Raw genomic sequence first — 108,250 nt, 5'->3', positions numbered from 1 at the left:
TCATCTCCTTTATTTTTCTTTAAATGAGAAAATGTTTTTGTGGATTGTTATTAAATAGAGAATCCCCCAAAGTCCGGAAGGCCAAAAACCAGCCTTTAAGGCATGTCTCCATTTGGAGCTTGGTGTGATTCCCAGCTCAAGGAGACATACTGGCACTAGCTACATGAGCTAAAAATGTGGCTGCAGCAGCATGAATGCCAGGAGGGGTTAGCCGCCCCAAGTACATATCTATACAAGACCCTAGGCATATTCCTCAGCCATGGCAGCATGAGCGGTGAGATGGGCTAGCTGCCCTATATATGTACCATCCAAGAACGTAGGTACGTACTCTGGGCCACTAGCCCATCCCACTGCCCATGCTGCTGCAGCTATACTCTATTTTTAGTGTGCTCGCTTGATGAACTGGGAATCACACTCCCAGCTCGAACTGTAGACATACCCTGTCTGGAAAGATTAGGGAGAAATTTCCTCTATGGGCAAGTTATTCCATAATTGCTAACTTTCAGGGTTCTTCCCCTTTCCTTTGTAGCCGCTGAGATGCACAAATGTTGGAGATAGACTCTGCACTAGCTGAATCATTGGTCTTATCCAGTATGATAACTCCTGGGTCTGTGTATCAAATTATCTTTTTTATGACATTCTTACTCAGTGGCACCGGGACCTAATGCAATAGAAAGCACAAATTCACTTTTAGGGATTTTGCTTACTGGATTTTGATTTCTTCAATCCCTCTTCATTGTCCACACTTAAGACACCATCCTCCTCTTGAACCAACGTCAATGACATTGCAGGACTTATCCAGTAGCCAGTGATGTGGTAGAATGTACAACTTTCCACCATCAGAAAACAGATACATTATTTGTGAGACATGCTTGGCTCACAAATCATGGTTAGATACTCTCTGGAGTAGCCATCAACTGAGCACAAGAGTGGAGGCTAGGAACCCCTGAGCTCTCCTCTTGTCTCTGACTTTGCCTTGTTACACAATCTTGGGCAGTCACATCAATCCTCCACGTCTCAGTCTCTCCCTCTGTAAAATGGGGATATGATTACTTCCCTCCCTCCCTCCCTGGAGTGTCGTGAGGATTCATTACTGTTTGTACAAGACTCTGACCATACAAAATGCTACTCTGATATACAATCACTCCGTTGTACCCACAGAATATCTGTATTCTGTTAACATAACTGCTCATCATACCACCGGGGAATACTACAGCCCAAGGGCTATATTCACACTATTGGCACAGGGGGGTGGAATTTGCAATCCCCTGCATCAGTGGGGTCATTCACCCCCAGGAGAGGGCAAAAGTTAGGTTCTACTATCATTGCATCTCCTGAGAGTCCTGCTTATACTCACTCCTTAAGCAGCATTACACACTTCTAAGGTTGCACTGGATGCAATATCACCCCACCCCCAGCTTCTTTGCTAGGGAGATTATGATATTCTGTTTTACACAGAGGTGAATATTTTAGCTCCACCTTCTGCTTCCCTTCCTTTCATTTTTCAGAGGATCGTTGCAGTTAAACTCTGCAAGAGGCACTTGAACAACTCCTGAGACTGTCTGGTGTTCAGGTCTGTACCTGCTTTTGAGTCAAGATTTAATTCCTTCTTTAGAAGTAGCGTTAGGGCCTACTTTGGAGCAAAGAGAGGGAAGGGTCCTGTTACAGGCCTGTTAATAGCGTGTCTAGAGGTTGATGGGAGGATATCCCTAGGGAGGCAGCCTGGGCAGGCTGACATTTGCACCAAGTACAATGCATTGTTGGATGAGCGTTGTTTTTTTTCTGGTTCCCTTTGGTGGATGCAAATAGAAAGGGGGAAAGTACAATAGATCAAGCCTCCCAAAGCAGGGCCCCTGCCCTCCTCTAGCTACACCAGCTCCCTAACTATCTCTGTGTCCAATGCAAGACAGCCCTCCTGGGTTTCAAAACTTTCCATGGACTGACTCCCCAGGACCTCTCTAGCTTGCCAACCACCCAGCCCTCTGCTTGTGGGCCTTGTCCGCAGACGCGTCCAGGCTCCCCCATGCCCTTTGGAGAGCTCCCTCGTGTTCAGTGCCCCAGTTTGGCGGCCACACACTACGCAGCCCTCCTCGCCAACGCCTCTGCGAGGCTCGCTCAGGTGCGGGGAGCGCCTGCTTCCTTTGCAGCCAGGCACTGAGCGCAGCCAGCCCTGGGCGAAGCCCCGGCAGCACGAGGGCAAAGGGAAGGGTCCTGCGCCGCTCCCCCCGCTGCGGTGCGCCCAGTCCCCTCGGGCTATAGGCTGCCCCGGGCGGGGGTGTGGCCGCGGCTGGCCGGGGTGTCACGTGTGGGAGGCTAAGCTGGGGCTGGAGGCAGAGGCAGACTCCGATCGGGAGCGGTGGGCTCTAGACTCCACCTGGGGGCCGGGGGTAGCCGGGATCATGCCCTACGTTCTCATCAGCACGCAGATCCGCATGGTGAGTGTGCGCTGCCGGCGCATGGCGGGGGTGTCGCACCCTCTCCCTGCCGGCACCCCTCGCCCACTGGGGCCGCTGTTCCGCCTTCCTAGCGGGCGGGCGAGTGGGTGCCTGGCGTAACGGGATCCGGACCGAGCCCTTCCTTCCCCCTCCAGAGGAGCCCAGCCTGCAGCCGTTCTCCCGTCCCCGGCAAGGGCGGGAGCTGGAGATTACTGAGAAATGCAGGCGTAGAGGGGCAGGGCCGGGAACGACTTCCGTGGTTTGAATCATGGCAGCAGGGCGAGTTCTGGCTTCACTCGGGGTTTGTGGCGGCACCAAGCAGATTGCGCGGGGCGCCAGACGCACTCCGGAGCGGATCGTGCCCTCTCTCCTGAGCCCACGCTTGTCCCTGGTGGCAGCTGCTTCTCATTAATGTTTCTGACACGCTGCCTGGTTTATTTCCAGTGCATGGTTTTGTTTGTCTGCTGCTGGCGGTCGGTATAAAATCCAGGCTTGACTATTTGTTTGTGTTTGAATTTTCAAACAGCTGGATGACACTTGATTTCCCCTCTCTAGGGGTGCGATGTACTGCTGTTCAGCTGTGCAGGTAATTTAGTAGCTTTGCAAACATCTGGGTGACAGCTGATTCCTTCCCCCCAAGTTTAATTCCAGGATGCCATGTATATTACCGTTGCCTAGCTGTACAGAGATTTTATTGCATTTTAAAAATAGGTGGATGGCACCTGAATTGCTCCTGTAGTATTAAGATACTGCTGCCCAGCTTTGGAGGTAACTAGTATTTTTGCAAACAGCTGGATGGCAGCTGATTGCCTTCTCACCCCGCATTCCAGGAGTTCAATGTACAGTACTGTTGTCCAGCTGTGTAGGTACCTTCTCCAAACAGCTGGGTGGCAGCTGACTTTCTACTCTCCACTAGGGGTGTGCTGTACTGTTGCCTACTTGTGCAGCTAATATAGTCCTTGACTCTTCTCCTCTTTGCTGTCTTTCCCCTACCCAAGGTAGATCCTGGCACGTGTTACCTGGTTGTGTTTTGACACTTGTACCAGGCTTGATAAATTCCCTCCCCTTTCCCAGGATACATGGTTTACACTTAGAGTCTTGCACATAGCCAGATAACTGTCTCTGGGGCACTGACTGGAACTTGGAGAGGAAAAACCCCAACGGACTGTCCTCTCCCTTTCCTGGGTGTCTCATGTGGGCATCATTCAGGGTATGTCTATGCTAGACTTCTGTACCTCGAGTTAACAGGCAGTCAGTTACAAAAGTCTAGTGTTGGCAAGCCCTTAGGGCTCTGACTGAATAGGAAGAAACATAGTCCATAGCTCAGAGGTAATTTATGGGGGCAAAAGGAAACTAGCTGTTAGAGCCTGAGAGTGTCTGAGAAGGAATTGTCCTGCCATCCAACAAATCAGCACATGTGGCCGCCTTCACCATCGATTTTCACCATTCCCTGCAAATAGTCCTGCCTCCGCTCCTCTGCCTGATGGCCCTACCGAGGGAAATAGGAAGTCTGACCAGGTTACGCATGTTGAACATGCAACAATACCGTTGAAACCATGTTTAAATACTGTTGCTAGCATAGTACTGTGGAAAGGGATGTTTATCTGACAATTGTGCTCTGGGCACTCCAACTAGTCTATAGCCTGCTTGTCTAATCTAGTCATGTACAGGACAAAAACACTGGTTCACACAGGTCAGGAAACACAGTGATTGCTAATAGAGTGTCAGGTGCTGTTTGGATAAAGCCTGAAAAGCAGACAAAAGTTTTGTTTTCTTTATTTTTTAAAGGGGAGACTTGTAAATGTTGACTGAAGTCCAGAATATGAGGATGTGGTTTTTGCAATAAGAAGAAATCGACTGTGAAACAAACAAAGTAACCTGTGGTCAGGAGTTCTGTAAAAAAAAAAAAAATACAAACTCAGGTAGTGGAAGAACTGCTCCTATTACACACCCTCCTGAAACTGCATGTTTTTTATATACAGCGAGAAAACATGATGGTGTGTAGTGGAATAAAGGCTGTCCTGTTTACTGTAATGGGGTTGGGGGAGATGCTTTAACCCTTCACAGGTTATGTAGATGATCCCAAATAGCCACACACCATCTCGTCTTGTTTATAATTCAGTATAATACTTGCTATTTCCAGTGCTTTTAAACGTTTTATTGGTACAGATTTTCATATCTCTGTGTCTGCATGGCCAGGTTGCCTTACTTACCACAGATAAGCTTTGGATGGTAGGAAAATGAGTGTGTGTGTGTGTGTGTGTGTGTGTGACATAGTCACAGTATTCATGTCTCCATTTCATAAATCCTCAGAGCTAATTACAAATACTGGCTCCCAGTCCTGCAGTTGGATTGCTGTGGGCAAACTCCTGTCCCCTCTTAGAGTTCCCTTGGAATCAATGGGTCTTTGCATGGCACAGAGATCCACTCCAGTGGATCCAATTGCAGAATTGGGTGCTCTGATGTGTCACTGGAGAGTCTGGGATCTCAGCTCTTCAATGGGATATAGCAAATGTTATAGAGCTTAAAATTGTCATTGGTCCACAAGTGAAACAACAACTGAAATCAGTAGTGGGCTAATGTACATTTTAAAAAAACAATAATAAAAAAAAAATCCCTGCTTTCACCTGGTCCACATTGGCAATGGCCAGAAGGAGGGGGGCATGGCTGCCACTGTGCTGGACTTAGCTGCCTCTACTGTCCAGTAATTTCATTGCTAAACCAGTAGTGGGTCAAGGTGCACAGCTTCGGGCTGCTAGTTTGTTTGCTTTTGTAACGGTGCCTTTGCCCACCATTACCCTGAACCCACGTTTCAGGAACAGCAAGTACGTGATGTGTCCCTAAGGTTAGTTCATGGAAATCAATACAAGGTCTCCAGGCTCTGTTCCTTTCTTGTTCACAGACCTTGCTATTTCCTTGGCATAACCCCTCTCTTCTCTGTCACTAAGGCCAGGTCTACACTTAAAACTTGCCAGTATAGTAATGTCTATTAGAGAGGTGTGGGTTGTTTTTTATTTTTTACAATACTTGTATAGCCTAGTGTAGATGCAGTTATGCTGGCAAACAAGTGCTTCTGGCACTATAGCTTATTCCATTCAGAGCACAGGTATAAGCTATAGCAGCCAAAGCACTCTTTTGCCAGCTACAAGCTGCATCTATAGTAGGAGGGTATGCCAATATAGCTCTATCAGCAAACCTTTTCTAATGTAGACTTGACCTGAAAACAGCTCCTCCTATGGGCGCCAGGTTTGTATAATTTTCGGCAGTGCCCAGAACGGGTCCAAGCAGAGCCGTCCCATACATAGGACGGACTGGGGCAATCACCCCAGGCCCTGCGCTTTGGGGGCCCCACGCTTTAGGGGGATGCAGGGTCCAGGGTGCCCTGGGTGGTTAGCAGGGGGCCTGGTGCTGGCAGCAGCGAGTGACCCGGCCACAGCCTGCTCTGCCCTGCCGGCTCCTGGCATTGCTTGGGGGAGGGGGCGGAAGCCAGAAAGAGGCGGGGCTGAACCTTGTGGGAAGGGGTGGGATGGGGGTGGGGAGGAGACGGAACAGGAAGAGGCGGGGGTTTGGGGAGAAGGGGTGGAGTGGGAGCTGGGCAGAGCAGGGACAGGAAGAGGCGGAGCGGAGCTGGCTGGGTCGCTCATTGCTGCCGGCACCAGGCCCAGCGCTAACTCCCCAGGCCGCCCTGGACCCTGCATCCTCCTGAAGTGCAGGGCCCTGCAAAGCGTGGGGCCTGGGGTGGTTGCCCTGGTCGGTCCTATGGACGGGGACGGCTCTGAAAATATAAGCCCGAACATTGGTGAAGCCAGGCCCACCTTCCTGAATATTGGTGGAGCATGGGCATCACGGGCCCATATAACTCACCGCCTATGGCTCCTCCCCCTATTGAAGTCAAGGGCAAAATGGAAAAACTGCCAGTGACTTCAGTAGGAGCAAGATCAGGCCCTGAGTCTGTACTTCTAGACTGTTTGGGGTTGTTTCATCCCCTCTGGGCACACCCCTGGTTCTCCCCTTCTGAAATTCCATGGAACTTCTGGGCTCCAACATTCATCTCTCTTGTAAAAACAAAATCATCATATTTTCTTGCTCCTTCAACCTTGATGGCTCCAGAGACGACTACTTTCTGCTGCTGCTTTCTATCCACTGCCAGCTCTACCATACAGCCGGCCAGAAATGTAATCGACCTGTGATGAGGAAGAGCAAATATTTCCCGTTTGCCTGGGGCAGTAAAATCCTTTGACACAATGTCAGTTTTACCCTCATGCTCTTCTTAACTAAGTTTAAGTAGTTAAAATGAGCTTTTAACTATTGCATTTGGTGCCTATGGTCTAGTGATGGCTGTACTAGGTTCCAGAACATGTGGGAGAGACCCCCTCTTGGACACAGCACCTGTCCTCCATGGTCAGTTGTAGCAGTTGATAATGCTCTGTCAAATAGAGGACAAGGAGCCAGGATTATTGGTTTCTCATTCTGTGGCCTCACAGAAGTCACTTAGACACTGTACCTCCATTTCTGTTTCTGTAAAAATAGGGCCAAGGTGGATAAAAATAGATTTTATTTTTGTTGAGACCATAAAAAATTAGATTTTTTTTAAAACTTAAACTGGATTTTTTAGCTTTGTTATTTAAATAATTTTTCTTTTTAAAAATAAACTGGTTTAAAATGAAATCTGAATTTAATACAAAACTTATGATAATGTCTAAATATTTACATAAAAGTTAAATATGCTGAATCCATGAGCTTATATCAGAAACCTTGAGTTAAAGACTGTTTTTTAATATAAAGAATCAGGGGAAAACATCCGGCTTTTGAGATCAAGCTTCATAAGTGTGGCACAATAGTTCGTGTACTGTATTAAGGGCTTATTTTGCATAATAAAAATAAATGTCATATGCTGTTTTGTGTGTTTAATTAAATTCCAGTTACCACGCTAATGCAGCATAACACAAATCATAAGCAAAAAGTTAATTATCTAGTAAATAAAAGAAATATATCATTCACCATTTTCAAACATACTAAAAATGTACAATTAATAAATAAGAATCTGAAAATATTAAGCTATATAATTGCTTGTATAAATGTCTGTAGTTATAGTGTACCCTGCAAGGTAGCAAAAAGATGTAACAAATCCAGTGTAAAGGCTCTATTTAGTTATAAATCAACATGTGAGATTTGGAGATTTTTCAGAGCAGGTTAGACAAACACCTGTCAGCAGTGGTCTAGATCAGTGGTTCCCAAACTTGTTCCACCGCTTGTGCAGGGAAAGCCCCTGGCGGGCCGGGCTGGTTTGTTTGCCTGCCGCGTCCTCAGGTTCGGCCAATCGCGGCTCCAGGCCAATGGGAGCTGTTGGAAGCAGTGGCCAGTATGTCCCTCGGCCCGCGCCGCTTCTAGAAGCGCCCTTTGGCCTGGAGCAGCGAACCGCGGCCACTGGGAGCCGCAATTGGCCAAACCTGTGGATGTGGCAGTTAAATAAACCATCCCAGCCCACCAGGGGCTTTCCCTGCACAAGCAGCGGAAGAAGTTTGGGAACCACTGATCTAGATAATACTTGTCCTGCCATGAGTGCAGGGGACTGGACAAGATGACCTCTTGAGGTTCCTTCGAGTACTATGATTCTATGTTTTAGTGGTTATATCAATGAATGAGAATGCACCTTTCTTTAGAAAATAACTGAAGCACAAATGGAAGAGTTTATTAAAATCAGTTATTTAAATCAAGGCTTTCCATTAGATGATTTAAATTGCCTTGATTTAAATCAATCCACCCTGAGTAGGGGTGATAAGTGACTACTTCACAGGTTGTGAAGACTAAAAAATAAATGGCTGTAAAGCATTCTGAATTCTGTGGCTCGAAGTGCTACAGACAGGCAGAGTATTAGGTGTTTAAGGTGCTTTGTTCTCGAGTCCTCCTTTCCTCACCAAATGCACTCTCCTCCTGGACTGTTGTCCTGTGGGTTGTCTTTAGTTCCTGTTAGCCCTGTAATTTCTATTATGTTGGAGGACTCTGTTACAAGACTGTTGTCCCCAGACATAGTTAAAACACAGTTCATTCTTACGGTGTAGATGGGAACTAACTGTTTTAACCATAATCAATATAGTCTGGTAACGGCCATGCAAAAGCCCAGAGCCATAGTATAATTCAGGAACAAGGTTAAAACATGGTTTGGTCTCATCCATGTTGTAAGACTGACCCGTGTTCTGATTGTATCCAGGGCTACCATGTTTTAACCTAGCCCCCCGCCTTACACATTACAGTATAATTACGACCTTGGTTTGTGAAGTTCTTTGGGGCAGAGAATGTTCTGTAAAATGACATATTTGTAGCACAATGTAAATGCTCTTTAATACAAGCAGTTGGGATATACATGGCACAATGTAAAGCACCTCTGTCTTCCTACCTCCATCCCATTTGTTTTTCTTCGCTTTAAAGAGTACATGCCAATCACTTTACATTTCATTGGCATGTCTCTGTACCTGGTTATTCCCAGACATGGTCACCAGCATCTTCCTCTCATTTCATGAAACCACATTTGTCTGCTAGAGAATTCCTCTGGAAGAAGGATCTTTTTGAAACCCCATCTGCACCTCTCCTTGGTCAGCCAGCAGAGGGCTCTGCTAGAGCAATATGCCTAAGGCTCACACTTCCATTGGGAGAGGAGACAGCTCCTGTGTCCTGTTGGAAGTGCTTAAGTGGGCAAACAACATCAGTAAGCAAACACTGGCTGGCCCTTGTCTCTTGGAGCTCCTGCTAAGGGGCTGTTTAATTATGGTGTAGATGTTCGGGCTCGGGCTGCAGCCTGAGCTCTGGGACCCTCCCACTTCGCAGGGTCCTAGAGTCTGGGCACCAGCCTGAGGCCAAACATCACACTGATGCCCAAACATCACCGCAATTAAATTGCCTGAGCCCTGCGAGTCTGAGTCAGCTGGCACAGGCCAGCCGCGGGTTTTTAATTGCAGTGTAGGCATACCCTGAGTGTCTTCACTACAAACTTTGGTCAACATAAGTTATGTCAGCATAAAGCCTCCGCAGTTAGTATATCGCTTGTGTGCATGCATCCTTGGGTCTTTGTGTCGGCGGTGCGTGTACTCACCAGGAGGGCTTGTATCCCAGTATGCATCCTGCCATTGTCCAGTGCACTGTTTTTTGGGAAGTTTTGGCAATGTGTGGTGGGGCAGAAACAAGTCACGAAGGCGTGACTGGGAACCAGGGGTCAACTTCCTAGCATGCAACTGTCTCCATCCTGTAATGTCATCTATATCCCATAATTTTCATGCCTTTTTAAAAATCCCACGAACCTGCACCATGCTCCTCGCTGTCTGCCATCTCTGACAGAACCATGGTGTCTGCACAGCTCTGCACTATTGTCATACATGTTGCAAGCAGAGGATGCACGATCCCCTGGTATTAGCAGAGCTGCAAGAATAACTGAATCAGCAGGGAACATGATGATTGCCTGACGGTCAGATTGCTGTGGGACATAGCGAGAACCAATTCAAGGTTGTTGGTGGCATTCACAGAGCATCTGCAGATGGGGGAGTGTCCGTTCTTGGCCCGAGAAATGAGCACTGACTGGTGAGATCACACTGTAATGTAGGCTTGGGATGACAAGCAATGACAACAGAACTTTCGGATGCGCAATTCCACATTCCTGGATCTGTGTTTCGAGCTCGCCCCAGCCCTCCAACTCAGATACATCAAAATGGGAGCTGCACTGGCACCGGAGAAATGAGTGGTGATCACACTGTGGAAACTTTCAATATTCAATTGCTACCAATCAGTGGGAAATCATTTTGGAATTAAAAAATTCACCGTGGGGGCCACTGTCATGCAAGTGTGCAGGGCCATTAATCATCTCCTGCTATGCAGGATTATGACTCTTGGCAATGTGCAGGACATAGTGGATGGATTTGCAGCTATGGAATCCAGAATTGCAGTAGAGCAATAGACAGTGTACACTTCCCCATTCTGGCATCAGACCACCTTGCCACAGAATACATAAAACAGAAAGAGCTACTTTTCTATGGTTATGCAAGTGTGAGTGGATCACCCGGGGATGCTTCACCAACATCAGTGTTGGCTGGTCAGGAAAGGTGCATGACGCTCCCATCTTTAAGACGACAGGACTGTTCAGAAAGCTACAATCAGGGACTTTCTTTCTGGACTGGTGGATTATTACTATGTTGAAATTCCAATAGTGGTCCTGGGGGACCCAGCCTTCCTCTGGCTCATGAAGCTGTACACCAGCCATCTCGACAGCACTAGGGAAAGATTCAGCTTCCGGCTCAGCAGATGCAGAATGACAGTTAAATAAACTTTTGGTAGATTGAAGGGACGATGGTGCTTTTTATTCACAAGATTAGATCTCAGTGAAAAAAGCATCCCAATGGCTATAGCTGCCTGCTGCGTCCTGCATAATAATTGTGAAGCAAAGGGGGAAAAGTTGCTGAGGTGGAGCTGGAGCTGCTGTTTACTGTGTCTCACTGTTAAAATGCTCTTTCAAAGCCTCCCTGACCCATAAAGCTCCAAGTTGATCTCTTCTAATAGCCCTTGTGTCCGGCTGTTCAAACTCAGCAATGTGTGGTGGTGTATTGTGCTCTACCTGGCCTGCTGTTTTGGGGCCCGTTAGGAATTGCGTGGTGCTTGGTTTGCATCTCTGAATATAACTCTCACAATGCATCTAGTAATTTTGTGGTGTTTGCTGTACATTTATGATAATTACACTGTTTGTTACTGAGCCTATGAGTATCAAGTAAGTGGGTGTTAGGCACTCTGCAGCATATATTTTGAACCAATAAAGAGGAATTGTTTTCCAAATAATTTTTATTCAGTAACAAAATCAGTGCAAAGAAAAATCTGTGCAATTTAAAAGCAAATACACTGAAAACTTAATAAAGTAATGAAACATCACTTAACAAGGGGAAAGAATTGTAATGCCCATGTTACCTACAGTAGCTGTGGCTCTCACAGGTCAGTAGGTGTGAAACTGGTTGTCCTTAATGTTCCCTGGAGTAGAATAGGGACGTGGCCCCCCTGATGCCATGTGTCGCGGGGGTGTGTAGGGAAGTGCTGCAATGGAGTTCTCCAGGGACTGCAAAAGGAGAGGAGCTTGGGATTGGTGAACCTGTAGGTCCACAAGAGTTTCCAGCATTTTGACTTGCTGCTGGAGAAGCCCCATTATGTCCTGGTGCATCTCCCTCTCCTTTTCCTGCTGGGACTCCTGGGCCTTCCTTCTCCATACCGTCCGCAATGTGTGCAGCTGCAGGCACTGTTATCAGTATAGTCACGATGAACAGTAAAAGTTAAGGTTCAGAACTCCCTTCTTTTGCTCCCCTAAAGTTTTAAACAAGACATGCTTGCTGACATTTCTGCTTTGGAATGCTTGTGCACGGTGCTACTCACAGCGGCAGCGATATTGAATATGGCTTGCTAGAAGTGAGGGAAATGAGGAGGCAATTGCTTGGTTGCATGAAACTATGAGTGTAGGCCAAGAGCACTGAATACTGGTACCATTTCCCACAGGCGGTGATGATTTAGCTGAGATCTCACTCCTGAGGGTAACAAAGTCACAGAGAGCACAGATACTGCTGATGTCCCGAAGCTGTCCAGGCCCACATGCCGCTAGCCTGCATGCTGCAATGGTGCCTGCCAAAGTTAGCACTATCTGGTGTGGGAAAGTGTCCTACAGCAGAGGGAGTAATAAGGTTGCCATCTCTGGAAACCTTTGGCAGAGGGTTGCAGAGTACCTCCATGGAAGTTCCATTGAGATCTCTCAGAGGATTCAAGGGACATAAGCAAGGAACATTACAGGGGAATGACAAACAGATAACTCTACCTCTGTTGTACCTATACCTCTTCTAGTATGAGTAAATTAATTAGCAGTTGTTAGTTGTGTCCTATTAAATTGAGGTGCCATCAGTACATCATTGTGATGGGAAATACAGTTACACTTACCCAAAATTCCTTCCCCTGCATTGGGCTCGCCGATGATCAACTGCCAGGATTGACTGGGCTGCAGTGGAGTCTCAAACAGGTGCTGGATCATGGCATAGCTGGACCCTCCGGTCGCATGTCCCCCATCCTCCTCCACCTTCTACTCGTCCTTGCTGGTCATGCCAGGGACTGTGACTTGGGCTCCTCAGAGGTTTTCATGGTCGTTTGTGGGGTGGTGGTGGGGTCTTCACCAAGCATGGCATGCAGCCTTTGTAAAAGCGGCAGGTCTGAGGCTCTCCACTGGATCGACTGCTGGCCTTCCGATACGCCTGCCACAGTTCCTTCGCTTTCCCACAGTACTGGTGCTGATCCCTGCTGTACCCTTCTGCATCTCCCATGCAATCTGCTCGTAGACATCCACGTTTCTACAACTGATCCATAGCTGTGCTTGGACACAAAAGCTCTTCTTCCCACAGGCCTCAGAGGTCCAATACCTCCTGTTTACACCAAGCTGGAGCGTGTAGCTGGCATTGGTCAGTTGGGTGGTTGCACAGAACAATGGAGAGCAAATAGAGGTGTGCTCACCAACCAGGACAATCAGGAAAAGGCATTTCAAAAATGGGAAGGCCTTTAAGCTGGGGCTTCTGGTCTCTGTGACCCCTAGGGCAGTGGATTTCACAATTATGACTACAGCAGTCAGTGTCGGGCATTCTGCGACAGCTGGTGGAGGACTTTTAAGGTCGACATAGTAATGCAATGTCTTGACTCGCAGTGTGTTGATCTCAGTACATCAACCATGGCTCAATGCCACTCGGGGAAGTGATGTTACTGTGTCACTATAATGGGACACTTACATTGGTGGGAGACAAATTTAAGCTTAGACACATGCATTATTAGGTCAACACAAGGTGGCTTACATTGACCGAACTTTGTAGTGTAGACCAGGATTTAGAGAACAAAGAGGTTTCCAATAAACATGATTTCTCCTGCCCACCTACAACAGATTCTCCTCTCCATCTCCTTCCCAGTAGTTCTCCTTCCTAGATGTGCTGCTTGCGATCCTGGTAGCAGGAGTGTAACTTGGCAAACAAGTGCAAGAAATAACCTTCCCCACAAAGTCTCACATTTCTCGTGGATGTGGGTGGGGAACATACCCTACCTCGCATGGCAAGGGTTTGCTCTTTGGGCTTTTTGTCTCTTCTCTGTTTAAGCTGTCCCTTGAATGGTGGGATGAAGAAATGCACGGACTATGGTATTTTTTCTCATCTGCTGAATTTTAATTTCCTTCTGCAGGAAGTTGGACCCACAATGGTTGGAGATGAACATTCTGATCAACATCTGATGGACTACCTGGGTGCCATTAAGAGGAACATGCTGGGGAACCATTTGTAAGTATTTCTGTGCTACTTCTCTCTCCGCTTCCCTTTCCTCACCATCCCCAATCCTTTGTCAGGTACCCCTCCCTCAACCTAGCAGCGGCAGTTTTCTTTTCTCACTCTTGAAGTTTCTCATTGAAGAGAGAAGGTGGATGAGGTCATATCTTTTATTGGACCATCTTCTCTTGGTGAGAGAGACAAGCTTTTGAGCTTACACAGACTCCTCTTCAGGTCTGGGAAAAGTACTTAGAGTGTCACAGCTAAATGCAAAGTGGCACAGATTGTTTAGCATAAATAAACACATATTTCAAGGGACCTTTCAAGGTGAAGTGGCCCATTAATGCCCTTCCAGTCTGTCTCATTAAGACAGATGTAGTAGTGTACTGTAATGAAACTACAAAAAGAAAAGGAGTACTTGTGGCACCTTAGAGACTAACAAATTTATTTGAAAAAAGAAAAGGAGTACTTGTGGCACCTTAAGCTTTCATGAGCTACAGCTTATGCTCAAATAAATTTGTTAGTCTCTGAGGTGCCACAAGTACTCCTTTTCTTTTTGCGAATACAGACTAACAGGGCTGCTACTCTGAAACCTGTAATGAAACTAGTGTTTCTGTCAATGAGGCTGCTACCCTGAAGCCTATCTCTCAACAAACATTGCAGTGGATCCAGAGAACATCCCTTTATGTCCAGTTTTTTCTTCAAAAGAACAAGGTCATCAGCATGAATCCCAGTTAATAGACTTTATCCATAATGGGCCTGCTTTGCAAAGATTTCCAGATAATTTGACCTACTCTTTACAGATGGAGAAATTGAGGCACATAGGGTTAAGTGTCATGTATTTTTAATGTATTTAGGTGCTTCACTCCCACTAAAATCATTGGGATTTAGGGTCAGATTTTTAAAGGTGTTTAGGCACCTAAGTGATTTACCAAAGACCACCTAGCAAATTAGCAGCAGAGTTAGGATTAGAACTTGGGAACTCTTTTTTGCTGTTAGCCCTGTATAAAGTTTGCACTGCCTCTTAGTTTCCTGTTTAAAACAAACAACAAAAACAATATTTATATGAGAGGGGCAAGGTAGTGATGTAATATCTTTTATTGGACCAATGTCTTTTGGTGGAAAGGGCCCACACCTGAAGAAGAGCTCTGTGAAGCTCAGAAGCTTGTCCCTTCCACCAACAGACACTGCTCCAATAAAAGATATTACCTCACCCACTTTGTCTTTCTAATATCCTGGGACCAACACGGCTGCAAATAATATTTGTATTGCGTTTTTCATCTGCCAGTCTCAAAGATCAGCAAGGCTATGTCTACGCTGCATTAAAACACCTGCAGCTGACCCATGTCAACTGACTCGGGCTGCTGGGCTATAAAACTGCAGTGTAGAAATTTGGGCTTGGGCTGGAGACTGGGCTCTGGGACCCCACAATGTGGGAGGGTCTCATAGCTTGGCTCTACCCCGTGCCTGAATATCTGAACTGCGGTTTTACAGCTCTGCTGCCTGAGCCCCGCAAGCTCAAGTCAGCTGACACAGGTCAGCCGTAAGTGTTTTATTGCAGTGTAGACATAGCCATAGTGTCTCTATCCCCAGGATGTAAGCGGTAGAAATTGAGGCACAGAGGAGTGAAGTGACTTGCCTAGGATGATGCAGCAGCAAGTCACTGTCTCCAGTACTATTATATCTCATTGCCAGGAAGCATTTCTTAATGCTAAGCTTACATCTTTCCTTTTTCTGTAGGGATGTTCCCATTTTACCACCCTAATGTCCTTGCTGTTTACGGTCTCCAAATATCTGTAGGCGCTTATCATGGTGCACACCTTTCTTCTCCTAGCTCAACCAAGCTCGGCATAGTTCGCTTTTTAATCTTTCCTCATGATTCAGTCCTTTATCCAGCCCTCTAATCATTTTGTTGCTGTTATCTGAACTCCTGCCAGTTATTAATATTTCTGGTACTCAGGTGCCCAGAACTGAACACAATAATCCAGGTACAATTTCGCCAGAGCTGCATTGAGAATGACTCACTTCCTGGCTCCCTGATTTGGTTCCTGGTCTGTTTTGCTGCTAGAGTCCATTGCAAGCTGACACCCTGTTTAGCCACTCTCTGCTGTTGTCCAGATGTCCGTTTTGAGTGCGTGAACCAGTGCCCATTGAAATCAATAGGAGCCTTTCCATTGACTTCAGTGGGCAGTGAATTTCTAATTTCTCCCCAGACATATTAGTTTGTATGTTTCCAACTGGAGTTTTTAATGCTGTTTTCTGGCATAGTTCTAGTTTCTCTAGGTCCCTGCTTATTATTTTGCTGCTTGCATTGATTTTGACACCACCTTCCACTTTAGTATAACTTATAAGTGTTACTGACGTTGTTTGCATCCAAAGTCCATTCTTACTTGATCTGCTTATTTCTCTTTGACAAAAATCATTAAAACAGTGGAGGAGAAGCTATTAGATTTCTCTGCTGACTGGAGTCCACCTCCATCTTTGAGTGGAGGAGGAGAAAAAAACCGAGCAGCATTAATTACACAGAAGGCGCCTACTCATTTCCCCCTGTATCCTGAAACTTTAGTGATCAGAGCTTTGCAAAACTCCTTCCTCACTCATCATCCTGGCAAATGAAGGCCTAAGTTATCTACCCCTACAGAACTTAAATTCTCAGTTGGGGAAGAAAAAGTTCTAGTCCTTGTGATTGAAGAGATCCTTCCAAACATAAACCAATGCAGTGCTGTCTTCCTGCATTTGAAGACACAGTTCTAGTACCTCTTCTGCCCCATAGTTTAGCCTAATTAATGGCAACAGAGTGGAATTTACAAGTCTCTAATCAGTTTCATGCTGCTATTCAAAACCACCGGGTGGCAATGAAATCGTTAAGAAATTCAGTTTTTCGAGCTGCTGCCACAGGGCTACAGACAGGGGCAGGCAATAGAGTAATGCAGGGGGGAAGAGGACCCCAGAAAAAAGGAGGCCTATGGTAAAGCAGTGGATGCATCCCTACGTCACTGCTGCAGTCACCACCAGGTTTGGTTTTGTTTGTTTTTAAAGGAGGAATAACACGAAAAATATCCTTGTCACTCCCAGTAGCGGGGGGGGTGAGACGGGGATGGGACGTGGACGGGACGTGGACGGGCTTCAAATTTGTAAGACACATACCAGTCAGAAGCAGTTGCAAAAACAAATCATGACAGAGGTACAGCATCTGATAGCAATCCCAGAATCTATTCCTGTCCCGCAGTAGTGGGGCTGGGCTTCCCACCAGGGAGTTGGCCCCAGGACCCACCTCCCGCCCTGCATATTTTGTATCTGCTTCAGGCTAGTAGGTGTCTTGTAAATAGTGCAAGCTAATTATCACCCCACCCATTTGCTAGGATGGCATGCGTACAGGATAGTTCTTGATGGCCACAGCGAAGAGCAGCAGCTCCGTGCTGCCTTTCCCACTGCTGGGGTTGAGCAAGAGGAGACGGGGAGTATGAAGAAAATAACCCCCTTGGAATGCAGCAGCTCACTCCCGCTGAGGACAGTTGCTGCATTCCAAGGGCATTAGCCCAGCAGAACCTGTTTAGAATGACATGAAACTTTACTATAGGAAGAGCAAAGCTTAACTCCATGCATCTCCAGGATTTTCTGTCTACCTCATTGTAAATAAAGCTTCACAATGGGTAGATTTCACTGTGTTCTGGATCCACAGTAGTGATTCCATAATTAAGTTGTATAACCAGCATTTGATTATAAGCCTGAAGCTCACTCACAAACCAATGCATTTAGGTCTGAGTTTGCAGAGAGCCTGAAATAAAAGCTGTAAGGGAGGTGAATGGTGCCTGAATTCATGTTAACTCAGGTGCCTAATCATAACACTAAAATTAACGATTTCACTGCCTGTAAGAAAGACAGATGATCACATTGTGTAGAGCTGCACAGTTTACTGAGAGTGGCATTTCATTTTAGAACCACCACCTTTTCCCACCCACAGTCTGACCTGTGGAGTGGAGCCGAGAGGAGATCTGAGCCCCAGTAAGGGGAGAGCTAGTACTGCATTGCCAGCAGGGCATCTAAGCCACCTCCCCACCCAGGGCGGGTCTGGTTGTCTTTGGGGTAGGTGTAGGGCCAGACAGCTTTCCTCCTTGTGACGGCTGTTCTGCTGGAGGCGGGCTGCAGACTCAAGCAGGTGTCACTGCATCAGTTGCAGGTGGGTCACACGGCCAGGCTTTTCCTGTAACTGAAGGATAGTACCTTTGTTTTTTTCTTCCCCAAATAAATAAATGAAAGCTTAGAATTTGCCTACACCACAGGGCTGGGAGGCTGAGTCCAAAGCATGTGTCTGTTGTGCCTATTTCTTAATCTAGCCCTGCTCCAGGGTGTATCCAAATCCCAAACGAGCATGTGTGATCCTATTTTGAAGGTCTGCACAGGCTCCTGGGAGTTTCATTTGGTGTCCCCAGCAGGCTGAGCTTGGAAAAGCACCGTAACTCTTTTTTTCCAGCTCGAGCCTTCGGATCATTTAGGTTAGACTCTCCCAATTTGGCACATTCATGCAATAGTTGCAGTACCTGTCACTATTGTTTTGGAAGGCTTCATGGTTAATGTGAATTATTCAGGATGCATCTGAGGTTACCGTAATTTGGTAAGCTCAGAGTTTAAGCTCTGCATGATGTCTGCTGAAGTTATAGTTCTCTCTGCTGGTTTTTAGCTGGAAGGGAGGAATTTGTAAATTCTGACAGCCAATCCACACAGTTTCAGACAGGCTACAAACACTGATGACTATAATCCTTAAGTGAAATAGGATGCTCTTTTGTCTGATCAACGAAGGGTCTTGGGACTAAGGCACAGGGCAAGGAATCCAACCGGGGTTCTGATCATGGCTCACCACCAACTTGCTCAAGTACAAACTTCCCTGCCTCAGTTCCTTCACCTGCATAATGGAACTTACCTCAACATGTGAGCCTAAATTGACACTTAAAAAGCATGTTGAAAGCCTCTTACGGGAAGTATTAAGTTCAAAAGCAGTTGTAATACATATCTTTATATCACACCTATAATTATAACGAAGTGTAGTGTGTCAGAAGAAATAAAATAGAAGTCTTCAGCAAGCTCTCACATCTCAGCATTATTATACTTTAAAAATACCCCCCCACACTTTAGTAATAATTTAGAACCTCAACTTTAGCAACTTTGGGAATTTCTTTGGGGTTTTTTAGTGTCTGGAAGTCAGGAAATTTATAATTAAGATTCCACAAACAGCTTTAACGCTGATCCCATAGCTCCAATCATTATCAGCATATCTGTTGGTATAGTCATATCCTGGCAGATAACTAGGTAGCTTTTCCAATCAGTTTTTATATGCATTACATCCAAAAAACTAGAGTAAAAGAACATTATTAAGGATGCAAAGTCAAGTACTTATTTTAGGAAATGCCAGAATTAGGGTTGTCTGTCCAACCTTTATTAAGCCCCTTGTGCATATACATTATGGTACAGTCTAATTACAGTATCATACTCTTCATCCCCCTCCCCCCAAATAATAGCTACCTCATTCAGTGCACACAGTTTGGATGAACAAGCCAGTCCGCACTGGTCCCTTGTCCAGTCTGTCTCCCCATACATCCCTTCTCATTCCCAGTCTCCACCCCACAGGCTCCTTATCCCAACCTACTCCTGTTGTCGCCCTCCCCATTCTGGCCATTGTCCCCTCTGCATTTGAGTCAGGCTTCTTTCACCTCCATGCAGCCTGATTGCCAGCAAGGGGGAGCACAGTCTCCTTGCTTCTGTTACCATGACCAACCTGGAGAATCAATTGCAAGGACAGTCCTGCTCTGCGTGGAGCATGCTCAGTGCAGACAATCTTCAGAGAATTTAGCTGCAAAACTCTAGTATGTCTACTGAGCCAGTGTGAACTCAAGATTTTTCATAGGCTCATAACTTGGTCAAAGTTGGGAATCTTCGTGAGAACAGAAAAAGGCTCCCCCTGACAAATTTCAAGCCCAGGTTGCAAACCACAGGGGCACCAGAGCGTCTCACGTAAACTAAGAATTTTTTTTAACATGAGCAAACAAACAGTGTATATTTCTCATCGCCACCTTAGGAATGTCTGAATACTTTTTGCGAAAACTTTCCAATGCAATTCAGCCTGAGGCAGACACCCAGCATAGAAAGCTTCAGCCTGAATGGTCAAAGTTATGAGCAACTGAAAATAGGCTCATAGAATGGGAAAGGGCAGGCAACCTTAACTACCAGTTCTGCCTAGAATGTATTCACCTTCTAACAGGGCTCTTCTCTCCTTGTGGCAGTGTGGCTATGAGTGTTTCTGCACACTGGCTGCCTAAGAAACTCGATTTTGAAGCCTTCAACCAATACCTATTTCAGGTCTCAAGTCCCCTGCAGCAGACCTTCAAAGAGAAATAAAATGCTGCTTCCTCTCTCAGATCAGTAAAGGGATTCTCCTCATTTTGGTAAGGCCCCAACAGTGCACAGGTGGGAGTTGGTTCAACAGCTCAATCTTCTAAAAGGCTGAGGCACCCAATCAGACTGGTTTTGGACAATTACACTCCAATTTTAGGTGGCTCTTTAATTCTGGGCAAATTTGCTTCACAGAGTTTGAAACCTGTGGTTGTTAGTCTCAGTGTAGTATAACAGGACATTGCACATTTGGTGGGCTCTATCTCAGAGTGGCGACAGCAGTGTCTTGCACAGGATTAACTTGATTTTGCTGGAGACACAAAGTCTGTTTAGCAAGGGAAGCTGTTCCTCTTCCATCCATTGTGACCTTCCCATCTTGTTTCCTTTCTTCTTTTTTGGCTGCAGCTGGGAGTACTACGTGAATGATGCACCCCGTATTGTGTTGGACAAGCTGGAGAAATATGGCTACCGAGTGGTCAGCATGACAGGGGTGGGCCAGACCCTGGTTTGGTGCCTCCACAAGGAGTAGCATGGAAGACTGTAGTGTTCCACCTGCACAAGACATTGCTGCGGATCATCTAGCACAGGACTGGCCTTGAGCTTCCCCATTAATTAATTCTTTTTTGTCCCAGTTTCCAGGCATGCTCAAGGGAAGTGCTGTATAGTCAAAACTTCACATAATGGAAAACTACCATCAATGCCATTAGATGAGCTCTAAGGGGAAGGAGATGTGCCCACTCAATTCTAAGGGTAAATCATGCATGAATCCTTTGGAGATTGGAGGGCTCCTCCTAAGTATTGTCTGAATGGCAGTCTGGGAAATGCCAGCACTTCAAGTGTTAATCTTGCCCATTCAGTACGTATTTGAGTGAGGTCAAACACTAGCCTGGTCTTGCCCCTGGAGAAGTTAAGCATTGGTCTTCTCGCTCATGAGGCCACCATTTAAATACAGCCCCTGCTCAGTCCTCAGAGTAGGTCAAGCATAGACTACTTGTTGCAATCTCCCTGGAACAGTAAGAACAGGATGCCAGACACTGACCCGGTCCTTGCTATTTGAACAAGCTCCCCTTAGCATTGAGAACAGTTTGAACGTTGACTCTCAAGTGGGATTATGGTTGGCGTGGGCAGACATTGTCCTGGTCAGCCCTGAGACTGCCATTCCAGTGTAACACATGGTCTTTGAAATATCTTTAGAGAAGTACATCACTGGAGAAAGGTCCTGTGACTATTTCAGGTATTGGTTGTGTAATCTCACAAACTGCATATAATTCCTGGATTGATTTGTACTGATCAATTCCTACTGTAGCCAATGAAGTAATAAAGAATTAATATAAAGAGACTGTGTGATTTTCTTCCATGGGCTACTTTCAGCAGTCAGATTTGTGTGACTGGAGAAGCTATATGAAAAACTTCTGCTCCTGTGTAAAAAATTCAAGACCTAATCCTGACAGATGTTGAGCAGCTACAACTTTTAAATCTGTGGGAGCTGCATTTTGTTAGCACCTCTCAGAAAAAGGTCCTCAGTTACAGGGCAGCTACGGTTTTAAAGTCTAGATTAGGTGACAGCCATCTCCCCCTTTCATCAAAGGACTGTGTGGATGCTGAGTGTTAACTGTCCACTTTCCAAGAAAATATTCCCGCAAGGTTGTAAAAAAAAAAAGAAAAAAGAAAAAGAAGTTTATTGACTTAATTTAAGAAAACAAGTTTTTAGCTGAAGGATAGGGGAGAGAATATGTATTCCACCATGCTATGTATGTGACTCTTCCTCGTCTTCCCGTTTGAGCTGCTCAATCAGCTGCTGTCGCTCAGCTGCTTGGCGCATTCGCATCATAACCAAGCTTTCATAATCCCGCTCCGAGACCACGGAATCCTAGGGAACAAATGACAGAACTGAATTTGTAAAGAACAGCCTACACCACAGTTTCCAAACTCCCAGAAATCTCCACTTGCTATGAACTGTACAAACACACCACAGTGGCAGTAAAGATGGGTGCTGCACCTGGCAGGTCAGCAGGTTAGAGATACCCAGCTGGTCAGGTTAGCAATGACATTTGTTACCATGTGATAGCTGTTTGGCCTACATAAAGTAGACACTTGTCTGTTGGCTATCAGAATGAACACCCTCATCGGCCATCTCAGCAGAGGGGACAGAGACAGAATGGGGTCAGAAGACTGACTTACCCTCTAGTTCCTCCAGCTGGTCCCAAAAAGCTATGTGAAGGGTTGGCGGGGTGGCCCGTGGAAGCTTGCACTCCCCCTAATCCTGCTACAGCTAAGGAGGGAATTCTCAAATACACAAACTCAGGAACTTCCATTTCCACTAAAACTCATTTCCATAAGCAAACAGTAGAATTAAGCAATGTGCTTTGCTTGAGTAAATATAACGTTCTCAGACTGGCAGATTATTCTAGGTTATTAAAGAGGCACTGTCAACTTAATCTAGTCAGTGTTTACACTGGCCCCTCAGTCCCCTTGTGTTTAGTTTCTGTGATTTTACAGTCCCTTTTTGTGTGTTCCTCTCTGTGTACGAGCCATACGAACAACAGGGAAAAGTGACCATCACAAAGTATTGTCAAATGCACAAAATAAGCAATTAAACGTTTTTCTGAGCATTCAGTTTTAGAATCTCCAGTGTTTTAATGAGGCTAGAGAAAAATAATTCAGCCATAACTGACCTAAATTACTGGTGTTTTCTGGTGTTTGTTGTTTTCTGTTCTTCATGCAAGTTTTTACCATTAAAGTTGATTTAATGTTCCTTTTCAAATCAACATCACAAGAGTGATCTGCAATAACTAAAGATGACCCTCCCTAGCTATCTTTCTAAAACAGCCTTCCCTCAAGAATGAAAAACTACTGATGTTTCAAACAGTGTAACAATACAAACCAACTACATAAGCAATAAACTCACTCAAATTCTACGGTACTGTTATATCTGATGTCAGTTGTACTGTGTAATTAAAACACTACAACAGTAAAGAGTCAAATGCATATATTGCCAGGTACAAAACCACACTTGCTGAAAATTAAACCTCTCTAAAGTGTACTCAAGTGATTGTACAAAAATAGCACCTTCTGACTCAGATCTGCTCCCGCCTGTTTGGGAACCATCTGCTTTACCGACCAAATCAATGGTTAGGTCAAACTGAGACCACAGCTTTCTATGCTGACCCATATCGTCTCGTTGTTTCCTTGTACTGTCTGTCTGTATCCACCTGTTGTCTCGTTTTATACTTAGATTGTAATCTCTCTGTGGCAGGAACTGTCTTTCTGTTCCGTGTTTGTGTAGTACCCTAGCACAACGTGGTCAGCTCGTAGGCACTATGGTAATACAAATTAGTATTAATAATAGTGTTAGCACTGGCAAGGCAGCATAACTACATTGGCTCCTCAATGAGGCAAGTAGCAGAAAACAGCTACCTTGTCAGAGCCCAGCTGCTTTTTGTGTCAATGGTATTTGAAAAGTGGCAGTACATGGTCCCATAACTTCAAGATTTCCCTGAAATATAGCATTACTTTTAGACATTTGTCTTGTTCCCTTGACACCTACAGTTAAAAAAAAGCCACCTTAACAAAATAATGCTGAAAATCAATAAAAGCATTCCACATTTCTGGGAAATAGTCATATTCCACGCTGATTGAAACAGAACTTTGTGAATACGAAAGAGCAAAAAAAGCCATCCCTTAGAGCAAAAGGGGGCTCTTGCAGGAAAGTGGGGCAGGCATGAATTCTCCATCATACCCCAGGAAAGAGCTTCCTCTAGTGGAGAGATGGAATAGATCTGAGAGGGATACAGAAGCACATGATTAACTGAACTCTAAAAGTGGGAAGGTGGAAGAATCTTACGCTGTAACTGATATTTTAGCATCTATATTAACAAGCTTTTGATACCATGAGACACCAGCATGGATACAGGTAATATCAGAGGAAGTCAGCACTCGTGCCAAATCAAAACTCAGTCTTCAACAGATGAACTAGGTCCCTTCATTGCTAACCTGGAGCTCCTACCCAATGAGCAGATTCCCACTGCCATCTGCCTGGGTTGGTTAATTAGCCACATGAGGCTCTTGCACGTGAGTCACCAACAGCAGAATGTATGCATCACCACCTGATACTTCAAGCTTTAAAAATCTAAAGGAGAAAAGAACCACCCCCTCCTTCCATCTGTGGATCTCACCAGTACAGTGAGCCAGTCAGAAATCACTGTAGCTAGAGCTCTCCAAGGAGAATCCAAGTTTTCCCAAGCTGTGTCACAAAACAAAAGGTCCTGTTGATGAATCTCCTGAAATCAGTTTAAGTGCCCCTCAGGAATCTTGCCTTCTCCTCAGGCAGAGCGTGGGCTGATGCTTCACTACTCTCCACACACCTACTTCCTGAAATCTTGGCAATTACCAACAGTGCAAAACCCAGTTTCTGACGTGGCTGACTCAGCAAGGGCTTGGCTCAAAACAAACACATACACACAAGGAATCAGAGCCTGGGAAGCAGTGACAAGAGACAGATGACAAGAGGTGGAAGAGAGCAGAAGAGAAAGAGGCACTGTAGGATTTACCGGCTGTTTCCAAACCAGCAGAATCTTGCCTTGAGCTGCTGATTGTGACACACAAGTACGTTGTCTACGGTGGTGGTCGTGGTTCTCATCACTGAATTCTGCTGTCTCCCCTCTGCCTGCAGAACTGAGCTGCTGCTCCACCACAGAGTAAGTCTTTATTCCAAAATTACTTTTCCTAATGCTTGCTCATTTCCTATGCAGTCTCTACTAGTTGCCTCATTTGAAATTCCTCTAGGACTGTATTTCTTTTGTGTGCCTCAGTTTGACATAGATAATGGCTCCCCTTCTACCTACTCAGTGAGGCTTTTGTGCTGTGCCCTTCACCATGAAGGTGCCTGGTTACCATGGTACCGACATGCTCTTCTGTTCTTGATGCTGGGTTAATCTGTTCTCATTGTGTCTACATGCCATTGCTGCTGTTCACTAGTTCCTTTCTGCAGCATAAACAGGCAGATACCTCAACCCTTTCTATACTGAAGAGGAAGATTCCCTTCTGTACAAAATGGGCGAAAGATCTGGTAGCTCCATTAACTCAGGGAGGTGGTAGGAAAGAGTTTTCACTTCCTATGATACCAGCCTGTTTTCTCCCTTATAGGAGTTGTGGCTCTTCGTTGAATTCGAGACTGGAGTCCGGTGGCCTCCTACACAGTGCAGTGAACAACTCCCTTCCTTTTGCTGCCTAGCATGGATACTTGGCGGAGAGGATCCATTAAATCCACAACGTTCTTCAAGCGTCTTTCGTTCAGGAGGCATAAAAAGCTGGGTAATCAAGTCATTATTTTGAATCAGACCAGCCAGACACTTGAGAACAATGGACAGTACAAGAGGGAACCATTAAGAGACCTGAAGGATAAAGCAGAGTACCTGGTATGTAAGAGTGAGCAAAATCTAGCCCAGGCACAGGCACCTCCTAAGCCACCCCGGCTGTATCTGGACAGTTCCAGCTGCCCCAACATAATTGACCACACGGAGTCTCACTCTACAGCCATCTCCTTTTCCAGTGTCACTCCTCAGTACCATAAGGCAACACAAACACACATGACTAACTCCAACACGGTCCAGGCTACAGACTGTGGGACCTCTGAAACAGGCTCTGATCCCTTCCTTTCCTTCAAAGTGGACTTGGGGCTATCACTCCTTGAGGATGTTCTGCAGACTCTCAGGAAACAGAATCCAAGAGATTACGCAGCTTGAAAGTGTTTATCATTTAAGTTATTAAATTAATTATCAGCATTAGTAGTTTCCTTAGCCCTCACAGGAGAAGAGGAGACACTGGAGTGTCCCTACCCTGGACTGCCTGTCTCATCGTCCTGTCTTGCCCACCATAAGCTGTTCTTGTCCAGGCTCCCTTCCCATTGAGTTGTCAGTACACCAGTTTGTGAGAGAGCCACATGCCGGAATCTAGTTTGATGCATTTCCATTCTCTACACTGGACGGGGAATTCCTCTCCACTGCTGACACTGTACCTCATCCTGATGAAAAAAACGGACACGTTTGGTAACAGAGACCTGTTATTTTTGGAACCCCGCTGTGACTATAAAAGGCAAGGGGGAAAAAGGGGGGCATAGAAACAGGATTCCTGAGTAACTGGACAGTTTGGATGAGATGGCAGCTCCAATATCTCAAAGCCAGGTGGAGCAGAGAAAATGGATGTGATGATTCAGGATGTTCCTTTTCCAGTGGGTTTCTTTCCCCCTAACTCTGTGTGATGGGCATTCCCATCTACCATCTAACTGGAAAAAGGTAAGCAGCTGAAAAGGCTCACAATACAGCAACAGCAAATTCTCCAGCCTATTAGCAAGTGGAACAGCTTCTGTAGATATTGCTTCTTAGAGCATGCTCTGAATAATCAGCTGTAAACTAATATAGGTAAGAATAAATGTATCAGTCATTACAAGTCTGTCCTTGCCTCATTTCACTTGTACCAAGCCACAACAAAGGTGCCAAGATCTGTAAGGTAAACATTCCTTGGTCCCTCATCTTTTTATGACAAGGGTGTTGCGGGCAGTGAGGTTATTGCTTGGTTCCAATCCCTTCTGCTACTCCTAGTGGGAAAGGCTAGAACTGCAGCCACTGGGACATGTTACCACAAGCAGATGCTGATCACCTAAGACACCGGGCACCGCCACCACTAATGTCAAGGCTAAGAGCACTTTGGGTCAGTTGCTGGCTTTACTAAAGTGATTCTGCACTAGTACTGTGCCAGCAATTCTTAGCAATTACTAGTGCTGGGTTAGAAAATGGTGTCATTTTTTCTCTAGGGGTTGCTAACCAGAGGCATCTGGTGCATTTAGCATTTGGGTGAACCATGTCAAAGAAGGTGCAGATGGCTCCTATCCCACCAGCTTCACATCAGAGAAAGAAAGCAATATTAAGTCTTACTGCAATCTTAAAGTAGCTTTGAAAATGCCAAGGACAGTTCCAGAGAGAAAGCTGCTTTCAACAACTGTAGGACAACATTGCTGGATCCCTGGCGAACACTGAGGGGGCAGTGCCTAGTAAGAAGCTCCCAGAGAAGACCTTACTGGTACTGATAAGACAGTGTTGTGAATAATTTGCATGGTGCTGGTGTACTCAATACTGTACAACAGCTGCAGTGTGTCAGACAAAAGCTCACTGCCCCTAGGAGGTTTTAATTAGGACCCTACAAAATTCACAGCCATGAAAAACACGTCATGGACCGTGAAATCTGGTCTGCCCCCATTAAATTTGGTCTGTGTGTGCTTTTACCCTATACTATACAGATTTCATGGGGGAGACCAGTGTTTCTCAAACTGGGGATCCTGACCCAAAAGGGAGGAGTTGGAGGGGGGGATCACAAGGTTATTTTAGTGGGGTTGCGGTATTACCACCCTTACTTCTGTGCTGCCTTCAGAGCTGGGCGGCTGGAGACCGGTGGCTGTTGGCCGGGCGCCCAGCTCTGAAGGCAGTGCCCCGCCAGCAGTAGTGCAGAAGTAACGGTGGCAATACCATACATGCCACCCTTACTTCTGTATTGCTACCTTCAGAGCTGGGCGGCTGGAGAGTGGCGGCTTCTGACTGAGGGCCCAGCTCTGCAGGCAGCAGCGCAGAAGTAAGGGTGGCACCCATCCTTACTCTGCACTGCTGCTGGCGGTGGCTCTGCCTTCACAGCTGGGCTCCCAGCCCGCAGCCACCGCTCTCCAGCTGCCCAGCTCTGAACTGCAGCACTGCAACTCCCCCTACAATAACCTTGTGACCCCCCCCCCCAACTCCTTTTTGAGTCAGGATCCCAACAATTACACCACCATGACATTTCAGATGGAAATAGCTGAAATCATGAAATTTATAATTTTTAAAATCCTATGACTGTGGAATTGACCAAAATGGATTGTAAATTTGGTAAGGCCCTAGTTATAGTCTACAGGAAAAAAGCAGGTACAATAGTTAGTACACTGTAGTCAGAACATTGTGGTTCTGTAGCAATTTGCAGAAGTAGAGCAGGTAGGGAGCTCAATTTACATGAAGTGGGAGGCTAATCTAGGCATGTGGGATGGCATGAGAAAAAGCATGAGGTATCCAAAGGGAGCAGCAGAAGAGAAATGAGTGCAGACCAAAGGGATGGGATGAGGGCTGAGCTGAAGGACAGCTTAAAAGTAAGAATCTTGAACTTAATATAGAAGGTTTCAGAGTAACAGCCGTGTACAAGATGTATCTGATGAAGTGAGCTGTAGCTCACGAAAGCTCATGCTCAAATAAACTGGTTAGTCTCTAAGGTGCCACAAGTACTCCTTTTCTTTTTAATATAGAAGGGAAACCAGAGAGGATACTAACGTATGAGGCAGAGGTGGTCAGAATAGTGGAAAGGGAAAGTCTCTTAGCAGCGCATTTTGGATAGACTGGAGAGGAGAGTTGATGGCACAGAGGAATGCAGCCAAGACAAGAAGTTACAAGAGCATGGATTCATATTTTGGCAGCAGGGATGAATTTTGGAAATGTATGGAAAGTGGCAACAGGATTTGGGGAAATCTTGGGTAAGAGGGGAGAAGGAAAGATAGGAATCAAAGAGGACCCCACAGTTCTGAGCCTGGGGAACAGGAGGATTGGGAGGTTACTATCACAGGAACGGTAGATGTTACCTGTAACAACAATGGTAGTTACTACTGTCAGGCAGAAGTGTAACTTTCCAGCTGATGATGTTCCTTTCAGTTGTAGGTCATAAATCCTCACCCATGCTAACAGATGACTGGCAGCCCCACCAGATCAGAGGGACTCTGTTCAATAGCAATGACTCTCCAACCTCCATCCAGCAGGAATACCATTAGCTGCTTTGGCCTGCTCTCCCTCTCTGCTCAGCCACACTAATGACTCACAGCAGGCAGAAGCTAACAATCTTTTACTACAGAAACGAGCCAAGACAAACCCAGACACAAGCCAGGGCTCTCACACGCAAACTGCACAAATCCATCACCAAGTTCCAATTGCATTAACAACCCCTTAGGTATGAACAGAGCCCAGGGAAATGCTTTTTAGTTTTTTATCATTTTGCTTTATTTTGGGGGAATTTCATTTTATTTCATTGTGTCGTGGGAGGCCCTGGAGGTGGGTGGGTCAGTTCCTACCCCAGGGAGTCAGAGACCCTGGGGAGAGATTGGATCCTGCCCCTGCGGGGAAGCTTTGCAGGCCCAGGGGTGGCTGGGGAGAGGTTGGGTCCTGACCCTGGGTTTGAAGGCCCAAGGATGGGGGTGTCAGGTCCTGTCCCCAGGGGGAGGCTCTGGAGGCCCTGAGGTGATCAGAAGGACCTGGGGGGAGGTCAGGTCATGCCCTGGAGGTGGGGGGAGTTGCATAACCCACTTTGTGCACTCTATGCAGCAACAGTTCCTGTCCCATGCAGCTGTGCCCACCTTCCTGTCCTGGGTGTTGCAACCTGGTGCATGAAGTTGCAGTGTTGCTCAAGTTTGGCCCAGGTCACAATGCCACTCACTCATATTTGATCTGGCCACCCCCATCATGATGGAGGGGTGGCTAGGTCAAACCAGAGCAGCATAGCAACTTCATGCACCATGTTGCAATGCCTGGAGTGGGGAGATGGGCCTGGCCCTGTGGGACAGGACCACCGCTGTGTGGTAAGGTTTTCATTTTATGGGGGTTTTTGTTTATTTCATGTTATTTCACATTTGCGAAAAATACAGGGCTCGAGGTCTGAATGGGCTCCTCGTCTGCCCTTAAAAAGGGACACTGAAGTTCACTAGGCTGAATTCAGATTTGTCCATCCCCCGACCAACCTAAAGACTCTGCAGTGTCTGTGGAACTCAAGTCAGCTCTATACTGCATATCCAGTTAGTTCCAGTCCCTGCTGCTTCCAGGGTGAGACGGTTTGCAACCATAACGACCTGAGCCTGCAGTCAGATGGGAGAGCCACTCTTCTCAGACAGGTGTGTGCACTGAGTGGAAACACCCAGCCCCAAAACCTGGGATGGTGGACAGGCAATTCCCCTTGGAACATGCCACTGAGTGAAGAGTCAGAAAAATAAAAGTAGGAACATCAAACAGCCTGTGAAGTAGCTAAAAATACCAGCTTGCGTCTCATTTTGCTGTTCTTGATGGTAGAGCTGCTTCTGAAAAGGCCACTGGATCAGTGTAAAATATCAAAGAATTTGATATTTGACTAGGAAGGCAGGCGACTAGCAAGGACCCTCACAGTAAACTCTCCTGGGAAGAAATATGTCTTACCATGTGTGTTAGGCTTAGTATCAGTTTGGGTTGCTATACAAGTGATTTTTAACAACAAAGGGCCTGCGTTTTCCTTACCTGAGAAGCTCTAGGCTGGCTAGAGCCATCAGGGAACTTCGTGCTGGGATTGTTCTGTGGCTGGCCCTCTAACCAGGAAATCTTTAGAGGATTATTTATCAAACCAACTTCATTCTTCACTGCCATCTCCTATCAATGAGAACATTCTCCCATCACCATCTTCATTTCAAACCCCATCACCACCCCTGGTGCACTCCTTAAACTGGCATGTAAGGCTTCCCACTCTTAATCCAAAATCCAGGCCAAATAGGGCACAAAACTTCAGGATTCACTTCCAGCCACTGCAGGTGAAGAATACCGTGTTATGAAGCCCACACTGGTATCAAACAAAAAGTGCACTTGGTATAAGGAGCATGAATAACTTGTTTTGGTATAAGAAGTAAAAGAACAGGAGCAAGATCCTCAACTTGCATTAACGTGTCAGAGCTCAGTTAAAGTTAATGGAGCTATGGCAATTTACGCTAGTTGAGGATCTGGCCCTAGAATTCTGTTCCCATACAGACCAGACTCCGGTTACATTGCTCTTCGCTGCCTTGATTACAAGTAAATACACAAGTGTCCCCATCCTCATGATCACCAGTATCATTCATTACCAGTTGGTTGCAGTCTTCCTGCGCAACGTCAGTCAACATTCCCTAGTCCACCTCCAGACTTCCCAACAAAGTAAACCTGAGGTCTTCTGCTAAACTTACAGCAGCTTTAACTGTAGCAAACTCCACAACCGCACTCCCCGTCTTCTTACTTGAGATCACCAAGTTCAGCACTTCACCATACTGTCAGAATCAATGAGAAGAGGCAAGTCAAATATAGAACCAGACAAGAAGCAAAATGTATCCCAGTGAAACTTGGAAACGTTGGCCATGGGAGAAAGCTACAGCTGATCCAGTGCCAGCACAGAATGGTGGAGGAGGTCTAGCTGTGAGGGGAAAGGGATCAGGATGAAATCACAGCTGCTCCTCTCCCATCAAGAGTCACTCCAAGGAATGATATAGGAGTGTCATCTTTGTAGTAGCTAATAGTTACTGTCACTGCTCCCAGCAGGAGTCACTATAGGAACACTGTCTGCCTGAGAACTAACAGATACTTACAAAATTGCCTCTCCCATGGTGACTCAGGGGAAAATATATGCCATGATAAATCAGATCACAGGTCCCTCTAGTCCAGCATACCACCCCAACAGCAGCTAGTATTTAACACTTTAAGTGAAGGGGAAAGTCCACCATAATGCACACAGCCTGCCTAATCTTTATAGGGGTTATTAAACGAGCTTCTATTCTGAGGGAAGAGTTCACAGCTACTCCACTTCCACCAAGAGTCATTGTAGGGAATGGGACAGTTCATGGCTGATGAATCCATGATGGCCACCTTTAAAATTGGCATGAGGGAGTGAGAAAGCTATACAATGAAGAATAAGAGCCACTTTGGTTTATATGTAGCTCCACCACAATTCTCCGCCCTTTCTTACAGCATCAAGGTTGGGGAAATCAAGTGGTAGGAAAGAGCATCTCAGAACAGGACCTTCTGCAGGATTTGTAGGAGAACTTCTTTTGAGTATCCCCCTTTTGTTTCATCATCCTTCTTGCATTTCCATCTTAGCTAGAAAAAAAAAGCTGCAAGTTAGTTTTGTACACTTCAACTCACATAGCTGTGCTGAAGATGGCTCTTGCCAGCTACAAAATAACACAAGTCTGCCACTTACACTTACATTCGCAACACTGCCAAGACAGTGATTTTAATACCAGTATTGGCAGACAGACTAAAGAGAACAAGTTATACAGAGGCAAAGGGATAAACAGTCCTCAGCAGAATGAAAAAAATATTGTAAAGCACCTGAAAGTAAATAAAGGAATGTATCAAGGTAATAACCAGATGTTCCCAGTGTTTTATGCGCACACATCTGAATTCCAAACTTAGGGCTACTTGTTTCGAGATCAGGTTACAGGGGAGAAAAAAGAGGGTAAGGAGTATTTTAAGGTGGGGGTGGAGAGCTTCAGTAAGCATTGAGCATGCTGGACAGAGGAGTTTCAGCTTTCTCCTAGACTGGAGGTGCTCTGAGTCTTGGTGCAAGGAGAGATGCCCCTTCTGGAAGTGATTGCCAACCAGTTACCAATGCTGAAAAGGTTAGTAGGCCGGTCTTCTCACATAGTCTGATTTTTAGGGATGTCTTACTTTGAGTTTGGGAGTTCCTTTGCCTTCTACTCCATTCCCATCTGGTTTGCCTAGGAGGAAAAAGAGAAAGTGAAAGCACAAGGGGGGAAAACCCAAGGATAAACAGTAACACCACACAGTTTGTTAGTGCATACGTACAAGGCAATGGCAATTCTGCCTTCTGGGTTTCTTCCACACTAAAGTTTCCCACTGTTGCTGACTGTGGTTCAGCACCTTCACATAGAAAAGATGCCGGTGGCTGCCAGCGTTTTTGCTACCCTGTTGTCTAGACTTGCCCTGATCAAAGTGAGACAACACCATAGTAAAACTGAAGGTGCTGTGAGAAACTGGTCCACTCTTGCTCCTACCAGCATAGCTTTACTGGTGGTAACGACAGTGAGAAATGTCACGGAAAACAAAATAAGGCTAGTGTAGACTGCAGAATTAATCCTGTATGCAAGTCTGTGCTAACAAGGGATTATTATACTTTGCCCTTCCATTGCATCTTCTATCCAAGGATCTCCTAGAGCTTCAGAAGCATTCCTTAAATTAATCCTCAACATCCTCAATTCATCATCTGTAAAATGGGGATAGCAAAGTACAGGGAGATTAAATGACTTGCCTCTGGCCACACTGGAAGTCAGTGGCAGAACCCAGATGATACATCAGATCTCCTGAGTTACAGTTCTATTCTTTATCCATAAGATCGCCCTTCATTAAGAAGTGATATTGATTTAGCCACTGTCGCCTCTGCCAGAGTGGAAGAGATATGAAGCAAGAGACAGAGCAATTTTAAACAAGGAATACCCTAACTTTTTTCCAGAAGCAGAGCAGTATTATTGCAAGAATGGGACTATATTTTGAGTCCAGATAGGTAACAGAGTATGAAAGAACCAAGGGAAGAATCTGTATGCAGAGATGTGTGTGGGCTGGAAGGTTGGGAGTGCAAGTGAAAGAGTCTGGAACAAAGCTCAATACAAATACAATAGAATGGTATGAAGTGTCTGAGGGGAATTGGCTATAGAACCTGAGGTGCCATGAGAATTTAGGGGCTGACAACCTTAAACATGTTAACTTCCTACGTTGCTATCTGAGAAAAGAAAGAGGGAAGGGAGCTAAGGAATTGTCTGTCACAGTTCAAGAATCTACTGATTTCCTGGCTCTGCACAAATCTGATATGAAGTGTGTGTACACACAGGCATGGGAGAGAGAACAGAAATGTGAGTTCCAGGAACTAAGCACAAGAGAGCTCCAGACTATGCAGAGACATAACTTCCACATGTTGAGCCTTCATAAGTGATAGATACCAAGTCACTTTCAGTGGAGCATGGGGAGGAAATGCAGAATTAGTGACCATCGGGAAAGCCACCTTAGCAAACCAGAATTGTTCTCTATCAGTATTTAAATAATGTGGGGCCAGCAAGGATAAACTGAATACATCTGACTGTGACGGTCAGATCCTATTTTAGAATATCCTTCTAGTTCTACTGTGGAGAGTCCCTTTGGGGATGTCCAGGCTCTAAGCTTCAGAAGGAGATTGTCCATATTCCCAGAAAAGGGAAGGAGGGGGATGAGTGTAGGAAAGGTTTGAAAGATCTTGTTTCCCATCATCCAGTGCACTAAGTCACCACCCTCCTTCCTGTGGGAAGGATTTCAGCAGGAATATGAGCACTGCCTGCCTCCAGCAGCAAGCCAGGGACATGGGTGTGTAGGAAGAAGCCAAGATGAGGGAGTACAGCCATATTGACTGTGACACCCTGGCACCCCAATATTCACCACTGTCATGTATTAGGATATGTTTTGTACAAAGTATGCCTTGTGAGATATTCTAAAAGTCTTGATCTGCTAGATAGTAATATCTCATTGGATTGTATGTGCTACCGTCGTATGTGAAGTTAGGAAGTTTGGCTATGCGTGTGTTACTGAAACATGTTGTGAGGTTGAAAACACCCACAAGCAGCCTTTCAGGTATAATAGTAAAAAGGTCAAACAACATTAATGGCTTATTGAGGCACGCACACAAGCACAAGGATTACCCCAGGGACTGTGTGCAATAGAAACCTCTCAGAGATAGCACTACACAATGGGAACTGTTTGACCCAGGTCACAGCACAAGAGCTTTCCAGCAAGTGGGAAGAAGATATAAAAGGGGGAAAATGACATCATGTGGGTACCTCACTCTCCCTACACCACCACCCTGTTGGAGACCCCAAGGCATGGCTACTAGTTAAGTTGAGGGGATGGAAGGCCATAAGGGTCGAGGAAGTCTCCCTGCTGAAGGCCTAAGGGCTTCTTCTCAACCCCCCTTAATAGAATTCAGGCATGGCTGGTTTGAGTAAGCTCTTTTGCTCTTAAAACAATGTTGCAGCCGCAGATAATGCCTTATAGTGTAAGGTTTGCTGACGCCAAGTTAAAGATAATAGGAGAGACAGCTACAAGGCCAGACAGGATGTACTGGTTGTTTAAGTTGCTAGGAATGCTTGTTAGAGGTTGCAGGAAATAAACATTGTTGTAACCCATATAAGGAAGGCAGAGTATTTGTGCAAAGTTTTGATTGGCTAATGTGTAGTGCAGTAGCATTAAGGAATATAAAAGTGTGTGTAATGACCTGCTCTGATGTGCAGGATTTGAGATTCTATTCTCCCTGTACCTTGTTTGCAGCTGCAAATAAACTTTTCTGCTTCTCCACCCCGTTGTGATTATTGAGTGACGCACACCAGGTAACGGACCCCTGCTGTTGTTTTGCCTCTGGGCACTGGGTGCCGGCAACAACCCCTGGAAACACCTGAGGAATAAAGATTGAACATGGGGGGGAAGTGACTAAAGGGATTTCTAGCTTGCATATGAAAACCTGGGAAACCCAAGCTGCAAGACCAAGGCAGCTTGTGCCTTAAGAATCTGCCAGCCTGTTGATCACTCAGGGTGAGAATTTGCTAATTTATATCCTATCTATCTAGTATGTTAAACTCAGTTTGTGGTTTTGTTTATTTACTAGGTAATCTGCTTTGATCTGTTTGATATCACTTAAAATCTATCCTTTTGTAGTTAAACTTATTTTATGTTTAAATCCAAACCAGTGTACATTTGACTACGGTGTCTGGGGAAAAATCTCAGCGTGGTTACCACAAGTGTGCATGGTCCTCTTCACATTGAGGGAGAGGCGGACCAGGAGTTAAACCCATATACTGGCCAGATTTGACCAGGGCAGGCTGGTACTGCTCTGGGGTCCTAGGCAGTGTTCCCGCTAATTTTTTCCATCCATGTGAGGAATGAATTTTGTTATATGCACCATATCGAGGTAATGTGCAGATGTGCACCACCAGTAGAAACAAAAAACCTAGATATAATATATATTTTAAAAAAGTTACCCTAGGGATAATTACTCCAGCCAGGAGAGGTTAGGCATTTTAGAACTCACTACTCAAAGAATTAAATCTAACCGTAAGAGAAATAAAAATTATGAAATGCATAGACCAGTCAAAAAACTTAAACAACACACTTTGAAAGAAGTGTCAAGTAACAACAACAATAGAAGTATGTGTTGGGAAGTGAGTGTGTCAGAGAGAGAGAGACTCTTAAGTAGGTCGGCACTCAGCAGTCTGAAGCCTGCTTGTTCAGACACAGCATCAACTGCCAGCAAGCTCCCTCCGTCCTGAGCCCTGTTGTGTCCCCCCACCAGCTCTGTGGAGATAGGGTACAGGGGAGACAGGGACACCCTGACATCAGCGCCCTCCCTACCTTCCCTCTGCTCTGCACAGCAAGCAGGAGGCTCCCGGGAACAGCTGGCCAGGGACTCCAAGGCATAGGGAAGGAGTAGCACAGCAGTGGGGGGAGGGACACCTTAAGATGATAGCCTGCTGGGCAGCTGTGCACCTTAGAGCAAATTAAATCCTAGGCTGGGAGGCTGGTGGTTAGAGAGCCTGCATGTGACTGCAGCTGGGTGTGTCCCTACCTGGGTGAATGCTGGTGGAAGTGCAAGCTTGGAGGGCTTTGCAACTTGTCACAGCAGCACAGTGTGAGAGGAAGCCCAGGCTGGTGGGTCAGAGAGCTCAGTGGTACCCCAGTTCCAGGTGGCACCCCCGGGGGGGGGGAACCTGTCACATTGACCATCTCCCTATTCAGTGTGGTACCCGTGTAAGTTAGCTCATGAAAGATTTGGGACTCAGAAAACTTGTAGTTTGGATGAAGGCTCCAATCTCATCTGCCCTTACCTTGGACTCGTGGCTCTCTCTCAAGTCGGATCTGGTCCTGCATGAGTTTCTGCTGTTCTTCTAGCTGCCGGGAGCCCTCTTCCCGCAGGCGTATTATCTACAGTGGAGGCAGGAGAGAACAAATACCACAATTATGTTACCAAGAAAGTCTGCTAATTGGTTTGTAATCAACAGCAATCCCACCATACTTGCATCCATTTAACCCTCTCACCATTAATTCGAAGATGGGAAGAGAGAGAAAGAAAGGAGGAAAGTTTAAAAAGAGCTCCCTTCCCCCCCAAAAAACCCCATGTATAGGGCTCTACAAATTTCATGGCCATGAAAAACGTGGCATGGATCGTGAAATAACCCCTTCCCTGTGCAATCCACTCTCTTCTGTGCTGTTGGGAGCGTCCCAGCCCAGAGCTCCTAGCTGCTAGTCCCGGCTGGGCTGGAGGGGGACAGGACTTGTCCTTCCCCTGTATGGCCGCTCTCATTGGTGAGATCAGACCCACCTCTAGAGGCAGCGCAGAAGTGAGGGTAATACAGCAGCCCTGGAACTGGGCTTGGGGAGCCTGCCCCCCCGACTCCTGCCAGAGCTTCCACCCCTGCAGCTTCTGCCAAGGCTTGGGGCACCCATTTTTCAAGGGGAGGGGTGCAAATTGGCTGGAGCCCTGGGTATTGGTTGGGACTAGCAGCTAGGAGCCCCTGGTTGGGGCGCTCCCAGCAGCACTGGAGAAATCCGACCCACCACCTTCGGGAACCTCCTCTAGCTGCAGGAAGCTCCGGGACTGCTGCCCAACCGCAGAGTTTCCTGCAGCCAGGGGAGGTACTCGGAGGTGGGTCTGATGTCCCCTCTAGAGGGACTGTGCAGGGGAAGAACAAGTCTTGTTTCCCCCAAGCTGGCCAGGACTAGCAGCTAGGAGCCCTTGGCTGGGGCGCTCCCAGCAGCAAAGGGAGATCAGACTCACCTCCAGGAGCCTCCTCTGGCTGCAGGAAGCTCTGTGGCTGCTGCCTTCAGAGCCCAGCTCTGAAGGCAGCACAGAAGAGAGGGTGGCAATCCCGCAACCCCCCTACAACAGCTTTGTGACCCTCCCCACACCACAATTCCCTTTTGGGTCAGGACCCCCAGGGTTACAACACCCTGAAATTTCATATGTGAACATCTGAAATCATGAAATTGACCAATTTTAAAACCCTCTGGCCGTGAAATTGACCAAAATGGACCACGAATTTGGTAGTGATCAAACCACGAGGCTGGGATTATTCCACAGGAACCATTTATTCCAAAAGGCTGATGAACTGCTATGGTTCACAGGAATTTGTTGGGTCTCAGCTCACCACCATGGCTACATGTTAAAAGGTTTTCAACCATTTTCCTGCCTGAAAATAACATGACATGCAAATCTTTATTACCTCTTGTTCTAGTGTCCTGGTTATTCGGATCTCTTCCTCTTCACTCACATGAGCTTGGGCTTCTCGTTCCCGGGCTTCAAGGTCTGCAAAAACCCCAAACCCCAGTTATTGCCGTTACTGTCTACAAAGCCAGGTTGCATGACACTAGAAACTAGAGAGCCCTTCCACAGACCTGGCTGCTCCTAGGGTTCCCTCCCTCTGTTCTCTGACTGATGGCCTCTCCTGCCTCCCCTATATTTAGGTGAAGTGCTGAGCCAGCTGTAACCGTCATTCATCAATGCTTTCCTCCACAGGATCAGACCCTGCTAACAGCATGGGGGGTTTCACACAATCACTGTTCCATAAAGAATGACGTAAGAAAGTTCAACCATTATGGATGGACAGAAGTTTAACTCAGAGAATTATACAGGTGGAAGAAATATAAGCACCACAGCACCTCAAATGTTTCCCTAGGGCAAAAGGGAATGATCTTGATTGCCATACCAAGCTTTACTTTCTTTCTTCTCTCATCAAGTTTTTGAGTCCTTTCTGCTGCCTGCTTCTTGGCTTTTCTCACTTTGTCATATGCTGCCTATTAAAGAAACAACAGAATATGAACCAATATAAAATAAAGAGGGAAAATAAGGGGTTATGAATAGAGTAGAGATTAGTTATTGATACATATTGAAACTAGAGGTGGAGAGTTTTCTAGCCATTGCTGGTGGCATTCATAGAAACACAAGATGTTACAAACCATTTTGAAATTATGACAACACAAGAGCCCCAAGATGCAGCATGGAAGGGTATGGAGTCCAGGAGTTACTGTAATGTGTTTTTGAGACAAAGTTTGACCCATCTTCAGTGGTAGGAAAAATGTTTTAGATTCATGGGCCAGCTATGAGTGGCCCCTGATGGCACTGATACTATTGGTGAGGAAGGTCGTTTTCTGAATGGTGCAGAATAATAATCTGTTGATGAGAGAGATCAGGTTTGCCTTAAAGTGAAGTTTAAAATAAAAATTTATTTTCGAGAAAACTCTTCATATGCAAAATGTGTAGCTTGACTTTAATTGATCAGACACTGTCTTCTAATTCAAGGCAGAATTTTACACTAATTGTAATAAATAATAATAATTCAGAATTTATATAGCACTTTAGGGCCAGATCCTCAGCTGGTGTAAACTAGCATAGTTTCCCTGAGCCCAATGGAGCTACACTGCTTTACACTAGTTGAGTATCTGGCCCACTGATCTTCACAACGCTGCTGTGTGGTAGGCAAGGCCCTGATACTGCACAGATTCATGTACATGCTTAACTTCACGCATTGAGAGTAGTGGGACCATTCACAGTGCATAAAGTTAGGTATGTATGTAAGTATTATCTTTATTTTAAATACTGGAGGAAAAGCTGGTGGTGTTTTACTTCATGAATATTTGGGTTTTCTAAGCAGAATTCCACCTGCTCCTGCTCCCACACACACACTTTAAAAATGGAAGATAAAAAGTTCTTGGAATCAAGAATACCACCATTCAAGGGAGAATAGATTAAAATTTTGGCCAGTCTTTCATAGAGATTTATTTATTGTTTTAAAGCCCTATCTTCTGGTATTTTGATAAGCCTTTTCTGGTTATCTTAACAAGACACAGTTACTGGCTTTTGGTGAACTTTTTGTTTTAATTCTCACTTTACATTTCTGGATTATTACAGGGCTTCAGTTGGTAGCCTGTGGAGTTGTTTTAGGAAAAGGACAGACATCAGTTGCATTAATTGGGGTTCCTGTTTATAACTTTATCTCCCCCACCCATTTCAGATATGCTACCTGTGGCACAAACTTTGGACAAGAGATCTCACACGTATTGAAAGTTTTACTTTATATTAGCAAATATTACTCAGAATAAAGGCAACATGACCGTACTTCTGTCAGACATTCTTGTCTTTATAAATTGAACAAGATACTTACTGTTTTCTAAACATGACATCAATCACATAAAATTAAGGGGTCCGCATGCATAGTTATTTTTTACAGGCCTGATCTGATTTCAGAGCGTATTGTTGGTGCTCAAGAGGAGTTGCAGTACTCAGTCTCTCTCCAAACCAGGCCCGAAATTTTTTTTTTTACACTTGGGACATGTCCCAATTCAATATGCTGGTAAACACAGTCTCAGCCAAGGTCTCTACTCAGCCATTCCCACAGTGTATCAGGTGGGACCGAGAAGATCTTTCTTGGTTCTTATACAGTGCCTATCCCCATCTGAGTTCACAAAACCTAGAGATACACATTAGAACATGTAAATGTCTTACAGAAAAGATCCATAAAATGTAACCATATTGATGCACCCAGGCTCAATGGGAGTGGAGGGTGGGGAATGAGAAAGAAAGGGAAGCAGCTTTCACTACTTTAGCATACTTCCTTCTCCACTTATATAAGTGTACTGGCAGATACAGGTAACACACACTGCCACCATGTCCAAGGGATGGTCATCCTTACCTTTGCTGCTGCATCCGTTAGCACTGCTAAGGCCTGAGACAGCTGGTGAAAGAGTTCCTCTGGGAATTAGAAAGGAAAGAGGGGTAAGACACAGAAAACCAAGTAAGCAGCTCACAGAGTCTCTGGATACATATTGGAGCAAGTAATTCCCTTATGGAAGATACCTATAGAATTCGAGAGAGAAGAATAACATTTATACAGTATTTGTAACCCAGCCTATAGCCCACGGCTCTGGAAGTCACTCACAAAACTATGCCCTATTATTTAAGCTTTCATTTAAATAGAAGAAAAACCTGCGTCTGGACCTTCGGGTTCTGAAGGAAATCTTGAAAATGTGAATCAAATGTAACCAAGAGCAGTTACATTTGATTCCTGAGCCTGCAGATAGCCTGAAAAAACAGTCCTGTTAAGTATGAACTCTCCCTTTCATCTCAATGGGCTATTAATTCTGAAACCTTCAGATGACAATTTAAATGTCAATAGTGTTAATTGCTTCACTGCTAATCATTTTAGAATTCACCTCACATGCTTATCCCACAATCCCCAACTGTCTTCGATGCCTCCCAAAGTGCCGTAAGGACCAGCTTCCCTCTGAAAGCTGCTACAGTGCATTTATATGTGATCAGTATACAAATCTATGGCACATCAAAGTGATAAACATGAGGACACCATAAAATAAACCGAACTTAATATCAAAATGAACATCAGTGGCGCCACCATATGGATGGTATTATTCATTTTCATATTTAACTCATTTAAATGTAAATTAAACAGCTACAGAATTTAAGGACCTTGTCCATAATTTAGGTCCATTTCACTGCACAGTGTATGGAGACTTGCCTATAGCGGAGATATGATTTTCTCACAATGGGCACTACCAATATATAAATAAATAATTATATACAAGGTTTCTATTAAAGGCTAGAGATTCTTAGAACTGTAGATTAGAAGTGTGACCTGGCAGCCAGTGGGATATAATGGCCAAAGGTGGAGGATTCACTCTGAGAGTTACCATTAAGGGGAAGATTTTCAAAAGCAGAAATAGGAGTTAAGCACCCAACTGCCATTTGTGCCTAGGTAGATCTGCCCCATAATCCAATATCTGTGCATTTAGCCTTATAACTCAGTTACCTAGTAGCGATAAATGTGTCTCAGGGCTTGTCTACATGGTGGAGTAACATGTGCTTACGGAGGTGTGATTTCTAAAGTGCGCTTACGTGCTGCGCATTAACTGGTCCATGCAGACCCTGCAGACGCATACTGAAGTGTCTTTTACTACCACCTTAACACAGGCTAGGGAACCTTTAGTGCACACCAGCAGGGTCTACATGGACCAATTAATGCACGTGTTAATGCACTTTAGAAACCACACCCCTCGTAAGTGCTCATTAGCTCACTGAGTAGACAAGACCTCAGACAGAGATAGATGTGCACACACTGCATAACACAGGCACTTCCATAATTACTTGCAAAAACAGAGCTGTGCAACAGCAGACAAACACAGCCACTCCCAGGTGTCCACACAGCTGGAACAGACAGGGAAAACCTGCTTGTTTCTACACAGACTGATCTTACCTGCTCTGGGATTGTCTGGGTTCTTATCCGGATGGCAAGTCAGGGCCTTCTGCCTGTATGCTTTCTTAACCTGTACAGAACAGAGATTCACCAATGATTGCAGCTCTCCACATACAATGAGAGGCCTTCAGGACAAAAACATCACATAGAAAACACAAGAAACGTATGACTGAGTAGTGTTTCATGTTCTCTATGTATATAAATCTCCCCACTGTATTTTCCACTGAATGCATTCGATGAAGTGAGCTGTAGCTCACGAAAGCTCATGCTCAAATAAATTGGTTAGTCTCTAAGGTGCCACAAGTACTCCTTTTCTTTTTGCGAATACAGATTAACACGGCTGCTACTCTGAAACCTGAGTATTTAAGGAGTGTGTGTGTAAAAAAATGACTTAAGGTTAGGCACCGGCACACACTGGCAGGACTGGAAGTGCCACAGGCAACCTAGCAAATAAAGAAAGACTAGGACACTGATGGCATCACTGGCAGCTGGCTAGATAAATTAAATTATCCTACTGTTAATTGCAGGAGGCTGTTTTAAGCCCAACTCACAACTTTTCTACAGTGGTCTTGCCTTATAATCAAACTGCACTGCAACAAGAAAACATTCCAGCCAAGTAGGTCAGCAATTACATTCACTCAATTTGACTTTTTTTAAAGCCAGAGGTTTCAGTCCTAGATACAGCATGTTGCAGTAATAAACCCTTAAAGTCACAAATGAATAGATCACTACAGCTAATGCCAAGTTTAATATAATGAGGCACAATCTTCATCAAGTCAGAAGTGGAAGGGGTGTTCTCTGGAGATGTAATTACTTGGAATGGAGATTGTACAGCACATTGCACAACAAGTGGTATTGGCAGGGAGAGGAAATTTTGACCAAAGACTATATAATTTTAGTAACTGTCTCAGAGATCCATGTTAGTTTTAGGGTTTGTTTTTTTCAGCTATGGATATGCTACTACAGAGATCATGTACATACAGTATTTCTTACCCTTCAAAGAGAAGTCAACAAACATTTTACAAGCCACTGAATAGGATTTTAACATCTGAGTTCTCTCTATCATAGGAAATCTCTATATGCAAGTATAAAATCAAGGAAGAAGAGTGGCTTCCATCCAACTGCCAATGAATCACTTTATAAATTGGCTGGAGGGAACCTGTGGTATTCAGACATTACCTGGTGGACACATATAAGTAACAGTAAAGGCAACCAGCAGCTAAAACATAACAAACCTAAATCATACACCTCCGTAAATGAGACTCCACTAAAAATAAAGTGAAGTCTTCTCAAGGCACACAGCATCCACAACACAGATAATTGTCAGAGGAACTCTCCAATGTGATGACATCAGTTAGGGCTTCCAAACAAATGATCCAGGGAAAAATAATGCCCCCCTCAGTCACAGTTTATGGTGATGCCTGGCTGGCTCCTCTGTACAAAGATTGCCCAGTTCTCCGGTTTCAGAGTAGCAGCTGTGTTAGTCTGTGTCTGCAAAATCCGATGAAGCGAGCTGTAGCTCACGAAAGCTTATGCTCAAATAAATCTGTTAGTCTCTAAGGTGCCACAAGTCCTCCTGTTCTTTTTTCCAGTTCTCCGGGATGCTTCAAATACCTTACATAAAGACATTGCTCTCTAGGCGGCTCATGTCACCTGCAGATTTGCCACATTTCTGTGCTGCTCCTTCAATACTATCACATTTTCAACTGGTAATACAAACTGGCAAGTCAAATGGTTAGTTTATGCCAAATTAGTAAATATAAACCTTGATCCATGCAGGTTGTCTCTCGTGCCTGCATGGAAGCACAGATGATTCCAATAGTGCTACCTGCATGTATCCAATGGCAAGCCCAGAGTCTCAGCCCTGGTCTACTCGACGGAGTTAAGCCAAATTTAGCTGCGTTAGGTCGATTTTAAAATGAATGCATCTACACATCCAACCCCATTCCGTCGACCTAAAGGGCTCTTAAAATCAACTTCTCTACTCCTCTCCGGTGAGGGGAGTAGTGCTAAAATCAACCTTGCTGGGTCGAATTTGGGTAGTGCAGATGCAATTTGACGGTATTGGCCTCCGGGAGCTATCCCAGAGTGCTCCAATGTGACCACTCTGGACAGCACTTTGAATTCCGATGCACTAGCCAGGTACACAGTAAAAGTCCAGGGAAATTTTGAATTTCATTTCCCGTTTGGTCAGTGTGGCAAGCTCAGCAGCACAGGTGACCATGCAGTCCCCCCAAGATTGCAAATGAGCTCCAACACGGACCGAAAGGGAGACACTGGATCTGATTGCTGTATGGGGAGAAGAATCTGTGCAGGCTAAACTCCGATCAAAAAGAAGAAATGCTAATATATATGCCAAAATTGCACAGGGCATGGTGGAGAGAGGCTACAACAGGGTCACACAGCAATGCCACATGAAAGTCAAGGAGCTCAGGCAAGCCTACCAAAAGACAAAGGAGGCAAATAGTCGCTCCATGTCAGAGCCCCATACATGTCTCTTCTATGAATCAGCTGCATGGCATTCTAGGTGGGGATCCTACCACTACCCCACCACTGTCCATGGACACCTGTAAGGGGGGAGTCTCACGCGACAGGGAGGCGTATTTTGAGGATGAGGAAGAGGAAAATGCGCAGCAGACAAGCAGTGAATCCGTTCTCCCTGGCAGCCAGGACCTTTTCATCATCCTGGAGCCAATATCCTCCCAAGGTGGGATCCCTGACCCTGAAGCCGGAGAAGGCAGCTCTGGTCAGTGCACATTTGTAACTACAGTACAGGGTTTAAAAGCAATAGTGTTTAATGTTTGATTTGCCCTGAAGAATTGGGATACATTCGCGGCCAGTACAGCTACTGGAAGAGTCTGTTCACGTGTCTGGGGATGGAGCGGGAATCCTCCAGGGACATCTCCATGAAGTTCTCCTGGAAGTACTCTGAAAGCCTTTGCAGAAGGTTTCTGGTAAGGGCTGCCTTATTTCGTCCTCCACGGTAGGACACTTTACCATGCCAAGCCAGTAGCAAGTAGTCTGGAATCATTGCAGCACAAAGCACGGCAGCAAATGGTTCTGGGTTTTGGTCGCATTCAAGCAACATTCGGTCTTTAGCTTTCTGTGTTAGCCTCAGGAAAGTGATATCATTCATGGTCACCTGGTTGAAATAGGGGAATTTTTGTAAGGGAACAGTAAAAGGACCCTGTTCATGCTGGGTTGTTTGCGTTTCGCTAAAAAGGATCACCCCGGAGAATAGCCATGCGGCGGGAGGAGGGGTGAAGGGATCATCCCAAATAGCCACGCAGAGGGGGGAGGGGTGAAGGGATCATCCCAGAGAATAGCCACACGGTGGAGTGGAGGAGGTATGTGCTGCACATCCATCTGAAAACCGCAGCCCCTCCTTTTAAATGTGAAACCCAACCAGCATTGCTTGCTATGGGAAAGGATGGCGCTGCAGTTTGAAACCATTCCCACAAGTTATGAAGGTGGAAGAAGCCAACTCCGCGTACCAAAAGGCTTACCATGGCTGCCTGGAAACCAAATTCTGTTGTCCAGCCGTTTGTGATGTGTCACCATACCAGCAGGCGCTCAATATAAAAGGAAAATGCGACCTTGTACCTAAAGCACATGTGCTGTCTGCTGTGAATTGCTTGATTCACTGTGAAAGTCTCCCTTTTGTTCTCAGAAATGTATCATCTTAAATTTTACTCTCCCTTTTTATCTCCCCCCAGGTGCAAATGTTTCTATGCTCCCCCTATCATCTCCGTCCCTGAGGTTATCGCAGATTAGAAGGCGAAAAAAACGCACTCGCTATGACATGTTTTCCGAGCTCATGCAGTCCTCCCACACTGATAGGACACAGCTTATTGCATGGAGGCATTCAGTGGCAGAGGCCAGGAAAGCATTAAGTGAGGACGAAGAGCAGAGGCAGGAGGCGATGCTGCGGCTAATGGGGGAGCAAACGGACGTGATGAAGTGTCTGTTGGAGCTGCAGGAAAGCCAACAAGAGCACAGACCCCAGCTGCATCCATTGTATAACCGCCTGTCCTCCTCCCCAAGTTCCATATCCTCCTCACCCAGACGCCCAAGAACGTGGGGGGAGGCTCCAGGCACCCAGCCACTCCACTCCAGAAAATGGCCCAAGCAACAGAAGGCTGTCATTCAAACAGTTTTGATTTGTAGTGTGGCTACAATAAGCAATGTGGTCTTGTCCTTCCCTCCTCCCGCACCCCACCCCACCCCACCCGGGCTACCTTGTCAGTTATCTCACCTTTTTTTTTTTTTTTTTTTAAATTAATAAAGAAAGAATGCATGGTTTCAAAACAATAGTTACTTTATTTCCTTTGCCAGCTGTGATATAAGGGGGGAGGGTGGTTGGCTTACAGGGAATTAAAATCAACAAAGGGGGCGGGTTTGCAGCTAGGAGAAACACTCACAACTCTCACACCGTAGCCTGGCCAGTCATGAAACTGGTTTTCAAAGCCTCTCTGATGCACAGCGTGCATAGCTGTGCTCTTCTAATCGCCAGGCGATTTGCCTCAACTTCCACCCTGCCATAAACGTCTCCCCCTTACTCTCACAGATATTATGGAGCAAACAGCAATAACAATGGGAATGTTGGTTGCGCTGAGGTCTAACCTAGTCAGCAAACAGCGTCAGCGAGCTTTTAAACGTCCAAAGGCACATTCTACCACCATTCTGCATTTGCTCAGCCTATAGTTGAACTGCTCCTTGCTACTGTCCAGGCTGCCTGTGTACAGCTTCATGAGCTATGGGAGCAATGGGTGGGCTGGGTCCCCAAGGATAACTATCAGCATTTCAACATCCCCAACGGTAATTTTCTGGTCTGGGAAGTAAGTCCCTTCTTGCAACTGCTTGAACAGCCCGGAGTTCCGAAAGATGCGAGCGTCATGCACCTTTCCCAGCCATCCCACGTTGATGTCAGTGAAACATCCCTTGTGATCCACCAGTGCTTGCAGCATGACACTGTTGAGAAATACCCCTTGCGGTTTACGTACTAGTTGGCAAGGTGGTCCGGTGCCAAGATAGGGATATGTGTTCCATCTGTCGCCTCACCACAGTTAGGGAACCCCATTGCAGCAAAGCCATCCACTATGACCTGCACATTTCCCAGAGTCACTACACTTGATTGCAGAATGTCAGTGATTGCATTGGCTACTTGGATCACAGCAGTCCGCACAGTAGCCTTGCCCACTCCAAATTGATTCCCGACTGACCGGTAGCAGTCAGGTGTTGCAAGCTTCCACAGGGCTATCGCCACTCGCTTCTCAACTGTCAGGGCAGCTCTCATCTTGGTTTCCTGTGCTTCAGGGTGGGGGAAAGCAACTCACAAAGTTCAAGGAAAGTGGCCTTACGCATGCGAAAGTTTCGCAGCCACTGTGAATCATCCCATACCTCCAATACTCTGTGGTCCCACCAGTTTGTGCTTGTTTGCCAGGCCCAGAATCGGCGTTCCACTGTATCAGCCAGCCCCACTGCCACCATGATGTCCCAACTGCTTTCAGCAACGTCTGTGTCCACGTCTCCCTCACAATTGTCCTCGTGCTGGCGTCTTTTAGCCCAGTTCTGCACATACTGCAGGATAATGTACGAGGGGTTTACAATGCTCACAACAGCAGCGGTGAGCTGAGCGGGCTCCATGCTTGCTGTGGTATGGCATCTGCATGGGTAACCCAGGAAAAAAGGAGAGAAACAACTGTCTGCCATTGCTTTCACAGAGAGAGGGAGGAAAGGAGCGGCGACTGACGACATGTACCCAAAACCACTCTCGACAATGTTTTACCCCCATCAGGCATTGGGAGCTTAACCCAGAATTCCAATGGGCAGCCGAGACTGCAGGAACTGTGGGATAGCTATCCACAGTGCACCACTCCGTAAGTCAATGCTAGCCACGGTATTGAGGACACACTCCGCCAACTTAATGCTCTTAGTGGGGACATACACAATTGACTGTATAAAATCAATTTCTAAAAATCGACTTCTACAAAATCGACCTAATTTCGTAGTGTAGACATACCCTGTCTACCCCAAAAGAATATGATGGAAGTTTTCAGGGTACTAGCATCTGCTCTTCACACAAATCCTTAAGATCTCTGTTTCCCATTGCAGGGAACTGAGAATTACAGTGAATTTGTGAGAAATCACAAATACATTTGTGATGACATTAGCAGTTCCAAATAATAGACTGGGAATGAATTCCCTGTGGAAATCCTGAGTTAATAATGATATAAGTTAGATAAGATAAGCATATATGAAAAAAATAAAGCAGAGCATTCCACAAACCTTTGCAGAATATTATTTCTAGGAACATCTTTAAGAAGAAAATCTTAAACATTTTACTTCCCCCCTTAATAAATACGAAAGCATCAGTGATGTCCATGAAGTTTCCTTTACACATTCCTCATATAAACTATTAACTGCACAAGGAAATCACATGATATAACAACAGGACCTCATCATTAAGTTAAAGAAATAGAATTCAAAACTATTTAGAAGGTGTTCATATCCTTCCTTTCAATAAAATTGAAATTCATGACCATAGTCAGCCCTAGAGAAGTTGAGTGCAACTCCACTGAAGACAATGGAGCTCTGCTTCTTTATCTTGGCGCTAAATTTTGCTCCTATCTAATTAAAAGGACCCTTGCAACTTAATCATACTTTATCTAAAACTATACCTACTGGTGTTATTGTAACTGAAAATTAGAGGAAAAAAGTTACTTCTTGTTAAGTTTAATTTTGTTCAATTGACAACACTTGGTATTTAGTCAATTTCACTGTTCCTCTTCTATAAACTGTCAGTTTCCCCCATTTTTTGTGTGGGTCTGTAAAACAATAAAGAAGAAAAAACAGGGCAGGGGAAAAAAAAAAAAAAAGGGAAATGTAACTGCAAAACCACAGAGGTTTAAGGAGACTCATGCAGATTTGGTACCAGAAACTACTTTTAACTCTTTTTTGAAACAGACTAGATTTCAAGTTGACAGTATCCATTTAAAGCACTGTAAATAAATATAATGGGTGAATCCCATCTCCACTGAAGTCAATGGGAATTTTACCCCACATATTTAAGACAAAAAGGCAGAAAATATAGTACAACGGCTATAGTAGAGATGGTGATCGGTGAACTAGCAAATATTGTCTGTCCTATTAAATACCAGCAACATGACTAAGAATCACAATGTAACAGTATAATAAAACAATTGCCATATTAGGTATTAATAGGAGTATCCTATGCAAAACAAGCAAGATTACTCCACACAATTAACAATCTGCTAACTTCCCCATAAACAATTCCTAAAAACGTAACTTTAGTGTTCCAAATTAGAGCTCCATATCAGGCCTAATCTGTATATTCTTTTCTCTCACCTCTCCACCCGTTCCTCACCCCACCCCCCCAAATTCAAGGTTTCCTTCTCCCACTCCGTGTGTGTGTGTTGTCCATGTAGACTGCAAGTTCCTCAGGGCAGGGATCTGTTTTAGTCTATCTGTAAAGTACCTAGCAAGTTTGGGACCCTTTCTACATAAATAATAAACCACGGTACTAATTAGGCTTCATCAGGGGAAATGCAATCATCTTGCGACACGTTTCAAGAAAGGCAAATGAAGAGAGTTCACAGGTGAATAACGAAGATTATAAAAGTTTTGGAAAATAACAGAATAATGTTCACTCTAGAGAAAGGAGCAAAGAAAGACAATGTTATATGACAGGGTCCTGTTATTTTCATTGAGCAGTGAAGACACAAGGAATACTGGGCTAAACTGGGAAATAAAGAAGTTACACAATCATCAACCAGGACCTAAGGCAGCTCTAATCTACACCAGGGGCCAGGCAGGCCCCCAGACAGCCCCAGAATGCAAAGGTACCAGAAAGCAGTCCTTGTCCTGTCTCTGAACTGAGGAGAAGCTTTATGTGGAATGCCAAATTGGGCCCAAATGTATCTATTGAGTTTAACTCTTGTGAGTCTTTCTAGTTACAGCATGACAGGTTTCAGAGTAGCAGCCGTGTTAGTCTGTATCCGTAAAAAGAAAAGGAGTACTTGTGGCACCTTAGAGACTAACAAATTTATTAGAGCATAAGCTTTCGTGAGCTACAGCTCACTTCATCGGATGCAGAACTGTATGCATCCGATGAAGTGAGCTTCTGCATCCGATGAAGTGAGCTGTGACTCATGAAAGCTTATGCTCTAATAAATTTGTTAGTCTCTAAGGTGTCACAAGTACTCCTTTTCTTTTTATAGCTACAGCATGTGTCTTGTTTTAATCCTATTTCTTTCTCTATTCTTAATCTTTGTTTTAGAACATTTTAGTCATAGACTGTTGAAACAAACGCAAAGAATGTGATCCAGTAACTAGGTCAGCCTTCTGACATCTTGTGAGAGGGAGAAAATGGCATCTATCTTGGAGCACTGGGATGAGCGTCATGACAATGGAACCAAATGCTGTGGCTCTTCTGAATGAGTGCTATCCAGATGCAGCTGAGACTGGAACAAACACTTGAAAAGCCAGTGGTTCACGATGAGTAACAGCAGGTATAGTGAACAGAAGCTTACAAACATTCATTACATTTTAGTGGACGTAATAAAGAGAATTATGATAAGCTAGATGTTTTAATAAGGTTTTTGAAACAAGTTACATGCATCACACCTGCCTTCTTTTTGCCCTTCCTATCATCTTGCCACCGACTGCACAAGAGCTTTCTCATCAGTAGCTGGTGCCATATGGCACACTACGGTACCTCTCTGCCTCAAGATCTCATCTCAAAACATCTTCCCCAGTCCCATACTGTGACCTCTTAAATATCAGCAGAGGCAGAGAGAAATTTGCTCCCTACCCACGTTATTTAACCCGTTACGGTGCTCTAAGGTTTAGCTTCCCCCACCCAACAGGTGACTAACATCTCAGGTCAGTGTTTACGTTGGCAATGAACACGACTCGCTGCAGAAGGTGCCACTTTTCTGCCACTGGCCCCCGCACCAGGCGCAGCCCCACACGTGCTTTCACATACTGGGAGCAAGAAGAGCGCCCAGGGTCGCCTTGTATTTCTGGTAGCACGCAGCCGCCGTCACTGTGGTATCGGAGCCCCCGGGGCTGAGGGGAGCGTTCGCCAACGGGGCGGGGGAGCCCGATGCCCCATGACATGACCTGACCCTCCCCGCCCACCCCTCCTCCTCCGGTCAGGCCCTGACCTCCTTGTCCGAAGCCTTCTCCCCGACCCCCAGCAGGGCGTAGAGGTCCAGCTGCAACAGCTCCTTATCGACCGCCATCTCCGCTCCACCCCCACAGGCCCAGGCCCAAGCCCAGGCCCCTGGCTACCCGGTTCCCCCTGCGCCGCTGGGCCTGGTTATCCCCGCCTCCTCGGCCCCGCACCCCTGGCTGCTGGGAAATGTAGTTTCTCCGGCCTCCGGACTGACCTCTGGTTCTTAGAGCCCTTCGGGGAAAGAGAACTACAACTACCATAATGCCCCGCGCGGCCCACAGCCCACCGGGAAGGTCTCTCTCTGGCCAACCGGCAGAATCACTGCTCCCAGCAGGCTCTGCGCAGCAGGGGGTATGCGCATTGTCTTGGGACGTGTAGTTTTTTATAGTCCTGCGGAAGGGGATCGGACGGGGTGGAAGGACTACAACGTCCGTCGCGCCCTGCGCCGCCAGGGCTGTGTTCTTGGCTATCTCGGGTGTTGGTGGGATGTGAGCAGCAAAGTTTCCTAGCCGTAAGCGGCAGCATTACCCCTTCCGCTAGAGTCGGTGATGCGAAGGGCGGGGGCTCAAGAGGTGCAAAGCCCTGTGGCTTGGGAGCCGTGTACTGAGTCGAGTGGGGTTTGCACTGATGCAGCCTCTGCGTCCAGACTCTCGCTGTGATTACTGTTGGTACGCTACGGGTATAGTATTGCAGCTTTCCGGGGCACCTGATTTGGATTGGGAGCTTCTGGGACCTGGGATTTTTGTAATGTTGTGTGTTTGTATGTTGTGGAGCACTTTGTGCTGCCAAATACATAATAGTTTTATGGCAACGTATGTTAAAACAGGAATTAAATCTCTGCTTTGGAGAGGTGGCATCCTAAGTATGCAAACTTGTACAATACAAAGACAGTGGATGTTGTTATTGCTAATGGGCTTTGCAGAACAAGGCGATTTAGACTGGCGGTGATTTGGAGGAGATGGAGAGCACTTGGTGTGTCTTGTCCTTGCTTTGAGCTGTCAGAACATAGTCATGTAAGAGAACAGCAAATTATAATGTTATTTATTGTTAACAATAATGCTTTCATTAAAGGGTTGTCTGTAAAAGTTAAGCAAGGATCAGATCCTTTCTCCTCCTCTCTCTGCTGAAAGAATCTGGAACCATCGTTTCTACAACCAGGCGTGCAGCAAGTAAACTCTGAAATGCCATAATTCATCATTTTCCCCCAACGCGCTCCTCCCTCTGAAGGAGAAGAATATTCCAGGACAGCTCCATCTGGACAAATAGACAGCTTCCGGGGATAAACGATTTCTTTTTGATATATCTGTGAGAGAGTGAGTGTGTGTTCTCCATTAGCCCTATGGATAGAAGGTGTTATGGCTGTGCCTCCAAGTTTACCCTCTTCAGGAAAGAGGCAAGTCTTTCTTCAACACTGGATACAAGATCTGGCCCTAAAAAGCCAGTTAGGCAGGCAGCTGAGTGAGTTTCCTCGTGGCACCATTTGATCAATGCCATCTGAAACGCCAACAGTTTGAGGCTCCTCATATCAGAAATAGTAACCCCACTCCCACTCTCTGCTTTACATTGTACAGTTCAAACCTGCTGAGCTTCCTTGGCTCTAAGCACACGTTTTTTGTGTGTCAGTGTCATTGTTTTCCTTAATTGTATATTAATGACACAGGCATGTTAACCTCTCTGTGTTTAAAACATATAGGAATTGCTATAACACAGCAGTTCTGAAACTGTGGGTTGTTACCCCATTTTAATGGGGTCGCCAGGGCTCGTGTTAGACTTGCTAGGGTTTGGGGCCGAAGACAAAACCCAAGCCCCACCACCCAGGCCCAAAGCCCGACCCTCATCGTCTCGGGCGGCAGGGCTTGGGCTTTGGCTTTGGCTGTGGCTTTAGCCCTGGGTGGTGGGGCTCAGGCTACAGGCCCCTGTCCAGGGCTGAAGCTCTTGGGCTTTGCCTCCCCCAACCCAGGGTGGCGAGGCTCTAGCGGGCTCAGGCTTCAGTGCCCCCTCCTGGAGTCATGTAGTAATGTTTGTTGTCAGAAGAGGGTTGCGGTGCAATGAAGTTTGAGAATCACTGCTATAACAGTACAGACTTATGGTCCATGTAGTTCAATGTTCTCCAGATACTTCAGAAAAAAGAGTGACCCCCCCCCCACCCTCTTACTATACTAGGGGAAGAGATGGTATTCCTGATTCCAGCAGGTGATCAGCTTGTGTCCGAAAGGCTGATACTCTTACGCTGTTTAATCTAGCTAGTGTAGCTGCAACTACTATTCTTATTCATACAAATACTTAATTTTCTTTTTAAACTTACAAACTAGCACATATCATATCTCTGAAGTACTTTTGATGTGGAAGTTGCTCCTGCCTGGTGCACATCCAGAGAGATTCAGTGTATATTTCACAGTGTTGTTTCAGCCAGCCAATGAAACTCTTGCACTTCCTTGTTTCTTCTCAGTGTGGGTGCAAGAACTGTGGGCGGGCATTTTGCTCAGGCTGCCTTGGGTTCAGCGCCATTGTTCCCCGTTACGGGAATGCTCAGCAGAAGGTGTGCAAGCAGTGTCATGGGGAGCTAACCAGGTAAGGTGGGAGACTTGGGCACAGTCTGTGTGTTTATATACTCTTTTTTTGTTTGTTTGTTTGTTTCAGCCTCTGGTGTCACAATGCAGATTTTGATCCACTTCTCTTTTTATAACTCCACTTTACACAGCCACATGTATGCTGTCCATAAACTGAAATGCCAAACTAGTCCTTTACTGAGCTGTTACCATGTGGGTTTCAGTTCCAAGTATCCATACAACTGTATAGTACAGGGGTGGGCAAATTTTTGGCCCGAGGGCCACATCTGGGTATGGAAATTGTATGGCGGGCCATGAATGCCCACGAAATTGGGGTTGGGGTGCGGGAGGGGGTGAGGGCTCTGGCTGGGCGTGCGGGCTCCAGAGTGGGGCCAGAAATGAGGCATTCAGGAGGCTCTGGGCTGGGGCACAGGGTGGGGGTGAGGGCTCTGGCTAGGGGTGTGGGCTCTGGGGTGGGGCTGGGGATGAGGGGTTTGGGGTGAGGAGGGTGCTCCGGGTTGGACCGAGGAGTTTGGAGAGCGGGAGGGGGATCAGGGCTGGGGTAGGAGGTTGTGGTGCAGAGGGGTGGCTCAGGGGTGCAGGCTGTGGGCGGCACTTACCTCAAGTGGCTCCTGGAAGCAGCGGCATGTCCTCTCTCTGGCTCCTATGCAGAGGCGCGGCCACACGGCCAGACCATTGGCCATGGTTCCCAGCCAATGGGAGCTCCAGGGGCAGTGCTTGGGGTGGGGGCAGCGTGCAGAGCAGAGCCCCGTGGTCGCGCCTCCACATAGGAGCTGGAAGGGGGACATGCTGCAGCTTCCGGGAGCCGCGTGGAGCAGCTCCCAACCCTGCTCCCCGGCTGGAGCACTGGAGCGGGGCAAGCCCCAGACCCCGCTCCGCAGCAGGAGTTCAAGGGCTGGATTAAAATGGCTGGGGGCCGGATGCGGCCCACGGGCCATAGTTTGCCCACCCCTGGTATAGTAGCTGAGCAGCTTGGTGATAAGGTGATTGGAAGTGTTGTCACTAAATCAAAAAACAAACAAAAATAATCCACCTTCGCTGTTTCAGAGGCCTAGATGCCATGTATAATCTGAAGATTTAAAGTTTGTGGGATTGATTTGGTTGTAACAGAAAAAATATTCACAGTCTTCCTGCTTTGAAAGCCTCAGATGCACAGGAACAGGTTGCATAGTTAAGCACACAAATCAGGACATGCAGAGTTAAGATTAGCACATAATCAGGTAACTCAATATGTTGTAATATATAATTATTACATATAATTATAATAATTTGTATTCTATAACCATTTCTGTAATATATTATCTTGTATAATGATTGTATAATACATTTTAAAACATTTATGTTATATAATTTTGTATTTTGAAAGAGATGTAAGGCACATCTCTTTCCCAAGGCTTCCCACTGATCCTGAGCTAGGAGAACCCAGAGCCTTTGTCCCCAGGTCTCTTTCCATTTGCTGTCTCTTTCTAACTGCAGGCTGCTGCAGAGAGTGGTGTCTGTGCTCCTCTTATTGTGGAATACTGATGACATGTTTTAAACCAAGTAAATTTTTACTTTTTACGGCAATGAGTGCCATAGCCATGTGCATCATAATTTCTCTAGGTTTGAAAGAGAGAGGATGTGCGGTTGTAGCATTATCTGGACATCTGTCTCAGGTCTTTTACAGTGGGATGTTTGTTTTTGCTTTCCAGAGGAGTGTCTCGGACTAGTACAGCTAGATGGTCTCCACCAGAGAACTACAAAAAGTGAGTTTTGCTAGTTAGTCCAGCACATTTGAATCTTTAGGTGGATATTCTTTTGGTTCTTGGCTTCTCTGTTGAGATTGCCAACAAGAAGGTGGGCTTGTGACATGGACACTTCTCTGCTTGGAACTGGACTGAGAACAGCAGCTCTTTCAGTAAGGTCACCAAACAGCCACCTGATGGTAATGACTTTTGGCTGCTATACAGCAAGGCTGAATTCAAAACTGTGATCTAAAACTGAAAGGTTCCATGTTTCATTACTAATCATCTAGTCTACTTTTTGACCATTTTATATCAGTGCTTCTGTGAGAGGAATGGTTTTCCTTAGTCCTTGGGAGGATCTCTGCTTCCCCAGACCCAAATCCATCCTAGCAAAGTCAGGAGCAGGAATAAAAGAGTTTCCATATTCTGTCCTATATCATCTTTCCCTAAATAGCATGTTTGTAGAGGAGCTTGCAGAAGATGCCTTCATAATTCGTGTTCTAAGTGCCTGCTCCAAGTTATGCTTGTTTTTTCCCTCGTCACAGGCGTGTAGCAGCTCTTGAGGCCAAGCAGAACCAGCCGATGGGTCCGCAGAAAGGCCCAGTGAAACCCCGATGCCGGACAGGCTCCAAATATCAGGGGCTGTCAAAGGAGGATCGAGCTATTGCAGAGCGGCTGGAGAGGCTTAAGGAGGAAACAAAGCCCAGTGAGTTTCATAGTACGGTGTAAGCTTCCTGCATCTGAGCAGAGGTTCGGTTGCTGCTTCTGAGCTGTACAAATAGCAAGGGTGGACTGCGCACTCACAACAGTCGGTGCATTTGAGACTAACCTCCAGACATGGAAATTGATGGGAGAAAGCTGCCCCTGGGAGCCAAGTCCTGCCCATGCTATCAGAGCAGTGGGTACCTGGGCCCCATTCCCTGGGCTGCTGCTCTCCAGCGCACGCATTTTGCTGCCCTGGACCTCTGCTTTCTCACTGGTTTGCATGGTTCAGTCCTTATCTTGTATGTCTTGACACAGTGAAATAAGCTGCTTGTTTACATCTGTCCTGGGCATGTCCCTGGGCATAGTAATGTTAGGAACAAAGTGAAGCAGGGGACTGCACGTGGTGCTGTTAGTGTGTGGCCAAACTGTTGTGCAGAGGTCACACATGGGAACGCTTTGACTGAAGTACTGGTTCCTGCCAAGAGCAATGCAGGGCTCCATGGGACTACACTTTGCCCATTCCTGCTTCCAGGAACAAACAAAGGAAAGCTGATTTCAGCAGGCAGTTCTAGGATGCTCGAGTGGGAAACAGCAGCAATGGACTGTCTGGCTCCAAAGTGGGAGGTGGAACATGCATTTCACTTTCACTCCTCTAGTTAGGTTGGTGCCACAAACTTCATGTCTGGGAGATCTACAGGGGAGGAGGCAGTGGCTAGAATTAAGTGGTGGATGATAGCATTAGACCAGTGCCCTAATCATTTCAAGGTACATGAGTCACACAGTAGCAGAACTCTTGTATGTGGACATAGTAACTGAGTCACATTGCTGTTTTTATTGGGGTCCCATGGAGTAGACACCCTTTTTGGAAGAACACATTACAGCAATCAAGAAAATTTTAAGCAAACCACAGGGGATATTGGTCATGGCTCTGGCCAATTATCCCTGGCTGTGATCAGTGAAGTGAGGGAGGCTTTGCTTAGCTGTCCAGGGCCCCATTCTCGAAAGAAAAATATATTCCAAGACACTAAAACTATAAAAGCCATTTGCTTGCTGTAAACAAACAGAGTTGGTTTGAATTGCAGAGTCCATCCCATCTCAAGCTGAGATAGAATCTAGGCTTGCAGCACTGAAGGATGACCCCAGCAAACCCATTCCATCCACACAGGAAATGGAAGACCGTCTGGCTGCCCTGCAGGGAAGAGCCCTTCCAACCAAAACTCCCAGACCGGTAAGATCCCCTGGCCCCCTTATATCAGTTCTTGGGTTTCTCTATCTGAGGTCTTCCAGTAGTTGTAGTATCCCAAGAGATTTCAGAGGCATGAGAGGCCCTTCCTCCTGCTTCATCGATTCACGTCCACCTTGCTGCTCCAGAAATATGCTCATTAGCTCCCAGCTTGTAGTATAAGAGTCCATTGTCATGCTCCAGAATTGAACTAAGGGCACGTGTTCTTCAGCTTGATGAGGACTCAGAGATGGTGGGCCATTTGTGGCACTGTCTCACAACTGATTGTTAGTTTAGTTGAGAGAGGAGCTTCCCTCTCTGAGATTCAGGTGAGACTTTAACAGTTAGGCTGTTAGTTGTTTTATGTGGGTGGACCTGGCTTGAGGGGGAGCATTGTCTGGAGGTTAGAACCTGGCACCAGGAGTCAAGAGTCCAGGATTCTAGTCCCAGCTCTGCCATCAGCTTGCTTTGTAACTTGGAGAAGAAATGTGTGGCCTGATTTTCAGAAGTGCTGAGAACACACAACTCCTATTGAAGTCAAAGGAATCTGTGGGTGCTCCCCACCTCTGAATAGCGAGCTATTAACCTCTCTCTGCTGTAGTTTTTCCATCTATGAATAAAGGTGATAATACTTGCCTACTTCTGAAGGTTGATATGTTGTTCACTCGTGCTTTTAGATTCTTGCTTGAAAGCTGCTATATCAGCTCAAGGCATTCTTATTAAATAATGAAGCAATCAGATGAATGGCAACTTAAAAAAACCAGATTAATAATAACTAGTTTGGAGTGAGACAGGAAGAAATTTCCTCTTGAACCGTGGTAAATACGAGACTATGCTAGAAGTTCACTTGTCAAAAGAAAACAAACTTTTATGAACTGATCAATGAAGATAAAACGTGGCTTCTGTGTAGAGAGATGTCAGAAATGCCTTCCAGGAGCGTGGCACAGCATCCCAAACAGTGAATAGAGTGCCAAATGTTTAAAACAATATTTACATTGAGACACAGCTGGGTCACGTTTAACCCCAAATTTAGGTGGTGGTTGTTTGTATGTTTTAAAAAAAAAAAAAAAAAAAAAAAACTTTTCCAAAACTGAAGTAGGACATTTGCAAAAGTTTCCATAACTTAAAAAAAAAAAAAAAAGTGCTCCTCTACAATATTGACAGCTCAAATGTTGTAGCCTAGTGGTAGGAGACACAAACTTGAAAGTGAAACTGAGCAGGAATTAAAGTGAAGCTGGTTAGCATTCATTGCAACTTTCATTGCATACTGAGAGAAATGCAAAATAGATTAACAACGTCAAGTGTTGTTTAAAACATGAATGTGGACTTTTTTTTAAAAAAAAAAAAACCAACAACTTATTTTTAACTGGACAGGTTCCCCTTAATGATCCATATAAAATGTACTGGACTATTTCATATATATCCATATAAAGTGTACTGGACTATAGTGTATTTACATTTTATGGCCAAGATTTTTTTTAAAAATTGGTACTAACTTTAGCCTCCTAAGTCCATAACTAGTTGTAAGTGGCTTGATTTTCAAAGCTATCTGTTTATCTTAGGTAATTATATGTCCTTTATCACTGCAGTTTCTTTAATGTATTTATCCTCACAGCACCCCTGGGAGGTAGGGAAGTGTGATTATCTCCATTTTACAGGGGAAACAAAGGCTCAGAGAGATTAAAGGCTTGTCTACACGTAAAACACAAAGGCAGTACAGCTTTTCCACTGCAACACTTCAATGTAGACCAGAGGTGGGCAAACTATGGCCCGTGGGCCACTTCCATCCTGTGGGACTGTTCTGTCCGGCCCCTGAGCTCCCAACTGGGGAGGCTAGCCCCCGGCCCCTCCAGCGCTGTTCCCCCTCACCCGCAGCCATGCAGCAGTACGGCTTGCACCCACCCACCTCCCAGGCTTTCCAATAAGCCTGTCCTGCTGCTCTGAGTGGCATGGTAAGGGGGTGGGGAGGGGGGGTGTTGGATAAGGGGCAGGAGGTCCCAGGGGGCAGTCAGGGGACGGGGCGCTTGGATGGAGTGGAGGTTCTGGGGGGAGGGGGCGGTCAGGAGACAGGGAGTGAGGGGGTTGGATGGGGGCGGGGGTTCTGGGGGGAGGGCAGAGATTGGGGGTGTTGGATAGGGGCGGGGGTTCGGGGGGGGGCAGGGATTGAGGGTGTTGGATAGGGGGTGCGGTTAGCGGCAGGGGGTCCCAGGAGGGGGTGGTCAGGGGACAAGAAGCAGGGAGGGTTGGATGGGTTGGGAGTTCTGAAGGGGGCAGTCAGGGGGCGGGAAGTCGGAGGGATCGGATAGGGAGTGGGGGCCAGGCTGTTTGCAGAGGTAAAGCTTTCCATACCCGGCCCTCCATACCATTTAGCAACCCTGATGTGGCCCTCGGGCCACAAAGTTTGCCCACCCCTGATGTAGACACTACCTACGCTGACAAGAGGGATTCTCCTTTCGGCAAAGGTAATCCAGCTCCCTGAGAAATGGTAGCTAGGTTGATGGAAGAATTCTTCCATCAGCCTAGCACTGTCTATACTGGGATTTAGTTGTTGATTTTTCAATTTAGGGTCCTAGCCACTTTCTCTCCTTTTTCAAAACAATTTCCACTGACTTGTATGGTTGCCCAACAATTGTGAAAATTGGTCCACTTATTCTGGTGCCTAAATGTTGGGCGCAGTGTCACAGTAGAATCCGTATCAGAGCTGGGATTAGATCGCATCAGTTCCTGGCTCCCAGTTCTGTGCTTGGATTAGCCGGTTGACTTCAATAGAAGCTGTGCGAGCTCAACATCTCTGCAAATCAGGCCCAATGCGTGTCAAGTTGGGCACCCAAAAATGGAGGCACCTGGCATTACTGGACGCTTTTGGAAATTTTGGTCCTAATTAGGATAGTCTCATAATAGGTTACACAATTTTTCAGATTTTTCAATTTGTCTCCTTCCATCACCTGTTTAACACTCTCCTACAGCTTTCTCCAACGTGACCTCTCTCTTTTTCCAGGTGCACCAGCCCCCTGATACCAGAACCCAAGTCCAACAGTCTGATGATCTGTTGACCCAGCTGGCTGAGGAAGTTGCCATTGATGAGAGTTCTAGTCCAGGAGCCCAGCCTCAAGGTATCGGTTATCATTGGCCTCAAACAGTTTTCCTTAAGGACACTACATACACCATGATGTGTGTTCTAATGAGAAGGAAGCAGGTACCTCCGAAACCACCAGGCTTAAAAGTGTGCTAGTATCCTGCCTTATCCCTACCTCCCCCTTACCAACACACAATGTTGACCAAGAGCAGAAAACCAGACCTATGTTGATTTGTCATTGTCTCAGCCCGTGTGGTTATGTTTCCCCTTTCAATGGTAATCTTGTTGGATTATTTTTCTCTGTTTTTTTTTATGGTAGCCCAGTCTGGGGAGGAACAATTTTTAGAATTTCCAGTCCTTCCATGTTCTATTAGATGGTTCACATGGTGGTAGTCAAGATCTTGAGACGCTAGTCTGGCCAGAGCCATGCCCAACATCCCCTGTGGTTTGCTTAAAACTCTCTTGATTGCTGTAATGTGTTCTTCTCAAAAGGGGGTGTCTTCCATGGGACCCCAATAAAAACTGCACTGTGACTTAGTTACTATGTCCACATACAAGGGTCCTGCTACTGTGTGACTCATGTATCTTGAAACTCATCAGTAATTTTAGCTATGGAAAAGAGAGAGCTGTGCAGTAGAACAGCAGATTTCTCCACAGGATGAGACAAGAGTTCTGTTACTCTTAGCCCATTCTTTTAATGGCATGTGCTATGCCTGGAGGTGGTTGCCATTGTAACACCTACATGCTCTGTCTGGCTGTTTTCCAGCTGTTAATACCCAGACCCTGAATGATCTCAATCGGAGAAGTCAGAGTGGCATCAGCACTGCTGATCTGGACCCAAAACAGCTGGAGGAGGAGAAGAATAAACTTCTGGCAGAGGCTGCTGCTGAGCTGAGGGAGGAGAACACTAGGGAGGAGAAAATCCTAGAAGTTGCAAAGAGACTGGCAGCACTCAGAGGCCAGGACCCCGAAAAAGGTGAGTAATAGGAAGAAACACTAGCTTGTGCTGAAGAAGAAAAGGACGTTGTTAGCTTGGTGGTAACATCTCTTTGTCTTGTTGGGAGAAGTTGGTGCCTTTACATGAAGATTAACCTCCATTTAGCAATGGGAAGCAGTTACAGCTTGAGGGAATCACGTCTCTACTAGAAATGGACGGTCCCTTCATGACAGGATTTGGAGTCCAGTTGTTAAGCTGTATGGAGTAGTCCAGGATTATGAAAGCTAGGGGTTAAGGCCCATGGGTGAAGCTGTGTAGATTAACTCCCTTTGCCCCATACCCAGCCTACAGCTAATTCCAACGTGCCAAGACTTGTTTAATTATGCCCCTTAAAATACATTTTTTTCCTTCCTCCACCCCCAACTTCTAAAAATTTGAAAGAAAATGTTATCTCCGTTATACACAGACCCATCCCAAAAGGAGATGCCATTGTGCGTTCCCTTCAGTGTACCATCTGCTTTGCAAAAAAACAGTACTGGGTCGAGGGTTGTGATGCAAGATCAAATTCAACTCCCCATGCCGAGCACAGACAGTGTCTCTTGAGATGTGAAATGGCAACAGGTGCTATTCAAGTGTAGCTCACTGTAGCCTCATAACCTTCCACTCCTCTTGCAGTTACTCTGGAAGACTACAAGCTCCCTGACAGTGATGAGGAGCTGACGGAGGAAGAAGCCATTCAGCGAGTCCTAAAACAGGTCAGGATCAGCTGTTGGGACTCTGCTTGCTTTCCTTTTAAATAATCCTAGCATTTTTGTTACTTATTCAGTGTGCAATGACCCTGTTGTTTGTCCCTGGGCCAGGGTCTTGCTCTCTCAGATCTTTCACGTCTAAAACTAACTCCTCCTCAAAGTGGTTAGCAGAGCAGTTCTGTAGCCCAGCTGGCTAAGGTTGCAGACTATGTTCTGTCACTGTGTGCATCTGACTTGCCCTTTCTTGGTTCCTTCCTGTGTGGATATGCGACTTCCCTGTCTCAAGAGCCCCATGTATCTCTGGAGTTTGCCACAGAATGTAGGTCCTGCTAGCCGTGGAGTACGCAGGCCCGTGCCAGCCTCTTGTGTTTTTCCCTTTCATGCACACATTTTCTCTCTTTCCCCTTTCTCTCTTGATTGTTACTCATCTGATGTCCCTGCCCCTAAGCAGGAGATGATACAGTGCAGCTCACTTTATAAAGGCAGTTCTCCCTCCCTTCAGACCTCTTAGCTATAACATTTGGGCATCTCTAGAGAGTTTTGAGATTAAGAGAGGGGAAAGAAGTTTTGCTCCAGGAGAGAGGCTCACATAGGAGTTTGAAGCAAAAGACTTCTTGCTTTCTTTTGTTCCCAGCTCACACAGGAAGCAGCTCTGGATGAAGCAAGCGGCTTCAACATCCCTGCTGATCAGGCCACCCACCCAGCAACCTCACAGCAGAACACACCCAAGAAAGCAAAGCTAAAGGTCCGTGAGCCAGTCAAACCCTCTTGAAATGACCTGTTCCAGTTCCTGATACAACACAGCTTAGTGTAACGCAAATCTCAGTCCTGCTCTGAGGCTGCCTTACAATGGTATTTACTGTACTGGAAGTTCCCAAAACCAGAGCATGGCAAAGAGCTACCAACCAGCTTTCCCTAGGTTGGCAGGATGAGGAGGTGAATGTCTCAACTGGCTTTTCCAAGGCCAGCCAACACTGACTGTACTTTGCCCCTGCCCCCTGCTGGCAAGCTTTAACAGGGCTCTCTATCTGGAGCATGGCTCCCTGAAAACCAGCTATCTGCAGGACTGAATGGCACCCTCTGCAATCAGAGGACCTGGTTGGCATATAGCCAGCAGGGAAGATACAAGAGAAGGGATTCCTAACCCATCAGTGTAATTACACAGAACATAAACTACAGTCTGCTACTAGAGAGCCTGATCCTGCACTGCTGCGGTCAGTGGGAGCTTTTCCACTGGCTCCAATGGGTGTAGGATTAGGCCTGTAGAGAGCAGTAGTAATCAAGTAGCTCTTATAATGTCAGTGGAGGGAATTAGTAAAAGGATGCCATATATTCATGGCAATTCCAGCCTGTAGCATAGCAGCACGCACACGTTCTCTGTTACATGTCAGAAGAATGAAATGAATCTGTGATCTCCATGTAACTGAAGTATCCGTCCTCAGTGGCAAAACATCTTTTGATTACAGAAGTGATCAATGTGTCAGTGTTAAAGCTTTGTTACCCTGACCTTTCACGATCATTAGTGTGAATATAATTCTATTATTATAAAAACAAACTTACCATTAGAGCTGGGCCAAATTTTTTTGACCAAAAGATTTTGCAGATTTGTCTCATGTGCCAAATGGTTTTAGTTGTGGAAAAAAGAAAAACTCTCAGAAAACTGAAAAGTTTTTAGTTTTCTGACACTTTCAAAATGAAATGGTTTGACTTTTTTTATTCAAAACAACTTTTTCATTAGAAATTTCCTTTAATTTTATTTAAAAAAATAAAAACCTTAATCCTCTAAATCTAAAACAAAGTTTTTGTTTCAGGTAAAATTAAACATTTCATTCAACCTGAAACAAGATTGTTTTCAACTTTTTGGTTTTGTTAAAATGTTCAAAAGAATTTCGTTTTGGATCAACCTGATCCAAATTTTTTTTTTTTAATTGTAACTGCTACCAAATGGAAAAATCAGTTATTCACCCATCTCTATTTATTGTTTTGCTAGGAAACTGTTTTTGCAATCTTTGAAGAATGTTCTGACGCTTTCTCCAAATAGATATGTGGCTTCCGGAGTGCTAAGGTTCTCCCTATGGCTGCTTTGCACCATAAAAGAGTCAAGGCAGGTGAGGTAATATCTTTTATCGAACCAACTTCTGTTGGTGAAAGAGAGAAGCTTTCAAGGTCCGCAGAGCTCCTCTTCAGGGCTCTCTCATCAACAGAAGTTGGTCCAATAAAAGATATTACGTCATCCACCTTGTCTCTCTCATATCCTGGGAACAACAACACTGTTATCAGCGCAAGGGCAGTATAAATCTAAGGAGACCGATGGTCTCGTAGTTAAGGCATTGCACTTCGGAAATTTTGAGTTCCATTCTGAGCGCTACCACAGAATTTCTCTGTGACCCTGGGCAAGTCACAGAGCCTCTCTCTGTCTCGATTTCCCCATCTACAAAGTGGAGAGAGAGTAATACTTCCTTTCCCCCACCCCTTGTCTGTCTGGGCTGTTTAGACTGTAAGTTCTTTGCAGCAGGGATTGTCTCTTCTTGCCTGAACAGTGCCTTGCCCAGTGAGATCCTGGCTGGGGCCTCTAAGTATTGCTATTTGCCACAACAAAGATAATAACTGTAGGTGGATGATGTTGGTGACATCAAAGAAGTAGGAGAAACTATCTGCCTATCAGGAAGATAAAAGCATATGCAATCTGGGTGGGAGCATTTATTTTTTAGTTAGAGAATTAGGTAAATGCATGTGAAAACAAGTGCTTGGACTCCAGGCAAGATTGCTGTGCAGAGTTTGGTGTCTGCAAAGGTTGGACACCCTTGATGTAAAGACACTGAAGTAGTATATATGTAAGTGATGTATGTCTCTGTTCTGGACAGAATCACAATGTAAAAATCTTCCCCAGTTGCTGTCCCAGGTGAGACCATCCTCACCCAGCATAGTTCAGTCTAATTCTCCTAAATTATCCTAATCTGACCCCTGATTTTTATTTATCTGATTTATTCCGGTATTAGATCCAAGCTCCAACTGCCACAGCTAGTGCTAAGAAACCCAGCCCAATTGCTAAGGCAGAAGACAGTGATGATGAGGAGTTACCATGGTGTTGTATCTGCAACGAAAATGCCACATTGCGCTGCCATGACTGTGATGATGATCTCTACTGCCAGCGATGCTTCCGGTAACAGCGACAATGCCTTTAGGCAAGAGATACCCATCAAGCTGAAACCTAGTTCTCCATGCCAAGTTAGAATAACAGAAGTGTAAGATTAGAAGGGACCTCGAGAGGTCATCTAGTCCAGTCCCCTGCATTCATGGCAGGACTAAGTATTATCTAAACCATTTCTGACAGGTGATTGTCTAACCTGCTCTTAAAACTCCAATGACTGAGATTCCACAACCTCCCTAGGCAATTTATTCCAGTGCTTACCCACCCTGACAGTTAATTTTACCTCATGTCCAACCTAAACTGCCCTTGCTGCAATTTAAGGCTCATTGCTTCTTATCTTATCCTCAGAGGTTAAGGAGAACAATTTTTCTCCCTCCTCCTTGTAACAACCTTTTATGTTGCATGGTTTAGTGTGTGTTTCTTCCACTAAATGGAAGAGCCCCTAAGAGAAGGAGAAATTTGAGAAGTTCAAGAGTCAGATGGTTATCTCGGCCTTTCAGGATATAGTTTTATAGCACGATTAGCTAAACTAGCTAGCATGGAAGTACAAGCACTATCCTCATGCTTCAGAGCATAAACTGGGATCAGGAAAAAATGTTCCTTTTGTACTATAGTATTGTGTGCTCTAGGTGTATCATGGTGAGGATATTATGCCTTTTTCTGAAGCATGTTACACTAGCCACTGCTGAAGGCAAGATGCGCGAGACCATTGTTCAGGTTTGGCAATTCCTGTGGTTTGTTAAGGATATTGAAGGATTGGTCAGAACAGATTGTCACTGGCAGAGAGATCAGCTAGGAGGAAAGTGTGGGATCTACAAGGATAGAACCATGGCCTTAGACCATGTGAAATTTCCGTTTTTGTTTTTTTTTTTTAATCTGGTGGTTCCTGAAGCACTTGAAATTGGAGAGTCTCTACATGTTATGTACCAAAAGCTGCTAACTCTCAGTCGAGCAATGCAATAATTGCAACTTTAACTTTTAAACACCTAAGGCAGGGGTGGCCAACCTGAGCCTGAGAAGGAGCCAGAATTTACCAATGTATATTGCCAAAGAGCCACAGTAATAAGTCAGCGCCCGCCCACCATCAGCTCCACCCCCCATTCCCAGCACCTCCCACCCACCGGCGGTCCCACTGATCAGTGCCTCCCCCTCTCTCCCTGCACCTCCCGATCAGCTGTTTCGTGGTGTGCAGGAGGCTCTGGGGGGGAGGAGCAAGGTCATAGCAGGCTCAGGAGAGGGGCGATAAGGGGTGGAGTGGGGGCAGGGCCGGTGGCAGAGCCAGGGGTTGAGCAGTGAGCACCCCCTGGCACACAGGAAAGTTGGCACCTGTAGCTCCAGCCCCGGAGTCGGTGCCTGTACAAGGAGCCGCATATTAACTTCTGAAGAGCTGCAGGTGGCTCCGGAGCCACAGGTTGGCCACCCCTGACCTAAAGGGTTTGCATTCTGGCAGCATGTTATAAATCTCTGGTTTAAGAAGCTATTTTCCTTTGGCTTCTAATTTATTTTCATCATTATTTCTCTTTCTAAAGCACTGGAGTTGCTTGATTTCCAAGGGTAGTGTTGAATGGACAGTGACTAACTTGAAGTGTGAAACAGAAACCAGATGGTAGATTGAGATGATCTCTGATGTTCATTCTGTCATTTCATGGCCTGTTGGTGGTTCTGCAGAGACCAGTGCAATGGAGGGGGCGGTGCGAGAGAATATATTAAAATAATAAGGACATGCGTACCTGGTAATGCTAAATAAGGTTAAGGAAAAACACATCAGCCAGATAATGGAGCTGTAAGAGGCAGAGATGAGAAAAGCAGCAGAATGGCAGGGTATTAAATTAAATCAGCTGTACGCTGAAGATCAGGGTTTGTGTCTTCAGTCAATAAATAATCCTACCTGCCTGAAAATGAGCAGAAATTAATTGAGCTGGGATTTTGCCCTCTACATTTCATTTGCAGTGCCATATGCAACAGATTGTAATCACAGCTCTTATTGCATGTCTCTTACCCACTGTCCTGAGAATGTATCACTAATTACATGAACATTTCAGAGAGACCCTTTGTCATTTCTCTCTCCAGAAGTCAGAGGACAGAATGAAGTTTTCTAAATTAGCAGGCAGTCTTCCTCTCCATAAAGAACTTTCCAGGGCGATGTTAAAAAAAAAAAAAAAACCCTCAGCTGTCAGTCTTAATACAGCCAATGGTGGCCCAATGGAGAATTCCTCGGTTAGTTAAATGTGTCAGTGGGGATTATCTTTTGGTTGCATTAGTTGGATGAGGCTCTATGCAGCTGCTACTGCTGGGAAGGCCAGTCTGCACAACCTACCATTGCTAAACGCCATCTTCAATTCTTGTTTGCCTTTCAGGGAAGGCCATGATGAGCTTGACCGGAAGGAGCACCGGACATCTAGCTATCGTCCTCCTCGTAAGCAGAAATGAGTCCATGAGCTGTGGAAAGGGAAGAAGATGGAAAATGGAGATAAAGAGGGAGTTGTCAAGATGGGAAGAGTTCAGGCAGACATGCACTTGCTACCAAAACAGAGGACCTCTTGAACAATTCGAGGAACCTCTGTAATTCCAAAGAAGCTTGGCGAAAATGTGACACCCCTCCCCAAACATAGCCAGGGAAATATGGCTGGGAGTGAAGCATACGCTCTGCATACATGAGAGTTTAAACCAATGGAACATTAGAAAATGGATGAATTGGCATAAATGTAAATAGCATGAGTTTAAACCAGGGGGCATTTGGATGATGGTAAAGCCAGGGAAAGAGCATGAATTTAAGCCACTGTGAGGCTGCGTGATGAATAATTTCCTGCTTTTACTAATAATTTACACATTTTGTTCAAAAAAGATGACAAGGCAAGTTAAATTAAGAAAAGATAAAATTCTTCAAGGCTTGATCAGATATGTGATAAGAATCTCTGAAGTGTAATAAAGGAATGTGTATAGGGAAATCTCTTGAGAATTTTCAGAAATTGTCTTACAGGGTGTCATCCTGCAGTCATGCCCTATGACCTCAGTTCCAATGCCAGATGGATCAAAAAATGAAATGAAAGGCCTTGCTGTTTTTTGACATACTCTGTCTCGATTTGAGAGGCCGTGAGCTGACGTAAAACTGTAGTGTAGCATTTCTGGGGGCCTGCTAAACAGCAGCTGGGTTCAACCACAGTAGCGGCTGCATTTTATTGGTGGATGATGTCATTCCTGTATCTGAAAAGCATTCTGGAGTCCTTCAGGATGAAAGGTGCTTTGTCAATGTAAAATACTAATAATGAGCTGAATTCTGTTGTCAAATAGGTGTGTGAGAATTCTGTTGAAGTCAATGGGAGTTACACACATTTGTCTGAGAGCAGAATTTGGCCTGATACAATTATTAGAATCTCTGGTAGACTAAAGATACCACCCCCTGCTATCTCCACTACCCCCACATATTTCTGTTCCTATGAATGAATATGTTAAATGGAGCTCTATTCCTGCCCATCTCTGGTGCCTGTTCTTGTGCACGTCACAGATCCCTAAGACCAAAGTTGTTGGTCATGCACTGACCTGGCAAAATTCACTCTCGCTAATATGGTTCTGAGTAAGCCATCAGTGGCTGAAGTTCTGTTTATATTAACAGTGGCAGGGCCTAACTCCTTAGTACAGAGCTTTGGGATAGCTGAATAGGAAAGGTACTGGATTATGATGATGTAATGGTGACAAAAAGCCCAGTACTCACAAGATGATAATAATAGACAGTTCCTGGTCTGAGGAGGTTACAGTCTAAAAGATTAAAACAAGATTCATGTCTGGGTTTTACTGTGTAGGAGTGAGAGCCATTTCATAATTATTGGACTGGAATGATTACTCAGATACCTAACCACCCACACTTACAGAAAGTGACTGCCTTGTTCCCTTTGTGGCTCAGTATTTTCAGGGGGAGAGGGGAGTAACTGCTGTTCAAATGTCTGCTGTCTGTTTGATTTTTAAGAGGCTTCTCTGTGTACTATTTGTCCAGACTGCTCCGGCAGTAGGTCTTAAGCCTGACTCCCCTCCAGACATTCAGACTATGTGCATTCAATTCTTTGCTTCACAGCTACTTCTCTTAAACACCTCACCCTGACCTGTGGGTTATTTATGCCTAGGTGAGTCTCAGCACCGTCCTATTGAACTTCCTGGCTTCCTCAGCCACAGTTGAACTTGTAGCTATTTATACAGTCAGCCAGGGTGGCCCTGTGAGCTCTGCCAAGTGAGTCTTATGAGGAAAGCAAGTGGTAGGTTACAGCTTGAGCCAGCCTGTTGGCTTGCCCAGCTTTCCAAACTGGTTTCTGTGGGCTGATCCTGTTGAACACAGAAAGGCATGTCCTGGAACTGATGTTTAATACCTAGTCACATATGGGAGCGTCTCTTTATTTGCTTTGGTCACACAGACTGACCCTCGCCTCTCCATAGAAAATGAACTTTTGTGGATGCTGAACCCTCTGCTTGCAATAATGGGCCTTTTCTGTGCAACCCTCCCCTTGAAATGTATTAGATTCCATCACTAGCTTATCAACTTCTGTAGTGTGGGGAAAGAGGGCGGTCTGCAGCGGGGTAGACAGACTAACCTTTTTGGTTGTCTCTTTGGGAAAGACAAATACTGTGAACCTTATTTAAGCATGCTTTAAAAAAGAGTTGTATGGCTAAAGCCCTGAACATCTTTCCATTATCTTCAATGGACTGGTGTGGTGTTATCCTTGTCCAGTGCTTTGAAAATACACTGGTCGGTGTTTAGATTAACTCAACAAAAGCCATGAAATCCTGAGTAACAGCTGTGCAAATGAAGGGAGAGCACTGTATCTGCAAAAGAAACAAAATTGGTCTTGTGCCCTTTTTTGCTTCTTTCTGAGGGATAGAAAGGGCCTGAAAGGGTTTTCTGCCCAGAAAATGTTGATTTTTCTGCATCTGAAATATCAGATCTTGCCTTTTTTTGCTGGAGAATTGAGAGTGGTTATGACATCAGAAGAGTTAAAAACAAATATTTGAGAGGGGAGCTCAGAGGTGTTATTAGGAGCATGATTTAGGGGGGAAATCTTTATTTCATGCACATGGATCAAGATACTCAATTGTAATGTGTAAACCCTAGATAAATACAATAAAACACAGCTGGAAACATTCTAATCAAAAGAGGGGGTGTTTTTAAACAAACATTCCCATGCAATACTTGCAACTCCCTCCTGGCAGGTTTGGGCTAGTGCCTGAGAGCCAGGATAATAAAAGTAACTAGAAACTGATTGTAAACAACAGCAAAATTGGCTAGTCTATTTTCATGGCCTAGGCCAAAATAAATCCAATCAATAAATAACAACATACTGTATTTAGATTTTAAGAATTCTTTCCATTGAAAAAAAGACTTGCCATTTTATAAGTTTTTTTTAAAATATGATTTTTTAACTTTAACAGATCCTCTTAATTTCCCCTCTCTCCTGTATTGATCTGAGAAATCAGAATGGATTTTTGGAGCAGTTCCTGGCTGATAGGCAAATATATTTTGAGACAAAATTTTAACATTACTTACCTAAGTCCCTGAGTTTTTCCAAGACCCATATTCATGCTAGGGCTTGCCCTGAATTGTTGCTGTGTTGTGTGGGGTTTCATTTAGAGTTTAGGTCTCCAGCACTACCATGTTTGGGGCTGGTACACCAGCACTGCAGCATGGAGGGCTTGACTGCTCCTCCCCACTTGGACTGTGTCTGCTGAGGAGACCATGTGAAGGTGGAACGGCTTATTTTTAAAAATGCCTGTTTTTAACAATCCCTGACACAGGGCATGGCCCCAGTCCCTCCATGGCACCCAGGGTAAAGGCAGGGTGGGGGGTGAGTCCAGCCATAAGGATAACATCCAGGATGGTGCAAGGGCAGAGACATTTCAGCTCCTTTGTGTTCTCCCTAGTCAAATAGGGTTCAACAAGCAGAACCCATTGGGCCAGTAGAATACAAGCGAAGACTTGCACAAGTGCACATCTCTGTTCCCATGGCAGCTATGTGAACCTCTGGGGAATGTCATAACTCTAGTTCAGTCTGCTCAGCTCATTGCCGATCCCTTGTGAAAACTGGATCTTCCACCTTCACCTCAGTTTGATCCTTTGCTACATTTGACTAAGTTCCTGGCCTGGCAGAGACCAGACTATCTTGTAAAACAGGCGTTGGGCAAGAAAGATCATAATTTGTTTTGTCAGGTAAACTGCCAACATTTTTATCAGCTCTCAGTGGATTAATTAACTCTTTGGCTGGGCTGGCTTTTGCCCTGCTCTCTGAGTGGCAGTGAAATGATAAAGGTCAGAACCTCAGCAGGTGTAAATCAGTGTAGATCTATTGGCTTAAGGCAGCTATGCCAATTTACACCAGCTAAGGCTCTGGCCCCGCATCATCTCTTATCTTTTCGGCATTTTAACTCCTCCTTTTTATTTAATTTGTAGAGTTGAGCTTTGAAGGGAAGTTTTCAAGATTATTCCATGTGCCAAGGCCAGATGATGGCCTGCCAAGCATGTGCCAAGGTCCCAACACTGGTACAGGAAGGACATACCATTACCCACCACTCCCACATGGCCACACCGATGGGCATGCAGCTGGCAGAGAGAATGTGGCACAGTCGCACTATCCTCACACTGCAGGTAAAGCTTGAAGTACCCATAGGGCTAGAGATGAACTTGGGGGGGATAAGTCTCCCAAGACTGGCTATATAGCACATCGGCTTCAAAAAGGGTATGAAGGCAAAAACCAGCCAACCAATCCAGGGGCACATGCTTATCTCAGCCAGGGAACAGCTGTTTTCTCTGGCCCTCCTGGTGGTGTACTCTGAACTCTAGGGTAGGGGACCAATGTATCAGTCCGCACCCTCTCATTAACTAGGACAGGGGACTGATTAATTTAAGATTTAAAACATGTAGGGATTTCTCGTCTGGCCCACGACTTTCAGTCAGTTTCTATTGTTAGCTGTCAGAAGCACTGGCCTTAACACTGCAGGGCTCCTTTGCACTGTAGGCGGTAGCCCCTCTTTTTGCAACACTGTGTGACAAATCGGAACACAAGGACAAACCAAGTAGTCTGGTCACTAGCATATTGGGACATGGGACTTTCTCTCCCACAGAGACTTAGCTTCCCCTCTGTGTTTAGGAGAGTGTATGTGGGTGCGTGGGGCTGGGGGGAGAACCAAGAGTCTCTTCTACCTGGTGGGAGTTGTCCGAGTCTAAGTGATCCTTCTTCATTTGCCATCTTATTTCCACCCCATTCTTGCCAAGTTACTGTCTCTCTGGATGTGGTTTACGAGTCCGACTACTGCTCCACGTAGAAGAGGTGGTACAGAGACACAAGGCTCTGCCTCCTACATCCCCTTTGGGTTGCTGAACCTCTCCCTTCCTGAATGGTTTCCAAGATGCTCCCCCCCGAAGAGAGCACTTAACCAGCCCTGGGTTGATAGTCTTTTAATTAGATTTTTCTTCCCTCTCTGCATTTCCTCTTTGAATGCAGAACAAAAACCCTCACATCATAAGCAGGTCTGGATTTCTAAGCATTTTAATCTACAAATTGAGCATCTTTCAAAATGCCCTTACACAGTGTGACAAAGTTCCTCCTCTGCCTTGGTGGGTGCTGCACTTATTGGCAGATTTTCTCGCCTCAGAGGTTCACGGCAGCCCTCAGTTTGGCCACTTTCATGGTTCAAATCCGCCGTTCACTCAGTTAGCCTCATCACTGGCCAGCATGGGGAAAGGAAGAACAACAATCCCCGCAGTCTCTGCTGATCCACCTAGTGGATCAGGGAACAGGCCAGAGACCTTCCCCTCTGGTGGAATCCACAGTCCAGTTCAACTCCTCCGGTATCAAGTTGGGAGGTTTGGGGGGAACTCAGACCCACCCTCTACTCTGGGTTCCAGCCCAGGGCCCTGTGGATTGCAGCTGTCTACAGTGGCTCCTGTAACAGCTGCGTGACAGCTACAACTCCCTGGGCTACTTCCCCATGGCCTCCTCCCAACACCTTCTTTATCTTCACCACAGGACCTTCCTCCGGATGTCTGATAACACTTGTGCTTCTCAGTCTTCCAGTAGTACACCTTCTCAGTCTCAGCTTCTTGCAGCTCTTGCTCCCAGCTCCTCACACGCATGCCACAAACTGAAGTGAGCTCCTTTTTAAACCCAGGTGCCCTGATTAGCCTGCCTTAATTGATTCTAGCAGCTTCTTGATTGGCTGCAGGTGTTCTAATCAGACTGTCTGCCTTAATTGTTTCTGATTGTTCTGGAACCTTACCTGTTACCTTACCCAGGAAAAAGGGACCTGCTTAACCTGGGGCTAATATAGCTGCCTTCTATCACTCTCCTGTAGGCATCTGGCCTGACCCTGTCACAACAGGCAGCTGTGCAGTCTCTTAAAAATCCCTTGCAGGTCCTCGTATTCGTTTGAGGTGCTGCTAGCTCATTTAAAAGTCCCATGCCCCACAAATATTAATCAACCTGAGGGACATACAGTCGGATGGAAGGAAAAGCTCCAGGGAGTGTATTTTCTGCCCAGCTTTCCACCAGGGAGGGATGATTAATAAAAACAGTGACTAGAAAAATATAAGAAGTAGCCCTTTGTCCATGTGCTGGCCTAGAACCAGGAGGTCTGTTCACAGGCAGGGGCTGGGAGCAGTGAAATAGCAACTCCCTGTCCCTGGTCAAGGTTGGGTAACAGCCAATGAAGGGCTCCAAAGGGAGCTGTGTCCAACGCTTCCTCAGCCAAAGGAGAGGTTCCTTCAAAAAGAAAATGAATGAAAAAGAAAAGAAGGGGATCAGCCCTCTCCCCTAACATAACAGCTCTTTAAATATCAGCAAGATACACACACAAGCCCCTCCCTCTGAACATGAAGCTGGAATGGGATGCTGAAAGTATCTAAGATGGTTCTTCTCAGAACACCAAGTCCTAGAAAAACTGTAACATGATCTTCCAACATGAATCTGATTCTCTGTCCCAGGGAGACACCCAATGCCATGTGAGCGATACAGGATGGAACGGGGGTATCTCTCATGATGGATAGGATCATTTCCTTTGAGGGATTTTCCTGAGACCTTGCAGTCGACTGAGCAGTTCCGTAATGAAGTCCTGGAATGAGAGTCAGTCAAAAGAAGGCTTTAATGCTTATTGTGCTCAGCCACAGCTCTAAGAGTCACACGCCTGCTGCATTCCCCCTTATTGCCCTTCATATTTAGCAGCGGTCCAGTGACCAGAACGTTGGAGTGCAGAACAGGTCCCGCCGTTTTGTTTGGAGAGGGGAGGGTGAGATTTTTGTCAGCGAGGGAGGGCCAGGTAGAGTGGAGAAAATGCCCAATCCTTTTTCCCATCCCCCAGCCTCCCCTCTCTTCCAACTCTCTTCAGGGAGGTCACACACACTTTGTCTCTCTTTCCCAGGCAGCCCACCCTGTCCTCTCCATGGAGCCTGTTTGTTCCCACCATTAGATAACTTCAGGGTACAGCTGCCTCTATTAGGGTCCACTGTTTTTGCATGGAGTCCCCTACTTCCACTGCAACCTCCCATCCACGTCCTGCTGCTCTCAATAGCTGGGCCAAAATATACTTGCTGCTTCCTCGCTGAATTGGCCGTACTACTATGGAGTGGATTACAGGGCATCCCACACTGTGACCCATAATAGCTGGCTCGCTTCAGTGAGGAAGTAGGGAGGGGGAAATAACACATGTGTGTGTTTGAGGACAAACATTAGCAGGGGGTGAGGATGGGCTGACCAGGTGGAAGGGCAGTTACCTGACCAGTTCTAGTGAAACAGAAAAAACCCAGGTTTCACCCAAACTGTCAAGGACTATCCCTCAAAACTAAGGCATCTGGTCATTCTGTATGGCCGCCACTGTAAGTAGCACAAATTCCACCCTCTCCCTAACAACCAAAATAGATCAGGTAACCTAAACCCCTCCCCTATCTAACACAACGCTCTACGGTCTTTGCATTCTGCAGAAACCAGTGTGCACACAGTGGACTGATAAGTCTCCTGCTTAAATCATGCAGGTGTATTGGAGGCCTGACTTCACAGAGCTGAGCTTAATCTACTGCTGCATGTTCCCGGTGAATTTGCAAAACTGTATCGTAAGGTTAGATTCACAAGGGGAGTGTTAGGCGTTGCTCAGCCTTTTAGATGACCTGCTGCCTGGTGGAATTCACAACCCTGAGTTAGGTGCCCAGGCTTCCCATGCATTGTATGAGGAGATTGAGGTGCCTTAAAAAGGGATCCACAGAGGCCAGCACCCTGAGATACCTAACCAACCAACCGAGTCATTCTTACGCTCTCTCTGGCCCAGTGGCTGTTTAATACACAGGGGACTTTCCTGGAAGGTATGCAACCTGGGTTCAACTTGCTGATCTGAATCCTGCAGAGGGGTATTTGAACCCTGGACTCCCAGACTGTGGGTGAGCGTACTAATCACTGAGCTGTTGGGAGGCGGCACTAGCACCTATCTTCCTCCTTGCTGTCTTTTGTGGGGCTTACCCGTGCTCTGAGCATGCCTACAGGATCAGGCCCCACAGGCAAAACAGGCAGGAGAAGATCTAGATTGCAAAGCCTTCAGGGGTTAGGCATGAATTAGGCAAGGAGCAGCTCAGGTTGGGTAGTTTTGTGCATCCCCTCGGGCAGAAATGTAGGTGCCTTACGGAGTTAGGCAGCAGCTGAATGATGGTTTTGTGAATGCCAGTAGTGCTTAAAGTGGCAGTTAGGCGTATGAAGCTTGCACTTAGTCAGCCCCTTTCCCATGTCTCTGGTACTTTTCTTGATGTGCTTGTTTGGTATATGGACTCCTGAAATGTGAGTGTAATGGACCCACGGCTGCACACATTACAGACACCGGGATCAGCAGAGATCATTGAACTAAAAACCTTTAGCACAGACTCTTGGGCTAAGAAAACACGAATTCAGTTAGTTATTAGGTGGCTGTCATAGCTGCTGGGGGCAGCAACATGATCACATTCATTAAGCCAGTGAACTACACAAACTGCTGCTGGTTATCCATGTGGGCACAATTAGCCTTGTGCTCTTGCCTGTGATTTGGAGATGGCCTCTCAGAGCCCCGCAGTCAGCCTTGATGGTGGGGCTGCCTGCCAATCCTGAGTTAGCCGGATTCTGGCTCGGTTTCTGCAGACTAGTTTGGTTAAGTCTGATTTCTATGTGAATCATTCGCCAGCCCTATTTTCTGTACGTTAAACTTTGTGCAGCCATTTACAAGGACTGGACAAGATACAATGGAGATACACTACAGAGGCAAGTTACAATTATGTACTAACAGTACTACATTGCCTACTTGGTCTATTCTTTCAGAGCTCATTATTGCTTCTGATTTTTCCTTTGTCTCTATAACTAGGAAATAGATTCTGAGAACACTGTAGGAAACACACATCTGACATTAACCTCATTGGTCACTGCTCTACATTCACTCATATATATTTATATTCGTTTTTACAGTGGTGTGGAATAAAATATAAAAAAAAACCTCCTGAGAGTAAAGAAGCGTGGTAACTCAAACTTCAACTATCTGCAGAGCATACTGGCTATTTAATCAGGTGGAGCCAAGCCAAATTGCCACAGAACAGTATGAGACTGAGACTGAATGCTCACTGACGATGCTTCACTCACCTCTGTAGGTCTGGAACACTCATGAAGAATTTCCTGCAAGGCAAAACTCATGTTAGTTTCTTAGGAGTTTGTCTGTTTGTTTTTCCTTTTTAAGCTACAAGAAGAGTATGTAAGGCTGCCATATCTAGCGTGCTAAGCGATCCAACGATGTTCCAGAGCCTGAGAGCACCATCACCTGCATCATGCCACACCATTCAGGGACTCCGTGATCCATACTCATCACTGCTGTTCTGCATTGAATGCCGCAGAAGATCCCAGGACCCGCAGTCACCAAAACACTGGTATGTACAACGTAGAGCTCTGTACTTTGTTCCTGTTCCACAGTACTGGATCATGTTAGCAGTTCTGTATTTTAATCACGTCACCCCAGAGGACTCCAGAAGCTATCACAGTATGTACGTTGTCTGATGTGTAGAGAGTCTGCTCCCAGTATGGTTTTTAGTAATGATACTTTCATTCTGAGACCTACATCTGAAGAACACTGTGTGGCCCTGATCCAAAGCCCACTGAAGTCAGCATGACTCTTTCCATTAACTTCCATGGACTTTGTATCAAGCCCTATAGGAGCTAAGTATTACTGCGAAACTCTCAGGAGTTATTTTGGATCAACTCATAAACATTTGGAGGCTTAACCCAGCCTTGAGTATCTGCAAAACTGGGCTGCAAAACCCCATAAAAACAGGCCTCATAATCTTATGTGATTTAAGATACTTTAGGCTTCTGTCTTGGCAAGAAATATCTCAAGAACAGCTATTCCATTTGGGGTTTTTGGCCTTTCTGCATTGGCTGCTGCTAGGAACACAGAAGTACAGAGCCTTCTGAGAGAATGCGAACCACTGCATTAAAAGGTAACCAACATTTTTCTAATCTCAGAATAGGTTTAGTTCAAACTTTGGGTGAAAGTTTGAGTTAATTCTGAAGTAGCTCACTCATCCCTAATAAATCACTGGGGACAGTTAGCGTGAATAAGGAATTGTTCAGTTCACATATTAAATGGGAGAAGTGTAAAAGCCGTAAAAATAGGACACTTTGGCCCTGTGTACAATGGGATAGGGACCTATTGCTGACAATGGTTGTCAGCAATTGATCCCCCAAATGGGTGTGAATGGGACTCACAGGCTGGCTGGCCCTTTAAGATAAGCCAGGCTCAGCCTTGCCTGTGACCTACCAGCTATCCCACGCCTGATGGTGATAAGGCAGTTTGAGACTAGTTAGTGATCCCAACTGTGAAAGGGTTAGGAAAAGACAACACAGAGTCAAAGAACTCAGTCGAGGGGAGAGACTGCAGAAAAGGCAGGACCATCCTGTAGGCAGAAGTAGGGGTCATGCTTTGGCTCTCCTGGGTAGGAGCCCTGAGAGATGACTTAAACAGGTAAGAAGTCAGGGAGGAGGATCCATAGGAAGCACAGGTTACTTTGGGGGGAAACCCTGAGCAAAGGCCTAAAAGGAGCAGGAAGAGCCTTAGGGGAAATTGCCAGAGTCCCTGAGGAAGGGCAGCAGTGAGGGAAACCTATTAAAACCAGAAGGAACAGAGGAAGAACTCTGCAGGAGCAGGTCAGGCTCCTGTGGAGGAGAGGCCTAGTGGTAGTGTCAGTAAAAACACTTTAGCGGAGCCCAAGAAGGGCAGAAAAGCTCATAAATCAGCAAAGGAGGAGTTGGGAGGATGTAGGGAGAAGCGAGAGGCCTGGGAACCAAAGGGAGGCTGTGTTAAATACAACCTGTGGAGAAGCGGCACACGTGGCTTGGAGGTAGGAAGCCGCCCAGGGAAATTGCAGCATGTCTGATGGAGTAGAACTAGCTTCTTAATACAGGGTCCTTGGGCCAGAACAGAGGGGACCTCTCTTCCCCTACTAGCCCCTGAGGAAGGGGTATGCAAGCCCAACGGAAGGAATATTGAGCCCAGGTGGGGCCAAAGACTCAGCCAATGGACAGTCTGAGGAATAGCTCAAGAGGTGGCTGAAGGCTCTCTTGTTGTAAGACTTTTTGGTGGGGTTTTTTTTTTAACCCGGAAGGGGACTGAACTTCATGTGACTGGGCCAGAGGGCTGAGCTGTGGAATACCTGACAAGTGGCAGATGGCACAGGAGATGATGACCCTTGCAGCATTGCACCCTGACACAAGGGGGTGCCGTGGGTGATGAGTTCTCTACTTTACAGGAACAGAATTGTTTTCCAAACTATTACAGATAGTGTAATTGACACCTGGTGGAATGAATTGATAAGTTTCTGTGCAGCCATACTTGAGTCTTAGGGCTGCTCTACACTCAGTTTGTGCACCAATTTAACTAACTTGGTAGAAAAAAAACCCAAGTTAGTTCAATCGGTGCAACCCCTTAGTGCGGATGTGGCTATATGGGTATAAGTGATTTATATCAGTATAACGGCAACCACATTAGGATTGAACTAAATCATTTTCTCTACCACTTTGATTAAATCAGTGCAAAAGCTGAGTGTAAATCAGCCCTTAATCCTGGTTTCTGGAATGGAGTTGATGGTTTTGTATCATCCACATAAGCGTTTACACCAATCCAGAGCCACCTACTGTTGACTTGTATTTTCAGTAATAGGTCAATTTTCGAGTGTACACAGGGTCTTAGCTCCCATATTTAATATAAATAGGAACGGACAGTCTGTCTGACCTGTAGTTTTGATTTCTGTTCCTCGTTGGAGACCTCTAGAAGATCTTCAATGTCAATTTCTGGTTCAGGGGTTGCTGTGTCTTCTTCCTCTTGCAGCTGGAGCAGAAATACATAGTAAATAAACCTGTCCTGTCAACTGACAAGCATTCAAGAGGACTTTGTGTGGAGACCTGGGGGGAGGGGGAAGAATTCATTTCTAGTTAAAGATGAGCCCATGTGGCAAGGACTGGATTAAGATATGAATCTTCCTGAAACTTTAGGGTATTTAGAACAAGGGTTCTGATTCAGGCTCATCTCTAGCAGCACCACATCCCAACATGCAGACTGTGGCTTGGCGCAAGCAACATCTCTTAGATACTCCAGATTTAGCTCCCAGAGGTGTCAAACAGTCCCACCACAACACCGAATACCTGCCCAAGGAGCATGGTACTATCGTGAGAAGACCTTCTGGAAAGACCTAATGCAGCTGAAATAGGATGAACCCCAGTTGGGGTAAACCATCTTTTACAAAATGGAATGAGTAACAATCAGGCCCTCCCAAAACATCAGGGGAGTTGGGTCCCAAAGGGCCACATCAGCATGAAACTCTTTAAGTTCTCCTTTGAAAGATCTAAGCACAACGTCTGCAGCACTCAGTTTGCCCAGAGCAGCAATATGACTGTTTGACTTGATCCTGCTAAAATCTGAACCTGTGATTCTAGGGTGCCTGGTTGTTTCAACCCTGATGCTTAGACTTCTAAGATATATTAGGAAACTGAATAATGCTTAGGACCTTCAGAGCAATGGAACAAGCTGCCAACGAGGTTGTGGAATTGCCATTGGTTGAGCTATTGAAGACTAGACTATCAGGGCTAACAAAGACAGTTCTGCCTTGATGCTGGGAGTGGAATGAGATGGCACACTAGAGACTCCTTCAGACCCAAGTGATTCTAGGATGTGTCAGGTAGGTTGTTGTTTTTTTAAATCCTTCATAAAACATTTACAAGAAATGCTGTACTGGTGCCAACAATCTCTAAACTTGCACATACTGTGTTGTGGTACTTCCAAGTGTGTTTGGACCAGGTATCAAGAACTGTCAGAACTAGGGTTGGAAGTCTGGATGCTTAGCCTGAGATTATGGATCCTGAAATGCGTGTCTGAATTCTGGGGAATTTCCTGTGCAGGAGAGGAGCCAGCAGCACAGCCCCAGTCAGTTGGCAACGCCTTCCAGAATTACCTACTTCCTGCTAAGACTTTGCAGTAATCAAAGGAAAACAAGTCTCTGAATCTGTACCTTTGGACATGGTGACCCACCAGCAATGTTAATGATTTCAGACTCTGATTACATAATGCAAACTCTCAGGAGATCATAGGTGAAAAAGGGACTTTAGTGTTGCCTTTATGGCTCCTTTAAAAATGCTCATTTGTGGGCCCGGCATAGTGAGAGTTGAGAGGGAATCACACCTTGGTCTCGCACATGGTACCACCAAGAACTGCCGGTAGGCCACTTGTGAATTTTTTTGAAACAAGTGCGTTAAATGTTACTAGTTCCTCTGAGTAGCAAAAAACCTTACTCTTTTAAAGAAGCAACAATTGTTCTGTCTTTCTTAGAGTTGTCTCCTGTCACCTCCACTTAATCCTCCAGGGTGTGAGCTTCCTTACAGTAGTGCCCTGTTATCTCAAACTCCCTCATAAAAATACTCTGTCAGTCCCATCCATCTCTCCACTTTTGCCAGTCCCACAAATACAAGGTACGGAAAGGGTCTACATATTCTAGAATGGAAGTGGGTTCCTTTCATCTTTCTCCACCATAGGCGTTGGCTCTCAGGAGACCAATGATATCAAATGTCATTGATCTTGTCACATGAGCACAGTGACATCTTGGTGCCACTGCCTGTTCTACATTGCTGTTCCTACTGGGCACGTGTATAGACATGCTCTACATGTTTCCCATGATGTGATTGTCACACGAGCCTGGAACTGCTGGTCTTGAATGCCAAAGAGGCATTGAACAAAGACTTGACTAAAGCCAAAGAAAGTAAAACCACATATATATAGGGGGTGTTTTATTTTTATTTTAGATGATAGGGTGAAGCCAAAAAGTGTCCAGCTTTAATATCTCTTCAGGCCACATGATCAAGAAGGAACCAATCGGCACATCTCTGGCAAATGGAAACAGAACAGAGTAAGTTTTAGGGATAGACTTGCTAGGAAGGTCAGTACTAGGGAATTAGATGGCTAATGGACTAAAGAGCCTTTTATCTCTAGGTTGCTGGGTTAGATCCAGCTCTGGTTGGTAGAGAGTCATGACCAAAAATGGTTACCATTTGATGTCTGTTGGTCCTGGTCCAGTTCCCATATCACAAAAATTATCAAAAAGAATCATCATTCTTGTTGGCAATCTCAGCAGAGAGGAGCAGGACGGAAAGGGTCTGGATACTGAACTAACCTATCACCTCTAGAGATGGTCCCGTCCCCTAAAGCCAGGACAGGAACATTGGCAGGGGAGCTGGCACTGCTGCTGTACCTATTCCATGGATAAACAGACTTCATTCACCAGGGCCGTCAATCTGGTACCTTTCATAAATATTGCATTGATGACTCAATTCAGGATACTGTTACTCAGATTTTCTGATGGGTGTGGTTAGGCAGTGTATTTGAATGTACTTACACTGAATGTGCTGTTGTGCATTTTAATGTATTATAAGGGGACCCAGAGCATGGGATGAGCTCCCATTAATATTTTATAAACAAAAATAAATGAATGAATTTCAAATGGAAATTCATAGAAGTTAAGGGCTGAAGGGATAATTATGATAATCTAGCCTAGCTAGTGATCATTTTACTAGTCTAACTAATAATCATTTTACTAACTTCAAGAAGATTAAAACCTTTCTTAATAAAAAGACAGGAATAATAATGCAGGAAACCAGACATTCCTTATTAGAGGTGTCACACATACTGCAAAACAGAGTGCCTATATATACTCTTTTCTTTGTTGTCTTTTGTGGATGGTGTGAATACAAGGGGAGCTGTCTTCTCATTTCAAATAGTGAATAGTTTACCTAATAAATTCCAGTGCAGATAGAAAAGCAAGTGATCCTAGAAATTACCAGAGGGATATTTTGGCATGTCCATTTCCAATCCTATCTGAAATTGCAACAATGCTCAAAAATGGAAGACTGTAAAATCCAAGAGTTAACCAAATTTTTTAGTGTGGGGTGAAGATGTGCGTCTTATTTTGTACAAATTGTTAAACCCATCGACACCTGTTGAAGGCAACAGTGGTCTACTGGTTAGGGGACTCATGAGAGCTGGGTTCTGTTCCTGTGTCTGCTAGTGACTTGGGGTCTGATCCAGTAAGTTCAATGGGCTTTGGATCAGGGCAAATTGTGTAACTTCTCTAGTATTATCCCCATTTAGGGAAACTAAAACATATTCACCCATTTTGTCAAAGAACTTTGAGATTTACCAACAAACATACCACGAAAGTACAAAATATGAATGGACTCAGTGACATCAGGTTAATGTTTCAGTGTTCAGTCTGTACTGGAAACTTTTGTACAAAGGCAATGAAAAATCCCTGGTTTAAACCCCAAATGACGCAGCCAGAAAAGTACCATGGCTCCAAGACAGTTCAGGATAAACACTGCCATCTATATAGGTATGTGCCCAGAGCACCTGGATCTTTGTTTTCTTTTGCCAACTCAGGTGGGCTGTAAGAGTTCTAAAGGACTGCTCACATACACTTCCACCAAGTAAGATTGCTGCTGTGGAAAATGTTGGGGAGAGAACTTTGGAGGCCTGTAGGTGTGGAAACAAAGTATTTACCGACAATGCCTGAATCCCCACTTCCCCTTCCTTTCTTCTCTGCCTGTAGTGCCCATTATCTCCCTTGACAGACATGCCATTACCCACAGTTTGAGCGCTAACACAGCAGCGTCACTTAGAGAGAGAGCTCTAGCATGTGATAAGAAGTTTGCTAGAGGACAGAGTCCCCAGTCGTCACAACCTGGGTTGTTCTCCAATAAATTAAAAATAACATTTCATAGCCCACAGGGTCTAGGCTCCCCTACACCTAATGAAGGAAAGTTTGATCCACCCCGGTTATTTACCTGGTATTGGTACAGCTCCTGCAACTGGGCATCAATCCATTCCTCCAGGTCTAGCCAGCGTTGAAGGTCTTTGCGGTTGTACTTAACTGTTAGCTTGCCCAGTTTCTTGTGGGATGATTCCTCCCCAGGCTTCTCTGGAGCCTCAAAGGTTACTCGAGGCAAATCTCTGGACTTACTGGCCATGCTAATCACCCCTTCCACCTGCTCTCCTGTCTTCCACTCCTACTGCAGTGGCTCTCTGGATTCGTATTTTTGTTTCACTCTCTTCTCCCTCCCCTTTAATATATTTTCATTGGGCAAATGTGAGTAGCAGTACCAGCTGCTTACAATGGCCAAAGGCAGATAGACAGCATCAGTGGTCCCAGTGAGGGAGTGAGAAAGAGAGCAACTGCTCAGCAAGAGAAGCAATGAGGCAGTGCAGACAGAGTTACGGGAAAGAGAATCTTAGGTTTCACAACTGGCTATGCTGACAAAAGCAATGTGGGAGGGAGAAAAGCTCTTGTAATAAATCTGTTGTTAAAAGAGGCCCAGGGAACTGATGGACAAAATTTGTTAATATTTAATACAAGCCTGTTCCAGCAGGTGGGAGAAGCAGGTTTTAAATGACCGTTTCTCTACATATGTATGTACATGAGCACATACCTCATGTACAGCTCACATACAGTTCCTTAGGACTTGTCCCTACATAATACATTGACTCCTATAGTGTGTAAAGGGCATTGATGTCTTTCGCTTACCCCAGTTCCTATATGGATAGCTGATGCTGAAACACTATATCTTATGTTTTTCTTTTTTAGAATTGAATTCAGCAGTGGAATTAGCTTCTGCTGGAGACAAAAGTCCTGAGTTATAGCACGATGTAACACCATTGTAAGGCTGAGACTACTTTACTGTCTAGCCCGGGGTGGGCAAACTTTTTGGCCTGAGGGCCACATCGGGGTACAAAACTGTATGGAGGGCTGGGTAGGGAAGGCTGTGCTTCCCCAAACAGCCTGGCCCCTGCCTCCTATCCATCCCCTCCCACTTCCTGCCCCCTGACTGCCCCCCTCAGAATCCCCCCACCCAACCCCCCCTGCTCCTCGTCCCCTGACCACCCCCTCCCAGGACTCCTACCCCTAACTGCCCCCCGGGACCCCACCCCTATCCAACCATCCCTGCTCCCTGTCCCCTGACTGCCCCCCCAGAACCTCTGCCCTATCCAACCACGCCCCTGCCCCCTGGGACCCCCTGACCCTTATCCAACCCCCCAACCCCGGCTTCCTTACAATGCCGCTCAGAGCAGCATGTCTGGCCGCCACAGACACCCTGCAGCGCTGCCCTGCATGAGTGGGCAGTCCCGCTGCCCAGAGCACTGCCTGCACGGTGGCGGGGGAGGGAGGAGGGACAGTGGGGGAGGGGCTGGGGGCTAGCCTCCCAGGTCAGGAGCTCAGGGGCCAGGCAGGACGGTCCCACAGGCTGGACGTGGCCTGCAGGCTCTAATTTGCCCACCTCTGGTCTAGCCCATTTTTCTAAGTGCTCTAAAGTCCACATGTTTATTCACATTGTCTTGAAAATTACTGGGCCTCATAGAGGTCTTGGCTAGAGTTACTAGTCCAAGTTTGAAGGCATTTAAGCCAGGGGTTCCCGCAAGACCCTTAAAAATGGTTTGACATCAACATTTTATGGTTTTTATAACTTTTTTTTTTTTTTTTTTTTTTTTTAGTATCCCTGGGGCTCAAACTCAGTTCCTGTCACTCCTCAAACTAACAGGGCCTGGTTGGGACTGATCTCAACTGCTGTCCAGCAGCTGTTGCCCCTTTGGAGAAGCAATACTGGAAAAACTTCTTCAGGGTAAATGTTGGCTGTACAATGTGGTTTGAATTAACATGATGAGCCAGAAAAAAGTCATTTGTACATTTGCACGGCTCTGTACTCTACTGTCTTTCCACAGGTTTAGCTGTAGGTGCACCCAATATTCTAAAAGGGTCTGAATAGAGTTGATTGAAAAATTTGAAGAAACTTTTCCCATCAGAAAATGTAGCTGAAGCAAAACACTTCCAGGGAACATGTTGATTATGATAAGCATTTCAATGGGAGAAAGCCCAAGTGAATTGTTTTGACTTTGTTGTTTTGTTTTTATAATGTTGAAATGTTTTGCTAAAGTAAAAACATTTTGTTTCAACTTTTTCACTTCAATTAATTTCATTCTATTATATAAAAAGAATTGTATATAAACGTTGTGTATACATATACAAAAACTACATTAAAAGAACATTATGTAAACACTTTAGGACTTCCTAAATAATAAATAGTTGGTGGAGAAAAACTCCCAAACATCAATAAGGTTGCAAAGTCAAGCACTCAGAAGTTGGGAGGGGCCAGAATTCAGTCCCCTGGTGCATATGCAGTAGGACACAGTTTTCAACTACATGATCACCTGCTAGTGTTATCAAGGACGCCTGCCTCACTGAGTACACAGGACAGGCAGTGCTCACATAATAAGCAGTTTTTCAAACCTGTCTGCTTTAGGACTTGCATCAGTGTGACAACATCTTGGTTCCATGACACTAATATTGTGCCCTGGGGTCCCTTTGGAAAGTAGGACCTGGATCTGACCTGAATGGACTCTTTACTCATGCCTAATAGCCCAGTTTCGAATTATACATTAATTTAGCACTTCTCCTCTTCAAAAAGAAGTATTAACTCCTCCTTACAACACCTTTTGTGAGGGAGGTCAGTAGTGTTACTCCTGGCATGCAAGTGGAGAAACTGAGGCACTATGGTTAAGTCTAGCATTTTAAAACTTAGATGCCTAAAAAAATGGTCTGATTTGCTGAGGTGCTGAGCACCCACCACTAGCACAAAAGTCAGTTGGAGATGTGGTTGCTCAGCATCTCTGAAAATTGAGGCCCTTTATTTAGGTACCTAACACTAGACAACCACCGATTAAAATTTTGGCCCAAGAAACTGCTCAACGGCCATGGAGAAAATCAGCTGGGATGAAACTCCGTAGCTTCTGGCTTTCACTCTTATTCTCAGATTATTAGCTCACCAATCCATGTTAAATAGCCCAGGAAATGTTCTTCTCTCTCTTGTTTTCTGAGCCTCCTACGTCACTAAGATAGGACAATGCTGGATATAGTGTACAAGACAATGTATGTCTAGGGAGATAATATCATCATCTTAGGAAAAGAGTTTGTTGCAGGCTGCACCCCTAGGTGTCTTCTCTTAGCTGGGACCTTTACATTACTCTTACCCAGCTTCAGCTGGCCTGGCAGCAAAAGTCTTTCAAACAAACAAAACTCCAAACACCACCTTCCTAACTAAGTCCTCCCAGGTGTGTCTGCTGGGGTCCAATCTCACCACTTGGAGGCATGGGCAAATTACCTCAGGCCTTTCTCCTTGGGCCTGGAGAGATCCTGTTGGGAACCAGGAAGTGGGCGGGCTTCTGCCCGTCCACTGCTAAAGCACCTCCCCCCAGCCTAAGGGGAGGATCCACAGGCTAAACGAAGGGCTAAACGAAGGGAACCGGATGGGGACACCGAGCAGAGAACCCGGGACAGCGCCCACTGCTCCTCAAAGATGTCAAGGGAGCCAGCAGACACTGCCCGAAGGAACTCTGCCCGGATGCGTGAATGGACTGAGGAGTAGAAATAGGCCCCACAGTCACAGGAAACCCCATTGGCTTGGGCCAGGAGAGGTCAGCAGGCAAGCAGTCCTTCCCCTGCTAATGTTTCTCCCTGGGAAGAGGCAAATTATATGCTATCCTCCTTCCTGGAACGTGTCCTGGTTGGTTGAGAGGAAGGAGGAGCCTTGTCCCACCCTCTAGTACAAGGCTCCTTGTCCCTTAAAGAGACACTCACCTGGATTCCTTTCTCCCCACCCCACCCTGCAACACTATTACACCAGGATCATTTCCTCTCTCCCAGTATCTGCATCTGCCATTTCCTAGGGCATCCTCTGCTTCAGAACTCCTGGAACATGGTAACCGTAGCTCCCAGACTTCCCCTTCTGGCCTTAAAAGACGAGTATACCCCACCCAGTTCAGAGCAAATGATAAAAGACGGATAGTCCACTAGAGTGTAGTAATCATCCAGTAGTAGTATATTCAAGTTTGGCTTGGAATCCTTCTTTTATTGGAAGGGGGGTTAAAGATCTGAGCTATTTGCAGCCCTGTTCCATTTTACAGGCACATGTCAGTTGCACGTAATGTTGGAGTGAGAAATTTCCACTTGGAAGGATCAAAACTTTTCACATTGATAATGTCAAATAGTTTCATTCTGATAATGTTGAAACAATGTAACATCCACATGAAATGTTTTGAGGCTTCTAAATTAACATTGTACGGAACTTCCCCATTTCCAAAGCTGACTTTTTGTTCCGTTGTGGAATGAAAATCAATTTTGAAACGGGGAAATTTCCTGCAGAACAAAACCTCTGTTTTCTGACCAGCTCTAGGGCCACTGCACTGCTAGTTAACCTTATCTCTGAATTAACAAAGTTTCCTGGACAGTGAATTTATCTCCAGAACAAGGCAGCAGGAATGCAAGCTTCACCACATTGCCCCATCAATGCCCCTAGACTAGAAAAACAACTTCCACTCCTGAAGAACTAGTTCTGTTTCCATTGGTCTATCCAGTGCTTGGTCTTTGAACCGAGAGTGCCAGTTGGTGCCAATTTTTGTAGTGGGTTTTTCTGTTGACAAAGTCCATTACGATCAGGGCAGAGACCCACCTGACTTCATCTGCATAGGCTACCAAACAACAACTGTTGGATCCCTCTTTGCAACATAGGGCCCAAGTCAGGTCATCCAGTTGACAAGACTTTAATCTGCTCCTATTGAAGAGGCTGAGATGAGGTTTCTGGGCGGGTGAGGAAGGACATTAGAATGCTCCTGGGCCATACATGAATAAAAGGACATGTTACAGTGTCTGAAAGGGACACAGTGGATTGGTATCTGTAATCAAAGTTACTCCATTTTGGGTGTGTCTGTGCAGCTGACATGGCCTTGTAAAATGGAAGAGTGCTATAAATATCACAGACCTTTAATCCCCCTTCCAGGTAAAAGGATTGCAAGCCCAACTGTGATATATTATTACTGTAAGTTTACTACAGTGCGATGGACTATACCTCTTTTATCATTAGCTCCTTTTTCAGAAGATGATAACAATATATCCCTAGACATACTTCCACTTGTAAAGTTTGTCATCTCACCTCCCGTACTGTATTATCCTCATGATGTAGGAGGCTCAGAACTCGAGAGACAGAAGAACATTCAGTGGTCTATTTATCGTGCTGATGGGAGGGAGGGCTTGGTGATCGAATGGTCTGAGAACAAAATCAGAAGCCAGAAGATCCTGAGTTACATCCCAGCTTACTTCCTCCATGGCCTTGGGCAAATTGCTTAGGCAAAATTTTCATGATTGGTTGCCGAAAAGTTAGTCACCTGGCCTGATTTTTTCAGAGGTGCTAAGCAACCATAGTGCGAATTGACTCCTCTGGAATGTGTATATGCTTAGCAAATGCTTTTATTTAGATGCCTAACTGTGGACTTAGGTGCCAAATTTAAGGCATTTAAGATTGAAAATGTTAACTTTAACCACCGTGCCTCAGTTTCCCCATTTGTAAACTAGGAACAACACTACTGATCTCCCTCATTACAATGTTGTGAGGAGTTAGTATTTATCTCAGCAGATGAAAAGTGCTAATTATTAACATTAACATATCATTTCATATTGGGACATTAGGCATGTGTGTAGAAAGTCCAGTCAACTCAGAGTCAGGCCCCACATTCCAAAAGGACCCCCCAAGTGCAACATTTGTGTCACGGCACCAAGATGTTGTGACATCCAGGCCCTGAAGCAGCCAGGTTTGTGAGGAGGATACAGTTACATTGCTCTTTTCTTGAAACTCAGAAGCTACAGCTTGCATCTGTGACCTAAGCTGCAGTATCTTTCTGTCAGTGCTAACAACTGTTATACACACACTGAATAATTCAAAAGGGCCCCAGCTCATCTTTCTAGAGAACAGGTCAGTCTCTTCTCCTCAAATCCCTGAAGGGAGAGGAATGGCTTTTTGCGAGAGAGATGGACATATGCCTCACACCTCCTTTAGAAACGATCACAGCCAATGACATGGAGATTCACGTAGAGCAAGATAGGAGTTTACTCATTGAGATGGTTGTGTCCGTATGGTGCTGACATCAACATCATATGGTAAAGTGGCACCCTGTCATCTTGTGGGGTATGACATGGCATGGGCAAAAGAGTGTGAAAGCCCACAGTCAAAGGGGTGAGAGTGCATATGTGTGTGAGCACCTGTGTGCATGCCAAGAATGTGGAACTGTTTTGGGGCAATATCATAGTACTCCCAGCTGCCCTTCCTGTCTCCTCCCCCTCCCCCCCCATACAGTACTGGGGGAGAGAGATGTTCCATATCCCCTGGACTCTGGAGAGGCAGTGACATGGTCTGCTCTTTCCCAGCAGGGCTCCAGATGATTCTGTAGAAGAAAGGGAGCAGCCAGGGGATTCCCAGCTTGCACAAGTCACCTCTCAGGAGGTGCCAGCACTGACGCACCTACTGGTGGGAAGAGCGGGGAGCCCTATAAATTCCCCAGTCAAGCACGAGCTTTTCCTGTTGCTCCCACTTCAGATTCTTTCACCTGGTAAGTCCTCATTTCATCAGGCAGTGAAAAGGCAGGAAGGGGAGTTCTGGGGGAGATAAACTCCTCCAACCCCAGTAGAGAGAGGGAAGGGGAAACTTTCCACCTTCTTGTATTTATCTATTCAGATTTATACTGCTCTGTGCAAAAGAACACCTACCCCCAGCTCTGAGTGCCCTGGATGTCCTCTTCAAAATACAGCTCATAATATAAACAGACTCTAGTAATTACCGGCAGATAAGTGTGGAGAGAGGAGCCAGCCTCCATCTACTGATAAACTACACGGTACCAGGACTGTTTGTTGCAATAATATTTTTATAAGGAGGCACAAGTGTTACCCTGCAGATGATTCCTTCCCCTCCACCCCCATCTCCCAAGGAGGCTGATTACATGAATTTGATGCCAGATTATAAAATATTCCTTTTGCTTCCCCTATTCCCATAAAGAGCATGAAGGGGGAAGGGCAGGGAGAGGGAGAAGCATAGCAACCAAAAAATTTTAGCACTCAAGGCCGGATCCTCAAAGGTATTAGGCTCCTAATTCCTATTGATTTCAATGGAAGTTAGGACCCTAGATACCTTTAAGGACCTGGGTCTAAATTCTTACCTGCTCATTTCATTTGGAAAAGAGTCTTAGATTTTTCCTTTTAAAATTTAACAGCGTCTTGGCTGGTGTGGCTGGGAACAAGTGAAGCAGCGGCTAATCATAGGCGTAGTTTGACTTCTGTGTTTGGGGGGCGGCTCCGGTCAGGCCAACGGGGCCATGCATGGGGTGGGGAGGACAAATTGTGTGCCTGCCCACAGGGGCGCCATTTCAGTTTTGGGGAGGGGGCACAACTATAACCATGATTCCAGGGGCTACTTAGGCAAATGAAAACTCTAGTGTTTTTGCAGATAATAACTGAGATATATCTGACAGTAGCATTGTATCTAATTCCTATACCAAGAAAGAAAATTAAATAAATATTAGACCCACTCAGCTCTAATACTAACATGTTCTGACATCTTGTGGCAAGTCACTTATGGGACACTGGTTAGGTTTAAAATTGTAATGTATATTCTTACTCAGATACTCTTCCTAAAGTCAGAAGGGACATTGTGATCATCTAGTCTGATCTGCTGCATATTGCAGGCCACAGAACCTCACCCACCCACTCCTGTAACAGACCCCTAACCTCTGGCTGAGTTATTGACATCCTCAAATCATGATTTAAAGACTTCAAGTTACAGAGAATCCACCATTTACACTACTTTAAATCAGCAAATGGCCCCCCATGCCCCATGCTCCAGAGGAAGGTGAAAACCCCCCAGGGTCTCAGCCAATAGTTGGGGATTGGTCCTGCTTTGAGCAGGGGTTTGGACTAGATGACCTCCTGAGGTCCCTTCCAACCCTGATATTCTATGATTCTATGATATTCTATGATTCAATCTGACCCGGGGAGAAATTCCTTCCTGACCCCAATATAGCAGCCAGTTAGACCCTGAGCTTGTGGGCAAGTCCCACCAGCCAGACACCTGGGAAAGATTTCTCTGTAGTAACTCAGAGCCCGCCCCATCTAGTGCCCTGCCCCATCTCCAGCCATTGGGAATTTTTGCTAATGGTGGTTGCCGATGGGCTGCATGCCATTTTAGGCAGTCCTGTCATACCACCCGCTCCATAAACAAGCTCAGTGTTGAAGCCAGTTAGGTTTTTTTGCCTACACTCAGAGGTGAAAGTAAGCCGGTATGCCCTGGTATGGTGTACCGGTAAGAGCCAGTGCGCCGTACTGGGACCGGCTTTCCCAGGCAGCAATTTAAAGCCCTGGGGTAGCGGCAGCGGGGCTCTGGCAGGGATTTAAAGGGCCCCGGAGCTCCAGCCACCGCTACCGCCCCGGCCCTTTAAATCCCGCTGGAGCCCTGCTGCCAAAGCCCTAGGGTAGCGGCGGTGGAGCTCCAGAGGGGATTTAAAGGGCTGGGGCGGTAGCAGCTGCTGGAGCCCCAGGGCCCTTTAAATCCCTGCCAGAGCCCCGCTGCCGCTACCCAGGGCTCAGGCAGCAGGGCTCCGGTGGGATTTAAAGGGCCCAGGGCTCCAGCTGCCACTACCGCAGCGGAGCCTCAGGCCCTTTAAAGCTCTGCCAGAGCCCAGAGCCCCCGGGTGGCGGTGGCAGCCGGGAGCCCCCAGGGCTCCTCAGTGATTTAAAGGGCCCGGGAGCTCTGCTGCGGTAGAGGCAGCTGGAGCCCTGGGCCCTTTAAATTGCCTCCGAGCCCCAGGGCTCCCAGCCACCTCTGCAGCTGGTAGCTCGGGCATTATTTAAAGGGCTTCGGGCTCTCAGCCACCACTACCGCAGCTGGAGCCCCAGGCCCTTTAAATCAAGATTTAAAAGGCCTGGGGATTTAAGGCCCTGCCTCTTCCGGTTGAGGCCACGCCCCCTGCACCGGACTCCGGTGTACCGGTAAGTCCTCTAACTCAGTGCTACTCAAAGTGGTGGTCCGCGGACCAGTGCCGGTCCGCGAGCCATTGGCTTCCGGTCTGTGTGCACATTGGGAAAAAAAATTGCCGGTCCCCCACATCAGATAGCTTGAGAAGCACTGGTCTAACTTACTTTCACCCCTGCCTACACTGCTCCCCTTGGAAGGCTGTTCCAGAACTTTACTCCTCTGATGGTTAGAAACCTTTGCCTAATTTCAGGCTTAAACTTGTTGATGGCCAGTTTATATGTATTTGTTCTGGGGTCCACATTGATACGTAACTCCTTTCCCTCCTGGTGGTTATCCCTCTGATGTATTTATACAGAGGGATCATATCTCCCCTCAGCCTTTGTTTGGTTAGACTAAACTAATCAAGCTCTTTTGAGTCACTTCTCATAAAATAGGTTTTCCATTCTCCAGATAATCCTAGTAGCCCTTCTCTGAACCTGTTCCAGTTTGAATTAATCTTTCTTAAACATGGTAGACCAGAATTGCCCTCAGTCTTCCAGACAAGGTATCACCAATGCCTTGTATAATGGTAGTAACACTTCCCTGTCTCTACTGCAAATACCTCACCTGATACATCCTGTGACTGCATTAACCTTTTTCACAGCTACATCATATTGACGACTCATAGTCATCCTGTGATCAACCAATACACCCAGGTCTTTCTCCTCCACTGTCACTTCCAACTGATAAGCCCCAACTTATAGCAAAAATTCTTGTTGTTAGTCCCTCAATGCATGACCTTGCACTGTGCACTATTAAATATCATCTCATTTCTATTACTTCAGTTTACAAGTCATCCAGATATTCTTGTGTGATATTCCGGTTCTCCTTTGTATTGGCAATACCTCCCAACTTTGTGCCATTTGCAAATTTTATTAGCACACTCCCACTTTTTGTGCAAAGGTCAGCAATAAAAATGTTAAATAAGATTGGTCCCAAGACTGATCCCTGAGGAACTCTACTAGTAACCTCGCTCTATCCTGACAAAATAGAAAAGGAGGACTTGTGGCACCTTAGAGACTAACAAATTTATTTGAGCATGCATCCGATGAAGTGAGCTGTAGCTCACGAAAGCTTATGCTCAAATAAATGTGTTAGTCTCTAAGGTGCCACAAGTACTCCTTTTCTTTTTGCGGATACAGACTAATACGGCTGCTACTCTGAAATCTATCCTGAGAGTTCACCTTTCAGTATGACCTGTTGTAGTCTCCCCTTTAACCAGTTCCTTATCTACCTTTCAGTTCTCATATTAATCCCCATCTTCTCCAATTTAACTAATAATTTCTCATGTGGAACTGTATCAGATGCCTCACTGACATTCAGATAGATTAGATCTACTGCATTTCCTTTGTCTAAAAAATCAGTTCTCTTTGCAAAGAAAGATATTAGTAACTTTGTTACTACCTCTTGAATACAACAATTGAAACAATTGTAGAAAAATCTACAATTACTCTCTATCATTTAGGCTACTTTTTGCAGTTCTCCAAGCATGGAATAGATCATTTAACTTTAGGAAACATTTTAACAGCCCTTTCTTGTCTTCAGAGGGGTAGCTGTGTTTGTCTGTATATACAAAAGCAACAAGGAGTCTGGTGGCACCTAAAGACTAACAGATTTATTTGGGCATAGGCTTTCATGGGTAAAAACCTCACTTTTTCAGATGCATGGAGTGAAAATTACAGATACAGGCATAAATACTCTGGCACATGAAGAGAAGGGAGTTATCTACCTTACAAGTGGAGAACTAGTGTGGACAAGGCCAATTCAGTCAGAGTGGATGTGGTCCACTCCCAATAATTGATGAGGAGGTGTCAATACCAAGAGAGGGAAAATTGCTTTTGTAGTGAGCCAGCCACTGCCAGTCCCCATTCAAGCCCAAATTAATGGTGTTAACTTTGCAAATGAATTGTAGCTCTGCAGTTTCTCTTTGAAGTCTGTTTTTGAAGGTTTTTGTTGAAGGATTGCTTCTTTAAAATCTGTTATTGAATGTCAAGGGAGATTGAAGTGTTCTCCTACTGGCTTTTGTATGTTACCGTTCCTGATGTCTGATTTGTGTCCATTTATCCTTTTATGTAGAGACTGTCCTGTTTGGCCAACGTACATGGCAGAGGGGCATTGCTGGTAATATGATGGCATATATCACATTAGTAGATGTGCAGGTGAATGAGCCCCTGATGGTGTGGCTGATATGGTTGGGTCCTATGATGGTGTCACTAGAGTAGATATGGGGACAGAGTAGGCAACGAGGTTTGTTACAGGGATTGGTTTCTGGGTTAGTGGTTCTGTTGTGTGGTGTGTAGTTGCTGGTGAGTAGTTGCTTCAGGTTGGGGGGCTGTCTGTAAGCGAGGACTGGCCTGTCTCCCAAGGTCTGTGAGAGTGAGGGATTGTTTTCCAGGATAGGCTGTAAATCGTTGATGATGTGCTAGAAAGGTTTTAGCTGGGGGCTGTACGTGATGGTTAGTGGTGTTCTGTTATTTTCCTTGTTGGGCCTGTCCTGTAGTAGGTGACTTCTGGGTACCCATCTTGCTCTGTCAATCTATTTTCTCACTTCCCCAGGTGGGTATTATAGTTTTAAGAATGCCTGATAAAGATCTTGTAGGTGTTTGTCTCTGTCTGAGGGTTTGGAGCAAATGCAGTTGTATCTTAGGGCTTGGGTGTAGACAATGGATCATGTGATGTGTCCTGGATGGAAGCTGGTAGGTAAGTATAGCCGTCAATAGGTTTACAGTATAGGGTTGTGTTTATGTGACCATCACTTATTTGCACTGTAGTGTCCAGAAAGTGGATCTCTTGTGTGGACTGGTCCAGGCTGAGGTTGATGGTGGGGTGGAAATTGTTGAAATCCAGGTGGAGGTCTTCAAGGGCCTCCTTCCCGCATCCCCCACATCCACCCTGACTGAATTGGCCTTGTCAACACTGGTTCTCCACTTGTAAGGTAACTCCCTTCTCTTCATGTGCCAGTATATTTATGCCTGTATATGTAATTTTCACTCCATGCATTTGAAGAAGTGGGTTTTTTACCCACGAAAGCTTATGCCCAAATAAATCTGTTAGTCTTTAAGGTGCCACTGGACTCCTAGTTCTTTCTTATCTTAATCACCTGTTATTCACTCTGTTTATAAACAAAATTCTGACTCCCTGCCTCAGGGGTGCAAGCTGGGAGCAGCACTCGCTTGTCTCCTCTGCAGAACTCATTGCACTGCACACTCAGGGTGCCTGCCTGAGGCTTGGTGTCTTTTTTGGGGGGAGCAACACCCTTGCATTCCCCCCCCACCAAATTCCACTTATGAGCAGCATACGGGTGTAGGTCTTCTCTCATGCTTCTTGTAATGGTCTCAGGACTTCTGTCTCAGGGCTGGTCTACACACAGATTTTGTACTGCTATAACTAGGTCAGTTTAGGAACTGGTATAGTTAAAGTCCAACCCCCTAGTGTGGATGCAGTTATACAAGCACCTTTGTATCAGTATTGATCTAGCAGATTCCTCTAGAATTATGAGATGTCATTTACAAAACTCTGTATGCAGAGCAGCCCTCAATAGAAGTCACTGTGAGGAATGGCACAGAATGTTGCATGCGGGAAGGCCTTTATATACTCCCAGCCTTTCCCAACAAGGTTCCCTGGAGGGAAAGATGAAGGACTGCAGGCTGTGGGAGAGTCCAGAGCTACTTTTGTCCCAGTAGGAAGGAGTCATTCTAGGGCAGGGTTTCTCAAGCCGTGGGTCAGGACCCAAAATTGGGTTGCCAGAATGTTTCAAAGGGTCCCATGGCAGCTTCTATGGCTCCTGTCCCACATGGCTATCTGGGCTCGCACCTCCCTATTCCAGGCACTGCAACCTCTGGGGTCCCAGCACCACTCAGCTTTGGCCCAGCCGTCATGATGACAGTGCGAGTAGGCCAAATTTGAGTGAGTGGAACTGCAACCCCATGAGCCAGGTCACAATTCCACTCACTCAAATTTGGTCCAGTCAGGGTGGTGGGGCTAAACCTGAGTGGTGCTGCAACCCCGGAGGTTGTAATGCCTGGAGTGGAGAGCCAAGCCCAGCCAGCCCCACAGCACAGAAGCTGCAGGAGCCGCCACTGTGGGGTGAGTGGTGGACAGGACTCAACTCCCCTGCGGGGGGCAGGATACAATGGACACCATCCAGGGCCTCCACCCCCAGATTATTTACTGGGTTGTGACAGGCCATAAACATTTATAAATGGGTCCTGAGCCCAAAAAGGTTGAGAACCACTGCTGTAGGGAATGGCATGGGAGTTCTGCCTGTGGGGAGCTCAGTATGTAGGGAATGATGTAGGACTGGAGCATGGGTGATGTGGGAACTCTCAGCTACTCTCATCCTAGCCTCTCCTAGCAGGCAGCACTATGAGGAATGGCAAAGGAAAGCTGACCCCATTAGAGCACTCAGCCATTCTAGTCCCAGTCTCTCTTAGCAGGATCTATTATAAGCAATAATGCAGGAGGGCTGCTAAAGGCAAATCAAATCAAAGGCTGTCTTCACTGTCAAAAACAGTGAGTTGCATAGGCGCTGACTCCGTGGGTGCTCTGGGGCTGGAGCACCCACAGGAAAAAAATAGTGGATGGTCAGCACCCCCTGGCAGCCCCACTGATCAGCTCCTCCCTCTTCCCTCTCAGTTTTCCCACCTGTTGGCAGGCCCTGCCAATCAGGACCTCCATCTCCCTCCCAGTGCCTCCCGCCCATGATGGTCAGCTGTTCAGCAGCATGCAGGAGGCACTGGGGAAGAAGGGGAAGAGCAGGGGCAGGAAGAGGTGGGGGAGTGGGCGGAATAGGGTGGGAAGAGGTGGAATGGGGTGGGGACGGGCACTTGGGGAAGGGGTGGAGTGAGGGCAGGGCCCAGGATGGAGCAGGGGTTGAGCACTCCCCAGGAACTCAGGGTGTCAGTGCCTCTGGTGTGTTTTTCCATTGTTAGTGATCTCACTGTCAGAGCCTAGCAGAGACAAAGCACAGGAGGCTTTACCTCAGTTTAGCTAGTTGAGGTCAACACTATACCCCTCCCATACACATACATCTGGGGTAACCTCACCTAGCCACCCTGAGGTACAAATCACAGTGCCTTGTCTCCACTAGGATTTTATGCTGAGAAGGCTAACTCTATATAGCCACACACCTCTTGTGGGCCGTGAAGAAACAGTCTAATGACACTTCATGCTGAGGACTCAGCACCCTGTCATCCTTTCCCTTGGCCCATTTCACAATACAACTTTAGTCACTATCAGTTAAGATCCCTCTCTCTCTCCTTCCTTTGCCACCTCTTTGTGTCCCTCCCCTTTCCTTTCAACACTGACTGTCTCAGCAGAACTAATCTGGATGGGGGTGTGGGGGAGGGGAAGCAAATCAATCTCCCCAACCCAGCTATCACTTAAAGACAAAGCAGTGCTGGGATAAAACAAGGCTGAATGGATTTTGTATTGCACGGGTGGTGGCGTGACAGATAAGTGACAGGAAGCAGTCAGAGCAGATGAAGGGGGAAGGTGCCACTTGGCTGTGTTATAGGACAGTTTAAAGAGAAGGAACGTGCCAAACCTTCTGTCTTTCTGTCTCATTCTTTGCAACAGGGCCACTAGGTCACTTCTTTCTGGAAACTGAATCAACCTGCTTATCAAGGTACTAGTGTTCCTATAACAACCACAATAACAAGATAGGTTTCAGAGTAACAGCTGTGTTAGTCTGTATTCGCAAAAAGAAAAGGAGGACTTGTGGCACCTTAGAGACTAACCAATTTATTTGAGCATAAGCTTTCATGAGCTACAGTTCACTTCATCGGATGCCAAGATAACAAGATAAGTGACTCAGATTGGCCAGCAACACCTGGGTTCTGTTTGTTACAGGCAATATATCTTTAAGAGTTATTTTGTTAGGTAAATATTAAACTACCATACATCTGTGTAAGCTGCTGAATGCAGTTAGCACTGTAATACTGATACTCCTCATCCCATTGTGGACAAAGGTTGACTGGAGATATGATCGCTCCCTACAAATACATAAGAAAGATAAAGACCAGGGCGGGAAAGGAGTTATTTAAATTAAGGGACAATGTTGGTACAAGAACACATGAATATAAACTGGCCATCAACAAGTTTAGGCCTGAAATTAGATGAGGATTTCTAACCATCCAAGGAATGAAGTTCTAGAACAGCTTTCCAAGAGGAGCAGTGGGGGCAAAAAAACCTAACTGGCTTCAAGACTGAGCTTGATGAGGTTATGGAAGGGATGATAAGAGGAGTTTGCTTACAATGGCAGGTGGCCCATTCACATTTGCTGTTGGCAAATATCTCCACCAGCCACAGATGGGACATTATATGGAGAGGGATGTGAATTACTACAAAGAATTCTTTCCCAAGCGGGTCTTGCCCACATGCTCAGGGTCTAACTGATTGCCATTTTGGGGTTGGGAAGGAATTTCATCCCAGCTCAGATTGGCAGAGACCCTGGGTTTTTTTTATCTTCCTCTGCAGCATGAGGCATGAGTCACTTGCTGGTTTGAACTAGTGTAAATGGTGGATTCTCTGTAACTTGGGGTCTTTAAATCAAGATTTGGGGACTTCGGTAACTCAGCCAAAGGTTATGGGCCTGTTGCCAGAGTGAGTGGGGAAGGTTCTGTGGCCTGTGATGCCCAGGAAGTTGGACTAGATGATCATGATTATCCCTTCTGGCCTTAAAGTTTATAAGTCCATGAGACAAAGGTGGCTCTTGATTCATAGACTTGGGCTCCTCCGGAAACTATCCAGATATAAAACTATAAGCCTTATTCTTATCTCACAGGAGTATAAATTATGTGTCACTCAGTTAAAGACAATTGAGGTACACCAGCATAAAACTGGTACAAGTGAGAGAAAAATCAGGACCTTTGAATTCATATGGATCCACTCAATGAGAGATGGAAAGAGAATACTAGTACTCAGGTAGGTGTTGTTGTTCTCATTATACAGATGGGGAAACTGAGGCACAGAGAAATTAAGTAACTTGCCTAATGCAATGCCCTATATGAAGTGCCAGAGCTGGGACTAAAACCCATATCATCTGACTCCCACACCCATGACTCCTCCTCTAGATCACACTGTCTTTCAGTAAACCGAGTAAATTAGGTTCGATATTAAATGAGGATTTAACGATTATATAACACCTTTCATCTCAAAGGATCCCAAAACACTTTATAAATTTAAACTGATACAGTATATACATTCTTTTAAAACGATGGGATAATTTGTACATAGGGTAGGAAGTAAGGAAAGTCTAGCAGAGCTAGCTTGTGAGGAAGCACTAAAATTGTTATCATTCCATGTGAGAAACAGTAAGACACATTTGGAAAATATAGCCCCGCTGAGCTAAAACATTCTTACACTTCGGTAATGCTGTGATCACTTATAACATCTCTAGTTATGCAAGCTGATATAAGATAATCAATTACATCTCATCAAGCACTGTGTCTGATGGCTTTCAAAAGGGCAGTATAAAGTTATCACCATTAATAACATTTGTCATTTTGTGTCTTACATTGAGAACAATCAAACCTCAGCCTTCAGGGCATAAGATGATCACTAGTCTGTAGGAGTCAGGAACTAACTCCACTCCACACCATATAGAGCATTGTCATTGCAATATTAGCTAGGACCACTTGCAGGATGTGGCCTGTTTTTCAAAAGGCTGAGCACCAGAAGTTCCCAGAAGCAAGCATGCACCTGTGCAGACCTATCTGCAGGATCAGGGCCAATAATTCCAAAGCTACAGCCAGATCTTCCTCTAAAACCAGTGCAGAATACCTTATAATACATATGTTGCATTTATATACTACCATTCATTTGATGATCTCATAGCACTTTGCATGCATTGGTTAACTAAGCCTTGTGGCCATCCTGGTGCTGTAGACAAGTAGTATTCTCATTTCACAGATGGGAAAACTGAGGCAGCAAGGGGTTAAGCCAGTTATCCAAACTCACAGAGCAAGTCAGTGGCAGAGCTGGATCTCTGAGATGCCATCCCTAATAGCCATTAGACTACACTATCCTTGATGAGTGGATGTAGAGTTGGGTGAAAGATGCAGTGCCTCCATTCCACAGCTCCATAGAAGGCCAGGATATGTAATGGGCACAATTTTTATTTTGATTAGAGTTTGTCTCTCTCCATGGAGCAAACAAGAAGAGAGTGCGGGAATGCACAAATCAGTTTGCTTTAGATAAGTAAGCACAATGGGCAGTCTGATAAGCCTGATATATTAAAAGCCACAATTCACCAGCCAGCTATGGAAACAGAGCAGTTTTGACTGTTTAGAGAGTCCATGTACAGCTTTGTATTGACTTTATTTTAGCTTGCCACATGGGGAGCCCAAATGTAGCCAGCAGCTTTCCAAGGCGAGAGATGGCTAATGCCACAGTGGGTGGCAAACTCCTGTTCCAGGCAAACTGCAGAAGTTTGAGTCTCCCTGGGCTAAGAAGGAAGAAGATAACCATGTGTCCAGAAATGCTTCATGGGTTTGTGGTGCAAGTCAGGGAATAGTGGATTTAGTTAAACAGGAAGAGAGGGCAACCTGTATCTCAGCCAGTGCTATGAAAAAGAGGAGACATCCTAATTCTCCAGGGGACTATTGTTACCACTGAGCTTTCACCATGCAGTACGGAAACATGAGCAGAAAGCAGCATGGTTGGGGACTCCTGCAGCTGTAAGTTTGGTAGCTGTGTCAGACTCACACTATCTTGCAATATCCTGGACAAATCTTATGGAATTAAGATAAACTTTATTTGAATTAAATTAAACCTTACTGTATTAGGGTTAATATCTTTGGGGTCCTTTGTATTTAAAATGCAACTGTGTATCTGTTATTGTGGCATTGTATATACAGTCTCTAATAGAGAGCGGGATGCTAATGTAATTCCTCCACTTAGCCCTTTGAAGTCACCCTTCTAGAGAGGTACGCATATATTTATTCAGACTAGATTCTCCGGGGACCAACAGACAAAGAAAGGATTTTTGAATAAATAGCCTGGTTTAAAACAGGCTTAGGGTCTTCTTCCTGATCCAGCAAATGGACAGGATCCTAGTCCACACAGAGGGCTCCAGCTCTGAGGAAAGGGTTGGAAAGACTGGGCCTCCTGTGTCCCCACAAGACTGTGTGCTTGTTCTGAGCTGAAGCTGTGAGGTACTTGAAATCACAAGGAAACCCCTTGGACGGGTTATTGAAGGACTACTCCTGCCAAAGCAGCCCACGTTAGGGTTGGGTTATCTCTGGTAAGCTTATTTGTCTGCGTGTCGGTTTTTGTTTTCCATATGTTTGCTCCAAAGTGCTTTTTACCTTTAAGAATAAAATAGGCTGCTTAGAAAGATCTGTGTGGTAACTTGCTACTCTGGGCAGTCACACTGTTAATTGTCTCAGAAGAGAAAGCAAGCAGGAGTGGTTGGGCAACCTATCTCTCCTGGGAATAACACAGTGAAGGGAGGGAACTGTTCAACCTGGAGATAACAGATCTCAGAAGGGAGAGAGACTTGGGTCTCCAGCTAAGAGAGGTGAGGGTCAGGGGAGCAAGCAGCCTGAGAGCCGGTGCCCTTGCTGGACTACTGAGGGAAAATACAGGTGCAGTTGCCCTGAACTGTGACAGTAGCTTTGTCTGGACTGGCCTTGCCTTTAAGTACCTGGAACCCACTGGCTGGTTTTCAGGTCCAAATGTTGGTTTTGTCAGAGCTATGTTATTTCTAAGGAATCAACAGACTGAGGGAATCCTCTGCCTGCAGCCTATGTGATAATGGGTGGAATTTGTTATCCTGGTACAGCCAAAGGTAAATCCCAAACTGTACTCATCCAGAATGGATTCTGTTGCTGCCTGCTTGGGAGAGCTGTTGTCTTAAAACCTACCTAGTAGATCAGGTTGTTGCTCCCCCACCCTCCCCAAATAATAATGAAATACAAATTTTTTCCTTATTGCAGTGATTCTTAATCTTTACTGCAGCCTGCACCCCTTTGGTTCTCAAAATATGTTCTCGCACCCCTTATCAAAAATCATTGAAGTAGGTCAGTTCTTTAAACCTAGATATATTTTTTGTTTGTATATTACAGTAATCATTAAAAAATGTATAATGTTAATAAATACATAGGTTTGATGAAACAAAGTAGTTGTACTTACGTGCCTGTGCTTAATTTGTGTTTTCAATGATGTACCTTCTAAAAAAAAATCTGGCATGTCTCGCATCCCCAGAAAGGGCATCTTGCACCCCCAGGGGGTGTGTGCACCCCAGATTAAGAACCACTGCCTTATTGTATGGGAGCTGAGCTGGGTGGGGCAGAAAAAGGAAGAGGTCATCTCCATTTGTAGACTAACTGCTAAAATCTTTAACTCTCACTGAAATTTGGAAGAATTCTTGAAAGCCTGGAAAATATTCAGTGAAGAGGCACTTTTCACTCTTAGCGTGTCATTGTTTTTATTTCAAAGATCCCATGTTAACTCCTGCTCCAGAATTATAAGGTCAGCTCTCTAACTCCTTTAAATTCTTCAATCCAGTGCCAAAGAAAAATATTCCAAGATCAAAAAGAGAGAGTTACATCAGAACAGGATCTGAACTTTCAATAGAAGAGATTCATGCTGTTTCTAGGGAAGATTCTTTCTACCTAGGGATGGAAGCATAATTATTTCTCTCTGTTCTGGAGATGTGTACATTTCAATCTTCTCTCTCCCTCCTTCTTCTGTTGACCAAGTGTGGATTCATTCTTGGTTACAGGCTGTACTTGCTGCTCAGATCTTTGCTGGGCGTGGCAAAGAAGTTAGGTTAAAGGACTTTTCTTTTGTAGACACAGTTCAGCAGGATCCTCAACTGTGAGCATTCCAAATCTTGAGCTTGGTTTACAAATCATGAGAAATTTTTAAAACTGGGTTATTATTTGCCTTCTGGTTTTGAGCCTTTAGGGCTCACTCAGTTCACATATTCAAGCTTTTCTCTGCAATCATAAGGACTATAAACTTACTCTCCACTCTCTTTTATAAATAAAAGCTGAGATTCTCACATGATTCTATAAATGAAAGCTGAGATTCTCACAGGAACTGGAAGCCTGATAAGAAAAACAAACAAACACAAATCGCACAAGACTCACAGTAAGATGGCACAAGTTGGTAATAGCAGATCACAGGTACAGTATCTGCCCTCTCCACAGTGACAATCATTGGGAGCTGAAGCACAAAAAGATCCCAGGGATTGTGTGGAGTAGCTGCAGTGTGTAAGGTATGGCAGCAGAGGTCAAAGGTCATCCTCCATTCTGGAAGGAGGGGCAGTCAGCACTAGGCTGTGTTCAGTTATGTAATATTTCCATAAATATAACATGCGTTAATTACAAGTGCTCTGTGTTCTCATAAAGAGAATGCTGATTTTTAATAAAGGCTCTGGAAGCGATCCTGGCCATTACAGGCCAGTAAGCCTAACTTTAGTACCAGGCAAATTGGTTAAAACTATAGTAAAGAATAGAATTATCAGACACATAGATGAATATGATATGTTGGGGAAGAGACAACACAGCTTTCATAAAGGGAATCATACCTCACCAATCTATTAAATTCTTTGGAAGGAGTCAACATGATCGACAAGGTGCTCCAGTGGATACAGTATACTTTGACAAGGTCCCACACCAAAGGCTCTTAAGCAAACTAAGCAGTCGTGGGATAAGAGGGAAGGTCCTCTCATGGATCAGTAACTGGTTAAAAAATCAGAAACAAAGGGTAGGAATACATGGTAAGTTTTCACAATGGAGAGAGGCAAATAGCAGGGTTCCCCAAGGAGCTGTATTGGGGCCTGTGCTGTTCAACATATTCATAAATGATCTAGAAAAGGGGGTGAACAATGAGGTGGCAAAATTTGCATATGATACAAAGTTACTCAAGATAGTTAAATCCAAAGCTGACTGCAGAGAGTTACAAAGAGATCTCACTAAAGTGGATGAGTGGGCAACAAAATGGCAGATGAAATTCAATATGGATAGAGGCAAAGTAATGCACACTGGAAAACATAATCCCAACTATATATAAAACGATGGGTCTAAATTAGCTGTTACCACTAAAGACAGATCTTGGAGTCATCATGGATAGTTCTCTGAAAACATCTGCTCAATGTACAGCAGCAGCCAAAAAAGTGAACAGAATATTAGGAACGATTAGGAAAAAGACAGACAATAAGACAGAACACAACATCATGCTGCTATATAAATCCATGGTACACCCACATACCTTGTATACTGTGTACAGTTTTGGTCACTTCATCTCAAAAAAAGATGTATTAGAATTGGAAAAAGTACAGTTGGGGGGAAAATGATGAGGGGTATGGAACAGCTTGAGGAGAGATTAAAAAGACTTGGACTGTTTAGTTTAGAAAAGAGATGACTAAGGGGCGATATGATCGAGGTCTATAAAACCATGAATGATGTGGAAAAAGTGAATAGGGAAGTGTTATTTACCCTTTACATAATACAAGAACCAAGGGTCACCCAATGAAATTAATAGGCAACAGCATTAAAACAAATAGAAGGAAGTACTTCTTCACACAACACACAGTCAACCTGTGTAACTCATGCCAGAGAATGAATGTTGTGAAGGCCAAAAATATAACTGGGTTCAAAAAAGAATTAGATAACTTCACACAGGATAAGTCCATCAGTGGCTGTTAGCCAAGATGGTCAGGGACGCAACCCCAAGCACTGGGTGTCCCTAAACCTCCAACTGCCAGAAGCAGGGACTGGATGACAGGGGATGGATCGCTTGATAGCTGCCCTGTTCTGTTCATTCCCTCTGAACCATCTAGATTTAGCCACTGTCAGAAGATAGGATACTGAGCTCGGTGGCCCATTGGTCTGACCCAGTATGGCCATACTTATGCTCTTATGAACAACGCAGGGATAAGGGCAGAGGACTAACAGCAGGTGAAGGGTTTTAGGCATGTTCTACAGGATGCGATGGTGCCCAGCCTGTAATACACTGTACAGAGACTCCAGTTACCAGCCTGTAGGACAGATGTGGGCAAACTGTGGAACTGAGGGCCACATCCGGTCCGTGGGACTGTCCTGTCTGGCCCTTGAGCTCCCAGCCGGGGAGGCTAGCCCCCAGCCCCTCCCCTGCTGTCTCCCCTCCCTCGCAGATACGCCACTTCATCGCCAGCACTCTGGGCAGCAGGGCTGTGAGCTCCTGCAGGGCAGCGCGGCAGCATGTCTGGCTCCAGCCAAGCGGTGCGGCTACCAGACTACTGCTCTGAGCGGCATGATAAGGGGACCAGGGGTTTGGATAAGGGGCAGGGGGTCCCTGGGGGTAGTCAGGGGTGGTTGGATGGGGCGGATGTTCTGGGGGGGCGGTCAGGGGACGGGGAACGGGGGTGGGTTGGATAAGCGTGGGAGTCCCGGGGGGCTGTCGGGGGCAGGGCAGTCAGGGGACAGGGAGGGTTGGATAGGGGGTGGGGTCCCGGGGGAGAGGTTAGGGTTGGGGGGGTCTCAGGAGGGCAGGGAACAAGGTGGGGATTGGATGGGTCAGCGGTTCTAAGGGGGTAGTCGGGGGCGGGAAGTGGGAGGGGTTGGGGGCCAGACTGTTTGGGGAAGCACAGCCTTCCCTACCCGGCCCTCCACAAAGTTTTGCAACCCCGATGTGGTCCTCGGGCCAAAAAGTTTGCACACCCCTGCCATAGGAAGAAGAATTAAGCCTGGATGCACAAACACAAGCAGAAGTACAGAAAATATATCAAATTATATCTGTCAAGCTGCAGTATGCAGTTCTCACTCCCCGAAGGTTCCAGCACATTTGCGTAAAGAGGAAACAGACACCACGGATGTATCTGAGACTGAACTATACTGTATTTTAAAGGACAGCAGTGATTACATACCTGACAACACCTGAAAGCTATTAGAGACATTTGGGGAAAAGAACTGATGCACACCTTTTAACTCCATTGAAGTACACCTGGTGGGGAGAGCTTTTGGGAGGGAAACTTGTCAATATTTTGCTTATAAAATACAAACTGACCAAAATAACAATAATTATTATTAATAATAATATTCTAATGGCTAATTGCTGACGCTGTACAACAGTGGTTCTCAACCAGGAGTACACACATACCCCTGGGAATACAGAGGTCTTCCAGGGGATACCTCAACTCATCTAGATAGTTGCCTAGTTTTACAACAGGCTACATAAAAAGCACTAGCAAAGTCAGTACAAACTAAAATTTTATACAAACAACAACCTGTTTATATTGGTCTATATACTATAAACTGAAATGTAAGTACAATATTTATAGTCCAATGATTTATTTTAGAAGTATATGGTAAAATTGAGAGAGTAAGCAATTTTTCAGTAATGTGCTGTGACACTTTTGTATTTTTATGTCTGATTTTGTAAGCAAGTAGTTTTTAACTGAGGCGAAACTTGGGGTTACGCAAGACAAATCAGACTCTTGAAAGGGGTACAGTAGTCTGGAAAGGGTGAGAACCACTGCTGTACAACACGCACATAAAGACAGTTGAGTTTACAATCTAATAGAGACTTCAAGCACGCATGGAAATAACACACCCACACACACAAGTGCTTTACAGCAAGTGGCAAATGATAATCTTTGTCCCTGGGGAGGGAAACAGAACGGCAGCACTACTGCCTTCTCCCCCATCTCAAGGTGGTCTACCCCTGTAGGAATCATGAGGAGAGCAGTGCAGGCTGCTTGGAAGTCTCCCCACCATGCAGGTCTCTCAGTTGGAGTGTGCGGTCTGTTGCTTTTTGCTCAGCAGATCCCTCCTCCTTTGAAGAGGTGAAAGACCCTTAGCAGCCTCTTCTCTCCCCTTCTCCTCCCTCTTGTCTAGTTAGTCAGGTATAGAGGGGAGTGACTTGATTTTTTTTTTTCCCCCACTCAGGGAGTTGGGTTTCACTTCCTGCACCCGGATCTCCTCCTTTGTCTTTTCCTGCCTGTCTGCTCCTGAAGGGCACACCTAAGGTGCAGGCAGAGAAGGGGTTAAAGGTGGATGTGCTCGGAGGAAAGGGAAACACCCTACGCTGCTAGGCTCTGAGTCAGTTTCACCTGAAACTCTACAGGTGGTGGTGGTGAAGAGGAAAACAGAGAACAGGCACACGGAGCAGCTACTAGAGGGGGGAAAGGGAAGCGGGACCCATGCCGTAGGGAGAGGGGAAAGTCAGACAAAGCTGTAGGAACCTGGGCTGGAGGCCTCACCTCGGCTACTAAGCAGGCAGAGGACTGGGCTGTATTCAACAA

At 45.6% G+C, this 108,250-nt stretch overlaps 5 protein-coding genes across 9 annotated transcripts; 3 read left to right on the top strand and 2 right to left on the bottom strand.

Annotated features, from left to right (window-relative positions):
• The first annotated feature begins 2,298 nt into the window (after positions 1-2,298).
• GCHFR (GTP cyclohydrolase I feedback regulator) lies at positions 2,299-21,442 on the top strand. 2 transcript variants are annotated; one of them, XM_077818880.1, is made up of 3 exons: positions 2,299-2,435; positions 13,659-13,753; positions 20,531-21,442. In XM_077818880.1, exons 1-3 carry the CDS (start codon positions 2,400-2,402, stop codon positions 20,652-20,654), a joined length of 255 nt encoding a protein of 84 aa, XP_077675006.1. In that variant the 5' UTR covers positions 2,299-2,399; the 3' UTR covers positions 20,655-21,442. The 2 variants fall into 2 exon arrangements, with proteins under 2 accessions (XP_077675006.1, XP_077675007.1); XM_077818881.1 differs by lacking the exon at positions 2,299-2,435 and adding an exon at positions 2,886-3,021.
• A 332-nt stretch (positions 21,443-21,774) lies between these two features.
• DNAJC17 (DnaJ heat shock protein family (Hsp40) member C17) lies at positions 21,775-51,563 on the bottom strand. Its single transcript, XM_077818878.1, has 11 exons — positions 51,428-51,563; positions 42,240-42,309; positions 40,665-40,723; positions 38,682-38,769; positions 38,199-38,281; positions 36,804-36,900; positions 32,614-32,663; positions 31,963-32,040; positions 31,137-31,217; positions 30,445-30,573; positions 21,775-21,995 (listed from the first exon to the last, which is right to left on the bottom strand). The coding sequence occupies exons 1-11, from the start codon at positions 51,503-51,505 to the stop codon at positions 21,873-21,875; spliced, it is 936 nt and encodes a 311-aa protein (XP_077675004.1). The 5' UTR covers positions 51,506-51,563; the 3' UTR covers positions 21,775-21,872.
• On the top strand, positions 24,711-25,871 carry C6H15orf62 (chromosome 6 C15orf62 homolog). Its single transcript, XM_077818879.1, has 2 exons — positions 24,711-24,822; positions 25,271-25,871. Exon 2 carries the CDS (start codon positions 25,360-25,362, stop codon positions 25,867-25,869), a length of 510 nt encoding a protein of 169 aa, XP_077675005.1. The 5' UTR covers positions 24,711-24,822; positions 25,271-25,359; the 3' UTR covers positions 25,870-25,871.
• Positions 51,564-51,874: 311 nt separating the features above from the next.
• ZFYVE19 (zinc finger FYVE-type containing 19) lies at positions 51,875-68,520 on the top strand. Of its 4 annotated transcripts, XM_077818874.1 has the most exons (12): positions 51,879-52,106; positions 52,510-52,831; positions 53,888-54,009; positions 55,700-55,753; positions 56,278-56,438; positions 57,520-57,665; positions 60,658-60,772; positions 61,502-61,711; positions 62,348-62,427; positions 63,056-63,166; positions 65,421-65,584; positions 67,930-68,520. In XM_077818874.1, exons 2-12 carry the CDS (start codon positions 52,778-52,780, stop codon positions 68,000-68,002), a joined length of 1,290 nt encoding a protein of 429 aa, XP_077675000.1. In that variant the 5' UTR covers positions 51,879-52,106; positions 52,510-52,777; the 3' UTR covers positions 68,003-68,520. The 4 variants fall into 4 exon arrangements, with proteins under 4 accessions (XP_077675001.1, XP_077675000.1, XP_077675002.1 ...); XM_077818875.1 differs by lacking the exon at positions 63,056-63,166 and having other exon boundaries at positions 51,875-52,106; XM_077818876.1 differs by lacking the exon at positions 52,510-52,831 and having other exon boundaries at positions 51,882-52,106.
• A 5,708-nt stretch (positions 68,521-74,228) lies between these two features.
• Positions 74,229-84,105, bottom strand: PPP1R14D (protein phosphatase 1 regulatory inhibitor subunit 14D). Its single transcript, XM_077819987.1, has 4 exons — positions 83,923-84,105; positions 79,829-79,924; positions 77,191-77,223; positions 74,229-74,659 (listed from the first exon to the last, which is right to left on the bottom strand). The coding sequence occupies exons 1-4, from the start codon at positions 84,103-84,105 to the stop codon at positions 74,597-74,599; spliced, it is 375 nt and encodes a 124-aa protein (XP_077676113.1). The 3' UTR covers positions 74,229-74,596.
• Between the last annotated feature and the right edge of the window lie 24,145 nt (positions 84,106-108,250).

This window comes from Eretmochelys imbricata, chromosome 6 (assembly GCF_965152235.1).
Source record: "Eretmochelys imbricata isolate rEreImb1 chromosome 6, rEreImb1.hap1, whole genome shotgun sequence".
Taxonomy (NCBI): Eukaryota; Metazoa; Chordata; order Testudines; family Cheloniidae; genus Eretmochelys; species Eretmochelys imbricata.
Note: the sequence above shows the minus strand (reverse complement) of the source record. Positions and strands in the feature narration are given on the sequence as shown.

Excerpts from the sequence above, each read along its gene's own strand:
- GCHFR (XM_077818880.1), top strand. The coding sequence starts at position 2,400 with ATGCCCTACGTTCTCATCAGCACGCAGATCCGCATG. Across the intron at positions 2,436-13,658 it reads TCAGCACGCAGATCCGCATG|GAAGTTGGACCCACAATGGT; the intron begins GTGAGTGTGCGC and ends TTCCTTCTGCAG. Across the intron at positions 13,754-20,530 it reads AACATGCTGGGGAACCATTT|CTGGGAGTACTACGTGAATG; the intron begins GTAAGTATTTCT and ends TTTTGGCTGCAG.
- C6H15orf62 (XM_077818879.1), top strand. The coding sequence starts at position 25,360 with ATGGATACTTGGCGGAGAGGATCCATTAAATCCACAACGTTCTTCAAG.
- DNAJC17 (XM_077818878.1), bottom strand. The coding sequence starts at position 51,505 with ATGGCGGTCGATAAGGAGCTGTTGCAGCTGGACCTCTACGCCCTGCTG. Across the intron at positions 38,770-40,664 it reads TAACGGATGCAGCAGCAAAG|GCAGCATATGACAAAGTGAG; the intron begins GTAAGGATGACC and ends TTTCTTTAATAG. Across the intron at positions 30,574-31,136 it reads TTGCTACAGTTAAAGCTGCT|GAGATGGCAGTGAAGAATGA; the intron begins GTAAGTTTAGCA and ends TCTCATTGATAG.
- ZFYVE19 (XM_077818874.1), top strand. The coding sequence starts at position 52,778 with ATGGATAGAAGGTGTTATGGCTGTGCCTCCAAGTTTACCCTCTTCAGG. Across the intron at positions 52,832-53,887 it reads TTACCCTCTTCAGGAAAGAG|TGTGGGTGCAAGAACTGTGG; the intron begins GCAAGTCTTTCT and ends GTTTCTTCTCAG. Across the intron at positions 57,666-60,657 it reads CAACCAAAACTCCCAGACCG|GTGCACCAGCCCCCTGATAC; the intron begins GTAAGATCCCCT and ends CTCTTTTTCCAG.
- PPP1R14D (XM_077819987.1), bottom strand. The coding sequence starts at position 84,105 with ATGGCCAGTAAGTCCAGAGATTTGCCTCGAGTAACCTTTGAGGCTCCA. Across the intron at positions 79,925-83,922 it reads AGGAGCTGTACCAATACCAG|CTGCAAGAGGAAGAAGACAC; the intron begins GTAAATAACCGG and ends TTTCTGCTCCAG. Across the intron at positions 74,660-77,190 it reads AGTGTTCCAGACCTACAGAG|GACTTCATTACGGAACTGCT; the intron begins GTGAGTGAAGCA and ends CTCTCATTCCAG.